General features: G+C 63.8%; 2 protein-coding genes across 12 annotated transcripts; both read left to right on the plus strand.

Annotated features, from left to right (window-relative positions):
* The first annotated feature begins 764 nt into the window (after positions 1–764).
* Positions 765–44,174, plus strand: PRKAR1B (protein kinase cAMP-dependent type I regulatory subunit beta). 4 transcript variants are annotated; one of them, XM_037057983.1, is made up of 11 exons: positions 765–797; positions 1,866–2,055; positions 11,581–11,748; positions 12,583–12,674; positions 21,273–21,334; positions 21,827–21,873; positions 28,542–28,700; positions 32,709–32,769; positions 35,100–35,221; positions 42,112–42,193; positions 42,510–44,174. In XM_037057983.1, exons 2-11 carry the CDS (start codon positions 1,879–1,881, stop codon positions 42,680–42,682), a joined length of 1,143 nt encoding a protein of 380 aa, XP_036913878.1. In that variant the 5' UTR covers positions 765–797; positions 1,866–1,878; the 3' UTR covers positions 42,683–44,174. The 4 variants fall into 4 exon arrangements, with proteins under 4 accessions (XP_036913878.1, XP_036913876.1, XP_036913877.1 ...); XM_037057981.1 differs by lacking the exon at positions 765–797 and adding an exon at positions 899–1,014; XM_037057982.1 differs by lacking the exon at positions 765–797 and adding an exon at positions 1,023–1,097.
* Positions 44,175–57,652: 13,478 nt separating this feature from the next.
* Positions 57,653–76,226, plus strand: PDGFA (platelet derived growth factor subunit A). Of its 8 annotated transcripts, none has more exons than XM_037057985.1 (8): positions 57,662–57,896; positions 58,771–58,905; positions 60,304–60,400; positions 64,770–64,874; positions 66,947–67,134; positions 72,857–72,983; positions 73,463–73,530; positions 75,152–76,226. In XM_037057985.1, exons 1-7 carry the CDS (start codon positions 57,807–57,809, stop codon positions 73,516–73,518), a joined length of 798 nt encoding a protein of 265 aa, XP_036913880.1. In that variant the 5' UTR covers positions 57,662–57,806; the 3' UTR covers positions 73,519–73,530; positions 75,152–76,226. The 8 variants fall into 8 exon arrangements, with proteins under 8 accessions (XP_036913883.1, XP_036913880.1, XP_036913881.1 ...); XM_037057986.1 differs by having other exon boundaries at positions 72,857–72,978; positions 73,458–73,530; XM_037057991.1 differs by having other exon boundaries at positions 57,809–57,896; positions 58,776–58,905.
* Positions 76,227–134,453: the final 58,227 nt, after the last annotated feature.

The raw sequence follows: 134,453 nt of genomic DNA on the forward strand, positions 1-134,453 counted from the left end.
GCTGTGTCCTCAAGCGGTGGAAGGGAAGAAGGAGCTTCCTGGGGTCTTTTGTAAGGAAGCTGATCCCATTCACGACGTCCGCGCCCCACGACCTGATCACCCCAGAGCCCCGCCTCCCCGCCCCGCCCCCTGGGGGCTGGTTGTCCGGTGGGAATGGGAGCCCAGCAGCTGCCTTCCCGTTTGGCACCCGCCCAGCCGTGGAGCGGGGCCTCTTCTCTTTGCTTCCCCCGTGAGTTATCCATCAGCTGCTGCCTAACAAACTCCCACAGGCCCGGTGACTTAAAGCCACACACCCAGGCTCTCCGTGCCTGTGGGTCTGGGGTCCACCCACCTGGGTCCTCTGAGGGCGCCCCCCACCCCCGCCAGGGCTGGGAGCACTTGCTTCTGAGCACACCTGAGCACCCCAGTTTCTTGGTGGCTGCCTTGGGGAGCAGGTCCCCCAAACCCTTGCCAGGGTGATGCTTCATCAAAGCAGACTCGGGCATTTTGTGGCAAACTCTGTATGAAATTTCACATCCCGGGCCTACAGTGAAAAACCCTGAGGCTGCACCGTAGACAACGCTGGTCTCCTACAGTCCTGGGGGCTTCTCACTGGGGGCTGCCCTGCCGTCACCTCCAGGCCCCAGGGCTGCAGCCAGCTAGGGCAGGGCGGGCACTGACAGGGTCTGCGGGCAGAGGAGGGCAGGGCGGTGGTCCTGGCTTGGCTGCCCACGGATCTGGAGGTCTGGCCAGGCTCTGTGCAATACGCCACCTGAACGCGGAGCGGGGAGGAAGAGGCTGGTCCTTGCGGAGAGAAGGTGGGAAGCTGGAGTGTGGGAGACGGACCTGGGCGCGGGCGGGCAGGGGTGGCGGGAGTCCGGTGCTGGGGGTGGGGGGAGCTGGCGCCGAGAAGGGCGGGCGGATGGAAGGCGGTGCTGCTGCAGTGCGGGGGCCGCTCACCCTCCCCGCGTCCGGCGTCCTCGCGTCCCCGCGTCCCCGCGCAGCCGCCTCCAACCTCGGGCGCAGCGCACCCAGGTACGCGGGTCGGGGTGGAGTGTGCGCCAGCACCCGGACTGCCTGTAGCTGGGAGCCTCGGCGGCTGGGAGGCTCCGGGAAACGTGGGTCTTTGGAGAGTCCCTGATCCCGTGCCTGGGACCGGGGTCTGAGGAGCCTGGGGAGGGGCTCAGAGCACCGGGAAGGAGCGTGGGGAGGAGGGGCAGAAAGGAGGTGCGGGCCTCGGGTGGGAGCGTGGAGGCTGGGGAGGTGGCCAGGAGGCCTGGGGACGGGGGCGGGCCTGAGTCCCCGTGGCGGATGCGGCCAGTTCCCGGCTGGTCGTTGCGCCCGGGTCTGAAACCGCGGGGCTGAGAACGGTGGCCTTTGTCCTCCGGGGTCCCTTCTGCCAGAAGCCCCTCAGCTTGGTCCCGATTGTTTTCCTTTTCCTCTTTCTTTTTCAAATAAGCGCCCCGCTCCACCAAGCCCTGTGACAGGCCCCCTCCATCTCCCGTCCCCTGAGCTCTCGCGGAGGGTCCCCCAGCGGTCTGGCCGGTGGACTCTATTTACCTATCACACAGCTGCCCCTACAGAGGGGGGAGGTGGACGCAGGTGGGCCCACCTAGCTGCGGCGGGACACGTAGGGGCATTCTCAGCCCTGCACGTGACCGAGGGTCCCCCTAGGCCCCCACGGGGATCTCCCTAGAAGTGAGGCCTGGCCTTCTGGTGGCAACTCAGCCAGACCTCTGACAGCGCAAAATAAAGTGTGTGGACCACGTCACGCTGGTCACTGTTTTTGGCCACGCCGACCAGCCTCAGGACACGTGTAAGCTGCGTGCGCGTCCAGGTCGGGGCTCCGCAGCCGACGCTGAGGCCCGGGGTGTTTTCCTCGGCAGGACGCAGGGCACCATGGCCTCGCCGCCGGCCCACCCGCTGGAGGAGGAGGAGAGCCTGCGGGGCTGCGAGCTGTACGTGCAGAGGCACAGTGTCCAGCAAGTGCTGAAGGACTGCATCGTGCACCTGTGCCTCGCCAAGCCCGAGCGCCCCATGCGCTTCCTGCGCGAGCACTTCGAGAAGCTGGAGAAGGTCAGTGGGCCGTGGCTTCGCGCCCTTTTCGCTGCTTTGCGTCCATCTGTCCGTCTCCGGGCAGTGTGGCCCCCCCCGCCCCGCCCCCCCCGCGTTGTTTCACTTTTGAGGGGCGGCTCACGGTGTGGGGAGCTCACAGGTCTTCTGACAGTTTCACCTCCAGGGACAGAGGGGGACCTGGTCGGGCATGGATGCCGGTGGCATTGAGGGGAAAGAAAATGGCTCCAGCCGAGTGTGATATAGGGGAGCCCTGTTCACCTGCATTCCTGGGAGATGCCCCTCAGACGTGAGGTGAGGAGGGAGACGCCCTGCTGGTCCATGGCGGGAGGACAGGCCGGGAGCAGGGCCTGGACCCACGCCCTGACCTCCCTCATGTGGCTCACTGCCCTGAGCTCTCCGGTGCCACCTAAGGGTGGTGGCCTGTCCGTCACCACTTAGCCGTCCCTGTCTCGTGGGGACAGGACGGAACCCAGCTCAGGCGCAGGTCTGCCGTAAGCCCCTCTGAGTCCCTGAGGCCGGCCCAGCACATTCTCCTTCACCCAGGGGCCTCCTGTGGGCACGGAGCCTGGTCCGGGAAACGAGGCAATTTCTTCCCTCTAGAGCAACCTGCTGAAAAACATCTCAGGGCGACGCGTGCCTTTTAAGGAACACTTTAGACGTGCAGGAATAGAAAGAAGAAACAAAACTTGGCCGCCGTCGTCCCTTCCCTGCTGCCGCCGCACGGCCACTGCCTTGCAGGCTTGCGCCTGTGTCCGTCGCCCGCCCGCCCCTCGCGGACCCCGCTGAGTGGTCACACAGGCACCGGCGCTCTGTTTGCCCCCTGCAGGTGTGGGCGGTTGGGCGCCACGCTGACCTGTGTGCACATCCCTTCCCCGCGCCCTCGGCCGGGCCTTTCAGACGCCGGGCCTCTCAGAAGCCGAGCTGCTGGTGCTTCTGGTGTGAGGGGCCGCGCCCCCCACAGCGCCCAGGCAGAGCTGCTGCGGCTGCTTAATTTAAAAAGCTGCTCTCCGATGGGTGGGTGGAAGTGGTCCTGTGGCCTCGGTCCACTGTGGTCACTGCTGAGGCTCCTTCAGGAGGAGCCTCGGCCCCCGAGCAGGGCCAGAGAGGGCAGGGCATGGGGGTCGCTGGTTCCCTCATGGTCAAGGAGGGAGAATCAGGCAGATGTGTCTTTAACTTTCTATCTCTTTTTTAAAAAAGATTTTATTTGTTACTTATCTTCGGAGAGAGGGGAAGAAAGGGAGAGCAGTATCGATGTGCAAGAGAAACATCAATCAGTTGCCTCTTGCACACCCCCTACTGGGGACCTGGCCCATAACCCAGGCATGTACCCTGACTGGGAATTGAACCCCAAACCTCTAGGTTTGTGGGGTGACACCCAACCCACTGAGCCACACTGGTCAGGGCTGCTCTTGAGCTTCTCAAGGCACAGCTTGGCTGTGACTGGAGCTACTTCACTGGGCTTGTCCCTGGGTGGCCCTGTCAGGGGGCTTGTCTCATAGGCTGTGACTTCCTGGCCATCCAGGGCAGGGCACCCCGCACGAGGCCGTGGCAGGTCCAGGCCAGACCTGGGCGGAGGTGCCCGGCCGGGGGTGCCCTGCACCAGGGCATTTTCAGCGGCCCTGGAAGCATGCTGCAGGTCTTGGGGACGGACTGGGTGTGGGGTGAGGACAGGCGCCCAGGGCACGACTCCCGCGGTTGGGTCTGGGCCCTCAAGGGAGTGGGGTGCCACTCGCCAAGAAGGGGACTGTGGGACCAGGCAGGGTCGGACGGAAAAATTGAGAGTTCAGCCTTGGACATGGAGGTGGGTACTATCCAGAAGGCTGTGGGTTTGGGGCTCAGGGGGGAGGCTGGGGCGGGGACCAAGGCTGGGCAGCTGGTGGCCCTGCTTGCCTTGGGAGGCAGTCTGTCCCCTGCCTGGGGCAGGTCAGGACCGTGGTGGGGCAGCCCGGGCACAGCAAGACTGTAGTCTTGCTTCAGACTGAGCTGTTCCTGCTGTTCCTCTAGGAGGGAAAGACCTGAGGCCTCGGGTTCTAGGCCTTGGTCTCCGTGGTGACTGGGCCAGTTTGCTGGGACTGCACAGACTCGGGGCTTCCACAGCGCGGCAATGTCCTCCATGCTGGAGGTTGGGGCCGAGGTCACGGAGGCGCCGCTGGCTCCTCCAGGTCTGTCCCTTGAGCTGGTGGTCTGTGGCCTCCTTGGGCGTCCTGGGCTCCTAGGGGCATCACCTGTCTGCCTGCATCGCGGGTCCCTTTCGTAGGGACACGATCACCCCAGATTAGGGCCCCTGACGCCCTTACACTAACTTGATTCCCATGTCGAGACCCTGGCTGCAAACAGTCGGGTGCTGCAGTGCTGAGGCCCAGGCTCCCGGGCTCCAGGCCTGCTCCCAGGGACACAGTTCCATCCTGGCCACCGCCTTCCCAGTGTGGGCAGGGGGTGTGGGAGGCCGACACTGAGCATGGCCACAGCCCATGGGGACACCGGGACTGGGCAGTGGTGATGCGGCCGTAACCTCTGAGCTGGAGAGAACATCGGACTTCGTCGGGTGTCAGGGTCGGACCACAGGCTATTCTCGTCTCTCCCCCTTAAGAGCCGATGAGCACAGGCTTTGGGGGGTGGGGGTGGGCTTTTGAAGCCTCTGAATTAGTCCGTGTGCTTTGTTGTTGGGCACATCCAATTTGCAGTGGACTCTCAAATGACCGGCAAACCTCAAACCTAACGGCGCAAGGGTCCTGCACCACAGGCATCTGTCCACTGTGAGGGCCCCGTCAGCCGGCTGTGTGGTGATAAGGGGCCAGGAAATGGGCTTTCCTCCCGGAGGCTGGAGGCAGGGCGGTGGAGAGCCCGGCCGGAAGCCGCGTCCAGGCAGGAAGGTTCGGGGAGGCCACACGGACCAGTGGGATGGCCCAGCTCCCTGGGCACTGCTCTGCCCTATTGACCGCGGCACCCGGCGCACAGGCCTCGGTGAGTGTGGGCGTCATCTCGGGCCAGTTTTTCTGAGGCGGAGCTCAAGGGGGTAAAGTATTGTGTGTTCACTTCTGGGAGCCACAGCCTGGGACACGACCTTAAGGACGATGCTGTCATCCTTTCTGACCGGGCCTTTTGATGCCGCCGAGGGGAAAGGTCCCTGGGTTACAGTGCACACCGCCACCCTCCCTGTAGCCAGCCCTCGGTCTTCTGAGGGCTTTCCTGCTTTGCACCCCCACCCAGGGCTGTGGATGATGGTAGCGTATGTGCATTTTGTTTGCCTTTTCTTCCCAGCCCCACTTTTATTGTGGTAACACACACATACCACGAAATTCACCACTTTGACCCGGCAAGTGTCCATTTCGGTGGCATTCACACCGCTCTCCATCCACCTAATGGCATTTGTACGGTATCCTGTGGCCGTGGCATACTCCCTCCCGTGGACCCGCCGTATTTCTCCCTTTCCCTCTGCCGTTGTTGGATGGCTCTCAGCCGGTTTTTCCTCCACAGACGCCTTCGGGAGAAGGAAACGGTTGGAAGGAAAACAGAGGCTGCGAGTAGGTGTCCCAGGTGGGCACTGGGTCCGGCGCCTGAGCTCGAGGTGTCGTGGGTGCCCGACTCCCACCGCTTCCCCAAGTCCTGGCCACAGTGGCTTCTGTGACAGCTGCGTCGGCCCCTCCCAGCGGGTCCCGCGCCTGCTCCCAAATGTGGGCCAGGCGGCGGGTTTGGCCCCGTCGTTCGGTCAGATGACCAGCGACCCAGGGCTGACTCCCTGGTCTCTAGTGAGACAGACAGGCCACGTTGCATTCGCCTTGGGGAGGGGCGGACACACATGACCTGGAGGACCCGGGCCAGCCTCTGGGAGCTTTGCTGGGAGCGGGTCCTGTGCCTCTCGCGTCACTGTTCCCGAAGGCCGAGGGCTGCGCTGGGCCCTGATGGGTCCACAACTCCATTTCGGGGCTCGGCCCATGCCTGTGGACGGCAGACGGAGGCATAAATCCGGTTTATTGAACTCCCAAGGGTCTGGCGGGCATATTGTAGTGGAGCATTCTGTCTGTCCATCCACTTGTCTGTCTGTCCCACCACTACTTAGGGCATGGAGCTCCTAGGTCCACAGTGGCCCCCGGGAGGCCCAGGTGGGGGTGATGAGGTCGTGGACGGGCAGGAGGCGGTGCTGTGCATGGTTGAAATGGAACAGGAAACAGACTGTCAGGATTGCTCGTCGTTTTTACTGGGAACCGTGGCCGTGCCGTGTGCGGCAAGGTCCAGCACTAACCACTCAAGAGCAGAGTGGGAAGGAAACCTCTCTCCCACCCCGCCCTCTCCCTCCCGACCTCCCCCTCAGTCCTTGTCCTTTGGGGTTTTTCGGAAAGTCTTACGCACACGAATGTGGACGTGGCTTCACTGGGACCAGATGCCACGCTGAGTTCTTTTCCCTCCGCTGACCTTGGAGGCAGCCGGGGCTCTGTGTGGGCCCAGGGACCCCACTGCCTGACCTTCACCGGTTAAAATTTAGGGCCCAGGTGTTCAGGGCTGCACCGCCCAGGTGTGTGTGAGTCCTGCCTCTGTGGTGCTGCACGGTGGCAACACCGCCCCGCGATGCTTTTCCCAGAGCAGCGCCCTGCCGGTGGGCGTCTCGCGACCTCAGTGGGCCTCAGCGGGCCTCAGCGGGTGTCGGTTTGCATTTTCTGGGGATACCGAGGTGGGGCCGGTATCTCTCCATGTCCTTATTTGACGTTGGCAGGTCTTTGGAGAAGCATCTGTCCACTTTTACGAGGTTGTTTTCTTGCTGCTGAGTTGGAGGGCTCTCTGCATCTCCAACCGGTGCCCTCGCACACGGGCACTCAGGTTCTCTCCGAGATACTGGACACGCCGATGTCTTCTCGTCCGTAGCTTGTCTCTTCCTTGTCTCAGTGACGCCTTTCTCAGAGCACGGTTGCTACAGTTGAGGTCCTCCGTGTCGGTGGGTGGGGACGGCCTGTGCTTCTGTGCTGAGGCTGTGTGGACGGCTCTCCCCCACGTCGGGGCGCGCCTTCACCAGCCATTAACCAGCCGCAGGACTGTGTCTGGGTCTGGCCTTGCCGTTCCGCCGGGGGCCTCGCCCTGTGGTGACATCCCCTGTCTGATGACCGCGTCCTTTAGTGAGTATCGGAGTCAGCCCTGTGCCTTCCATCTGTGCTCCTTTTCTGCCCATTGTCATTTCTCTGCCTCCTTGGGCCGGGCCCGAGAGGCCCCACTGGCAGCGACCGGGCAGTGCTCCTGGGGTTCCAGGCAGGATGCACCGAAGGCGTGAGTCCGTCTGGGGAGTCAGGTGGCTCGACCGCAGGCACTGTTCCGGCCCAGGAACTCGGGCCCCCTCTCCGTTTCATCAGGTCTTTGGTTTCTTTCACCAATGCAAGAAAACTGTTTATTGTTTTCCATGTACATGTCCTCCATGTATGCTGTGTGTGTACGCGTTTCATTTTCTTTAAATTTTAGTTTTCAATCACCATCTACATTCAGCATCGTGTTGTATTAGGTTCAGGTGTGCAGCATCATGGTTAGATACTCATGCACTTTACAAACTGTTCCCCCGAATTCCCAGTGTGCACCTGGCACCCTCCATCCTTGTCTCAGTATTATGGACTGCGTTCCCTATGCTGCGCGCTGTTTAATCTCTCATCCTACATGATATATTTATTTGTTTATACGAATCTTTCAACATACTTCATAAAAAGATTTTATTGATTTACTTTTCGAGAGAGAGGAAGGGAGAGAGAAAGAGAAGGAAAGAAACATCGCCCCCAACTCTGGACCTGGCCCGAAACCCAGGCATGTGCCCTGACTGGGAATCGAACCTGTGACCCTTTGGTTTGCAGGCTGGTGCGCAAACCACTGAGCCACACCCGCCAGGGCCTAAGTGATGCTTTTCTTTATTTACTTTTTAAAAAGATTTTTTAAAAAAGATTTTATTTATTTATCTTTAGAGAGGAAGGGAAGGAGAGAAGGAGAGAAACATCAATGTACGGTTGCCTCTCATGAGTCCCCTGCTGGGAACTGGCCTGCAACCCAGGCATGTGCCCTGACTGGGAATCGAACCGCGATCATGTGGTTCACAGGCCCGCACTCAATCCACTGAGCTACACCAGCCAGGGCCTAAGTGATGCTTTTAAAAGAACATTGACAGACTTTACTTTTTAGGGCAGCTTCAGGTTTACAGACAAGTTGAGTATAAAGTTGAATTTCCATGACGCTTTCCCCGGCTTCCTGCCTGGAAGAATTTTGCATTCATGTGGGGCAGGGGTTACAAACAATGACGAATTGCTACTAACTGGCAAGGTGACATCCAGCTTCACTCTTTGCAACCGTATGGTTCTGTGGGTTTTGGCAGATACACAATGTCACACACCTGTCATTAAAGTATCGAATGTTGGGTTGGCCAAAAAGTTGGTACGATGGCTCTAGCAGAGCTTACGTGTCTTCAACTTCATTCGAAACAATTTTGTTAGACTGTATTGTGACAGCTGTCATATCAGCGTGCATTTAAAATAAAACGTCAAAACTGGTGAGTTTTTGTGAAGCCATTTTAATATCGAAGATGGAAGAAGATAGGCAATATGTTGGGCATATTACGTTTTGTTATTTCAAGAACGGTGAAGATGCCACTGAAATGCGAAAAGAGATTTGTGCAGTGCGCAGAGAGACTGCTGTGACTGAGCAAACGCGTCAGAAGTGGCTTGTGACATTTTGGGCTGGAGATTTCTCGCTGGAGAAATCTGTACCTGAGCAGGGAAGCGGCTCTAGGGTCGGGTAGACCAGCTGAAGTCGACAGCGATCAAATGGAGACATGGGTTGAGAACAGTCGGCATTCTACCACACAGGAGACAGACGACAAACTTGAAATATCCAAGTCGATAAAGTCGTTGGTGGAAATGAAAAACGTGTCTTCTGCTTCACGGAAAACCCACGCGGACTTTCTGGCCGACCGGATAGATGAGTTCTCCAGCCCTGCAGCCCCCAGAGCTCCGTTAGCTCCTCCCCTCTCCCCGCCCCCCAGCCCCTGGCCACCCCTGATCTGTCTGCGATCCTCACCGTGTCACCTCTCCCAGAATGTCACACACCTGCAGTCATGCAGCCTCGTCACCCTGGCTTCCGTCACTGAGTCACATGCACTGGGGGTCCCTCCGATCTGGTCTCGGCTGAGAGCTCGGGCCACGGCGTGTTTGCCCACTACCTGCTGCCCGGGCATCCGGGCGTAGATACAGCTGAAGGACACATCTGTGTACAGGTTTCTGCGGGGACGTGAGTTCTCACACCCTGTGGGTGACACCAAGGGGTGGGACCCGTGGACCCCACGGTGAAAGACTGCTCAGTTTTGTGAGACACGGACGGCCGCCCTTGGAGGGGCCACCCACCTGCACCCCAGGTGCAGCGAGTGAGTGCCCTGGCCCCGCACCCGCAGGTGTCCATGCATGCCCTGTGCTCTGACCATCCCAATAGGTGTGTGGTGGCGTCCGCACTTCCCTGGTGACTCGGGAGGAGGAGTCTCCTCGTGGGCTCCTCTGCTGCGTGTGTCCCCCTGGGGGCGTGGTCTGGCCAGACCTTTTTCCAGCTGGGCTGCTCCTTTTCTCACTGTCGGGGCTGCAGGGTTTCCGGCGCCCTGCACATGCATCCTCCTCAGAGGCGCGTCTCCCGGACGCTCTCTCGGTGTGTGGCTTGTCTTTTCATTCTCTTGACGATTTGTACCTGCAGTTCTGGGCCCTGCTTTCTGGCTTTTCAAACCGAATACTAACAACAGTCACTGGTGGGATGACTAAACGTCATTAAAACCATGATTGGATGGTGCCGAGTGGCCTGTTACACAGGTGTCTCTGAACTGATTTGTGCAATTTCTTATTGTTGCTGGTGGGATGGAAAATCTCTTTAAACACTGCAGCGAATGTTCCGGTGCAGGTGTCTCCTGACGCGTCACCTCGTTGTCCCCTAGGCTGTTTTTTAAGGAGTAGAATTTGGGCTCAGAGCGTCTCTAGATGTATAGTGGCAGTTGTCCCCCCAAAAGGTTTTATTCATTAGTTCATCCATTCGACATGAACACCTGCCGGGTGCCTGCCAGCCGCCGTCCTTTGCCCTCCCTGGGCCTCAGTTTCCCCTGGGCCCACCTTCCTGTTCCACCTGAAGCCACCAGAGGAGGCGATTCCCAGGCGGGGCTGGCGACCGTCACCCCACCCGGACCCAGGTCTTCGGCTGTGCAGACACCTCCTCTCGGGGGCATCCCACGGACATGGCCTCACATCTGGGGTGCTCGGCCTGCGTGCTTAGCTGCCCCTAGAAATTCCCTGAGCAGGGACAGGGAAGTTGTGTCCTCACCCGGGACACGGCCGCATTTCCTTCCTTTGCCGGAAGTCTCCGTCCACCTGCCTTGTGTGGAAAAAACGCGGTCAGAAGACAGTGACCACCATTCACGGGCCAGGGCCCACGGGGACGTCCCTGGGGCCGTGCAGCCTGGGCCAGAGCAGACACCAGCCTCGTGCTGAGAACACGCAGTTCCCATGCGGTTCCCACAAGGTGGCTGTGGAGAGTCCTTGGTCAGGGAAAGCCCCCCACCTCTCCCCCCACGGCTCAGTCGGGTCATCTGCTTGGAAACGAGAGGTGGGGGGGGCCCGGCAAATAATCAGGTTTCCCTGGAACCCGGAGAGGGGGCGGGGACAGGACGCCACCCAGAAAACACGGTCACTGCTGCACCCAGGCCTGCAGTGTGGAGCCGCCAGCATCCTGCCCACGCTGACCCTTTGCTGCCAGAGATGGAAAACTGTCCCTGGGCCAGGATGGATGCCGCCGCTGGTCCCCGAGGAGGCCCGGAGGTGGCCTCTGGTGGCCTCAGGGGACTGCGGGCCACCCTGCCGCGCTATCTCTGGGTTTCCAAGCGGCCGCGTCTGTGAACCTTCAGAATCTGCCCAGCTGCTCAGGGAAGCCTGGGGCGTCCGTGCGCCCTGCTCCCTGCTCCTTTGGCCCCAGACCCACTCAGGGGCCTCTGGCCCTGTGGCCCCATCTGCAGGGATGTGGACGGCACAGCGGCCGTGGCCGAGTCCTGGAGCCTTCTTACTGCCCCGTGGCGCCCAGCTCTGAGTCCCAGCAGCTGCCTGAGCGGTGCATGGTTGGTGGCCGCGACCTCCAAGCCCTGTGCCTACCGGGGCTCCAGCTTCTGTCCTGACTCCGTTCCTTCGTTCAGTCCTTCATTCTCCTTCGTCAGTCCACTCGTCCACTCTTGCAGTTGGTCATCCTGTCCCCCAGGGCTGCAGCTCCGCCCCCGGGTGGGGGAGGGTCACAGGTGGGATGGAAAACGTTCAGCAGGTGGGGGGAGGGAGGGGATTGGAAGGCTTCTCACTAGAGGTGACCCTGAAATGGGCCTTGAAGCCCACATTGGCCTCGCCAGGGACTCACTTGGCAGGTGGGCAGTGGGGTGGGGGCCGTGCATCCCGATTCCTCACCCCCTGGCCTGGCGTGCCATCCGTCCCTGGGGCTTGGGCCAAGGCGGCCACGGTCTCACAGGCTCTGCTGTCCCCCCTCCCCATCCCCTAGGAAGAGAACAGACAGATTTTGGCTCAGAAGTCAGCCTCCCAGTCCGACTCGCATGATGAGGAGGCCTCCCCGACGCTGCCAAACCCTGTGGTGAAAGCCCGCTGCCGCCGCGGGGGCGTGAGCGCTGAGGTGTACACAGAGGAGGATGCCGTGTCCTACGTCCGGAAGGTGGGTCCGGGGCCTGGGGCCGGGGTGGGCAGCTGGTTGTTGTGGTTGCTGGTGGTGCCTACTGACACCTCTGAGCCCGGGGCTGCCTTGTGACCCCACCAGGCTCAGGGAAGGGACGGGCGTCAGGCCATGGGCTGCGGGCAGAGGGGTGTCCCAAGTCCCTAAAAGCAGCACACACATGCGCCTGGGGTCCCGTTGCCGCCTCCCAGCCCGGCGGAGGGTCCAGGTGGCTGAGCACGCAGCGGGGGCTCTGCAGTGGCCCCTCCGGCCTTCCGCTTGGGTCCCCTAGGGAGAAACCGTGGCATCTGAGGTGCAAGGTCTTTGCGTTGTTCCGGGAGTGACCCGCTGGACAAGAGCCCGGCCTCCCATGGGGACATCTTCCCTCACCCTGTTTGGTGGCTTGGCAGACGAGGGCCCAGCCCCACCGCCCTCCCTCCTCCTCCAGAGCAGGGAGGTCAGTGTGGCCCCAAGCACAGGTCCGCTGGTCCCTTGCTTTGTTTTTCAAATATTTAAACAAGCATCTGCTGCATTAAAAACTGAAACAATGAAATCAAGAACGACACCATAGCCCCAGGCACGGTGCTCCCCTGCCATCTGCTGGAGTTCTGAGGCCCCTGGAGCTGGTCCCCCAAGATCCCACTTCTGGGCCACCCCGGGGCTCTGTTCTGCTCGTTCTGGTTTGTTTTTTCAAACTGACATAGCTCTCCTCTTGACTGTCGCCGGCCAGGAGCCAGCTGACAGCCACACGGGCGATTCGGGGCCTGTCACAGTTTCATGGGGTTGGGCCACTGGCCCCCCAGGTGCCCACAAGCCTGACTGCCGCTGTCCCCGCAGGTCATCCCCAAAGACTATAAGACCATGACGGCACTGGCCAAGGCCATCTCCAGGAACGTGCTGTTCGCTCACCTGGACGACAACGAGAGGAGGTAGGAACTGGCGGGGGTGTCGAAGAGCTGACAGCCCCTCTCGGGCTGCGTGGGTCACGGCCCCGGGTCACGGTGCCACCTGCCTGGGGGGCAGGAGTGCCGCAGAACCGAGGCGGTTCCTGAGAGTGAAGGGCCGGGCACTCCAGGGCTGTCCCCACCCACGGGCCCCCACCTGCAGCCCCCCACGCGCAGGCCTGGCCCGGGAAGGCCCCCGCCACCGTCTTTGCCCAGATCCCCGTGGGCAGCTCGGCCTGTGTCTCCCAGTGCCGGCTGCACCTCGTCTGTGCTGAGCTCTCCGCGGGGGGGTGGGGGCTGGCCCAGCTCCTCCCACCCTCTGTCCTCAGACGTTTACCTGTCCTGACTGTTTCCGCTGGGAGAGGAACATCCCTTTCAAGTGTGGTTTGGGTGGGCACTGCCTCCACACGGCTCCAAACCCGAAAGGTGGCCGGGCCCAGAGTGGACCGGGAGCTGTCCGCAGACTGCCTGGGGCTGCTCCCCCTGGGCGCCTGGCTCCCCCGTTGCGCATGGACGCCCCCCACCCTCAGGCGGAGGTCCCTGCTCCTGCCGGTGGCCGGTGGCCACACAGCCCCTTGTCCACTCTTCACCCTGAGGCTGGCGCTCCGGGTGGGGGACACTGACCCACCCAGCTGAGCCAGGCCGTCGTCAGTCGGTGCCCGCTCATGGAGGGCGTGTGCCCTGGGTGTATGGTGACCCTTTTCTGTTTCCGTGGGGTCACCCGTTCTGGCGCTTTCCTAGGAGTGGGATCTTACAGTGTGTGACCTTCGTGACCGGCGTCTTTCCCTGAGCGGGACGGCTCCAGGGTCCACCTGTGCTGTGTGTCTGAGTCCCAGGGGGGTGACACCCCGCAGCATGGGGGGACCACATCGGGTTCATCCACGTTGTCCGTTGGTGGCGCTGGGGTTGTTCCTGCCTCTCGGTTCCTTGAATCTGCTGCTGTGGGCATGTGGTCCTGGGCACACACCTGGAGTGGAGGCGTGGGGTTGGACGGTCATTCCACGGGCAGCTGACGGCCAGGCCCCCTTCCCTGGGAGCCTGGCTGTCCCTCCTTCCAGGGGCAAACTCCTCGACCCCTCGCCAGCCCCGAGCACTAGCTGGTCCAGCAAAAGTCTCAGTTAGGGGCCCGCCTGGTCCACGTGGCCGCCGAGTGCGACGGTGTCTCCGGCACCCCAGCTGTGTGCGCTGGGTCCAGGGCCCTCGGCCTCACATTTGTGGAACGCCGGCTGTTCTTTCCAAGAGCCAGGTGGACCAGAAGTGGAGGAAGCAGATGGTGGGCGTGAAAACTCCTCTTGGCCGGGCCGGTGTGGAAGGAAAGCTCTCACACGCTCGCGTGGTGCTCCAGGTCTTTTGTTTGGCACACGGGAAAGCTCACTTTCCACCCGAAACCCCCATGGGCTCCTTCTTCTGGCCACAGCCCCAAAGACACAGGCTGACGGGCCAGGAAGCGGTTCCGGAGGCAGTGGGCAGGGCCCTGCCTCGCGAGCTCTCACATGATCCTCCCGTGCGGCCTCCAGACGAGCTGCTTTGCCCAGGTTTCCCGCCGCTGGGCCAAGCTGCTCTGTCTGGGCTCGGCTGCAGGCTGGCGTGGGCAGCACCGGCCTCTCCAAGTGGGCAGGGCGTCGGGCCCACTGGGACCGAGGCTGCTGCCGCCCTCTCCGCGTCCCCGCCAGGACATTCCTTTGCAAATAAACCCGTGCGGGGGGGTGGGGGCGCTAGAGGGGGCAAGTAAACCTTTCTGCTTAGTGACCTTTCAGAAAGTGACCTTTCTGCTCAGGGACCCCCCCTGCTGGATTCAGTTGAAGGCAGAGATTCTGCCACACAGTCCAGTCATGTTGCTCCTTCCTGTGTGTGCGGTGGCGTCTTCCCTCCAGGCTGTTCTCACTTCCCGGGGCGACGCTGGGCGTGCGTGGAGGAAGGCGGCACTGGGTTGGAGCCGCCTTGTGCAGAGTCGCTCACGCAGCCCAGCCACGGGTGGCCGTGCACCGTCCCTGCCGTGCCTCCGCTCACAGGACCGCCGTGCTCCTGGGCGGTGTTGACCCAAGGCTCTCTCTGGGCCCGTGGGGGGGGGGGTGCAGAGCCGCAGTTTCCCCCTGTGCAAGTGAGGAGGGCTGTCCCTGGCTCAAGGCCACACCGGTTGTCTCGGCAAAGCCAGGGTCCCACCGGGAGTCTCTGGGGTCCACATGAGGACAGATGTGGGCAGCATGGAGGGAAAGCAGGGTCGGAGTGGTGGCCCAGGCCTCGCCCTGGGCGAGTGGGGACCCTGGTGTCCGGGCCGTCTGAGACTGTGGGGCGCGTGCTCTGGCCAGCTGGGCCATGGGAGGGAGCGAGGACAGGCCAGCCCTGAATGCTCAGAGTGTGGGGCTGGAGCGGCCTTAAACACACACCCGCACATGCATTGAGCACACACACATGCATTGCACGCATGCACACGCACACTCGCCACCTGATTTCAGGCGTGTTACGGTGCCGTTGGGAAGGAGCCAGTAGTGTGATGTAATTCACAGGTTGGGCGATGACAGCATCTGAGCCTTGGTGTCCTCACGTGTCAGGTGAGGGTGACGGTCCCTGCTCAGGGGGCTTCTGTGGGGATGGAGTGCAGTCGTGTCCATGGGCACATCACCTCCGCCATCCTCACCACCGTCACCACCATCACCGCCGTCTCTCTGGAGACCCTGTGGCTGAGCGGAGAGGCGGGGTCAGGGGGCCTCTTCCCAGCTGCCGCTCTGCTCCCCCGGCGCTGGCCTAGTTGTCCACACGGACCCAACAGCTGGCCTCAGTGCTTAGTGTGCGGAAGGGCCTGCAGTGTCCCCGAGGCCACTCCCCTGTGTCGCCGCCTGCTCCACCCTGGGCCCGGGGGAGGCAAGCAGGCTGTTCTGGAGCCCAGGACCGAGCAGGCAGTGCGGTCTGCTCGCGCCCACCTCCCTTCACAGGAGAGGGTTTCTGGGGCCAACAGGGGGAGGACCCTTGCCCCTTGCTCCCGGCCACTCAGCACCTGTCCCAGCTGGGGCTGGATCGGGGTGTCCTCGTGCCTGGGTGGCCCCGCACAGCCCCTCTGCTGAGGTGAGTTCCTCCAGGCGAGCAGCTGGGGAGGTGGCAGGTGCAGCCTCCTCCCCGGGTCAGCTACTGAGCAAAGGAGGCCACAGGTCCTTCCTGGGACGCTGGTCAGGGGGAGGCGGCCCACGGGTGCCGGAGCCCTTAGATGTGCTGTGAATCTGGCCTGGCCCCGAGGGCACGGCCTTGGACTGGTGGGGGGACCTGGGGGCCCTTGTCACTCAGCTCCCTCCGGGCCAGGGCCCCTTCGACCAGTGAGCCCGGTGTGGTGATTAGGAGGAAGCGCGTGGGGTGGGCGGCAGCGAGCTGTGCGCCGGGCCCTCCACCGGGGCCTCATTACCGGGCCGCCAGACGGCGCACGGGGAGGGCGCCTCACCCTGTGGCCGTGCTGGCCGCCGCCGGGCTCTCTGCAGCTCTAATTAAAACAGGCCTCTGGCTGCAGCGCCGGCCCAGCGCAGCTGTCTCCTGTTGTCTGTCCTCTCTTCCTCACGCCCGCGTATCTTCGCGGCCTCCTGTTTTTCCACAGATTGGCTCGGGTCCCCAGGTGATGGGGAAAACACACTGTCTGCGTGTTCACATGCAGCCCCGGGGGCCGGCCCCCACCGCCTCGCCACCTCGCCCGCGGCCCCTCCCGCTGGGCTCCGGCTTTGGGGCTTGGTGCAGGATTTGAAAAGGCAGCTAGCGTGTTGGAAAACACAGGGCCGCGTGGAGGAGGTGCTTCATGGCTGGAACACGCAGAGAATTGGATTTTCGTTTTGGACCAAGCCAGGCTCCCTCCGGGCAGAGACCTCGGGGTTCGCAGACCGCGGCCACGTGAACCTGGGGCATTTGGACACGTGTCGGGTGGGAGTCTGGAGTTCGAGGCCCTGTCCCCCCTGGCGTGTGCAGAGCCAGCCTGCAGCCTCGTGCCGCCCTTGGGCAGAGAGGCACACAGTAGGGAAGCACACTGCCCAAGGCCCCCTGCTGGGCCTGGGAGAGGCGGGAATTCACACCCTGGCCAGGAGGGGGCGGCGCTGGACCAGCCTGAGCAACGCCTCCGGGCTTGTCAATGGAGTCTGTGTGTGGCAGGGTTCCTGGGACTCGCTCACCGAGGCCCCCGGGATGTGCAGGGCCATGGGGTTAGGAGATAAAGAACTCGGGGCTCCCCCACCCTGGGGCCTCCGTCGGGCAGCCTGCTGGGGATCTGGCCTGGGGTCGTAGCGTTTGAACACCCCTGGAGTGTGGCGGTGTGCGTCTCCAGGTGCCCTGTGCGGAGGGAAGAGCTGGGGAAGGAACGGAGGGGGCATCCCTGCCCACCTGCACTGGAAGCTGAGGTGTGGGTGGGGCAGCGAGCGGGTGCTGATGAGCGGAGTTCGGGCTGGGGACACACACTCCGTGGGGAGCCATGGTTTTGTGGGGGGTTTTGGTTTTATTTTTTAATGCTCAGGAAGCAACCAGAAGGGCCATGGTATCTTCCCGTGGTGACAGTTTCTGGCGCATTCTCTGGGGACACGTGCTTGTTCCTTCCCCAGCCGTCTGTGCACCCGGGCCGCAGGGGCTGCCTGCGCATCTGGAAAGACGCGTCGGAAGGTGGCCCCTCGGTGTGGGCTGCGCGTGGCTGCCCCCGCCCTCCGAGCTCACTCGTCTGTCTCACGGGGAGGTTGCACCCGGCCAAGGCGGCTGCAGGGCCCGACCTGCGTCCGGGCTCTGTGCTCAGAGGCCCCTGCTCTCTGGTGACACTCGTCCTCCCGAACTGCTAACCTCTGAACAGGGGCCACGTGGTCACTTTGTGCAGGGACCAGGTGGGGGCAGAGGCTGCAGGTTATGCAGCTGGTCAGCTGCCCGGGGGAGTGCAGTGGCTCCTTTGGGGTGGGCCAAGCGCTCCCGTCCGCACGCTGTGTGGTCAAGTGTGTTGGGCTGCGCATCACCGACTCATCCTTCACTCGTTGTGGTTCGCTGGCTTGTCCTCTTCTTCCCTCGAATTCTCACGGGTTATTTGCAAATGAGCGGAGTCAGGCCGTTGAGGATGGGACAAGGGGCACGAGCGTTTCCCCCGGGGTCACCCGTCTCTGGTGTGGACGATGTTCTCTTGTCGCACGGAAGTTTACATTTTCCCCGTAACTGTCCCCTTGTGATAAAGCAAAACCAATGCAAAAACCACCATTGAGCCGTGACTGGGTGTCCGGTTCGGGGGCGGCAGCAAAGTCACGCCGCTGTACCGCCGTCACCCGTCCGTCTGCAGAACACCTTCTTCCCGCACTCAGACCGTCCCGTGAAATCCCCCTGCCCCTCCCCCAGCCCACGCCCCACCCCTGCCGTCTCTGTGAACTTGGCAGCGTGGGGACCTTGCGCGGGTGGGGTCGGACATGGCGGGTGGCACGCCCCTCCCTTTTAGGGCTGAGTGACCCTGCACTCTGCTGTGCCCGGTCCACACGGTGACGGACCGGCTTCGGGTTGGGCGGCGGCAGGTCTTCCCGTCTCGGTCTCGCTTTCTCAGGATTGCCTTTCGGGTGGGTCTCCCCCGGGGTCCAGCCAGGACTGCCCTGAGCGTGGGGGGGGCCCTGCCTGGTTTGCGTCCAGTCCCCTTTCGTGGCCCTCGGCGCAGGCAGCGGGCGACGAGGCCGGGCGGCAGGGGCAGGGACCCTCCCAGCCCGGGGTCTGCGCTTCCTCCCCGCCCTGGGCCGTGCCTGAGGACCCACCCTTCCCGGGCGGGCAGACAGCTGGTCTGCGCTGGTCCTTCAGAGAAAGCAACAGTTGCCAAGTGGGAAACAAAGATGCGCTTTGACTCAGGAACAGCTGTCGGGGGGAGGCCCCGCCGCATGGTGCAGCTGCCGGGGCCCAGCGTGCAGGCCGCCTGGGTGGGGCGCTCAGCCCTGGGGGCCGGGCCGGGCACCCCTCCGCTCTCTGTTCCTCTGCCCCAGTAACTCAGCCCTTGTTTTCGCGCTGCTGCTTCTTGGCTGTGGACACAGAGTCCTCCATGTGATGGAGGCTGAACTGGGCTGCGGAGGGAGCTGCGCGGGGGTCCTTCCCCCCCTGCCTTTGGTTCGGGTGTGTGTGTCTGCCTGGGACCTGTTTTCCTGTCCCTCAGGGCAGATTCCTGACGGTGGAATTTCTGGGTCGTTGGCTACTTCATGTCTAACTTTTAAAGAAGCCACCTGCTGTCCAGAAGGACTGCCACTCTGACAGTCCTGTCCGCCAGGTGACGTGCGGGGGCCCCGGGTCTCCGCGTCCCTGCCAGCACCGGCATTGTCTTTTGAGTTTGGTCACCCCCATGCGCGTGTCCCTGCTGACCGGTGAGGTGTCAGCCGCGGGCGCACCCCCTCCCAGAGTGCCTGCTCAGAGCGCTTGCAGACTTTCTGAGCTCCTGGTCCTCTGGTGCTGCAGCCGCCAGAGGTCTGTGTGTATTCCGGGGCGCTCTCCGGTACACGTGGCTTGCAGACATCTTTCCCGGTTGGTATCTGATCCTTCTGTTTCCTTAATGGTGTCTTTTAAAGCACAACATTTCAGGGTTGGGCGAAGCCCAGTCGACCTTTACGTACTTCGCTGTTGTCGGGTCTGAGAATCTCTCCCGAGGGGGGCGTGGCCTGGCGGGGAGGCGGCCCTCTGCCCATTCGCCTGGCAGCTTCCGCCTGGGCTGGAGGTGCCAACCCGGAGGGGCGGGTTCCGGCAGCCCGTGAGGCAGACAGTGGTCCCAGCACTTGAACCTGTGGGCGCTCTGCCCCCACGGCAGCCTGAGGAGGCGGGGTCACAGCCTCAGTGCCCAGGCGGAGCAGACCAGGGCAGTGGGCAGCTCGGCGGCGGCCCCGGCCTGCGGGCGGCAGAGCTGGGGCTTGAGCCCAGGCGTCCTGGTTCCCGGTTGTCCTGGCCCGTCCTGCCACCTGACCCCCACTACCCAGGGGGCAGGACCTACTTTCATGTGGTCCCTGGGAGGAGCTCAGGGCTCGGAGGACACGGGCCCACCCGCCCCCTCGTGCTCTGCCCACCTCTCCTCGAGGTGGTTCCAGCTGCCGGCCGGAGCTGCTGCCGCAGGATGGAGCAGGCGCGGTGGTGGCCGCCTGTGTCAGGAGGGGAGGGACAGAGACACAGAGGGAGGGAGGTCCCCTCCCCCCAGAGCTCCTGTGTCTGGTAAACTCTGTGTCCCGCTGTCCCCCCTGTGGCAGTTGCTGGCTGGAGGTGCCGGCCACCTGGGGTCACTGTGCCCCAGCTGTTGGAGACAGAGGGAGCTGGCCGGGATACGGGGCCATTCTGGGTGGGGAGGGAGGGTGTCCAGGGCCAGCCGGGGCTGGCAGCTGATGCCCCGCCCGGTTGAAGGGGCAGGGTGGCAGGGTGGCAGGTCCCTGTGTGCAGGGGACATGGGGCGCGGCCACTGATGGAGCACAGGCCACCTGGCTCCCATGGTGCTGGGGCTGCTCAGGAGCTCGATCTGTGCGGAGCCTGGTCCACAGGGGGGAACGGGGGCTCAGCCACTGGCCTGCTGGGCAGCAGCAGGGCTGTGCCTGGGACCCCCTGCCTACCAGTGCAGCTCCGGGAAGCTGGGGGGACATCCGTCCTTGTCCCCCTCTCTCCTGCCACCGTCACAGCAGGGAGAAGGGTGCTGTTGGGAAGCTGTTCTTGGGAGGCATCCCGGGCTCCAGGCCTGTGTTCTGGTGCCCAGGGAGCGGCAGCTGGACCTGTACCTGGTGGGAGTGGCCGTGAGCCTGGCTCAGGTGTCCCCGCACCTCGATATCCATGTACCAGTCAGATCCTTCCCCGACTCCTCTGCCCAGCCCCTGGGCGGAGAGGCCCGAGGGTCCCTGCAGGCTGACCAGGGGAGGCCCAGCCTCGGCGGGTGGGGACTCAGCTCGGTGGCCTCTGCCCTGCGGTGTGGGCCCGGGTGGCCAGATCTCTGATATTTCCAGAGAAGTCGGAGGCCCACTTTTTTTAAAAAAAGATTTCACAGCAGTAAGTTGTACTCGGCCTGAGTCGTCACTGTTTAGGGAGAACTATTGGAACCTCAGGAAAGCCTAGGGAGACCCCACCCCACAGTGGGGGACCCCACATGCAAACTGGGGTGCTGGGTCTGGGGCCCCGCCGCACAGCCTCCGTCACCCACGCAGAAACACTTGTCTTGGCTCTGACCACCCCGGGCCTCTGGCATCTGAAATGTTTCTCCTTGAGACTTTGAAGGGTGCTGCTGGCCTGACGCTTGCCCTCCTTGTTACTGCAGGGGGCCTGGTAGCCAATGTCAGGGGCTTTGGCTTAAAACCACAAAAATTACAAGCCCCCCATGTGGACGGGAGAAGTGTCCACGGCCTCTTGTTGCTTTTGTTTTGAGTGGAATTCGTAGCGGCATGTACGTTGTGCCCTGGTGTCTGTAAACCCCGAACAGCAAAGCCGTCTGGGCGCGGAAGATGGGTTGTCTTTCCTTCCGTGACTTAGGTGACTATGCCTGCCACCCCCCCCCCCGCCTGCTGCCCCTGCTCCAACAAAACTGAGTGTGGGGGTGGGGAGGGATGTGGATCTGAGGTGGGGGCCCCTGCAGGGCTCACACCTGCTGTGTCTTCTTTTCAGCGACATATTCGATGCCATGTTCCCTGTCACCCACATCGCCGGGGAGACCGTCATCCAGCAAGGTGCGTCCCTGTCCTCCCTGGGGGGACCGAGCAGGGACCCTCGGGCTGTTTGCCGAAGGAATTCCCAACAGGAAACGATGCGAGTGAAACTCTCCTCATGTGTCCTGGGAAAAGTCGCTCATGCAACGTGGTGTCTGACGAGTTGACGCCATGTTGTTCGATTGTCTCGCCACCCAAACCGGGCGGCTGCACCGACCTCAGGGAGGGGCCGGGACGGCGGGCAGGCTCGGGGGCGGCTGCCCCCTGGGATGCCCCCTGCGGAGGCGCTGTGTTCGTGGGCCCCCCAACACAGTTTCTCTGTGAGCCCACAGGTGATGCCACCGTGCGGCTTGCCGTCGGCGTGCAGGATCTTTATCCGAAGAGTTTAAAGGAGCAGACGAGGCCCAGGCCTCTGGGCGTGGGTCAGGAAGCCTCGCCGGGCGGTTGTAGGACGCGGGCGCAGCCTCTGTGTCCTTTCGTTGTGCAGATTGTTGGTTTTTTCTGTGGTTTCAGGGGACGAAGGCGACAACTTCTACGTCATCGACCAAGGAGAGGTGGATGTAAGTACCTCCCAGCTGGTTCTGGAACGCGGGTCTGAAGACCTGTCCCACTCTGCGTGACGCCGGGGCGCTGACAGGCTCAGGCCTCGAAAGACGTCCTCTTCGAGAGGCAGGTTTCTGATGCCTTACTCCCGGAAGCAATCCTCTCCACCGGAGTCCGCCCCAGCATTTTGGGGGCCTGCGGCCCCGGGGCACAGTCGGGACACGTATCTGTGAGGCCCCAGGAGCCGCCACGCCCCAGGCTGGCCCCTGAGTCACCCCCAGACCTCAGACGCCAACGCTGGGACGTGGCACCCGGCGGCCCCTCCAGGTGCGCCCCCGGCTCCCCCTGCTGCCTTGGTGCCGCCCTGGCCCGGCTGCCCCAGCCAGGGTGTTCAGGGCTCCGCCTCCAGTTCAGCCGAGCTATTCTGGGGGACACAGGCTTATTTATCTCTCGAGCGGCCAGTCTGTGTCCACTGTCGCTGTGTTCTGGGAACCGAGCAGGCGGCCCTCGGCTTCCGGAGGCGGCGGTGGAGGAAATGACTCAGCCGGGCATCGCGCTGGGAGGTCACACAGCAGCCCAAGGGCCCAGCCCACCCCCCCGAGACAGGATCCCTGATCCCTGCTTGTCCTGACCTCCGCCCGGGACCAGGCAGCCTTCCTGCCTGGGGCAGGGTGGGCTTCTGTCTCTCACAGAGGGGGAAACTGAGGCAGGAGCCAAGGGCCACAGGGGAAGTGTGCGGGGCAGGCAGGGCCGGAACGTGGGTGAGGTCCCCACGCTGGGCTCAGACTGCCAGCCTGCAGAGTCAGCTCCTGCTGGCTTCCCTTTGGGTCAGGAACAAAACCAACAGGAGCACCAGCCCAGGAAGCAGAGGAGACAGACAGGGACGAGGCCTGTGGCCCAGCTGGGCATCGTCCTCACCAGGACACTGGCACCAGCCCCGCCTCCGGGACGCCAAGGGCCGGGGTCCAGGCCCCTCCACCTGGCCCTCTCTGCCCCCGCTCCCGCCCCCAGGCTCTGTCCTTCCTGAACCTGCTTCTTGCCCATGGGCTCCCCGAGCGCCCCTTGTGTGCCAGCCAGTGAGCAGGAGGTTCAGCACGCAGGTCTCGCCCTGGGTCCTCGCCTCTCGTGCCCCCTCCAGTCTCTGCTCTGCCCTGCGGAGCCCCCGTGGCCCAGGCAGAGCCCTGCCGGCACCCTTTCCAGCCACCCCGATGGTGGGGGACCAGGCTGTCCCTCCTCAATGGGAGCCCACGCAGGCCCGGATCCTGGCGCCCACTCCTTCACTCCCCTTTTCCCGATGTCACGGGGCCTTCTGTCCACTTCCAATGGCGCCGTGAAAATGGGAACTGCCCGTCTTGCCCAGGTCTCCTGAGTGAGCAGACAGGAGGCCTCCTCTTGCCCCGAGTTCTTTGCTGTTTCTCTCAAGGAGCCTGAGGGCCCATCGTCGGGTCTCAAGGGGTGGCCCTGGCCCGTGTGGGCAGGTAGCCCTCCTGTCCGGGGCCTGGCTCCTGGGCCCGGTGCTGTGCTCCCAGCCCCCATGTTGAATGAGCTCCCAGTGTTAGGTGGGGTTGCTGGGGCTCTGTGGCCCTCTGTCCCCTTCAGTTCCCAGGTGGTTCCCTCCTGTCCTCTGTCCCGTCCCACCGCCTGCTGGGCACACGCTCCCCATCTCCTCACCTCCTGCTCGGAGGAAAGCCAGAGTGGGCAGAGGCTGGTGACCACCGCCCACTCCAGCTCCTGGACCCCAGGGGCCCCCCGCCCGAGGGAGGGTTCTAGTCTCAGGGCTGAGGTGCACATTGCTCTGCGGTTTGGGTCTATTTCCCCTGGATTAGGCCGCCGGCTGCTCACACTCCTCCTGTGCCCAGCTCACATGCTCGGGCCCAGCGGGTAAGCGCTCCTTGTAGACCCTAAGTCCCTCCACCCCAACACCCCGCACCCTTTCCCGCCCCCCTCACCTGTCTGCAAACCCAGGGTGGGAGGGGCCGGTTTGCCCACTCATCACCCAGGTGCCTGCTGTCCTTTCTCTGGGCCAGGGGACACAGGGAGGCACTCTGTGAGGGAACCAAGGCCCGCTCACACCTGGGGATTCCCTAAATGGATGGTCTTGGCAGGTCCAGCTGTCCCCAGTCCTGGCCTCAGCAGGTCAGGATGTCTGAGCAGAACCTTGCGTCCTGGCTGCCGTCCTGGACATGGGACAGCTGGTGGCACATGGGGCTGTCCCACAGTTTCTGTTGGGGCCACACAGCCCTCCAGGGTCACCAGACTTTCCAGGGGGCAGCTGGGTGCAGGTGAGCACTCAGGTGGCTGTGTGGGTGGGGCCACACCAGTGGGGTCACGGCTGCGGGGTCAGGCATCCAGGGTGAGTGGCAGGCTGGCTCTGAGTGAGCTGCGGGGTCTATTGTCACCGGTGTTGCTGCCCCCGGCATGAAGGACAGTGGCTTCCCTGAGGCCAGGGCACTGTCCTTGGTGGGCTCATTTCTGCCAGGTGCTTCCCAGGGTGCACGGGGTGGCAGGGACGTGGGGATGGCGAGGGGCTGAGGGGGATGTGCAGCAACCGCCGGCCTGGTCTCCCTGGGGTGGGGGAGTGGAGGGCCCACCCTGAGTCTGTACTATTGCCCCTGCCCGATGTCCGGACCCCCCCAGGGCCCCACCCTGTCGCTGGGTGGGGCTTGGTCTGGGCATCCTGAGCACTGTCCGCTCTGGGGAGTGGACGCTACCCTCAGGCCGTGGCACCCTGGGTCTCTGCCAGGTGACCGAATGCCAAAAGCCCCAGGTGTGGTTTAAATGACAGTTTTCCAGAGGCGGCCAAAGTGCCTGCCGTGGTGTGTGTCGCCCGGAGTTATAATTCCTTTTCCGAAGCCCAGAAATATCGGCAATTTGTTTTATTCCTGGAACATGGCATTTCTGCTTGGAAGGACGCTCGGCTGCCAACCCTGCAGGCTCCGGAGGCCGTGCCGTCTGCCGCTTCCGCCCTGGTCCTGTGTGCTGGGCCAGGCCACCCCAGGCTCCCGCCCCGGATTCCTTGGGGCCTCGCCCAGGCGCCTGGGGCACCGCCTGCCGGCCTGCAAGGTGGGAGCCAGGCCCCTGCGCAGCGTCCTGCGCCGCAGTGACAGTTGCCACTCAGAGTTTGCCTGGAGTTCAGCTCTGTCCTCCCTGAAAGACACAGTTAACGGGAACTCACCATGCTGATGACTCTTATGTGGCCGGCACGGAGGCAGGAGGCACCGCCGTTCGGTCGGGTGGTCTCCACCTTCTCACACGGAGACCCGTCCCCACGAACACTGCCCCGCCCTCGCCTCCCCGCCCCCCCCCCAACTTCCCGTCTGGGAACCTGCCAACTCCAGGGATCTGGCAGAGCCGGGGTCAGACCGTATCTGTCCTCCTGTGTCTGGCTCTCGTCACTGAGCTCCGTGTCCTCCGGGCTGGTCCACGTTGCCGTGTGGGTCAGCGCTCCCTCTGTTTCAGGCTAAGCGATCCTCTGAATTTCCTTCACCCACTCATCTGCGGGTGCCTGCCTGGGGGGCTCCCACCTGTCACCTGTTGTGAATGGTGCTGCCTGGACGTGGGTGTGTGGGGATCTCTCCCTTGATGTCGGGGCGTGTGCTACTTTGTCACCCCATTAACTGAGTGGCCGTGGCCCAGAGCTGGCGTGAAGTTTCTCTCTGGCAGCTCAGCGCCTTCCAGGCTGCCCCCCACCCAAGACTGTGCCGGGGCCCCTGTGTGTGAGGGGCTGGCGGGGCAGGGCTGGTGAGGGGTTTGGACTTCCGCGGGAGGGAGGCTGCCTGGTCGCCTGCCACCCCGAGCAGTGGCAGCAACCCGAGTGGCTATCCCACGTGGCCCAGGTGCCACAGACAGGAGCTTCATGGGCGATGTCTTTGCACCTCAAGCTAAAACCAAGCCAACCAACCCCCTCCCCCACCAGGTGTGCTGGGCTCTCAGCCGCTGAGGGGAGGGGCTGGGTTCACCTGGTGGGAAGAGCAGAGCGAGAGGTGGGACTTCCTGGACTGGCAGGTGAGAACAGGTGGGCTGGGCTGCAGCCGCCCCAGGGGACGCCCTGCAGGTGGGCGTGGGATTCAGGTGTTCCTGCCCCCAGGCACGGGGCTCACCTGCACAGCTGCTCACTCCCCCTTGGTGGCGGGAGTCTGGGAAGGAAGGAGGAGGTGAGCTATTAGCTTCTTCTCACCCGAGAAAACACACACAGCCGCCTGGGGACACACATGAGCGACCGCTTCACCCAGGCTGCGGTGGCGGGAGCTGGGGAGTGAAGCCTGCGCGGTGGTGTCCACCTCGGTTCAGTGGGCAGCTCGGGGGCCTGGTTTCTGTGTCCGCCTGTGTGGGCAGCCCCATTTCAGCCCCACTGTCTATTCCGTGGCATCTGGGGTTGGGGGGCATAAGCAGCAGAGCGAGGCAGCAGGTCTGGCCCCCTCCCCGGGCACGCAGCCCCTGCTGGCAGCTCCCCCAGCCCCCAGAGGCCCCAGATGCCAGGGCAGGTGGGCAGTGCTCTCAGCTCCACCCTGCTTCTGAAGTCCCAAGCCCGAGGGCACTCAGCACACACTTGGCTGCTGCACGGACAGACGGACGGATAGACAAACCAAGGAACGGTTTCGGAACGTCAGGGTGGGAGTGTACGTGTAGCCCAGTGGAGCCTCCCACGGTTTATATTTTAAAAGAAGAAGAAAACACAAAAAATAAAACAAAGCAAGAAGGAGCCCCTGTGTGCGCCACGGGGTGGGGCCGGGCGCTGCGCTGGCCGTGGTGACAGAGGCCAGTGTCCTGAGAAAGACGGCCCTTTGTGCTTTGTGGGGCTCGTCCGTGGCCACACAATGGGTTTCTCTGACGCCTCCTTGGGCTTCTGGTGAGGAAGGGGGTCCTTGAGGCTCCGTGTCGAGGCTCCGGGCCCTTCGCCCTGCCCTGCAGCACCAGACCCCGCTTTGGGGGTATGCCCTGGAAAGTTGGGTCACAGCCCCCAGGGGTGGCTCTGCAGAGATAGCTCCTCTGTCTCTGGCTCCCTGAGCTCTTGGGTAGGTGCTGGTGGGACCCCACTGCCCCAGAAGCTGGTCACTAAGCTGGCATTTCCCGGAAGAGAGGGCAGCATGTGGCTCCCAGACAGTGTCCCTGCCTGGGGCCCCAGCCTGACAGCAGAATGGCCATCAGTCCCGGATGGACCCCTGCCACACGGGTATGGGTGGACCCGGGTGGACCAAGCCCGCGGCCCCCAGGCACATGTGGCCGAGGGACATGCGCCTCATCCCTGAGACACGCTGGACCCCAGCGGCCCCAGAGACTCTGCAGCTTGACCTCAGCAGCAGAAACTCGCTGAGCTGCCCACGCAGGATTTAAGCATGCAGACATTTCCACGGTGCTGTGGTTGGGGTTTCACCAGACCCAATGCTGTGGGTGGACCAGCTGAGAGAGGGGACCCAAGGTGCCGGCTGTCTAGCCCGTCGTGCTGACCACTGCCAGCCCTGCCCCATGGGCTCTGAGCCCCTTTGAGAGAACGAGGCGGAGGTTCTGAACCGTGTTCTCTCCGCCGCCTCATCACCCTGAACTCCAGGACAGGTGTCCTTCATCCAAGGCAAAGCTACACGGGCACCCTGCTGCCTCGAGGCGAGGCCCCGGCTCCCCTCCTGGGCGGACACGTGTCAGTCAGAGCACTGGGTGTGGCCCGGGCAGTGGCTCCTTCAGTGGTGGAGCCTCTCTGGAAGGACTCGCAGACCCCTCTGGGGGCTTTGCCTGGCCCAGCCGCTGTCCCCATTTCCCTCTAAACTGCGTGGTGGCCCGGGCCCCCGCCGGCGTGGCGTGGTCCCCGCTGGGCAAGTCTGCGCGGCCGTCACGACTGAGATAACGAGTCATTGACTTGGACCAGAGTGGCGTCCATGACTGGCCGCGACCCGTTCTCTCCGGATCTGCGCCCAGTGCACCGATGGGAGTCATTCTTTAGCTCATTGACACCGGGGGGAAGAAAGCCGCTCTGTGTCCAGTCACAGTGAGCGCTCCGCATAATTGACAATCCCCATCCTTCTCTCTGGGACGCGGGGCCTGTGCCGTGAATGCTCCGCAGGGACCCTGCACGGGTGTCGCCCACGCAGCTGAAAGCGAGTCTTGTCTGGGGCCCTCTCGGTGGGGCCTGGCTGTCCCATTGACTGCAGCCCCGAGCTCCGGTGCCCTGCCGGGAGTTCAGGCCCCGGGAGAGACACAGGCTGAGGGAGGGGCCGCTGCAGGGGGGAGGAGGTAGCTGATGAATGACGGGGCGGAGGAGCCTGCCATGTGCAGAGGGCCTGGGGGGGTGGGGGGGCACAGAGATGCCCGCTCAAGTTCTTGGAGGCCCCTACTCAGCATGCAGTCAGGGAAAACGAGGCCCAGAGAGACCCATTGTGGTAGAGAGTTGGGTGGAAGACCCACCCAGGAGGAGGTAGGGCTGGCTTTCCTGCAGACCAGGGCCCTGGTGGGCAGCCTCCACCTCCAGCCCTGGCCTGTCCTGTTGGCACCAGCCTCTGAGGGCCACTTGCCTTTTGGGATTTGATGCCAGGATCCAGAGCTGGAGTGAGCGGGGCTGGGTGGGGCCGGGGACCGAGGCCAGGCCTGGGCAGAACAGTGTACCACCCTCAGGCCAGGCCGCGTCCCCAACTCCGGGGCCCCTTGGGGTGCAGCCCCCACGTGTCCTGATGATGTTTCTCCTGCCGCCCCCTAGGTGTACGTGAACGGAGAGTGGGTGACCAACATCAGCGAGGGCGGCAGCTTTGGGGAGCTGGCACTCATCTACGGCACCCCCAGAGCGGCGACCGTGAAGGCCAAGACCGACCTCAAGCTCTGGGGCATCGACCGCGACAGCTACCGCCGCATCCTCATGGTGAGGGACGCAGGCGGGCACTTCTCCAGGGCTCCCGACCCTCGCGAGCCCCCCGTCAGGCAGGGCCCTCAGGCTGTAGGGTGTGTTGGGGGGATCTGGGAAGGCTCCTAAAAGGTGGCAGACATCTGGGGACACACCCCTTTCGGGGACAGGTGTCTGCCTGTGCCCCTCCCGGTCTGTCACGATGCAGCAGCTGTTCAGGCAGGTGAGGGGCTCCCCCTCGCCGAGCGCCCACCGTGGAGGGACCGGCCGTGTGCCCAGGATGGTGCTGGTGGAGACAGTTCTCTCTCCGCCCTGTCTGGAACCTGCTCAGCCATCCTCTCCCTGCCCGCCATGTCCGCCCCTGTGGTGTCCTCCCCCCGCCCACCAGGCAGGAGAGGGGCGCTCAGCCCCGCCTCTGGCGCGCACCTGGCCCCGGGGCGGGGGAGCCATTGTTTCCCTCCGCCATCCGGCTGGTGGGGAGCTGTCCTCTGCTGTGGGATTTTTGTGGCTGGAACCTTATATTCAGGGAAGTTCCCAACCCGCCGGGGCAGCTGGCGCTTCCTCCGAGTTAATTCGGGGTCCCTGTGGGCTAAGAATAGCCTCCATGACTCTGGGAGCCCGCACAGCCACTGAGCTGGCCGGGAAATGACAGGGTGCCCACCGCAGGGCGTGTCCCCAGGGCCGCCACCGGAGCTGCGTCAGGCCCTCCTACGGGCAGTTCGATGCCGGGAGTGAACGAGTGGGTCGCCCTGTGCCCACTTAGCCTGGAGCTGGGCCCGCGGCACAGGCACCGGGGATGGGCATCACGGTGTCCACAAGGACAGGGCTGCCCCTGACACGTCAGCACAGGCTCTGGGTCCCCGGGGTGTCTCCCTCTCCCTCCACTGCTCCCAAAGGATGGGCACTCCCCCACCATCTCCCCCTCTGCTAGGCTCTAGGCCCTTGTGTTCACCTGAGTCTGATGGGTGACCCGGGCGTTCGAGGTCAGAATCCTGTGGCGGAGGCTGTGCTGGGCTGTCCAGATGCCCGCCAGCCTGGGACCTTTGGCACCTGGGCCACAGCCCCGAGACCTGCCCGCCGGCCTGGGCCACCGGCTCGCTGTCTGCGAAGTGGGGCTGCCGGGTAGGGTTGACCCTTCTCGTCCCTTCTGCCCCCCTGGGTGATGCCCAGGGTCCACAGCAACGCCCCAGAGGGGACTCAGGGGCCCGCCGCCACGGGAGCTGCAGGGCTTTGGTGGCGAGTGGCGCAGAAGTGTCCCCTGGCCGGTCTAGGCTGTTGCCATGAGAGAGAGGCATCAGCGCCCAGAGGTGTTTGCCAACGATGCGGGTTTGCCGACTTGAGGCTTTCGGGGCTCGGCCCCAAGCGGACGTGCCTGCGTTTCCCCTGAGTGCGCGTCCCTGCTGCGGTCCATGTGAATTATAAATCATTTTTAAAAGAAATGCCTTTTCTCTGAGCAGCAGGGATCTGAGGCGGCTGGGCCGAGTCTCCCTGTCCCGGTCGAGTGAGGCCGGCAGGTTGGTCGCTCACGAGGGGCGGTGGGCAGGCCTTGCCCTGGGCCTTCTGCAGTGGGGGTGGTGAGGCGTGTCTGGTAGTGTGGAGCTCTGTGGTTGGGCCTTGATTCTGGGTCAGGGCTGTCCCGTTTCTGCCCTGAGCCCACCACTCAGCAGCCCAGTGTGTGTGAGCAGGCTGTGACCTCTCTCCGATGCCCCCCCAGAAAGATCTGGAAGTGTAGGGAGCAGCTGACCCAGGAGGCAGCTCTGTCTGGTAGCAACAGTGGTGGGGGTGCTTCCTCTGTCCTCGTCTCCCAGGGACAGGTCCGCCGAGCACGGACGTGCGGTGAGCACCTGTCTGCACAGTCCTCTGGCACCATCGGACGGCGGGCAGGCTGCGCTGGGGCTGGTGTCCCTGCCTCTCGGTGGGAATCAGACAAAGAACCTTCCAGGCAGAGCCCAGAGGGAGGGAGGAGCTCAGAGCAAACACACAGAGATTGTGGAGCCAGACACTCAACCTCCTGGTGGAGAAGAAACTGAAGCTCAGACGAGGCGAGACCGGTCTAGGAGCACGGGGTCATGGGCAGCCTGCGGCTGGAATTAGAGTGTGCTGAGTCTCTCGTAGTCCACCTTCATCACCACCATCGCCATTACCGTCACCCTCATCACCATCACCACCATCACCACCGCCAACAGCACAGGACCCGGTGGTTGAGGCCCCGTCCTCAGCAGCAGTGGGGGGTCTGGGGGTGCACTCTGAGGCTCAGGGACACAAGCGGCACCCCCACACCAGCTGCCCAGCTGGAGAAGCACGCTTCCCTCTCAGCCGGGCAGCCTGCATGTCCTCCATGCCGGGCCCTAGGGCGTGTGCCCGGGAGGCAGGGGCAGCAGCGTCCTCGGGGCCTGTGACTTCGAGGGCTCAGCCCTCCCTCCTGTGCGGATGTGGCTCCTGTGTGGAGGGGCGAGTGGGAGGCGCGTGGGGGCGGAGGCACTAGACATGCTCTGTGCCCAGCGGGTGACCCATGAGGAAGGTCGGCCTCAGTGCCCGCAGTACAGTGCTGTGTGCTCACCTCTCTGCCCAAACCCCATTGCCGGTGCACTTTTGTCACAGTTGTCTGGGGACCGGCGGCCCGTGCCACAGGCCGCCTGCCTGGCCCTTGTTCTTGAGCTCTTTCCCCATTTCTCTCCCTGTCTGCCCTCTCCTGCCCCGTGACGTGTGTGTCTCCCCGTCCAGTCAGTGGCCGGGGGCTGAGGGGCTGGCCAGGCGCTGCGTCTGCTCCCAGCCGGGGACTCTGCACCCACTGCCATTAGAGTTGGCTGCAGGTGTCAGCGGTGGGCGAGTCACGAAGCCCCGCAATGGAGTGGCCTGTGACAGTGGCAGAACTTCTGTTGAACACAGTTTTTAGGGCCACGAAGGAAGCAGTGCCGCAGGTGGCCCAGTGTGGGGACTCTCAGGGCTGTGGGGTCTGCGAGCCTGACGGGGTGGGGGGCTGCCCGTGCCGCGGCTCAGCCGCAGGTGCTGGTGCTCGGCCCGAGGTGCCGTAGCCGCTCCGCAGACCTGCCTGGGGTGGAGCCATGGGAGCCCAGCCGAGGCCAAAGCCACCACGTCCTCCNTAGAGTTGGCTGCAGGTGTCAGCGGTGGGCGAGTCACGAAGCCCCGCAATGGAGTGGCCTGTGACAGTGGCAGAACTTCTGTTGAACACAGTTTTTAGGGCCACGAAGGAAGCAGTGCCGCAGGTGGCCCAGTGTGGGGACTCTCGGGGCTGTGGGGTCTGCGAGCCTGACGGGGTGGGGGGCTGCCCGTGCCGCGGCTCAGCCACAGGTGCTGGTGCTCGGCCCGAGGTGCCGTAGCCGCTCCGCAGACCTGCCTGGGGTGGAGCCATGGGAGCCCAGCCGAGGCCAAAGCCACCACATCCTCCCCTGTACAGCTCCAGGCGTCTCAGACGGGCCCCCCTCACTATGCCCTTAGCGAGCTAGCCAGCCCTGGTCCCACTCCCAGGAAGGGGGTTGAGGGGCAGAGGCCGAGGCTGGCTGCCACACTGGGTGTGAGAAAACTCGAAACGTGGCCTAAACCACATCCCACCTGTCAGCTCCAGAACCCTGGAAGGCCTGTCCGGGGCCCATTGAGGGGGTTCTGTGAGGCTGGGGAACCAGCTTCGCTCACCTCGCACCTCCGTTCACAGAGGCCCAGGCCGGCTGCGGGGGATCCAGCCATCGTCTCCCAGTCCCAGCCAGCAGGAGAGAGTGGGAGGGGCCCCTACAGATCTGCTCAGATTGCCCACCATCGCTGTTGCTGTCTCCATGGCCAGGCAGAGCCAGCAGTCCTGCGGGGCTGGCGGGGGGCCACTCGGACGGCCCCATGGCGCTCTGTCTAGAGGACCAGGCGTGGGGGGTGGGAACCGGCAGCAGCGCACTGGACTCTGGGCCCCAGAGGGGCCAGCGGGACGTGGCCCGCTCAGGGGTGTCCTTTGATGAGCTCGGTGTCCCTGGGGGAAGGGGGACGCGCCTGCCTCACTGTCTCCCTCTCTCCCCGCAGGGCAGCACACTGCGGAAGCGCAAGATGTATGAGGAGTTCCTCAGCAAGGTCTCCATCCTGGGTCAGTCTGGGCGCGCGGGTGTGGCAGCTTCCCCGGCCTCGGCGTGGGGCCGGTGGGGGGGGGCAGCACGCACGCTCCAGCCACACACATGCCCACACACGTGTGTGAACACTCATGTGCTTGTGTGCATGGACACACACTGATGTTTCTGCCCCCCCCCCCCACGCCCTTGCTCTTGACAGCATTCGCTTGTCTGTCTGGCCCTGTGCCAGCGGCGCCCTTGTCTGAGCGGAAGCTGGGGCTCCCCAGGGACGGGGCCAGTGGCCGTGCGGGGCTCAGTCCCCCGGCAGGCGTGCTGTCCCCCAGGTCTGGCGGCTCCTGCTGCCGCCCCACCAGGACACTCTCCCGTCCTGGAGTCTGGTAAACGCGTTGGTGATGTTCCCGCTGATTTGGGGTCGTTGGGGCCTGTCCAGTGGGGTGTTGGCAGGGGTGGCCATGCGGCCTCTCTGGGCTGCACTTGGGGGCTGAGAGCTCATTCATCCAATGAACTGAAGTGAGTGAGCGTGGGCGGCAGTAGCTGCTGTTGTGGACAGGGCAGCTCTGGTCCACGGGAGGGACCGACGGGGCAGGGCAGTGATGGCCGAGTTGGCGGCTCCAGGAACCCTGGAGGGAACCACCCCAGCAGCACCCCTGCAGTGCCCCAGCCAGAGCAACCCCAGGCTGGCCTGTGCGTGAGGCATGTCCCCTAAGGACACAGTGTGAGCCCTGGCTGGCGTAGCTCAGTGGATTGAGCGCGGTCCTGCGAACCAGAGGATCCCGGTTCGATTCCCAGTCAGGGCACATGCCTGGGTTGCTGGCCGGTTCCCAGCAGGGGACTCACGAGAGGCAACCATACATTGGTATTTCTCTCCTCCCCTTCCCTTCCCCTCTAAAGATAAATAGATAATATCTTTTAAAAAAAGAGTACAGTGGGAAAAACAAGAAACAGCCAGGAACCACTGAAGGCAGGGGTGGGGGTCGGGCCCGCTGGGCAGATGTGCGGCTCAGGCACCTGTCCGGTCCAGGACCACAAGCAGCGAGCTGGTCTGGACACAGGGCTGGTCCTGAGGGCGGCAGCCCAGCAGCGGAGCCCCACCCCCCCCCCATGTCCAGGTGGGAGGAGAGCCCAGCTGGGAAGAGGGCACATCCAGGGAAACAGAAAACAGATCGCCACGGAGGGTTTATTGAGCAGCAAGTCAGCGAGCGGCACGGGAGCAGAAGCTGCAGAGAGAGCGACAGGGTGAAGGACACGGACCAAGGGCCACAAAACCGCGGCCCTGAGTTCGGAGCCACAGGGGCGGGGCCACAGGGGCGGGGCCACAGGGGCGGGGCCGACTTCCCGAAGCAGGTTCTCGACCTTCTGAGAGGGTGTCACGTGGGCTCGAGGGACCCACAGACACTCACTGCAGCAGGTTTCTAGTAACAGTGAAGTGCATGCCTCGGCCGCTGCCTGGCAAAGGTGCAGACCTACTGTGTGCTTGTGTCTGCGAGGTGCTCAGCCGGCCGGGGCTCCCACGCCCGGCCCGGAGTGGGTTGGCAGCGGGGCCTTTGCAGTGCGCAGCCCCGCCAGGAGGTCTGAGCAGAGAAACCCCTGCTCCCAGCCCAGATCGAAAATAAAGGCTGGGCCTCGTATTTTTAGCTGCTGACCTACATAAGTAGCATCTGGTGAGCACAGGCCAGGGGAGCTTCTCTCACCAAAAAATGGCTGATAGAGAAAGCGAATCAGGCCATCGGGTGTTCTTTGAGAAGGCGCACGTTGGTGTTTCCCGCCCCCCCCCACCCCCGCCCCGAGGGTGACGGACGGGTGTCGCCAAGAGAAGGGGTGGAACGTCGGCGGGTTTGCCAGCGTTGAAGCTGGACTTGGCTTTGGAGTCCAGGACCCTGACCCCCAGTGAGGGAAGCCCACTGGGCCCGCGAGTTGCTGCAGAGCCCGTGGAGTGAGGAGCCGCGGTGTTTCTTTCGAGGGGGCAGTGGCTTCGGCCACTCTGAGTGGTTCCAAACCTGCGCTGCCTGGGGCTCCCTGTGACTCAGTCGTCATGGCCATAAAGCACAGGCAGCGCGGGTCACCTGAGCGTGAGAGGAGTGCTTTCACACTCGGACTGGGCCCGGGGAGCGCAGCACCGCTCCCCCACCCCCCCCNCTCGGACTGGGCCCGGGGAGTGCAGCACCGCTCCCCCCCCCCCCACTGCGCTGCCACCACGGGTGTCCGCAGGCGCCCTGGGCCCTCCCAGCCCAGAAACCCACTTCCCCTTCTGTGCCTGTCCTTCTGTCTGATGGATCCCTTGCAGCTGCGGGCTGGGGGTGGGCCCCCTGATGACGCCAGGGTGACGTGCCCCTGTCCCCCACCCCAGAGTCCCTGGAGAAGTGGGAATGCCTGACGGTGGCCGACGCCCTGGAGCCGGCCCAGTTTGAGGACGGGGAGAAGATCGTGGTGCAGGGGGAGCCCGGGGACGACTTCTTCATCATCACGGAGGTGAGTCCGGCCGGGCGCCCGGGGCCTGAGTGTGACTTGGGTGGGCCGTCTGCCACCCCCCAGCCCACACCTCGTCCTCCTCAGACAGCTGGGGCACGCCGGGGCCCTGCACTGCCGCCCCGGTGGTCTTCCGGGACCAAGCCAAGGGGCCTCCTCCAAAGACAGGTGTCCCCACCCCCACGGGTGGCCAGGAGCCTGACGCAGGAGGGTGGGGCTCTGGCTACAGTGCTGTCCCTGGTCAGACTCTGGGTGTGAAGCGGCCCCGAGGGATCACACCGAGTCATTTCTCACAACTGCGTGTTGTCGGTAACTATCTCAGGTTAAAAGTTTAATTTTAGAAAATGGTGCCAGGTTTCTCCCCTGAAGATGCCTGACTCACTTTTCCCATCCTGAGCCTCCGCCCAGGGCCGGCGACAGGTGGCTCTGGGGCTGTCATCTGTGGCGGCCCCACGGTGCCTGTCACTGATCAGGGCGAGCAGCTGTCGTCCGTGGCCAGTGGGCTCTCTCCACCCCCAGGGCTGCATCCCAGCCGGGTCCCCAGGGAGCAGCCCGAGGAGCAGGAGGAGCAACGGAGGCGGACTGTGGGGCCGCCCTCTGGGCTACACAGCGCCCGCAGCTCGAGGCTCTGTCCTCCAGGGTGGGAAGAGAGCTGTGAGTACACATGGGGTGTGTAGTGTGCGCCTGCCTGCACACTCGTGTTCTCGATGTTCGAGCGAATAAGTTGCCAATATCTAAAAATCAGGACATTTCTCATACAAATCTGATCTCTTACTTCTGTTTTGAAATGGGGTACCTGGCCACTTGGACTGTGTCCCTGCCTGGCCACACCCTGTGGGGCCTGAGAGGTGGCAGCCCCTGGCTCACCCCAGCCCTGCGGCCCCGGCTCTAGCGGTCTGGAAGCCGAGGGGTGGGCCCCAGGCTCCACACCGGCAGTCGCCTGTTGTCTTCTGGGACGCATCCCCTGCGGTGTCCAAGGCCGTGGTGAAAACATCAGAAATGTGTGTGGAGGGTGTGGACGGATCGCCAGGCGGAAGGGCGGCCCCACCGTGGGCCTCCGGGTCCACCCTGATCACCGCTGGGAGTGGAGGCCCAGTGAGCTGTGTCCTCACCGGCACAGCTGCGGACACTCACCCCGTTCCCTCCGTTTCCCTGGAGAATCCTGGCTCCTCCAGGCCAGCTGCAGCCACACCGGCTGGGGAGGCCTCCCTGTGGGCAGGTGGCAGGGTGGGGGCCTCCGTGAGGAGCAGGGCTATGGGGTGCAGCTGGGGCACCCCCTGACTGGCAGGTTTGGTGCCACTGCCCTCTCTTCCTCGAGGTAGCGAGTGGAGGAATCACGCCAGCCCCGCAGACGCTCCGGCGTCTGTCACTTGTGAGGCTTGACCTGCAGTCGCCCATGGGCAGAGGCGGCCTGGGCCGTGTCAGCACCCCTTCTGGCGACCGGAGGCTGGTCAGGGCCTGGAGGCCCGAGGGCACGGAGCCCTGGTGGGGCCTGCAGAGGTGGCTGGCTGCCCCTGGTGGGATGCGTCGGCTGGCCTCCCCCAGGAGAGAGGCGGTTGGGTCCTGGCGGAAAGGGGACAGAAGGCGTCGGGAAGGTGCTGGCCCTGGGAGGCAGGCAGACCGCCCAGTTGCTCCAGACCCTGCCAGAGTGGCCGTTTGGCTGTGCTCTGCAGGGGACCTACGGAGGAGGGGCGTGGTGGCCGGGGGGTGGGCATCCGCCCACCGTGCAGGCTCCCCCGGCTGTGTCCTCCCTGTTTCTGGCCCTTGGGAACCTCTGCGCAGCCTGGGGGCAGCTGGACCCCACTGCCGGTTCCCATAAAATCCCGGGAGTGAAATTCCGCTGCTCTCACACCAGCTGTGCCTGGGAGGTGTTGCCATGGAAACGCCGGATCGGATGTGCCCTGACAGCCCGTGGACGCTGTGCGTGTCCACCGCGGCAGAGCTGCCCCTCGCGTCTGAAGGGGAAGAGCCGAGACTTCACCCTCATCACGGGGCATGTGGGCCGTTGACCCTGGCCCCCTTGGGCACCAGCTGCACCCCCACTGTGCAGCCAACTGCCGTCGGGCGGGGCCAGGGCAGCCAGTGGGTGGTTTGTCTGCAGAGCAGGGCAGTCGTCCAGCCTGCTGTCAGAAACTCGCCTGGGTTCCGCACAGGGAGAGGCCCGAGGAGGGGACGGGGACCGTCGACCCCCAGGGAGGGTGCGGGCAGGCAGCAGGGGGAGGCGGGGCGGCCAGATGTGGTGGGATTGTGGGCACTGTCCGTGGGAGCGCAGACAATAGGCGGGGGCCACCCCTGTGCCTTGCGCTTCCCGACGATCACTGGTCAGTGTCCACACGGGTGGGCCTGGTCTCGAAGCCCGCCCGCCCACCTGTTGGAGGCACATCTCTGTGTTGGGGAGCAGGATGTGGCTCTCTGGCTGAGGTCAGAGCCCACAGACCCCTTCTCGGTCCAGTCTCTCAGCAGAAAAATGAAACCTCTCCGTCCAGGCTGAGCTGGAGGAAGCCCTTTTCCAGACGGCCTGGCTGGGCAGGTGGCCCTCGGTGGCAGGCGTCAGCTGACGTGAGAGCCTGGGTCCCTCGCAATGGGAGAGCTCAGGGTCTCACTGGGCTCTTTTCTTTAAGACTATTTTAGGGCAGTTTTGGGTCACTGCAAAATCGAGGGGCAAAAACAGAGGTTTCCTTGTCACCATGGGCACGGACCCCCCGTCAGCGCCCCCAGGAGGTGTGTGTGTGACCCCGTCACCAGCGTCCCTCCGAGTCCACGGTGTGCACGAGAGTCCGCAGGTGCTGGGCCTGCTGGGGGTTTGGACAGAGGTGCAGCGCGATGCGTGTCCGCCCTGTGAGGTGTCTGCCCTGCGTGGTGTCCCCGTCCCCGCCCTCCCTCTCCCCGACCTGACCATCTCTGAGCAGGGCAGCGCACCCCACTTCTTACATTTTTATGAACGTAAACACATAAAGGCTCAGCCTGTTCCCCCCAAGTAGGAAAGCACTGTCTTCCTCACGCCCCTCCATCTCCCCAGCCGGCCGGAGGACCCGGGCCTGGGTCCATTGTTACTGCCTCCGGTCATCTCTCCCTGAAGTCATCACCGCCATCCGGCTGGTCCCTGAGCCCGGGGCTCCTCGGGAGGCCAGCTGTGCAGCAGCCAGAGGCTGTCACCACGTACCTGAGCGAGGTCTGGCTGGGAACCCTAACAGGTGCTCAGTTCTGGGCGAGTCTACTGGTGGGGACCCTCACGCCCCTGGCACCTCCCCTGAGTCAAGCCAGAGCCTGGGAAGTCAGCCCCAGTGGGGAAACCAAGGCCAGGAGAAGCCAGGGGCCTCATGCTCAGCCACCCAGCTGACTGGGACTGAGGTTGGCTCCAGGCCCCACTCGCCTGCCTTGTCCCGCTGAGTTGAAACGCCCTTGGGGACCAGCTTTAAACAGATGAGATAAGAATCAGTACGTTGCTGTCTGTGGGTGCTTTTCGCCTGTTGCTCAGCTGCCGCTGGTGGGGCGATGCTTTGACCTCCCACGCCCACGCACCCAGAGCAGAAGCAGAGGACCTCCAGGAAGCTGAATGCCCTGAGTGGCCTCGGGCCTCTGTCCCAGGGCCCCAGGGAGGGGGCAACTGAAGTGGCTGCTCCTGTGGCCACCCGACCCCCGCTGGGTCTGAGGGGACAGGTCAGCCGCTGCCCTGGACCGCTCTCCCCATGTCACCAGGGGGGAGCGCTGGCCCTGCTCCCTGGGTGTCCCTGTGGCATCCCCTGGGGGGCACTGCCTGCCTCCGAGCACCAGACGCCGCAGGTGTGCGGCGGGGACCCCCACCAGTGGGCGCCACCTGTTCCTGCCTCTGCGCTGGCGCGGGACCCGCACTGCCCGTGTTGTTTTCCCACGGAAGCCTCCTGCTTGTCCCCGCGCCAAGGCCCTGGCCTCATGGCTTACCCATTAAACGCTGGCAGGAAAGCGACCTCAGCCACTCACCAGGCCAGCGTGTTTTCACAGTTGTTTTGACGACGGTGTGCGGCCCGGAGTGTGTGACGGACGTGCACAGCAGAGGCGGCGGGGGCTCCCGCCGCCCCCAGAGCAGGCCCACGGGGCCCCAGGCGGGCGGGCAGGCGGGGGCGCAGCTCGGACTTGCAGGGACTCAGCCATCAGTGAGGCTGCGGAAGCCCCTCCCAGGGGAGGCGCGGCTTTGTCCCCCTGCTTGCTACCTGAGAAATGTGGGTGTGGGGCTCCTCAGGTCAGGGGTCCCAGGGCTGCCTGGCAGCACACAGACACGGACCGTGCGGTGTGAGTGCATGTGGCCTGCGCATGTGTGCACACATGCTCCTAGGATCTGTTCCTGCTTAAATGCAGAAAGACAGGGGCAAAGCACATGTCCCCACAGCACGTGGGACCCTGCCGCGATGTCCGCGTGTTCCGAGCTCCTGTTGGCCGGCGGAGAGCAGCGCGCTCGGGTTCGCCTTTGCTGTTGCCGTTCAGGTTACGGGAGTGATGGCCCTCCCCTCTGTGGTTCTGATGCTGTTCTCCTAACATGCGTTTGCCTGAACCAGCGTCCCTGTCCGGTGACCTCCTGTGACCTCCCGTGAGCAGGACGAGAGTGTGTCCCAGCCCCTCCGCCCCAGGCCCAGTCAGCATGCAGATAGCGGCCCCGACCCTCGCTCTGGTGCTCATTTCCGCCCGGGCTGTGATGGACGGTGCGGCTAATGGACGCTGGTTCCGGAACCCTGTCTGCCGTGAGTCCTGGGGGGCCCCCCCGAGGCCCCAAGCCCAAGCCTCCGCCGTGCAGGCCAGAGGGCCCGAGGGAGGGACCGGGCTGCCCTTGTGTCCTTACTCCCACAAGCTGTGTCCACCGTGGCCTGAATGCTTTTCGTTCTTGTCAGAGCCTTGCCCTCCCAGAACATCGATTTTGTCTCTGATTTTGCGGGAAAATGTTTAAAAATCAGAAACCGGGCAGGAAAACAGGTCCTGTACCCTCCGCCCCCCAGAGCAAGGCAGGAAGTCCTCCCTCCTTCGTCCTCCGGTCTGTGACCTCAGGTCTGTGACCTGGTTTATTTTTAGAGCTGAGTTAGAATCAATGGCTGAGAAATTTGGGGACGATGATCTGCAGTTTTGGCAAATGTATTTTTTCAGCCCCCAAAATTCCAGCTCATGTCCCCTGAGGACGTCTGGGAAATGTGGCAGGGACGGCCCACTTCCAGGACCTGCAGCTCCGAGGCCCTCGCCGGCCACGCCTGTCTCCCGGCCGTGGGAACGCTGGCAGTGCCGTGGGAGCCACACCCCCTGGTCCGTCTGCCCGCTCTCCTCTTCCTTCTTGCCGGCTGGCTTGGCGTCTCGGGCTGAGGTCCAGGGGTGGAGCGGTCACTAGATAGGATGCCCTACGGGGTTGGTTTGTCCGTTGGCAGGACACCCTTCACGGTGTCACAAAGAACTGCTTGGATGAGGCTCTGGACACGTGTGGGCCCATGGTGGTGGCCCTGCCCACGTGCCCCTCCATCGCAGGCTCTATGACCGGACACCCCATGGCAGGTGGGCGGGTGGCTGGCTTTCACCTTTGCCCACCTCAGGCCGGTGCCGCCGCCGTGCGGGGCGCTGATGACGCCCCGGCACAGAGGCCTGGGCACACCCGACTCTCAGAGGTGAATGTGGTCCAGGGCGGGACGGACGTCAGTCTGAGGGGGGTTGAGAGTCTGGTGTCCCTGTTTCAGGAATAGAAGGTGCAGGGCCTGAGGGCCACCACACGCTGCCTGTCACCACATTTCATCTACGGTCGGGCCCCCAGTCGTCGCCCCCAGTGGCCCCGAGCCCGGGCTGTGCCCAGTGCCTGCGAAGGTGCCAGACCCTGAGAGTAGCTCAGAGGCTGTCCTGGCGGGTGGGGCGGGGGCCCTGCTCCTCTCTGGGGCTCCTCGTCTCTGTGGTGCGTTCCACTCCGTGCAGCCGGCAGTTTACCCGTCCTGCTCTATCCGCCAGCCGGTGTCGTACACTCGCCAATGCCGGGAGCAGGACCGGCCGAGGGTGTCCAGGCACAGCGGCACCATGGGAGCCCCTGACCCGCCGTCTCCCAGACCGTGGTGCAGCCGGTGTAACATTAACCAGGCGTGGCCACCAGTGTGGGGAGGCTGAGCCGGGTGCACTGAGCCCCCCGGGGGTGAAGCCACGCTCGCCGCTGCCGCACGGGGGGCAGGCGTGCAGGCCGTGCCTCAGCTGCTCAGTGTCCTCCGGGGACGCAGCACCGGGAAGGCGGGATGAAGGGGGCTGGGACCTGCTGGGTGGCTCGAATTAAACCAGGGAGGAGTTTAAGACCAGCCAGTCGGGGGGCCACTCCGGGTGAGACACCTCTCGCACTGGGCCGTGCAAGAGGCTCGCCCTCCGTCTCCACCGAGGCCTGTTCCTGGTTACGGGGGACAGGCGGTCTCGGGCTCAGCCCCACTTACATGCTTACATGGCAGGCCAGGGACCCGGGCTCAGAACCACACCTGCCACACCAGTGTCCCCACCTGGGACTATTAGGCCCCAGGCTGCCACCCCCTGCCGCCCCAGAGGACAGAGGCGTTCAGGGTCACACTCTCTGGGCTCTGTCTCATCCCCAAAGCCTCATGTTAATCCTTGAACCTGGAGAGGTTGCAGGCACTGCCCTGCTGCGGACTGGGAGGGGCCACATTGTGCTTCGAGTTCGTGACCCCGAGACCGCGTGCCTGGCGTGACGTGTTCGCCAACTTCTGGGAGCTGCATGCAGACCTTCCGGCCCACATTCCCGGGAGGAAGGGTCTCCAGAAGGCGCCCGGGCAGACCTGGCTCAGACCCCACGCCCTCTGACCAGGAGGAGGAAAACGGAATTCAGCTGTGGGGGGCTGCTGACGGGGGGTGGGGTGCCCGCCCCATGTGACCCTCCCACGTCTCCCCGACGTCCACAGGGCACAGCCTCGGTCCTCCAGCGCAGGTCCCCCAACGAGGAGTACATGGAGGTGGGGCGCCTTGGGCCCTCTGACTACTTCGGTGAGTGGGGCCCTCCTGTGCGCAGCGGGGGCCCTGGGAAGACCCCCAGATGGGAGCGTGGGGGGGGCCGGGAGGGCAGCCGCACCTGGAGCACAGGACCCGCCCGGGCTGGCCAGGCTCCGTGCTGAACAGCAAATGGCTGGGGAATGGCGGTCAGCGCCCAAGGCCCCGAACTCTCCGCGGGGCACGGAACGTGTCTTGGTCGATTGGAATCAAAAGCAACCGACCGTCCTGCAGCTTTGGTTGCTTTTCCCCCAAATCTGACATCCCTGCCCCCTAGCCGGGTGCCTGACGTGACCCTCTCTCTCGTCCCCAGGGGAGATCGCGCTGCTTCTCAACAGGCCCCGGGCGGCCACCGTGGTGGCCCGGGGCCCCCTCAAGTGCGTGAAGCTGGACCGGCCGCGCTTTGAGCGTGTGCTGGGGCCCTGCTCCGAGATCCTGAAGCGGAACATCCAGCGTTACAACAGCTTCATCTCCCTCACCGTCTGAGCCGCCGCCGCTGCCTGCTGCCTGCTGCCCACCGCCCGCCACCCACCGGTGGCTTGTCTGGGTCCGGGGCTGAGGGCGCGGGTATCCCCGCAGCGTGGGGACTGCCCTCCCTCCGAACTCACACGTGGAATAAAATAGTCACCTGTGCATTTTACAAACGGGCAAACCAGGCGCCCCCCAGGCCGAGGCAGTGCCAGCTGCCCCTCCCCATGCCCCTCCCGTCTCCCCGTGCTTCGTGGTTTCATCTTAGGGTCCCCCACTCCCTCCCTCCTCTCCTGGGGGATGCAGAGGTGTGCTCACCCACTGTGGCCGAGGGCCCAGGCTGCAGTGGTCCAGGTGGCCCCACGTGGGCGGGCTCAGTCCTGCTGGAGCCAGGGGGCCCGGGCCATGGCCTCTCCGGTCACCCTCTGCTCTGGGGGCCGCCCAGGCAGCAGCCAGGGTCCCAAGTGACCGGTTCTGGACCCTGATGTGGGATGATGATGTCCACGGGGGTGTCCCACAGGCCCCCAGGGCTTCCAGCGGGGAGTTGAGGCTGAAGCAAGAGAGTGGGTCCTGTGGAAGCCACAGGTGGCCCCACGGGACAGTCTCGAGGGTGGAGGTGATGCCTGTCCTGGGCAGCCCGTGTCAGCTGGTCTGGGACACTGGCCACTTTACCAGACAGTCCGAGCCCACTGGGCTGCTTGCTGGGCAGGGAGGCCCAGGATGGCTTTTCTGACAAGCGAGTGCTGTTCTCAGTGTTAGGGGCCCTAAGGGACGTCTGCTTGTCCTGAGTTGCAAAGCAACTTCTGGGAGACCTTGCAAAGGAGCGGAGGGAGGGAGGGAGTCCCCCAAACTCTCTCTGGACAAAGTTGTCAGAACCAAAGTAAGAAAGGAGGCCTCTCCCTGTACCGGTTGCTCTCGGAACTCCAATCCCCAGGGCCCCCCACACCCGAGTCAACCCCCCCAAATGCATCTTCAATCCACAGAGGCCTGGCCATGCCAGTGCAGGCCGCCTGGTGGCTTCTGGTGGCCGAAACAGAGCTGCCATCCTGCCGTGAGCCCGCCTGGGACCTTGCCTGCACGCGTCTGTGTGTTGCACCCAGGCCTTGGCCGCGGTGGCCGTGCGGTGTGACATCGTATTTGCCGAAACGTCCTGTGCTGCATGGCTGTTAAGTGTGCGGCGAGCTCCCGACCCGAATGTGTTCTCTCACCACTCGGACAGCACACTTTCCCCTGTTTTTATTGTGGCGAATACCCCCGACAGGAAGTTCCCCACCTCAGCTGCTTTTAAGTGTCCAGGTCGTGGGCACACAGCGTGAGGACCCTGCTGTGGGGCCGTCACCACTGCCCTCGTCCGGAGCTCACCGTCCCCCCCGATGAGCCTCTGTCCCCACAAAGCCCGCCGCCCTCAGCCCCTGGCACCCCCGCCTCCTGCCTGTCTGTGCGGAAACTCATTTTAGTGTATTTTACTTAGCCCAGTCTATCCAAAACATGCTCATTCCAACCTCCCAGTGTAAACGTTGTTCACGATTCTGTGCGTGTCTTAGTGCTGAGCATTGAAGTCTTGTGCAGGTACCCCAGATCCCCGTGTCCCCAGCCGCCCCACACTGGCTCAGAACGGCCGCGCTGGCCGCCTTCTGGTTCTGGGAGTGGGGACTCGGGAACAGGCAGCTAGGGGTCCAGGCTCAGGTGCCTCTGGAGGCCCCACTGCCCTGTGACCCCCGTGGCTGTTGGTGGGAGGCCTCAGCCCCTCACCGCGTGGCCTCTCCTGGGACTTCCCCAGAAGGTGGCATTGGGCTTCCCCCAGAGAATGGGTGGGGCAGCTGTAGGGGCCTTGGGACCCAGTCCCAGGGTGCACTTCCCGTCACATCCTCCTCCTCAGAGAGCAGCGCCAAGGGCGGCCCACGTGCAGGAGGACGGAATGACCGTGCGCCCCTTGAAGGAGGGTGTCGGGGACAGCCCTTGAGGCCGGGGCTCTTGCCTCTGGATCTCTTGACCCCTGCCCAGTGGCTGGTGCTGGGAGGAAGAGCCCGGGTGTACCCCGAGGCCGCAACATAGGGGACACCCCACCGTCCCAGGTGGGACCTGGTCACGGAGGAGAAACTGTAGGTGGGTTGCCCAAGCCTCCCCCCATGTGGCAGGGGGGGCCCCGCCCCGCAAGCCTGGGCCTGGCCGGGGTCAGTGGCCAGTCCCTATGTGGATTTGGGATGAAGCTGGGCCACTGGAGACACACAGCCCTGTGGACCCATTCAGATCCCGCCCTCTAAGCTGTGCTGCTTTGAGCCGCTGAGGTTGTGGCCCTTGGTTACATCGGCCATAGAAAGCCCTCCCAAAGCCGGCAGGGGCACCCCTGGGTGCCCGGGGCTGGGGGGCGGGGCCCACCCTGGTCCCCAAGCCTGGCTGGTGGCTGCAGGAAGCCTCTGCGTGATGCTGTTGGTGGGGGCACGGGCCACGGCAGCACCCTCCCCAGCTGGGAGCTGGGCCTGGCCCCTTTGGCGCCAGGCGGGCACAGATCCATCTTGTGGGCCCGTGAAAGCGTGCTGTGTGCGCCAGAGCCAAGCCCACAATCCGGGCGATTGTTCCTGCTCCATCTTGGGCCCCAGGGCCGTGCCCGGGGCACAGGAAGGAATGGATGCCCAGCCCAGTCCACCCTCGGTGTCCTGGGGGCTGTGGACATTCGGATGGGCCCCAGGGAGCCCATGTCCTTCCTCAGTCCCTGGGTGTCCCCATGCCTCTCAGCTGCTCTGGGGGGCTTGGGGTGGACACCCCGCCCCGAGGCTGCTCCTGGGAAGGGGTGGGGTGTGGCAGGGGACAGCCTCGTGAGCACGTGCCACAGAGCTTCCCACCAGTGGTCCGGGGGCACTGAGTCCCCGCTGGGCGGCTGGGCCTGCAACGTCGGCCTCGCAGGGGACAGTCCCAGGCTCACTGCACCACCTGAGGTGGCTGACCCCAAGGGCGGGTGCCGACTCACTCTGAGGTTGGGCGTTTCCCTCTGGGGTCACCTGGAGAGGGCTGGCCCTGGCCCAGGAGGCCCACTCTGACTCAGGGGTCCCAGGTCCTGCTTTTCAAAGTGTCTCATGGCTGCCACTGGGGCTCTGGTCTCCACGACTCAGATCCACGGGCCCTGGCGTCTGCTTGGGGCTCCTCAGAAGCAGCTTGTCCCCACCCCCTCCCAGGAAGCCTTGGTGTCCGGATAGCGCTGACCTTTCCCCGCTCTGGGAACTCGCTTGCCTCCTTGGACATGAGCGGATTAGGAAGCTGGTGACTCAGTTCTCTGTCGCAGCCGCCTGTCTGGTGGGCAGGCTCCTCTCCAGGGGCCGCCTGGCCTGGTTCCTACTCCAGCTCCCTGGGCAGGGGACCTTTGCTTGGTTTCTCATCCTGGGCCCAGGGACCCTAGACCCCCGGCGCACCTGGGGGCCACGGGGCCCTCAGAACCTCTGCCTGGGGACCTGCTGACCAAGGCCCATCCCGCACCTGTCTGCAGGTTTCCACTCCCACATCCGCCTCCAGGCCGCCGTGCGGCTCCCTCCTCCCTGGCCACACTTTCCCTCCCCGCTGAGGCTGCATTTCGGCCTGGCCCCACACCCACCCTGGCCTCCTGCACTGTGACCGTGCTGGCCCCGCAGGACACAGAGCCACAGGCCTCACCACATCACGAGCCTTACAACCTGGTCCTGTTTCCCGGTTTCCCTTGAGCTCTGTGGCTTCAAGTTCCCTGTCTTCTCCGGCCCGTCCCGTCTACGAGGTGGGAACACCATCCTCACCTCCTGAGACCAGCTGAGCCGGGAATGTGGCTGTCGGCGTGGGGCCCGGGGCAGGTGTGCAGCTGCCCTTGGGACAGCTTAAACCGAGGCTCCCTCCACCTCCCCGGACACGTCCGTCACGGAGCCTGGGTGTCCCCGTCCTCTGGGCTGCAGGGCGGCCTGGCAGGCCCTTCCCCGCCCCCACCCCAGTGGTTGCAGTGCCCTCTGGAAGGACAGCTGGTGACACATCCCTTCCCCTGCCTTTGGCTCAGGGGGCCAACCTCTTGCCAGGCTGGCCTCTGAGGATGTGAGGTGAGAGGGCACCCTGTGTGTGGAAGTGACAGATATGTCCTCGATACTCGAAAGCTCGCCGGTGGTGTGGCTTGTAAGGTCTTGTATCATCGCCGCGGAGGGGGAGACCGAAGCGACCACTGTGGACCCTGGAGGCCAGGACCCGGCTCTGCCCAGCAGTGTCAGGGCCTCCGCTGGGGCTGGGACAGCAGGGCTCACAGAACACAGGGCCCCTGTCAGCCCGGGCACAGCTGTCCCTGCAGACCCACGCACACGGCAGAGACTCACACACTTGTTGAGTGGTTGACCCTGAACCTGCACAAAACCTCGCAGGTGTTTAGCTGGGCAGAACCTGAGAGCAGGGACCACGGTGCCTTGCCAGGTCACAGCGGGGACAGCAGAGCTGGGGCTGGAGCACCGGCCCCCGGCCACTCCTCCACGCCACGGAGTCAGAAGAAAGTTCTGTTTGCTTTTGCTGAGACCACCGAGGCCTCGACACAAATCCCACACATTCCAGATGCTTCCGAGGAGGGAGCCCAGGCCACACGCCCAAACTCCTGGGAACACCTGCATTTCCCTTTTTTCAAAATAGACCCTGATGGGAAGTTCACAAATTTAGATATCCCCATGGGAGTTCTGCATGTCAGTCTCTCCCTGGTGTCCCTGCACAGCTGTCCTTGTGCAGGTGGCTGCCCAGAGGGGTGAGGATGGCTGAGACCACATCGGTGGCCACGGACTGTGGGGAGTGGGGGAGGCCGTGGCCACACCCTGGACACTGGGGTTTGGACACTCTGGTCTGAGGAGAGGAGGCCGGAGGGCCGGTCGGGAGGCAGGGCCGGGGGCATCAGCCAGAGTCAGCCCCGCCTGAGCCGGACAGGGGCTTTGTCCAAGGTCACTCCCCGTCCCAGCTGTGGGCACCTCACCCGGGGCAGCTGTCTTGGCTCGCTCTGCCTGCCGCCTCCACATGTCCCGGTCCCGCCCCCGGCTTCCTTCTGGTCTTCTCCACAGCCGCCCCCCAAACGCACCCCCACCCCGTGGGCTGAGACTGAGCATGCTCCGGACCCACCCGCAGCCCCAGGGAACCGTCTTCCAGGTCAGACAGGAGAAGGGGAGTCAGAGAAGGGGAGTCAGAGAAGGGGAGTCAGACCCCAGCCAGGGCACGGGGCCTGACCCCACTCCCCCTGTAAGTCAGTGCGCCCCGTTTCTGCCTAGGCATGGCCTTCTCTGCCAGAGGCTGGCTGGGACCCTGGCTGGCCCTGCCCCCTGGCCTGTCCCTGGTCATCAAACACAGGAGGGCTGGCCAGACTCCTCCACAGGGGCACGACTGTGCAGAGCAGGCACCCGGAGGCCCAGGCGTGGGGAGGCGGCAGTGTGCTGGGCTGCGGTGCCCTGTGGTGGCTCTGTCAGCTTGGACCGTGGCTCACCCTGTCCGGCCCCACGCTGTCCACGCGCTGGCCCAGTGCTGGGTTAGGAGGCGGGGCACAGCTGGCCAGCCGCACCACTCGGACCTGTCCCCGAGGCCACTTCCCAGCTACTGCCCACTTCCTGGCTGAGATTTGGGGAGGGCACAGGGGGCCGGGTGCACGGTGGCCCTGGGTTCCCTGGAAAGGACTCATGACACTTCACCAGTCGTCACCGTGGGGTCGGAGGGGGGGTGCTCAGGAGACCACACTGATCAGCCCAGTGCCCCCGGGGCCACCTGGTGGGGCCCGGGGACAGCACTCAGGCGGTGAGGTCAGAGTCCCTGCTTCGGCAGGAGGGTGTGTGGGGCGCCCTAGTTAGGGTGGCAGAGATGGAAGGACACATGTGGGGGCCCAGGCCTCTCCTGAGAGTTGATAAACCCCTGGGAATGCTCCCTGGCACCCCCCGCCCGAAGCCTCTCCCCAAGTTCAGACCTTTGCCTATGTTGCCAACGGAGACTCAGGCCCATGGGGCCCTCTGCCCGCCCTCCTGCTGAGTCTGCAGCCCAGCCGGGAGGGCTGTGGGGCTGGCTTTGAGCTGTTGGGAGTCACAGGTAGCTCTCTGGGGCTCTGACCACCTCCAGGGCAGCTCTGGGGCCTAGACCGACCTTGGGAGCAACAGGGGGTGGGGCAGGGCTGCCCCAGGGGACCGAGGTGGCTTCGTCTGGACTCTGTCCTGCTCTCAACACCTGTGGGCCACGCCCGGTCCGGCCTCTTGTCCAGGCCACAGCCAAGCAAAGTGAGGTCACAGGAGCTGGGACCCGCTAGAGGCAGGAGGGGTACAGGTGGAAGGACTCCCGAAACCGCGGAATGCTCCCCAGACAGGAGTGGGCGGGTGCGGGGAGGACCGTGCCCCCTCCTCCGAGGAGGCGGTGGGGACAGCACCTGGCCTGGCTCAGCCACTTCCCGAAGCTGGAAAAACAGGCCCCGAGGTGCGCAGCGGGCGGGACTCTCCGGCTGCTCTGGGACCGCGGCCAGGAGGTGATGCTGGGATTGGCCTCCCCTGCCGGCTGGGGGTTGGGGGTTGGGGGGAGGTTCTGGAGGAAACCCCACCCCTGGCTGAGGGCACCTCCTCCTTCGGCTCCACCCACCCGGGTTCAGGGAGCCCTGGAAATCCCCAGGTGGGAGTGACGGGTTGGCACTGGTGTGGGGGTGCGGGGAGGGGGGAGAGGGCGAAGACGGAGGGAAAGAAAAGGGGAAGGAAGAGGGGAGAGAGGAGGGGGAGGAGGGCCGAGGGGGAGGGGAGGCAGAGGAATTGAAAGTGCATTCCAGACGGGTGACATAGCTTTGCCGCCGGAGGGTGGGGAGGGCCAGCCGGGCTGAGCTGCCCTTCTCGGGAAGGCCCCCCGGGACCGCTGCCCTCTGAGGCAGATAAGACGGGTGGGGCCGCTCCGAGGAAAATTCCTGGCCCGGGGAGCCCCATGCTGCCTGCCACCCTCAACGCTCTGCTCAGATGCCACCTCCTCCTTGAAGCCTTCTCGGATTCCTCCTTGGCCCCTGGACCCAGAGGTGCCCTTGGGGGGCTTGGCTTCCTTCCCATCAGACAAGGGCAGGGTCGAAGCTCAGGCACTGAGGCAGGCCGGAACTCAGGGACTCGCCGGTGGTCTGTCTGGGCTGGGCTGGCCTTCCGAGGCCCTCGTAGGCCCCGAAGGGGCTCCCTCTGGTTGGTTGGGGGTGGGGTTTCCAGAACCCACCCTGGGCGTCCTGGCCCCTGCGTGGGGCCGGCCGGGCTTTGCTGTGTGGAACCGACGCGCCCGGGTCCCCGTGTCCCCTGCGTGCCAGGTGCCGTTTCGGGAGCTGCCAGGACTCGCCCTTTCCTGAGCTGATGCAGCGGAGGCTTCGGGGGTGCAGGGCATGGTGGGGCCTGAGCCCCCACAGGCTGCCTTCTGCCCGTGAATTCTCACTCTGCCTCTTTTGGGAGGAGCCAGGCCAGGTGTGTAGGGAACTCCCTCCTAGAACCCAGAGCGGGAGTGTGTGTGTGTGTGGGGGGGGGGGTCCTGGGAACTGGGTGGGTGGGGGTTTGGGAAGGAACCTGCAGGAAGTGATAAGCCAGGCCCCCCTCCAGCACCCGCTCTGGGAAGGGACAAGTGCCCTTCACTGAACAAGGCCCAGCCTGGCCCAGGCCTCAGGGGCCGCATCTCCGGAGGCCCCAGGGGGGTTTTCAGGCCCTGGCACCGCTCCTGGGAGGCGAGGAAATGGCAGCGCCAGGCCTCCCCCTGCACACTGACCAGGCTCTCTGCCCCTCCGCGTGCGGGCTGAGCCCTGGCGAAGCCCTGAGTCAAGGGGGCAGCCGGCCTCCATGAGCCCCAGCAACCCCACTCCCGGCTGCGTTCCTCCTGGGCAGCAGGGCTGACCTGGGTGACCAGGAGGGTACTGTGGAGGTGATGGAGGGACTTCTGAGCACTGGCCAGTGCGGACACCGTCCTTGAGGAAGCCAGGGGCCTGTGGCAAGGACGCAGGCACCCGTGAGGCCTCCGGGCCTCGGCCGAGCTGGCAGCCACCTGGGCAGCAGGTCCTGAGGCTGCCAGGATAGTGAGGTGGCCTCGCTGGTGAAACCACCCAGCTGGGCCACCCCCGACACGCTGGCCCACGGTTGCTGGGCCACCCATCTCTACTGTGGTTTTCCTCCTTCAGTCTCCGGGTAGCTCGCTTTCACTGCTGACACCAAGGTCCCGAGTCCTTGCATGGCTCATCCATGGAACATGCTAGAAAGAGAGCCTGGAGTCGAGCCTGGTCCTCCAGGTGCCGAGTGGCCCTCATCATGGGGTCCGAGGCCTCAGCCACCTGGGCTCTCGTGACCCCTAGACTGTCCAGCTCGTACCGCCTCCGTGGCCAAGAGGGCTGTGAAAGCAGGCGGCCCTTTGTCCCAAGAGGCGTCCCTGGGCTAGGGGCTGCATCTGCTTTCTGGCCCCATGGGCCCTGTCCGAGGAGCCTGGTGGGGGCCACGCTCACCGACAGCCTGTTCTCCGCTGGGAAGATGCTTCCCCGTGTGGGGAGCCCATGGAGAGGGAGGGTGCTGGCAGGGCCTGCCCCCACTCAAGCTCTGGCTTCCCCACCCTGGGGGTGCCCATCCAGCATCTTTTGGTGCAGGGGACGCGCCAGGGTGGGGCCAGGGTGGGGTTTGGGGGCATGGGTGGGGGTTGGGAGAGTCAGCCAGGGTTCCTGGCTGCAGGGTCGGCCCTGGGTACTGGTTTGAGCCGTCAGAGGACGGGCCCGGGGCCAGGGTGCAGTGGGTCTGGGCGTGGGTCTGGGTCTGGGCCGACTTGGCCGAGTTACGGTGGACGAGTCAGATGCTGCTGCATGTGACAAATGCACAGACTCTTGGGTCAGCCGGCCTAGAAACCACCGCAGTGTGACCGCCGCTGGGCGCTTTGGTACCCGGTGGCTTCCTTCATGTTTCTGAAGGTGCAGGGCATGTGCTCACCTGGACTGCCCTCAAGGGCCCCGAGGGCCGAGCTCACACTGCGCAGGTGAATAGCTGCTGGAGGCACGGGGCCAGGCGGACCCCATGGGACTGTCCCCAACCTGAGGGCCACTCGGGGACTGCGAGGGTGGGGGGGCGCTCTGTGCTGCAGGTGGAGCCCTCAAGGTCAGAGCACCACAGAAGCCAGGCGCGGGTGCACACGAACATCTGGGCCACCACCCCGTCCCCCGTCCCCCGTCCCCCGTCCAGAGAGGACAGTGACAGTTGGCCTGCATTCCAGCCGCCCCAGGCTCTGCCTGACCATGTTCCCCGCACCCCAGTGTCCCCGTGGGCTGGGGCTCTGTGTCTGTCCGTCAGTCCCCCACCCTCTTTGAGGCTCAAGAGAGGTGAGGCACTTGCCAAAGTCTGCACCAGAGCAGGGGGTGGAGACGTCCTCACGCCTGGGCCGTCCTCTGGGCCTTGGGCCTGGGCTCCTTCCTGCCCGTGTGGACCCGCCCCTCTGACTCTGAGTAGGTACTCGGGACCCTGAAGGATCCGTGTGCCACTCTCGTCCTGTCCCCACAGAGGGGCTGCCTGGCTGCGGAGAGGCTGCAGGCCTCCCACACCCCCCAGACGTCCTGAGGGAGGGTCATAGCAGGACAAGGACAAGATTATCTGAGCACTTTGCTCCCTGCTGTCAAGAAAAACAGCCCCAGGTGGGAGTGCTGCTCCACAGTCACAGACAGGACTGGATGGGACAGAACAGGACGGGAAGGCGAGGGTTTGCAAGTTCACCACCTGCAGCCCAAGCCCCGTCAGGGCCAAAAGGGCAGGCAGCAGTCCCCGAGAAAGGCAGGACCCTGCCAGGGCCACTCAGGACAGAGTGAGCCCTGAAATCCCACACCCTCCCCGTGATGGCCAGGGGCCACCATGGTCTCCTCTGCCGGGAGGGCGAAGTGGAGGGAACCCAGTAAGTCCTGCCCTGGGTCTCCCCCAGCTGGGGCCTGTGACGTGCAGCTTCGATGCTCTAAACAATGTGGGGCCAGGAGGGTGTTGGGTGGGCGCTGCTGCCTCCCCTGGGGAGACTCAGGGATATGAAGGCTGAGGGCTGGTCCTGCAGACATGGTCTGAGTCTTTTTTTTAAATTGACTTTTACAGAAAGAGAAAGACATTAGTTTGTTGTTCTGCTTATTAATGCATCATTGGCTGAGTCTTGCATGTGTCCTGACAGGGGCTCAAATCTGCAACCTTGGCATATCAGGTGAGCTCTGATCAACTGAGCCACCAGGCTGGGCCTGGGCTGCATCTGGATCCAGCTGCACCTGAAGCTAATCACTCCAGAGCCTGAAGCTGCTCACTCTGGAGCCTGGCGGTGACAGAACTGCCACCTTCTGTTTCCTGGGGCCACTTTGTGTGGGGCCTTGGTCACAGTGAGCAGGAGCCCTTGTCTGTGGACTGGGAGGGCGAAGTGAGCATCTCTTCTTGACAGGCAGGGGCTGCAGCGGGGGTCCTACCCCAGGGCCCTCAACAAGGACGTGGGGAACACCTCCCTCCCAGCTCCCAGGCCAGGGCAGTGGGGGCAGCACCAGGAACTGTGGGGCCAGTCGTGGCCCCTGCTGCCGGTACGTACCTGTCTCAGGAGCAGCGACTGGGTTTCATCAATGAATTGCACAGACACAGCACCGACCTGGGCTGGTGAAGAGAAATGGCCCGCAGCCCTGCACCGGAACCCAGACCCGCTGAGCTCAAACCTAGAAGACGCTGGGCCCAGATGGGGCTGGTGCAGCAGGCATGGCATCCTTACCTGGAAAACTGCCTTCTGTGCCAGCTGGTAGCCCAGGGGACACTGAGGCTCCAAGCTGCCACACGGCTCTGGTCACCCAGCCCTGAGGCTGGGGGCTGCTGGGACTAACCCCTGGCCCTGCTGGTCTGCAGGACTTGGCTGCCTCTCTGGGGGGGCAGCTCTGCCCACCCCCACCCCCCACTTGCTCCCGGGGGTCCCACTGAGCAGCCCTGAACTCGGGGTGTCTCCAATGGCGCCCAAAACATCATGTGAGCCCCGGGGCAGGTTAAGTTTTCTAGTAGCCACATTAAACGAAGGAAAAACAAACAAGTTAAATTAATTGCAATCACACTGTTTATTTAAGAGAATACTTTAAAAAATGTTATCATTGCAGCCCTGGCTGGTGTGCCTCAGTGGATTGAGCGCCAGCCTGTGAATCAAAGGGTCACAGGTTCGATTCCCAGTCAGGGCACATGCCTGGGTTGTGGCCCAGGTCCCCCGTAGGGGGCGCACAAGAGGCAACCACACACCAATGTTTCCCTCTCTCTTTCCCTTCCCCTCTCTCTAAAAACAAATAAACAAAACCTTTAAAACAGTTATTTCAACATGTGATTACTATAAAAATTACCGATGAGAAATGTCATGCACTTTATGTGCATGCTGAGGCCTAATCCACAGAAGCTCCATCTTAAATTCTGCCGCTGGAGGCCCCAGCTGGGGGCTGTCCAGGTCTAGCCTTAGTTTCTTGAAGCTGCCAAGTAACCTGTGACGTAGGTCATCATTCACAAAATGTTTGGATCGATTGTGGGCTATTTTAAATTCGATTTCCATTTGTGTCTTTGGAAAACAAACGAAAAGTACTTGCTGGGGAGTTACAGACTCTGAGAAGGCCTCCCTGCCTGCTGGCGGGCTTCTCCTTTCTGGGCGGCCTGATCCCTAGTTGGGGGCCTGGGGCGCCCGGAGATGATGACTTAATTAACACCCACCCAACACGTTTGATCTCCAGGGAGCAGAGCCCACGCGCTGAGGCTGCTCCTGGGCTAACTGCCCTGAGCCCGGAAAGCCTGGCCCGGAGGTAGAGGAGGTTGTGTCAGTTCATCAGTACAAATTGTCCTGAAACTGCTGGGCGCCAGCACAGGCCTGGGTTTGGAGGCCCTGCTGGCCGGGACCTGTACGACCCAGGTGCCAGCAGCAGGGCCGCTGTGCCCTGCCCAGGGCCACAAAAGCGCTGCCCCTGTGCACGTGTGTAAAAGCCTGTGCACACGAGCGTGTGCATTGCTGAGGGGCAGGCAGCCATGCGTGCAGGGTTATTGGCCCCCCATTTTCCAGATGAGAAAACCAAGACTCAGGCGGTCTGTGGAAAAACACACCAACAAAATTGAGGGGCAGAGGGCAGCCAGGCCTGGGTGTGGCCCTTCCCAGGTCCTGGCACCCTGGGACTGGGGTCAGGTGGGCATGGCTCCAGGGCTCCAGGGCTCCTGCCTGTGGCCACACCACCCTTTGTGCTCCTACCTGTGAGCTGCAGGACAGATGCCACCCAAGTGGCCCTCAGTGCCTCAGAGCCTGTCTCGGGCACAGGAGCCTCCGCCCGCCTGGGATGGCATCTCACATCAGTTCTGGGACCTTCTCTGAAATGGGTTTCAGGGCAAACTCCAGCAGCTCACCACACTGCCTCCCTCCAGCTCTGTGTAGCTCCAAGGAGTGGACTGGGTCCCTCCTTGAGAACCAGGAGCGGATGCTCAGCCAGTCACCTCAGTTGCGTGGTGGCCCCTCTCTCCACTTATTTGGAGCAACTCACTCACCTTAATTATTGGCCCACGGGCACCTAGGGCAAGGCGGGGACACCCAGAAGCATCAGCTCCCTCAGGCGACTGGACCTCCCCAGAGGCCTGGCGCACCTTCACCTCCCACCAGCATCTCCCCCCCCTGGAGATGCCCCTGCGGCCCCTTCTGCAGCCAGGGGCCCTGCATCTGGCCTCCCCTGCCGCCTGCCTGCGGCCAGGGGTTTCCTGCTGGAGGAAACCCAGGAGCCCTCGGGCGCCTGGGTCCCCGCCCACAGGGCCCACAGCCACGCCAGAGCCTCCTGGGCCTGCAGTATATTTAGCCTCATTATCAAATGTTTGCAGCGATCCGTGTGAACCTAATAGCGCTGGAAGGGAAGCTGGATTCCGGGCAGGAGGCAGCACGTGACCACGCCTGAGCAGCCGGGAACGCCCGGCGGCCCGGGCAGGTGCGGTGCCCCCGAGGGCCAGGGCCAGGCCCCAGGCCGCAGGGAAGGGCCCCGCTGGGCTGAGAGTCCCGCTGCCGCCAAGTCCGCAGCCCCGCCTCCCGGGGCCGAAGTGAGGGCGTGGGAGCCTGAGTGGGCGGGGTGTTTCGGAGGCCCCAGGGTCGGGCGAGCGCCTCCCGAAGGAGTGGTTGGTTCTCACCCAAGTAGGGGACCTGTTGGTACAGTTAGTCTAATGGTCTCCATTGCCCGATCTCGTTAACAGCCTCTGCGGGTCTCTTCTGAGGACGCAGCAGGGCGGGGTGGGCTGCGCCAGGGGTCCCTGTCCCACCGCAGGGTGGCCTCGGTGCTACCACCGCCCTGGCGCCCGGAGTCCCCCCAGGGCGGCTGTCGCGCGGCTGCATGAGTTTTTGCCACCCTCGCGCAGCCGCTGTTGTCGTGGTCGCTATGACGACGCGGCGTGGTTTTATTTTTAATAGCGGCCCGCGATTAGAGGAAGGGAGGTCCGCGCTCACCCCGCAGCTCTCCAGTGCGGGCGGGGGTGGGGTGCACCAGCCTCGCCCCTCCTCCTGGCGCCCCCTACTGTGTCCCCAGACCTCCCCGCAGGCCCCACACTGGAACTGGGCGCCCCTGAAGTGCCAGGCTGCTTAAAGGCGGCGGGACCCCCAGGAGCTGGGCCATCTGTTGCAGAGGCCGGCGGGACCGTCGGAAACAGAGCGACAGCTCCTCCTGTTTCCACACAGGCGACCCAACCGAGTCCTTCAACCCCAAAGAAATGCCCCTGGGCCCTCCTTGCCCACGAGGAATCCGACGCTCAACCAGACGGTGCAGTCACTCTCCCAGGTGCAGGCCACAGCTCCCCCCCACCCCCCTCCAGCCGTAGTCCTGGCGGTGTGTGTCTGGCAGCCTTCCAGAAGCTTCCAGCGGTCCCCCTCCGAAGCAACAGAAGGTTCCACCTGGACATTCAAGGAGTGGCTCCCTCCTGACCCCCAAGGGCCTTCGGGTCGCCGCCACTTCGGGAGATGGCAGGTGGTGGAGGGCTGTGCAAGGGGCATGCAGACCGAGGTCCTCTGGGAATCGCAGGAACTCCCCACCCCCAGGTACCTGGGGACAGGCGAGCGCCCTGAAGCTCCTATGGGGGCTGCCTTCGAAATGCCAAGGGCGCTCAGCCCAGGATGAAAGGGCCGGCGGGGCGTGCGCCTCCACTGCCTTTGTCTGGCGGGTGCCCCTGGGTTGAAGGGCTGGGGGGCGGAACTTTCTGCCTCATCCTACCACGGCGGAGGGCGGTGGGGTTCGTTTTCTAGCCTCCGGGGCCTCGGCCTTCTAGCTTTGGGGTCGCTTCACCCATTACTACCGTAGCTCTGGTCCCAGGAACTCGTCCACTCACTGCAGGGACAAACACCGGAGGGCCACAGGGCCCGACGCTGGGGTCTTATCACACTTGGTGTAGGCGGGCGGAATCCACCCAGACGCGGGGTACCCGCCCTTTCGTGGCGGGGAGCCGTCCAGCCACGCACAGGCCTCCGGCTCGCCTCTGGTCCTGCCTCCGCATCCAGCCCTGAGTCGCGCCTTGGCGGGAGATGGCGCTCTGAGCGCCCCACGGGTCCCGGAGCTTGAGGCTCTCACTCCGGGGGTTCCCCACCAGCGGCTCCTTTCTTTTCGTTCCCTTCCACCCCATCGAGGAACTGGCTCAGGCCGAAACCCGTCTTTTCCCGACGGAGTGAGCACGCGGGGGACGCAGGGTCCTAGGGCGGGGAGGCGGCCCCCTGCAGCCCCCTGTGGCCCCCGGGCGCTCTCCTATCTCGGAATGTGGGGTGGAGGTTCCTCGTCCAGGCGCCCCAGGCATCGTACCGTGGGCGGGGGCGCGTGGCAGCCGCCAGGTGAGTGCCCCAGAAGCGCCGTTCAGCCCGCCCCACCACTCACCAGAGCCTCACTCCCCCTCCTTTTATGGAGCGGGGGGAGGCTGGGGCACTGGATCCCGACCGCGGAAAGAGGCCCGAGAGCCGCGGCGGGGGGCGGGGGCCGGCCTGCTTTTGCCCTTTTTGGCGTCGCCGCTCTGGGCGCTGCCCTCTGCTGCCGCTGGGGCCCGAGAGGCGAGTCGGCTTCTGCGGCGGCCCCTCCCCTGCCCGTCCGGTGCCGCAGGACTGCAGCTGGCTGGCACTGGAGGGTGGGCAAGCTCGAGGGAGGGGCGCGCGGAGCCCCGGCGGGGCGGCTGTGCTCGGAGCCGGGCGTGAGGCGTGGATGGATTTCACTGCCCGCGTGATCGCGTGTGTGTGCTCGCGGCAGCGGCCGGGCCCTGCCCGGCCCGTGCGGCCCCCGCGCGCTTCCGAGGTGCGGGTCCCGGGCCCGGAATCCGGGGGAGGCGATAGGGAGGGGGCGGGGGAGGGGCACAGCGGCGGCGCTATAACCCCCTCCCCGCCGCCGGCCGGCTCCACACGCGCGTGCTGAGGAGCCCGCACAACTCCGGCGAGCTGGGCCTGCCCGCGCCTGTTCCCCTGCCCGCGGCGCGGCGGCGCCGGCCCGGCCCTGCGCCCGCCCGCAGGCCCGCGTGGCGAGGCTACGGGCGGCGGCGGCTGCCAGTCGGCGCGGCCGCGGGTGCTGCCTGGCTCTGGCCGGCGGAGGGCGGAGCGAGGGCGCGCCGCGGAGGGCGCACGCAGGCCGCCGGGCCGCGCCGTGCTGGGCCGCGCCGTGCCCGGCCTGGCGGCGGCGGCGGCTGCGAGAAAAGGCCGGAGGCGAGCGCGGGGCCGGCGGTGGGCGCGCGGGGCCGCTCGCAGCCTGCAGGGAGAGCGCGAGCCCGAGGCCGGGGCCTGGCCGGGCGTCCAGACAGGTGATGGTTGGTGGTGGTGGTGGTGCGGCGGCGGCTCCAGCCTCGCTCCAGGCTCCCTCTCGGGGCTCACGCCCGCAAACGTGCTGAACTGCCGGCCAGGTCGCTCCTAAAGCCTGCGCCGGGGAGCGAGCGCGGCGGCGGCCAGCACCGGGAACCCACCAAGGAAGAGGCCCAGCCCCCGCCCTCCTCCCCTTCCGTCCCCACCCCCTACCCGGCGGCCCAGGAGGCTCCCGGCGCGACGGGTGCGGCGGGCGCGCACTCCCTGCTCCTCCTCTCTGCACTCGTTGCTCGCGCCGGGCGCGCTCCACCGGCTCGCCGCTCTCCGCGCCACCCTCCTCCGGGCCGCGCTCCCTGAGGGATGGTACTGAATTTCGCCAGCACAGGAGCCCGGCTGGAGTGCCCGCCCCGCGGCCTCGCCTCCTCGCCGAGCCGCCAGCGCCTCGGGACGCGATGAGGACCTGGGCTTGCCTACTGCTTCTCGGCTGCGGATATCTCGCCCATGCCCTCGCCGAGGTGGGTGCCATCCCCGCGCCCTGTCCCCTCTCCGGCTGCCCGGGCGCACGCCCCCTGCGGCCCCCGGCGGCCCCGCGAGGGCCGGGGCGCCCAGGGCTCAGGCTCTGCAGAGCCCGTTTTGATTTCTGTTAGGATGGTCGATTTTTAAATTTTCCCGACTGGGTTCTATTTTCTGCCATGCCTAAGTGTGTCTGGTGAGTTTCCAGCGTGTTGCGTCGGTCTGCCGAGCAGGGACGGAGTGGTGGCGGGGTGCACGAGTGGGGAGAAACTTCGGGGGGCGCCGGCTCTCTCCGGGGAGTGAACCCGGGCGGGGCCGGCAATGCAGTACCGGGGGCGGGGAGCGCGGAAGGGGGTGTGTGTGAGCCGGTGGAGCCCGGGGAGCGGAAGAGCGGTGGATAAACAGGTAGGGGCCCCTGGCAGCCGGGGTGGGCAGCGCGGAGCCGCAGCTTTGGATACCGGGTCCCCAAACCTGGCTGAGCTGCTGGGCCGGCGCAGTCCCGCCCGCCTGGGGCCTGCTTACAGGTGGCTGAGCGAGACCAGCAGGGGCCGGGCAGGCGCCCGGGCCCTTCCACCGCCCCGTCCCCCTCCCCCTCGCCCCCCATCTCAAATCCCGAATCCCCGGGAGCTCGCTGTGATGAATGGCTTTCTACACTCCCCGTCGCGGGAACTTAGAGTCGGAGACCCCTAAGCGACCTCCGACTACCTTTAAAAATCGAGAGGGACTGGGGGGGGGGTGGCGAGTGGAGGGGGTTGCCCGGGCAGGGACCCGGGAGCTGCGAGAGGTAGACATTTAACCCTCGCATTCCCTGCAGCCGCGGGCTGGATTCGGGGCGTCCCTTCGGCGCTAGGGCCGCGGCTGGGCCGGAGCGGGGTGGGGCGCCTGTGGGTGTGAGTGTGTGTGTGCGCGCGCGCGCCTGTTTGTGAGACGGAGAGACCCTCTCCCCGCAGGTTCGCCCGGGGTTCCGGGGTGTGAAACTCAAGCCCCTGGCTAGATTAAAGTGTTAGGGCTGCGGTGACTTTCGTTGCCGACCCGTGACGCATTTCAACTTGATCTTTCTGCATGTTGATTTTACTAGTAAATCAGAAACTCCCCGGCCCCTTCGCCGCCCCCGGTAGCGGACACCCCAGGCGGCGGGGCTTTTGTCGGAAGATTTAAAGGTGGGGCGGGCTTCTTTTTTCTCGTGGATGGGGACACAATTTGGGGTCTCACTCTGCCGCCCTGCCAGCCTCTGGCTCCGTAGCCCGGGTGGGGGTCGGGTTGGGGGAGCCTCGCGTGCTAGGTGCCTAAACCGCTGGGGGCCTCCTCTGGTGGGGTCCACGCACTTCGAGAGGCGGGGAGGGAGGCGCGAGCCGGCGGGGCCTGGGTCGCGGGCGCTGACCGTGTGGTTCTGCTTGCAGGAAGCCGAGATCCCCCGCGAGGTAATTGAAAGACTGGCGCACAGTCAGATCCATAGCATCCGGGACCTCCAGCGACTCCTGGAGATAGACTCCGTAGGTAAATCGCGCCCCTTCCCTCGCGCGCGGGGTGGGCAGGGGGCGGGCGGGGAGTGCGCTCCGCGCCCCTCCTGCGTTGGGGCCGGGCTCTCGCAGGAGCGCACCGAAAGGTCAGAATCCAATCCCGGGCCATAAAAGCCCAGGCGGATGAGTCAGGAGTTTCTCTTCCAATCACCACTTTCTCTCTCGGCGGCGGCCAGGGCTGCTTGCTAGCCCCGAGATTGTTTTTGCGTTTAAGGAATATGCCTCGCATGTCACAGAAAGTTCAGCCGCATAGAGGGCGCCGGTGCCCCGGCCAGGTGCGCCCGCCTGAGGCCTGCCCTCCAGCCGGGGGAGGGGCGGGAGCTGTGCCAGACCCTGGGCGCGGAGCCCTGGAGGTGGGCGGGTTCGCAGGAGGGGCGCGCGCGCCCCCCTCCCCGTCGGTGCCTTTGCGTCCGCGGGAACTTGCCCCTTTCTGGTTGCTGCAGGCGGCTCTTCTCTGTTTTCACGAGCTAGTTAAAAGGCGCACCTCGGACACATCTGCTGTGTGGGGACTATTTCGGGGCTCACCCTCAGCCCCTGGAGCGCAGCCACTTTAGACAAGTTTATTTGTGAAGCTGAGTGTGGAAGCCCTGGAGTGCCTGCCGCAGAGTTAGTCGGCACCTGGGTGGGCAGAGGTGGTGGGGACCCAGGGCGGCTGGTGAGGGGGCATGCTGGGTGTGGACGGGAGAGAGCCCCTTCCAGGAGGAGCACGTGAGCTCTGACCCAGGTGTTTGTAGGTGGGAACTCGGATGTCGGCGTTGCGCGGGGAAACACCCCATCAGAAACCTTACTATTGACCCGTGAAAAGAGGGGCCAAAATGAACTTGTCCGTGGAAGGTGGCAGGGGTGGACAGTCAGCCAAAAGATTTCTCACTGCAAACTACCCTGCCAAAGGCATGGGGGTGGGGGAACCAAGGGAAATCACAAGGCCTGGCCACTTGGGAATGTGTACCTAATTGTGGTGGTGGGGAGGCCAGCGCTGTTTTCATTCCATGCCAAGACCATCTTCCAAGGAGGCCGCGGCCACAGTGTCTGTGGTTTCTCGACCCAGGAAATCCTTTGGCTGATCCTTATCGGGCCGGGGTCGAGTTTCACTGGGAGCCGGCAGTGGGCGGGGTTTTCCTTTGCCCCTTCATGTGCAGCCCTGGGGGGGGGGAGGCGTTGGTTGGGGGAGCCAGGAAAGCGCTGGCCTGCGTTCTGCAGGCCCCTGTGGATTTGGGGGTGAGGGGAGATGACCTCCCGGGGATGGGTCCGCAGTAGTGAGGCCTCTGAAGTGTGGACCCCCCCAGCAGGAAGGCTCTGGGAGCCAGCGGGGAATTGGGCCATCAGCTCTCTGCTGGGACCATTCTTATTCTGGTCTCTGCAGCAGCCTCCCCCCCGCCCCCACCCCCACCATCAACAGTTTCCAGTTGCTCAGGAGCTGCAGGGATAGTGTTGGCCTGGGGGCTTCTGGGCCCAGGGTTTCCTTGGGAGGTGAGGGGACAACTCAGGTCGCACCAGCCACTTCTCAGCTGGTTTCGAATTGCCCCTGGTAAACAGCCCTGGGAGCTCACCTCCCTCCCTCCCGCCCCAGGGAGCCCCAGGGGGTGAGAGCACAGGTCACCCGCGGTGTCTCCCTGTCAGAGGTGTTGGGGTCGGGTGCCTGGGAGACTGTGGGGAAGGGCCCGGGAAGGCCTTCCTGGCTCACCAGCTTTCGCCCCCAGGGGATGCTTTGTGACACTTACACGAAGTATTTGCCCTGGCTCCCACCGCTGCTGCCCTCACAGATGTGGAAGCTGAAAATGGGAGGAGGCCGAGTCTCTGGCCTGAGCCAGGGAGTTGCACCTGTTGTTGCCTCTAGAGCTTTTCTGGGGGGAGGCTCTTCCCCCTAACCCCAGCCCCCGCCGGAGGCGGGGAGCTGAACCCAGCGGGTTGCTGTGGGGTGGCCGCTGTGGGGTGTCTAGCTGCCCTCCAGGCCCTGGACTGTCCCCCCACTTCCTGGAATGAAGGTTGGCCTGTCCTGGATCAGCGAGGAAAGGCTGGGTGCTGAGCAACCCACGGTTGCCTTTGGAAGTCCAGAGGGGTCCTTGCAGGTGGACCCCAGTGGGAGGCCGAAGCCCAGGAAGCAGAAGCAGAAAAGAGGCTTTTCAAACACTGTGGCGCCTCCCTCGTGTGGGTGGAGCTTTGTGATTGGCAGGCGGGGTCCTGGACTGCAGTCCCATTTCCTCGGTGAGAAGCAGCTCCCTGAGCTTGAAGATCCTGCCCTGTGGCTGGGTTCCCGCTGCCCGGGAGTGTGTGCCGCCCGAGTGAGAGGGGCGTGGTTTTCCACGGGCTGTGGAGTCCGGAGCCTGTTTGTCCAGTGTGCTGAGAACAAACCCTCCAGCGCGGCGGCCGCTGGCCACGGGAGCTTTGTTCTCCCAGATGTCTGGCTCGGGGCCTGCGGGTCATTGAGTAACCGATACATAAACGTCCCATAAACATCCCATCGTGGGCCGTGAACACTCACCAGGACTGATGGCAGGAGGCCTTTCTGCCTGGCCAGCGGTCAGGTGGACCTCTGCATAAAAGGCACGGGGAAGCCACTTGGATGGAGCAGTCGTGGGGTGACTGACTGGTCTCCTGTACCTGCCGCCACCAGTATGAGGGAAGCGACGTCCTGGCTGGGACGGTCTGGCTGGTGTGCTGACCACCCATGTTGAGCTGGGGCAGAGGGTGGGCTTGTTTGACCAGAAGCTGTTTCTACTCTGTCTCATCTCCAAAGCCGGTTCAGGTTTCAGCCGTGGACGCACTGGGAGTTCCATTGTCGTCTCCGTTTACGGGGTGGGAGGAGGCCTGGCGGGAGTGCAGGCCGCGCCTGGACCCGGGCCGCCCCAGCTCACGATTCCATCCCGTGGCTCGGGCCTTGGCCTCGGTCTCCTCAGACCTGGAGAGGTTGTGGCACCCACGGTGTGCACGGGGCAGGGGGGTGACACCCCGTCTTGAGGAAGGCAGCACAGCGGAAAGTGGGGGTCCATGCCTCTGGATTTTTCCTCAGAGCTGAGATTGGAGCAGCTACCCTTTGGTGTGGCGACAGCAAGATGGCCTGGACCAGGACGTGACTCATAAATGTCGCTTTCTCGTGAAAAGTGCTTCTTGTAACAGTTGGTGGATGGGACGTTCTTACTGCATGAGTAGTTCTGTTCTGATCTTATTTTGGGCCTCGAAAAAACTGGCAGTGGAACGTTGAGTCATTTTAAGGGAAAAGTTGGGTTCCGCTCCGACTTCCGAAACAGCTCGGCGTTGCCCCGAGTCTGTGGTTTTCCTTTAGAGCCAGTGGGCATTTCCTTGGGGCCTAGGGAGGGCCCGTCGCCCTGGTGTGGGGAGAGGCGGCAGATGGGGGTCTTGGTGCAGCTGCTGGAGTGCCTGTCTTCTCCGGACCCTTTGCCCTGATTCTCTCCTGGGGAGGCCTGGAGGAAGCGGGGGGAGTGGGAAAGGACCTCCCGGCGGGGTCTGGGGACAAGGGCGCTGAAGCCAGGTTACCCTCTTTATCCAGGAGTGTGTCAGTGGACTGGTTTGGCCAAATGGCAGGTGGCAGGCTGTGTGCTCCTCCCACCCACCTTTCCCCTCCTTCCTCTGGGGCCCTCTGGGGAGCAGAGGCTGGGGGCATGAGTGTGGGGAGGGTCTCTGGATGAGCTGGCTCTGGCCTGCTCGCTGCCCTGCAGCTGGGCCCCTCTCCCGGTAGCTTGTGCTGCGATCATGGCTCTGAGATGCTTGGTGGCCAAGGCCTTTCTGTCTGTCGGTCACCAAGACTTCTGTCTCAGTCCTGAGGCTCGTCCTTGCTCAGCCCAAGTGGGACCTCGCTTCCCTCTTGTGTTCTCAAAGTCTCACCCTCCCTTCGAACTGGCTTCAGGGATGGGGGGGGTGGGCTGGCATCCGGCAGGCTGGCTGCAAAGGTTCAGATGCGCCCTCAGGCTTGGTTTAGTGAGGGGCAGAGGGAGGCACAGCCACACACCGCCTGGGGCCTCAGTTCAGCCCCGTTGGCTCTGGGGGGGGCCGGCCTCGGACTTCCCTGCTTGACTTGGTTCAGCCGTGGCCTGGGCTTCCTTGGGGGAGACCCCGCAGCCCCTGCACAGCTCGCGGCTTTGTTGCGAGGTATGGTGAGGGTTAGGGCGAAACACTTCGGGGTCGTTCATGTCAGCCTTGTACAGATTGGGATGTTTTTGGCAGCTGGGAGGAAAGTCTTTTACCCCCTGCACATCTGGAAACTCCCCGTGTGGGAATGGAGGGTGTCCCAGGGGACCCCTCTGCCTTGGGGAGTGAGGGTGGGGCTGAGCTACAGGCAGTGGGCAGGCCCTGGGGGCCAGCTGGTCACGGTTTCTTTGTACCTTTAGGGGCCGAGGATGCTCTGGAAAGCAGCCTGAGAGCCCACGGGGGCCACGCCACCAAGCACGCACCCGAGAGGCGACCCGCACCCGTTCGGAGGAAGAGAAGCATCGGTGAGCTCAGGCAGCCTTCTCTCCCTCCTGCAGACAAAGGCCCAGCCTGCTCAGGGGCTCCTCCCTCCCGCAGGGGTGTCTCCCTGCCCCAGCCGGCCCGGCCCTGCGAGAGCCCCTGGAGAGGGAGCCGACATAAATTCCTTAAGTGCCGGTCTTGTTGGGGCCTGCTCTCCAGGAGGCCCCGCTGGGAGCTGTGGTGTTTTCATTTCCAGTTCGCCGTGTGGAGTGCTGGGTGCTTCGAGCCACAGACCGGGTGCAGCCCTGCAGAGGCCGGCAGGCTGCTCCCCGAGGCCCCTCCCTGTTGGACTCAGCTCCTAGGGCTCCACCTCAGAAGGGTTGGGGGGTGTCGGCTCTTGTCTCTCTGGCAGAGCAGCCCAGGTCTGCCAGCTGGTGGGGCGCTGAGGGGCGCTGAGGGGCTCTGCCCCTTCATGCTCTGGGGTCAGAGTTGGGAGTGTGGCCCATCCAGCTCTCGCTTCCCGTGGATGCGGCCTGGGAGCCCTGACTGTGACCCTGGGCGAGTGGCTTTGGTTTCCTCCGAGAAGCTGGGGAGGCGGGCAGGTGCGTGGGTCCTCCCCTGCCAACTTACCTTGTGTCGGTACTGGTCCCTTCCTTCAGCCGTGTGGGAAGGACAGGTGCTCCCCGCTGGGCGAACTCTCTACAAGTCCTATGGTGCTCCGCTGGGGGAGGGAGCAACCTCTACACAGTGTGGGGCTGGGCCCAAGGCCCCTCCCTGGCTCCACCCCCTGGCCCACCTGGTCAGGCCCTGTAGGCCCCTGTACCTGGCTGGTGCTGGGCAGGGGAGCCCCTTCCCTCAGTGGGACAGCCCAGCCACCAGCACCCAGCCTTCTCGGTTTGGTGGCCTGTCCCTGGGGGGTGGCAGGGTCTCCACTGGGTCTTCTGGGGCTCTTGGGAGGTGTCCTCCCACCTTGGACCAGAGGGGCTGTGCCAGCTGACTCCCTCCCTGGCACTGGGGCGAAGGCAGAGTGTTTGGTCCTTGAGCTGTGTCTCCGGCTCCTCTTGTGTTCGCGGGCTGATGACCCGCCCCAGGCCTCGTCTTAAGAGCAACTGGGGGGTAGTGTGTGGGCAGTGGTGGGCCCTCCACACCCAGGGGAGGGTCCTCCCAGCTCTGGCTCTGGGGTCCCAGGAGCCCTCAGCGTTGCTGGGACAGCAGCTGCGGTGGAGGTCCCAGAGCCTGCTGGCTAGGCCCCCCGGGTACATTCGGAGCAGTGGGGCATCCTGGTTGGTCAGTCCCCAGGCAGCCGGATACACGGTGCCCAGCTGGGCCTGGAGGCTGTGTCCCAGGGTCCGGGGTGGACTCCCCATCGTGGATCCTGCCCTGGTGTCCTTAAGGAATTGAAGGCTTCGGGTTGGATGTGCTGAGGGTCCCAGCAGAGAAGAGCTGGCTCCTCCTTGAAGGGGCCCTGGCAGCCTGTGGGGGACCTCAACATTGCACGAGGCCCCCTTTCAGGAGCAGGTCTCAGGCTTCGGGGGCTGGGGAGTCTGGGCCTGGCTTGTCCTCTGTGACCCCCCTCCCCCAGGCCCCCTGTGGCTGTTGGCACTGCTGCAGTGACCGTGGAGGGGTGGCCCAGGTCCCCTGGGCATAGGCCCTGGAGCCGGGGACCTGATCTGGTGTGGGTTTGCCCCTGCCCGGAGTGGGCCTGGCCCTGGGGACGCAGTCCTACGCAGGGCTGTGTCCTCTTTGTTTGCCCGGCTGTCTCGGGCTCGTGGCCTCAGTTTGCCCGCTCAGCCCCACCTCTGCCGGCCCCACCTGCCAGTCAGTTGTCTCCATTCTGTCCCCAGATACATGCTTCCTACCCCCATGGGTACATGGGCCTCCCTTCTGTTGGCCCCGGTGTTATGCGGTCCCCAGTGTCACGCGGTCCCCTTGCCTGGCTGCATCCTTTCCCCGGGGTCCCCCTCCTGGGTCATGAGGTTCTGCTCTTCCTGGGACAACTTGGTGGCATCCTGTGGGGGGCGGGAGGGACCTGAGGCTGCCTGACACACAGTCGCATTGGAGAAGGGAGCAGGGGGCAGGAATGGCCTCCACATTCACTAAGGCTGTTTCTCTGTAGAGGAAGCTGTCCCTGCTGTCTGCAAGACCAGGACAGTCATTTATGAGATACCTCGTAGCCAGGTGGATCCCACCTCTGCCAACTTTCTGATCTGGCCCCCGTGCGTGGAGGTGAAACGCTGTACCGGCTGCTGCAACACCAGCAGCGTCAAGTGTCAGCCATCCCGAGTACACCACCGGAGCGTCAAGGTGAGCCCGCTCCCAGAGCAGAGCTAGGGAGGGGTGGGGCCAGCGGGGAATGTGGGCGGGGCGTGAGGCGGTGGGCGGGGCGAGTGCTGGCGGGGCAGGGAGATTGGGGTTCCTCTCCGCTGCCCACAGCGTTGAAAGACACTGTTCTCACAGGCATCTTGGTGGTGGCTGTGGTGCTTGGCAGGTGGGGTCAGGGTCTTTTCAGCCTGCATTGCCCGAAAAGCCTCTCCCCAGAGCACCAGAGACAGGAAGGCGGTGCCCCTGAGGGCATTGCAGGCAACCCCCTTTCACTGGGACCTGTGTGCAGGTGGGGGGTTTTTCTGGGAGGGTCCTTCCCTGGGCCCCGCCCCTTATTTCAGGATGGATTGGTGGCTGGGGCCCCCTGCCCTCCCCATTCACCACCTGTGCCCACCTGGACCCTGCATCTTCCTCTTCCTCAGGCCATCGGTGACCTCTAGGGCAGGGTGGGGGTGACCCAGGAAGTAACCTAGGAGTTCCTTGCTCTTCTCACCAAAGTCTTTGGGGAACATTCTGCTTCTTTGGGTCGTTCCTGGCGGCCAGATGGGGCTGGCTTTTGGCCCAGTGACTGGAAGCTCCTGTCTCGGTCTGGGTCTCCACCACTCCCCCACCGCTCTGCCTCACTCGTCTCATCTGTGAAATGGGTCTGAAGCACAGTTGCAGGGTGTGTGGGCTGTGAGGCTCTGTGGGGAGCCTGGGGAAGGGCCTTCTCTTTTGGTGGGGGGCCTTCTGTTTCTGGACGTCGGTTCCCGACAGCCCTTTGCAGAGGGTCAAGGCTGGAGGGAGGCCCTGGGGTGTCTCCTGGCTTCTCGGAAGTGAGACTGAGGCCTTGGGGCCAGTGGCTCCCCTTCTAGGCTCTGGGTGGGCTAGGACCGTGGGGTGTGGGTCAGTACATGCTCCCCCCTGCCCCCCACAGAGCCTGACTGGCAGGGGAGCCATCTGCACGGGGGGGGTGGGGGGTGGGTTGCAGATGTCAGGGGCATTTGAACTTATTCCTCAACTACGAATTATCTCCACCCTCAGCGCCGCCACCAGCCCAGCCCCTCGATGTCCACCCCAGCCTCTGCGGGAGGTGCAGGGAGACTTTCTCAGTGAGGGACCACACGGCAGCCAGGGCATGGTCACGGGAGAAGGTCCTTTAGACCCGTGACTGGGACTTGATTTGACCTTGGGGTAAGGTCCCTGCTGTGTCTGGGAGCTGAGCGAGCACATTCCACGGTCTATCGCCCCGAGGTCTGGGCACCACCGACACGTGAGGTGCTGGCTGGGGCACTGGCTCCCCTCCCAAGCAGCTGGACTTGGGCCTGCAGACACCAGCGACGGCACCCCTGTCCGGCCCTGGGGCAGCCTCAACCCCACTCCGCCTCCACTCTTCCTTTGTTAAAAGAGGACACCGAGGGGCAAGCCCTGGGCTTCCCGAACTGGCCCCGCGTTCAGCGTCTCCACTTGACGGCCAGCTCCGTCCTCTTGGGGCCCTGTCCTTGCTTGGGATAGTTGGGGGGCTTATTAGCCCCAGGAATGTGGGCACTGGAGGTCTTTTTCTCGGGGCACTGGCAGGTGGGTGCTGTAGCTGACCTGGACCCACATATGGGCCTTAAGGCCTCTGGGATGGAGGTTTGGAGGTATGGGGGTGCTGGGATGAAATGGGCTCCAGCCTCCAGGGATACCCTCTGTTCCCACTCTTGCTTCTCGTGTTGGGAGGACCAGGGGGTGTCTGGTCCTGGGTGGGAAGTGATCTGCCTCTGCTGGTCTCGGAGTAGGTGGTGGTGTGGTCCCAGCTGCATGGTGGGGGGTGGGCCCCTTCCGGGAAGGATGCAGCTCCTCCCGAGGTCTGGTCAGGGGGCAGAGCTGGGCCAGGGCTTCCTCAGATGGGGAAGGCCTTCATCTGCCCAGATGGGGTCATGGTCAGTCCAAGGAGGGACAGAGGGGCTCCCTCCGGCATCTGGAGCCCAGGTGGCCTGGGTCCACGCCTGCCCCCTACCCTGCTTGGGTTTGGCCCCTTCCTCCTCTCGTCTGCCCACCCGCCAGAGTGTTGTCAGGAAAACATCCGGCCCCTACCCCGGGGTTCTGGCAGAGAGAGGACGAAGGGTCAGTGGGAACAGGAGGCCCATTGTGGGGGCCAGCCGGCCTGGCCAGGAGACCAGCCATGCCCGCTCCCTTTGGGGCTGAGGCAGAGCAGGCGCGAGCGCCTGGGTGGTGGGTGCTCGTGGAAGTCCTGCCCGTGGACGGCAGCTCTCGGTGTTCTGGGTTTTCTGGCTTTTCGACTCACAGGAGCCTCTTATAAAAGGAGGCAAATGCAGGCTGGGCGTGGTCTCCCTGTTGAGGCCCAAGAGGGCGAACGGTCCAGCATGCGCTTGGCTGCAGGCTGCCCAGCGGCCCCCCGGCCCGGGCGTCTGGGTGTGCTGGGGCCAGTGGTGACCCTGCCCCATCTCCACATTTCCACGAACTCGTAGGTGTGGGACAAGCCCATCTCCCCCCTCGGCAGCTTGGTGGGAGCATCTGGGGGCATAGCCAGGGTGTGGCTGCCCTCAGAGGCAGGCTGGGGTCCTGGGGGTCGGGGTCCCTGAGCCGGGCTTGCTGTCTGTTCACTTACTGGCCTCCCCAGGCTGACAGCCTCTAAGCCTGTCTCCCAGGCCCAAGGGTTGGGGTTAGGATGGTGGTGGCCATGATGGTGGTGGCCATGACTCAGTGGTATCCCCAGCAGCTTAGGCCCACCAGCCCTGTGCAGGTGGCCCACTGTGGGGTCAGGGTGAAGGAGCCACTATAAGCGCCGTCTCCTGTGTGAGGAGCCACGGGCTTCCATTTTGTGCACAGGCCACCTGTGGTCGCGGGTGAGGCCCGTCCGTGGGTGAACTTGGGCTGCCCCAGGTCTCCGAAAGCCAGGACCCGGCTCTGCTTTGCCGGACTTCTGGAAGGCAGGTCCACAGCTCCCTCCCAGGGGCCCAAGACAGGCCTCCGCAGCCTGCGGGTGGAGTTAAGGGACACTGGGGACCCCATGGCTATAAGGGGTCTGGTGTAGGGCCTGAGAGGGATGCTCTAGGCTGAGGGTCTCAAGCAAGGGCCTCCAGCCCCCTCCTCACCGTGGGAATGCTCTGTGCTTGTGTGGGGAGAGCCCAGCGGTCAGGGAGGGCAACACCTTGGGCTGTGGGATGTTGGACATGGCCTCCAGGGGCCCTGCCCGTCAGGCCTCAGGCCCAGGAGCCTGGGGTCACTGTTCTTGGGTCTTGTTGGCCTCTAGCCGGGTAGGGGCAGGAGGGCTCCCCCGAATTCCTCTGTTAAACCAGGGGAGGCCATCTGCAAGGCCCTGTGGTCAGCTTCAGTGGTAGGGGGCTGTGGGCCCCTGGGGTGGGGGACACACAGGGAATGCTGAGTCTGGAGCAGTGGGCCCTGGAGCCATCGGGTCACCCCCGAGGGGATGGACTTCCTCAGTTTATGACATCCGTGGCTCAGGGCCAGCTGAGGGCCTCTGCTGTTTCCAGGACCAGGCCTCTGCCCAGTGAAAGAAGCAGCCTTCTCGGTTGCCTCAGTGTCCTCATCTGGGAAGTGGACGTATTTGAGCCGGGAGCTCAGCTAGCCCTGCTGCTCATCGTCGAGGTCGGCGCTCTGCATGGACTCCGGGTTGGAGCGTCCTGCTGGGGCAGCCCCGCCGCTGCACTGGCGGGTGGCCGGGGCTCAGGCCTCCTGTGCTTGATGTCCCTATCTGGAGAGGGTGACTGGGTTCTCGGTGGACGTGCCCATGGTTGATGACACAGGCACCCTCGGCAGTGGGGAGTTGGAACGTCTGTTTTATGAGGTGCAGCCCAGACGCAAACGAAGTGGGGAGGGAGGGACATGGGGACCCCACTTGGGCTGCAGTGTGGGTCTGGGGGCCGAGGCTTTGGGAATGGGGTCCCGTTCTATGGACCTGGCTAGTGTGGAGGATGCTTCTGAGTGGTTCATATTCATAGCATGTTCTCTGGGATGGGGGGCAGGGCGCGGAAATGCAGCCATTTCCTGCCTAGACAGAGGTGTGGGACGTCCTGGAATCCTCACAGACCCAGAAGCAGGTGCATTGTAAATCTGTTTGTTTTTTTGATAAAAATGGGCCATTTGAAGGGGAAGGGGGTTCCCAGACTGAGTGGCTCGCTTGTGTCTTGCCAAGGGGACCGGGCAAGGAGGTGCATCTGGGGCGTCCATCCCTCGCGTCGTGGGGTTCCCTCTGCCTGGGAGTCCGGGGGTCTCTGTGAGCCAGTCCCAGCATCCACAGAGGGAACCGGCTGAGGCCCTGGGACCTGACGAGGTGTCCCAGCAGCCTTGGCATGGAGGGTTGACCGTTAGTTAACGTGGCTGAGTGGCCAGGGCTGGGCCTGACGGGCCTTGGGGCCAGCTGGCCCGTGGCTGGGCCTTCTCCTCTGGCTTCTGGATGCCAGGCCTCTGCAGGATTCTGGGGAGGGTCCGTCATCCTCTTCCTCTCTCCCCAACTCTCCCGGGTCGGGATCTTTTGTCCTGGGCCCCCTGCCAGCTCGGGCAGAGACCCCTGCCCCCTCACGATCGGTGGAACCTGTGGGCTCTGCTCCTTTTCCACCTGTTTCCTCAAGTGAGCAGGGAGGTGATGGAGTGGGTACCCTGAGGGCCGGTCCCCGGGCCCAGATGGGCACAGAGGGCGCGTCTGCTGTGCACCTGGCTCTGCCGTGCACAGAGGGCGTGTCTGCCGTGGGTGGGGGCCAGGGGCCGCAGAGAGGCGGTGGTGGCTCCTGCTGGGGACCAGAGTGTGGGGCGGCAGGGGGTGGCTGGGTGGCTCCTGTGTGGGGTGGCACGGGGTGGCTGGGATAGCTGGCCTCTGATGCCTCTCACAGGTTCCTCATCTATCAATAGGGCGGGGGGCAGAGTGCGGGAGGCCGGCTGCCCCAGAGTGCACACTGGCAGCACTTTCAGTCTGCGGAGCCGTGTGTGTGCCACGCGTGTGAGGCCGAGGCACTATGACTGGACATGTGCACATGTGTGCACACTCACCAGGAGGGGTTTCTTAGGACAAGTAGGCTGGCCCCTTGGGGTCTATGGGGATTAGGCTTCCAGCTGCCCCTGAGCTTGGGCCTTGGGGCCATTTCTTCCTGAAGCACCCTGTTGGGGGACTGGTCAGGGAGGGGGAGGCCTGCGGTGGCTTTGCCCTGATTGAAAAGGCACCACCTCACCAAGTCTTGGGACAGCCCCGGTCTCTGCCCGCATTTCCTCCACGTGCAAGGAGACCTGTGGCCTGGTGGCCACAAGAAGGCTTTACGCCTGGGACTGAGGCCATGGGGTAGCCTGGCCCAGCACCTGGCAGAGGAGGGGTCATCGTGGGCAGGAGCCTGTCTCCCCCAGACCCCGACAGCCTGTTTCCAGCCTGTGGGCAGGAGAGAGTTGACACCCAGGTCGCGGCCCTGCCCCTGGAATAAGTAAAGACGCCTGGACAGCGATGCCCAACACCCCAGAGGCCCCTAAACCCAGGACCAAACACATTCCCTCCTGCCTCCTCCCACCTCCAAGGGCTCCCACCTTGAAGCATATTCTTTAGGGCTCCCACAGGAAGGTGGGGGTGATTTCCAGGTGAAATGGGGCCAGAGCACAAATGCCGTTTTGTACCCCACACTCTGGCCTCCCGCTGGGAGGAGGAGGTCAGGGTTGGCTCCCTCCTGGCCTGCGGGGCGCGGCGCTCACAGCTGGCCGGGTCTGTCGTCTCGGGCAGGTGGCCAAGGTGGAGTACGTCAGGAAGAAGCCAAAGTTAAAAGAAGTGCAGGTGCGGCTGGAGGAGCACCTGGAATGCACGTGCATGCCGACCGGCCCGAACCTGGACTACCGAGAGGAGGAGGCAGGTCAGCAGCCCCCGGGGGTTCTCGGCCTGGTTCCGGGCGTGTGGGGATGTGGGCATGGCGGGCGGAGGGGTCTGGGGCTGTCCTCAGGTCCGTCGGCTGACTGGCCAGCGTGCCCCGAGGACCCTCTGGGGCCGGTTCTGCTGGGGCGGTGGACCGAGCTGGGCAGCTCTCGCAGGAGGTTCAGGCTGGAGTGACGAGAGGCGGCGGTTGCGTGTCCAGTCTCCGCCCCCTCCCCCAGGGTGGAAAGGCGGCTGCTGGCCCTCTGGCCACAGCGTTGCCAGTGGGGGTCTGGGCCTCCCCCTGCGACCCACTGCCCCGAAGCAGTGCGGTGCCAGGGCCGGCCCGAGGGGACCAGGAGGTGTCTGTGCTAATGGAGTTAGTTCTCTTGCAGCAAGACAAGCAGCTCAGGTGTGCTGCTCGGGGCCCACCTGCCAGCCCTCTCTTAGGCCCGTTCACCCTCCCTGCCCTTCTGTTAACAGGAAGGCGTAGGGAGTCAGGTAAAAAGCGGAAAAGAAAAAGGTTAAAACCCACCTAACCAGCCAACCAGGTAGGAGCGGCCTCTGGACCCTCGGGGGGTGCGCTATGACGGATCACAGGGCGAATGACCCGGCGAGGACACGGCCGTGATTGGCCTTGATTGCTCTGCGGGCTTCTGGTGTCTGGCTGGGCTGTGGGTCCTTTGCTCCTGTTCCTAACTCCTCCGCACCCTGCCTTGCAGAAGCCTGGTCCGCGGCCCTTCTGCCCCGGAGGCCCTGCTCTGGCTTTGGTCTTTTCGTTGATTGGGGGGGCAGGGGCATCCCGTGAGTGGAGTGATTGGGGTGTTCTGGGCAGCGGTGGGGTCGGCTCGGGCAGGCCGCCCACCCTCTTTGACAGATGAAAATACTGAGGCTTATAGAGATTTCGGTTCAGGGCTGTCAGAGGCTGAATAGAGGCTGTACGGAAATGCTTTGTATGCACCCAGGGCCAGTGACACCAGTAGAAGTTTCATGACTCACAGACAGACAGACAGACAGGTGTCAGGGACTTTCGTACTTAGGCTGGTGCTATCTGTCTGTAGAGGTGCCTCATGGCCTAGAGTGGCTGCTCACACTCCAGAAATTACACCCACACTCAGGCTGAAAGAAAGAATGGGGGGGGGGGAAGAAGGGTGAAACCACCCTCTCAGAGAAGCCCACCCCAGTGACTTCTGCTTTGATCTGCTCGGCCAGCCCTCAGCTGCACGGGGGCCTGGGAAGCACGATCTGTTAGCCACGCTGTTTCCCCGGAGAGAAAGGACTCTGGACAACCCCAGCAGCGTCGGGGGAGGCGGCCGCAGGCCTTCCTGGGTCCTTGGGCTTGGCCTGTCTGGCTCTGGAGGAGCTTATTCATGCCTCTGGGCACGCGGGAGCCTGCGGCATCCAAAACAAACAGTGGCGAGAACTCGGAGACAGGTGTTGGAGAGCCGGGCTGTGGCTGGCAGCATGAGGGCAGGGCGCTGCCGGGCCGGGAGCTCCGGAGGCCCGGGGTTGGGTGCACTTGTGGGGCATCTCTGGGGCCCACGTGGGTGGCCCGAGGGTGCGGTGCAGGGGTGCCATCCACGCGAGTGGGCTCTGACCTGCACCGGCTGCCTGATGACTGAGACTCTGAAGCAAGAGGCAGCGGTCTCTCCTCTGCTGGCATGCAAGCCCTGGGCGTGTGGGCGGTACCAGTGTCCGAATGGCCAGTGGGCGGGTGACGGGGTGGGTCTCTCAGCTCCAGCTCAGTGTCCATCTGCCTGGTTGCAGAGAGTCCTGGCCAATGGTGTCCATCCTTGGGCTTGTTTCATGGTCCAGCATGGCTGTCAGGGCATCCAGCCTGAGGCTGGGAGAAGGAGGGCGGTGAGGAGACAGACAGAAGGGCCTTTCTGGGCCACGGTTTCTGTCCGTGCGGCGGGAGGACGGGCTTGCTCTGCGGTCTCGTCCCGTCGTGAGGCCCTGCAGCCCTGGGCCCTGGTCAGGACAGCACAGGCGTGGCGACGAGCCCCACGGGGTCTGAGACATTGACCGAAACTTCGACTCCTAGTTGAAGTAGACACACGCACAGACACACGCCGTGTGGTGTGTGCGCTCCGTGGAGTGGGCTTGGCGCTCCCCTGGGCCAGGGGCCTCCGTTCCCGCCCTCAGGGTCCGTCTGTCTCCCTCTCCCTGCAGATGTGAGGTGAGGATAAGCCAGCAGCGCTTCCCCGGGATACGGATGTACATGGCGCGTCACATTCCTGACCTACTATGTACGGTGCTCATCGCCAGTGCGCAGTCTTTGTTCTCCTCCGTGAAAAACTGTCTCCACGCGCACTCTGGAGAACAAAGAGACAGTGTACGTTTGTTTAATGTGACATCAAAGCAAGTATTGTAGCACTCGGGAGGCCGTGAGAAGCTTCCTTGTCGGGAAGAGAGCGAGCGCGCTCAGAACCACAGAACACGGCAGACAGAACCGACTCACAAAAATACCTAAACAGCCGCGGGGATGGAGGCGCGCCCGTGGGGTGGGAGCGACAGACGCCGCAGCGGATGGATTTCTGTCCGGGGCGGTCACAGGTGCTTTTGCCAAGGACACGGACGGGCCTGCTCTTTCTGGAAGACTGACCGGCGCCCCGGCTCCGAGGGGGCGCACGGGGGGAGCCGGAGTGTCTCGGAAACGCCACGGGACTTCGGAAACCGCATCTCTTGCTGTAGTGTTTCAGTCTATACGGAACCTTCCTGAGAGCCTTAAGTGGGTTTTTTTTTACACCATAAAGTGATTATTAAGCTTTCCTTTTTACTCTTTGCCTAGCTTTTGGTTTTTTTTTTTTTTTAATTTTTAAATTATCTCTCGGATGACATCGACGCCGATGGCACCAGGCTGCTGTGACAGGCAGGCAGTGAGACGGGATTTCAATTGAATGAGATGTATTAAAATAAACATGATATACCCACCTATGCATCATTTCCTAAATGTTTCTGGCTTTCCGTGTTTCCCCTTGGCCCCGTCTTGGTTTGCTTTTTAATCGAAGCCACTTCGAGAGAACTCTGCGTGACCCAATCGAATGCCAGCCTGTCTTCTGTCCCCGGAGCTGCAGCGTGGCTGTGCGGTGGCCCCTGCTGCTGCGTGGTGTGCAGACCCAGCCCAAATTCTTTATTTTTGGTAAGATGTTAACGCGTTACGTGTACTCGACAAATGTGTGTGTGTTGTTTTTTGTTTTGTAAAGGTGAAGTTTGTATTTTTATCTAATATTACCAGTTTTATATACCTGAGAGCCTGCTATGTTTTTTCTTCTTTTTTTGGAACCAAAAGGACAAAGGAACCACCAACACGACCCACCCACGTGAAACTCGGTTTGTGGTCACGTTTTTCCAGCTGCGTCACTGAGTCTCGGTGCTGCCTGGGTCGAGGCCCTCGGCGCGGCTGCTGGGGCTGCTGGGTGGTCTAGGAGGTGGCAGCCTCCTGGGCCGGTGGTGCTTCCGTGGGACTTGAACTTGACGGGAACTGCCGGAGGCACTGCCTTGCCGTGGCGTGTAGCCGTGCGAAGATAGGCTGTGCACCTGGCTGGGTGGCTGTGGGGACGAGGGGGTTTTAATCCAGAATTAGGTCAACCTCTCTGTCTTGCTCTCCACACGGCCCTGCCCTTGGCCGCACGGGCGCCCGTGAAGACATTGTTGCCTGTGGGGTTATCCCTGGCCTCCGAGTTGGCAGACTTTTGGACAAATCCCTGCAGCACACATCTGGTATAGTTCTCGGTCCAGCGCCTCAGGGATTTGGGGGAGGGAGTGGTGGGCAGGGTGGCCTGGTACCCTGGTCCTTGCCCGGCCCCTGGACAGCAGCCCCCCTGCCCCGGGCCCATGCTGTGAGCCTCAGACTGCTGTTCACCAGGCTGTGCCCAGAGGGTCCGCATCCATCATCAGGGGGGTTGTTTCTGTGACGAGCCAGGAATGCGGCTCAGGTTTTCATTTCTGTGAGTGACGCCGCTGGGCGAGCAGTCTGCCCTTCAGAGTCAGGAAGCAGGAAAGCCCTTGGGGAAGAGAAAGTGCGGCCAGGGAAGCCCGGGTGCCACGGCACTGCTGGAGGCAGTCGGTGGCCATGGGGACCTGGGTCGCCAGCTGGCCTCCTGCAGGATGTCCCCCTTGGCCTGCATGCTTTGCCTGCATCCCCAGGCCTCCTGCCCAGGGCCACCACCCTGGGCTGCACCTGGGTGAGGCTGGGCCACATCTCAGGGCAGAGCGAAGGTCAGCCATGCTGAGCGCAGAAGAGGTGGGGGCCCTGGGGCCCTGCTGGGGTCTCAGGGTTGTCTGCCTCGTGCAGAAGTGTCCCTCCTGCCCCAGCACGTCCTCGTTTCTGCAGTTCCGAGTTTAGCCTCGGGAAGCTGTGGGTGGCAACCTGTCCACTGCACAGCTGCTTGGAGACCTGTGGCCACCTGGGGCACCCCCCTCCTTGCCTCAGGTGACGGGGGTGTCCTATAGTGTGGGCGTCTTCCCGTCTGTCTGGGCCTCGGTGTCCGGTCTGTGAGGCGGCTGTCCTGCCTGGCCACCTTGGGCTACATGTCCCATCCTGCAGCTGCCGGCCCAGGCCAGGCTCCGACTGCCTCTGGGTGAGCCTGGCCTCCGTCCCTCCGACCTCATTCTGGAGACAGGCAGCTGTGCCCTTGGCAGATCTGTCACCCTCCTAGAGGAGCCCTGAGCAGAGGGACAGGGATGGGGGACACTGAATCCCTGAGGGGGGGACACAGCCATGTGGTCCTTCAGTCCCACACGGCCTTGCTTTCCCCAAGGAGGAGCTGGCCAGCTGGGCAGTACCCCCAGCTGGGCGGGTCTGCACCCACTGAGCAACAACGCATTACAAATCCCAGCAGTCTGGTGCTCCCGTAGCTCATTTTGGCAGCGACAAAGACCTTAGCATAAAAGGAACAGTGAAGGGGAAAGGGGTCAGGCAGGGCCCCTGCCGGGGGGGAAACCCGGGGGGCAGGATGCCATGGGCCCTGCCCCCACCTCCTTGGACGTGCCCAGGCCCTGCACGGTGGCTGCCCCACCTGCATGCTGCTGCCTGCAGCCCGCTGCCCTCGACTGCTGCCCTGAGAGTGGAGCCGGGAACCAGGGTCAGCCCAGCTGGCTGGAAGCCCGACCTCCTGCCAGCCTCTCGATCCCAGGTGGGGTCCTGCCCACGGGGGTGTGGGTGGAGCCCTGGAGGCTGTGGTCCTGTAGGGCCCCCCGCTGGGGCAGCCCAGGTGGCTGCAGATATGGCTCTGCTGGGCTCTGCCGGGCTCTGCCCTGCCCTGGCCCACCCAGCGCTCTAGCCTTGGGCATCTCTCCATGTGACCTTGGGTATCTCGTATGACCTTGGATGACCTTGCCATGTGACCTTGGCAGGTGAGCCCTTTCTCTGCTCTCAGAACCACTGCCATTGCAGCAGCTGCCCCTCAGACAGGAGCGAGAGCCGTGGGCTGAAGCCGGAACCCGGGGCTGCGGGCATCACGCCCAGCCGTTCACCCACTTCAAGCAGCTTCTCTGGCTGGGAGGGCAGTGAGTGACCCCTCCTCCATTACCTCCTGCTGCCTGGCCGAGATGAGGGGTGGGCCAGGCTGCCTCCCCACCCCCTCGGATGCCTGGACTCCCTCACCCTGCTCACGCCTGCTTCAGCCACGCTGTTGCGGGCCCTGGGTTCTCCACAACAGCCTGGACCCTTGGAGGCAGGGCTGGGGCTGAGGCTCCTCGGGTCCCCAGGAGGGGCCTCTAAGGGAGCAGCAGGCAGTTTTGCTAAGAGCCTGGGTCCTGGGGGCCTGGATCCCACGTCATCTTGGCTGTGCTGACAGAGGTGCTGGGTTGGGGGCCGGGACCCAGCCTGGCCCCGGAGGTGGTGGCATATGCAGGACCTGGCTTGTCACCCCGCATTCCCCACTGCCACTGGCAGCCTGGGCTGGAATCTGCCCCCACTCCCTGAGGGGCCTGGGATGCAAAAGCCTGCGGTTTCTGCAGAATAAAACTGTGGCTGTTTCCAACCAGGCCTTAGAGCTGCCAAAAAATGTGGAGTATTCACCGTCCGGCCCCCGGCCTGCGGATCAGCGGGCAGCATTCCTGGGAGGACACCCCCACCCCCCAGCCAGGCAGCAGACACCCTCATGGCAGCGCCCGAAGACAGAGCCGCCCACCCCACCCCTTCTGGCCTCCAAGGTCCTTTCTACCACCTGGCCTGCACTGCCCAGAAGATCTTTGGGGCCCTGGTGTGTGGGGGCGGGCAGACAGACAGACAGACAGAAACACCTCTGCCCCGTATGTTCCTCCTGGGCAGTCCCCAGGCCAGCGCGGGACACATGGCCCGCTCCAGGTTTGGAGGCTCCTCTGAGGGGCTGCAACCCTGCCTGCTCAGGACCCCTCCATGGAGTTCAGGCTCTGAGCACCGCCCTTTACCTGGGGGGCTGTGGGCCCTCCAGAATACCTGGTCAGACCTTTGGTCCACTTGACGGGGGCACACAACTGGGGGGAAGGGGGTCGCAGGGGGCCAGGGCAGCCCTGCCCTTTGCAGTGTGGGGCCACGGGGGGGGGGCTTGGTGGGGAGGCTGGGCTCTGCCATACTGCCCCATGCGCTGCTGGTCTCCCAAGCTGTTCATCGACCCGACTGGGTGTCCTCTTGGGGCTGCTGGGCGTGGATCCGAGGGACCACCAGCTCCTTCTCGAGTGTGTGAGGGTGGACCTCTGGGGGGGCTGCTGGGGACAGGTGCGGGGACCCTGGCTTTGGTCAGCTGCTCCAGGGTCTTTCCTGGCCCCTGGGTCAGGACCCTCACAGGGAGCGGGCAGGTGTCACCCGGAGAACAAAGACCCACGCCCGAAGCCTTCATTGCTCCCTCCGAGGTCTCCCTGAGATCCCAGGGAGGGGCTCCAGGCCTCACTGCAGCTGCGTTTCCGGACAGAAAGAGGCAGCTGCGGACTTGCCCAGACCTGTGCCCCAGGAGCCGCTGCACCTGGGCTGCCGTCTGCACCTCCTCAGCATGGGTCTGCCTGTCGCAGGCGCCCGTGACCTCGGCCTGACCTCAGAGGCCCTTCCCCAAGGTTTTCTGGTCCAGCGTTCTCCACTCTGCCTCCCCTCACAACCCAGCGGCACCAATACCCCTCTGTTCTTCTGGGAACCACAGCCACATTCACGCGAGCAGTACTCCCAGGCTGCCTCCAGGCCCAGCCAGGGTGGCTACAGGGGTGCGCATGGCCTCAGGTCTCTAGGGCCTCATGGGTTCATTGGTTGGGCCCCTCATTCACTCTGGTCTTGGGAGGGGGGCAGACCCTGTGTGCCCACGGGGCCAGGGCCTCCCTTCTCTCCTCTATGAGGGGACTGACCTGCTGAGTCAGATTGCAGGAGACCAGAGAGGCCCAAAATCTTGGGCAGGAGAGGATTGCAGGTGGCGTGGGGCTGAAGGTCGCCGACCAGATTCTTTTCTGAGGCTTTCGTAGTTCTAGCTTGACACTGGGGCCTTTGATCCACTTGGAGTTAATTTTGGCGTGCGGTGTGATGTCATTCTCTTGCCCGCAGATGTCCGGCTGCCCCTGTTTTGAAAGACGGCCTCTCCCACCGAAGGTGTGGGCACCAGCTGACCGGAACAGAAGGGCTTGCTCCTGGACGCGGTCCCACCGCCCCGTCCGTCAGCCCTTGGACCAGGGTCGCTCCGGCCCCGTTACTGTCATGCAGGGCGATTTCGGGCCGGGGTGGCCGTCCCTTCCAGCTCTAGTCACCCTGGTCAGCACTGTTTCGGTTGTTCTGGGCTCCTGCCCTTCTCTTCCCACTCCAGGGTCTGCTCCTCAGTTTCTGTGCCCGGGATTGCGAGGGGGACTGTGTGGAGTCTGTGGGTCCTTTTGTGGGGCAGGCCCCTGGCTGTTACGCTTCGGACCCATGAGCACAGGGCTGCTTCCGTTTACTTAAGGTCTTCGATTCCTTTCAGTGACGTTTTTGTCATTTCCAACGGGCGAATCTTACAATTCCTTTGTTAAATTCGTTTCTAAGTCGTTCCTTCTTCCTGGTGCCATTGTAAATGGGGCTCCTCTCAGTTTCGGGTTGCTCTGTGCTCGTGTGTGGTCTCCCGAGTGCAGCGGCTTCGCGTCTTGGCTTGCGCTTTGTCCCCTCACCGCCAGACTCGGGTGTCTGCTGTGCGGACCCCCGTGAGTTTTCCGTGAGCCAACGGGACCGCCGTCCTTCTCCCTCTCCCTCCGATGCGTTCTCTTTCTCTCGTCCCACGGCCCTGGCCAGAGCGTCAGGACAGCGCTGGCTGGATGGGGGGCAGTCTCGCTCCTGAGCTTGGGCTCTACGTCCCTGCCCTTTGTCCACGGGAGGGACTGCCCTTCCGGTCCTGCTTTGCTGAGTGGCGTTTTGTGTTGTTTTACCATGAAATGGGGTTGGCTTTTTGTCAAATGCCTCTCCTGCATTAGCTGAGATGATCATACTTTTTTTCTTTATTAATACAGTGTATATTATTATATTGATTGATTTTTGTCTGTTGAACTGGCCTTGCATTCCTGGGATAAACTCCACCTAGTCGTGGGCATAGTTGTTATTTTTTACGTGTTGCTGGGTTTGCTTTGTTAATATTTTTTTGGAGATTTTTTTCTATACCTGAAGGATTATAGTCTGTGGGGTTTTTTTTTCCTTGTGCTGTTTTGGTATTAGCGTATAAAAATGATTCTACAAGAATGAGTTCCTTCCTCTTTTTGTCATTTAGGAGTGCTTGGGAAGGAAGCATTGGTATTAATCGTGTTTTTAGAACGTTCAGGAGAATTCACCGGTGAAAGCTCCTGACCCAGGCCCTTCCTTCGTAGAAAGTTTTTCTTTTATTGAATTCCGCCTCTTTGCCTGTTGCAGGTTTTTCGCGGGCTCGTTTCTTTTATGAGTCAGTGTCAGGAGTTTTGTGTTTCTGGAAATTGGTCCATTTCCTTTAGGTTATCCGATTCCTGGGGGACACTTGTTAACAGTTTCCCTTGTCTGTATATTTCTGAACAGTCAGTAGTGATGTTCCCTCTTCTCACTTGAGTCTTTTTTCTTGGTTTGTGTCGCTGAAGGTGCATCCATTTTGTGGGTCCTTTCAAAGAAACACCTTTGGCTTTATTATTATCCTTTTTTTTCCCCTGCTATTTTATTTACTTTTCTCTCATCTGTACTCTTCCCTTTCTCTTGTTTTTGGCTGAGTTTGCTCTTTTTGATCCAGCTTCTTAAGATGGAAGATTGAGTCGTTGACTTGAGGTCTCTCTTTTGTTTATGACACAGGTGCTTGCAGCTATGAATTTTCCTCTAAGCGCTGCTTTAGCTGCACCCTGTGAATTCCAGGCAGTTTTCCTCTGCCCCAGTTTTTCCAGGTTCCCTCAGGTGCTCCTTGTTTGCGCTTGCTCCTGTGCTTTTTCCCTGCTTGGGAGAAGAGCACCTTCCCAGGCTGTTACATGTTCTTCAAAGCCACGATTTCTACTGGCTTCCCAGGGTCCTCTGGCATGAGCCGTATGTGGTTCTGTGACCATGGAGACGTCCCCAGTCCCCACTCCCTGCAGGATCTGGCTGGGCTCCTGGGCACATAGTCTCTCTGGAAGTGGAAGTGTCCACTAAAGTCCTTGCCACATCCTGCTGGGCCCCCAGCAGTGGGCACCCGGCGGGGCCTGGCTGTGAGCCGCACCGGCATGTGGAGGGCTGGAAGCCACACTGGTGCTATGCCCTGTGGACGTGGCACCAAGGGGTCATTGCCACCCTGGTGGCCTCGTGGGGGAGCCGCCAATGCTGACAGGCGGTTGCGGTGTGGGTCCTGGGGGCTCCGTGTGTGGCTCGGGAGTCACAGCCCCTTCCTGTGTGGGTTTTGTCCGGATGGAGGGTCCGAATAAATCAAGCACCCTCATTCTTCCGGAGTGGAGCCAGCCGGGCTGTGAGCAGGCTGGGAGGCGGGCCAGGCCGGGGCGGGGCGGGGCCGGGATTGGTGGGCCCCGGTTTGCACGGTGTCTGCAGGCTAAGGGGGGCTCTCTCAGAGCCTCCAGGTGGACACGTTAAGGCCCCCTTAGCCGGGCACTTTCACCACACGGGGATCCTTTCAGACGGGGAAATGGAAATGGGGCCGTAGCTGAGGGTCCACACCCCAAGGGCCTCCCCACAAGGGCAGACCCCACCCTCCCTTTCCTCCTCCCTCCCTGCCTACCCCTTCCCTCCCTCGCTCTTCCTAATTTTGAAGGCAGCTTCCTGGGGACTGGTGTGACCCTGGGAGGACTGGGGAGCCAGAGCTGCCCCTTCCAGCTGGGGCCGCTTTATGCCCAGGTGGCGCTGGCGCAGGCGCAGGTGGAGGACTGTTTCCCTACACGTGTGTCTCTCTGTCCGGGGTGGGGGCGGGGGCGGGAGTTGTTGGCAAACAGCCCCTGGCACGGGCCTGAACTGCCTGGGTGCCGTCCAGAGGCCCCTTGGCTCTGCATACCTGCCTCCTGCCCCCTCCCACTCCCTAAACCCTGGCTCGAGGTGACCCCAAACAAAGGACATCCTTAAGCGACTTCTGTGGGGCTGGGGGCGGGGGGGCCTCTGTGTCTGGGGGAACAGGGTTGGGTGCCTGGGAAGCCATACCCTGTCCCAAGCCCCACAGGAAACTCCAGAGTTCCCCAGGCACCCTGGCCAGAGGAAGGTGCCAAGGATCCTGGGCCAAGCCCCCTGGGTCCAGGACCAGAGAGGGTGATGGACACATCTGAAGACACACAGCCTCGCCCTCTGCTCTTCCTGCGTGTGGCCTGGGGGACCCCTGGGAACCAACTCATGCTTGGTTCCCACCAGACTTCACCCCAAGAATGTAACCTGATTCACACACCCGGTCACAGGGTGCTGGTCCCTGACCACGGGGAGCAGCGGGGACCGAGGGGGGACAGCCCCCTGTCAGAGGCAGGCTGGGCTCCTCGGCCAGATTCCCAGCAGACTGAAAAACCGCCTCCGGGAAAAAGCAGCTCGGATCCTTCTCGTGTGTCTCAGAAATTCTGGCATTTTCCTCCTCAAAATCTGTCCTAGTTATGCTTGAGATCTCCTGACCCCAGAATACTTTTATTTATCACAGAAAATTCATCTCCATGGCAACGCCTTAGGAAGCTGCAGCCTGGAGATTATAACTTCCCAAGCAGCGAAGACAATAAGTGGATTTCTCACAAAACGGTGCGGAGCGACTCCAGCTTGAACCGGCCTGCGTGGCAGGCCTGGGAGGGGGCATCCAGGTGAGGGGCGGAGGGAGGGGCTGCTGGGGGCACAGCCCAGTGAGGCTGCCGGCGGTGGGGGGCGGAAGCCGCTCCCCGTCTCGGTTCTGGCTTTTGAAGAACAGCAGTGCTTTCCGCCCTCCCGAGCAAGTGAGGCCCATGGGTGCTGCGGGGGCCCTGAGCAAGGGTGGTGTCAGGCAGGCCCTGACAGGGCAGCGCCTCCCCGTCCCCGGTGTCCACGTCTTGCCGCCGCCCAGGGAAGCATCGTTCGTGCCTCCTCTTCCTCTCCTGAGAAATGGGCACGGAGGTGGAAGTGCTCTGGTCGTCCTGGAAACAGGACATCTCCCCGGCAGCCCCGAGGAGCCCCAGACTGGACACCCTGCTATGCACGGCTATGTTGCCAGGTCCACCCGCGCTCCCCGGTCGGGGCATGCCCTGCCAATGCCCCAGGGGAGGCAGTCCTGGTGTTAGGCAGGGGCTGGGTCCCACCCCCCCCACCAGGGACCCAGCAGGACATCATCGTGCCACTGCCACTCTGGTCCCATGAGTCTCTCACCCATCCACCCATCCGTCCATCCATCCATCCTCCCACCCATCTGTCCATCCACCACCCACCCACCCAACAGACACTTCCGAGTGCCACCAGAGCTTTGCCTTTGTGGCGCTGACCCCTGTGGGAGAAAGCCCGGTGTTAGTCACACAAACGACACATGATTGCAGGCTGAGTGGGGGCTGGGGGGGGATGGGGAGGGGACTGACGCTGTGCTCGATGTTCTTATCCTCACGCCCCCCCCCCCCAGCTCTGCCCAGAAGACAGGGCACGAACAGCCTCAGTATCACAGAAGGAGAGGGAGGGGCAGGTACAGTCAGTCACTGGCCCCACATTTAGAGCCAGAATTTGAACTTGGGCCGGACTGGGGTTTAACCACTAGGGTCTGCTGCCTTTCTGGGGCTTGGAGGGGCCTGCTGAGGGCACCCCGCTGGCATTGAGGAAGCCAGGGAAGAGCTCCAGCTGGGAAGAACCCCAGGTTCAGTGGGGGGGGGGCATGGGGGCAGGCAGCATGGCCCAGGAGGAAGGCTCGCTGTGGGCAGCCCCCCTCGACCCCGGGGAGCCCCTCCAAGAGCGGAAGCAGTGCTGACTCCACTGGGCCTGAGGAGTCGGGTGGGGTGCCGCACCCCTCCTTAGCTCTGACCGGGACCCCCTGTCACCTACTCTGCCACCTGCGAGGGGGGGAGGTGGAGAGGTAGGCGAGGTCAGCCCGGCCCACTCTGCACCTGCCCAGCAGCTGCGAGCAGGCCTCCCCCACTGTCCCTGATCCTTGGCAGCCCCCTCAGTGGAGCCTCTGGGGGTGCTCCCCAACAGCAACCAAAGGCCTGGAGGAGCCAGGGGCACAGGCTTCTGGGGGAACACCCCCCTCGGTGAGCCCACACAGGGCCCTGGCTGGTCCCTGCACTGGATTCCTGATTCCCACTCACCCCCAAGCTGCCCCAGTGCTTGCCTGACCCCCACATGGCCCAGCCCTTCCCCCAGAGTCCGCTTGGCCCCAAGGCTGTCTTTCAGAAGAATACGCCAAACTTGACATCCTTGGGAATGGCGCCTCGTGTCGGGCTGCGGCCTCCTCTCTGGGGGACCCACCTCCGGGATGCATCCTTGTCCTGGTAAAGGAGGGGAAGCAGGCTTGTGCTGAGGATTCGCAAGCGTCCGTCAAGACCCATCGTGTCTCTGGCCCCTAGATTAAGCGATGGGCCCGGGGCAGGGCCACCACTGACCTCAGTGAACCCATGAGCGTCCGGCCCGGGCCCCTCTGGACCTGCGCCAGGTCTCAGGACTGTGTGGGAGCCGCCCCGACAGGAAGCCGCCCACCCAGCCCTGTGCCAGAGCTCGCTCTGTGGCTCAGCTCCCCGAACAGTGTCACCCCGAGGTGCGCTCGCCTCTTCCCGCCCAGCAGACCCCTCGGGGATGCGGAGTGTCTCCTCTGTCTTGGTGGGGCGGCCTCGGAGCCAGGTGCCGACAAATGGGAGCTGCCCAAACGCCACGTCATGCCACTGAGGAAGATGTGTGGGTGGAGGAGGAGCAGGGAGGGCGCCGGACTCCGTGAGCCACCAGGGGGATGCGAACAGAGCCTGCGGCGAGATGCCGACACGGCGGTGGGAGCAGCTGAAATGGGAATGCGGCTGGGGCCGAGTGGCATGCCCCTCCCACTTTTCCCTTAATAGCTCCTGGACACCCTGGCCCTTCCCACACCCGAAGGGGTGCTGTCTGGGTGGGGGGCTGGCAGCGCCTGCCTGCCTTGGCGGGGAGATCCAGACCCTGACCCCCGGTGCATTTTGGGACACTCACCAGGAATCAGGGTTGAGTCGCAGGATCTTTGCCCGTAGGAGCCTTCAGGCTGTTATCTGGTCCAGCAAACTCATTTTATAGACCGGAAAAGTGGGGCGCTGGTGAGGGGAGGGTGAGGAGCCCACCGAGCAGGACACACCTGGGGGTCTGGGAACCTGGTCCTCCCTCCCAACCACATCCACTTGTCCCCACTCCTCTGCCCAGGACAGGACTCCTGTGGCACAGTTCTCTGTGGCTTCGGCCCTTGGTAACACGCTGTCCCCACGGCAGCTTCCCCCGGACACCTAGACCTTTCGGGTTGGGTAGGGGGGCAGGAGCGGTGGCCTGTGGTGTCTGCCAGCAAAGCCTCAATCTCCAACTCACAGCCCATTTTAGGAGGAAAACCCAATTTATTTTTGCACATGTTTGGGAGAATGGATTTCAAAGATATGAATAATTCATCTCTCCGACATTTCCAGGTCAGGAGAAATGGCTGAATTAATTTGGGTTTTAATGTGATGAAAACAACCGCCACTGAGCCAAGTCCTTCCCCGACTGTGGAAACGCATCGTGGAAACACTGGCACCAGAGGGGGGTCTGTTTGGCCACATGGAGGGTCAGGCCCTGGCAAGACCAGGCTCCGGGGGCAGAAACCTGCCCCCGCCTGCCGGAGCCGACCAGATTGCACAGACAGGCTCCTCTCAGGTCCTTCCTCTTACAACCTGCCTGGGGCTGGTGCTAATCCCCTGCAAGGACCACCTGAGGCTTCAAATGCGCCCTGCTGCCCGCCAANCACTGGCACCAGAGGGGGGTCTGTTTGGCCACATGGAGGGTCAGGCCCTGGCAAGACCAGGCTCCGGGGGCAGAAACCTGCCCCCGCCTGCCGGAGCCGACCAGATTGCACAGACAGGCTCCTCTCAGGTCCTTCCTCTTACAACCCACCTGGGGCTGGTGCTAATCCCCTGCAAGGACCACCTGAGGCTTCAAATGCGCCCTGCTGCCCGCCAAGGCCCTGAGGCACCGAGAACCAAGCCCTGAGAACTCTGGCTTCCCCGACGTCAGGGTTCCTGGAAAACAGCACACTCTACATGGTGGTTTGTCCCTGAGCACGGGGGAGTCTGGCTGTTCCGAGACCCTGAGCTCTGGCTACGGGCCGAGCGGGTCGCCCAGTGTGTGAGGTGGATGACCAGCACCCTGGGAGGAAAGAGCGCCGTGGGCAGGCCCCCAGACCCGGCCTTACGCCATGCCCGCCCACGTGGCCCTCCACCTTCTCCCATGGGCAGCGGGTTGGAGCCCAGGAGGGCAGAGCTGTGGCCACTCGGAACTGGGGCCCCTCAGCGACCACACCCTGCTGTCCCGGCCCAGGAGCACCAGCACGGGCTTTGAGTGGGTCGGAGGCAGGCCCCGTCCCACCACGGAGAGGCTGGGTTTGTCGGCATGGCCAGGCTCACTTCCCTGGCACGAGACCTTGGGCTGGCAAAGGGCAGGAGCACTTCACCGAGGACGAGTCCGAGGAGGTGACGACACTGCTTTGTAGAAGAGATCACACAGCTGGCGAATGGGAAGGACTGCCGGGCCCTGCCTGTCCGGGCGGGTGCTCCAGGGAGGAGGCCGGTGGAGCCTGCCCCCGTCAAGTGCTCGGCCCCGGCTTTGGGCGCTGTCCCAGGCTTTCCCTGCAGCCCCCAGGATTGCCCGGAGGGCTGAGCCCACGGCTGCCAAGTCCAGGGCCTGGGCTCCTCGGACAGGAGGGCTCCTGGGAGCATGTCCCTGGCTGTGTCAGACAGGACACCAGGCCGAGGGGCCTCCAGAGGTTGGTGGATAAGGGTGGGCTGCCCGGACCTGTGGCGGCTGTCTGGCCACCACGAGGGGCAGTTCTGAGGACAGAGGCCGAGCTGAGATGAAGAGGGGCCCGAGTCCTGTGGTCCCACAGTCACCAGCGCTCCCGGGACGTCCTGTCCCGAGGCTCGTCCCACTGAAAGCCACGTTGGGGTGGCTGTGTACTGCAGCCACAGCACTCGGAGTGTCGTCTGTCTGAGCATGTGGGCGGGCGCGACCGGGTGTCAGCGTCCCTCACACTCACCAGGCGCCCGGGGGCGGGGCTGGGAAAAGACACATTTCAGAGAGAATGTGAGAGAATGGGTGCCAGGCGAGCTGTGACCGTTCTGGACCCCCAGGGGGCACATGCCATGGCAGGGTGCCCCCGAGTGGTGCGCCCCACTTGTCACCCAGGGACAGTGCACGGTGGGCCTGGAGGCCGTGCACCAGCCGCAGGGCGCCCACCGGCCAGATTTCCTCCCACGCTTTCCCCCGGGTCAGTGTGAGGCCCGTGGGGCTGGCCCTCCAGCCATCGGACTCTTTCCCACAGAACTCAGAGTGGGACCACGCAAGCGGAGCTATTTTTATCGTCCTCAGCCTTGGAAGCTGCTATCTTAACGTGTAAGACACAGTTCACGCTCCTTGGAAACTCCGGCCCGCCCAGGGCCTGGGAGCTGCTGGGGCTTCGTCACCAGCCCTCTGGCCCCCTCCTCTCCGAGGGAGGAACATGCATCCTGGCCCGGGCAGCCCCGGGAGAAAAGGCCAGCACCTGCCCCAGTGTGGCTGCCTTCTGGAAGCTTCCGGAGAAGCCAGCTGCCACCTCTATCGGCCCGGTCTTGTCCCAGCCTACGTGACCTCTGGGGGCCGGCAGGGGCATCTCAGTCCCAGGGGCGTCTCGGTCCCAGACTTGGTTACGTGTGCTGTCCTTTAGGCCACCACGAAATCAAGTGGCTCGGTGGAACTTGCAGCAGTGTGCTCAGCAGGTGTTCGGGGTCCAGGTCTGGGGGTGCCATGGTGGCCCGGCCCCAAGTCCGCCCCACAAGCACAAGGCCTGGGGGTGGAAGCTGACAGTGGACACACGAACATTCCGTCACTGGACGCACGGGGGTGGAGGTACTGGGGCACTGCTGGCTGGGATGCTGGGATCGGGGTGCCCCTCCGATTGAAGATCCACTCGGAACCTGTGTGTGTGGCCCGGAGGGAGCAGGGCCTCTGCAGGGGTGCTTCGTCCAGGCAGGTCGGGCGGCAGTGGGATGGCGTCTGACGAGAAGAGGGGAGCCTGGACACGGGTGGGCAGGATGCCAGGTGACCACAGAGGTGCAGATGGAGGTGACGGGTCTCCCAGCCCAGGGTGCGGGGGTGCCGGAGCCCCCAGGGGCTGGAGAAGCGCCTGGGGCAGGTCCTCCCGGTGCCCCCGGGGTGGAGAGAACAGCCGTCTGTTGCTCTAATCCACCCAGTTCCCAAGCCTGGGCTCCGGCTGCCGCTGGGAGAGCCTAACCCCAGCCTGGCCACCACAGCAGCCCCTCCCGGCTTCTCGTGTTCAGACCAGCGCTTTCCCACAGAACCTTCTGGTTGACAGACCCGTCTAATCATGCGGACAGAGCGGCTGTCCAGTTTGGCAGCCACCAGCCCTGTGTGTCTCCTGGGCACTTGACCTGTGGCCTGTGCGACAGAATGTTTAAAATCTCATTTATTTTTACTTGGGCTAAACGTAAGCAACGGGACGTGACTTGGGCTGCCGTGCTGGGCGGCAGCGCCGGACACCGTGTGGCCGCCCAGTCCCCGGGACGGGGTCCTGCGGTGTGAGACCCACCGTGGAGGGCAGGCCCATGGGCGGGGCCCTGCAAGCGCCCCTGGGGACAGGGGCACAGTGGCCCTGTGGCGCCTGTGGCGTGTGGGGCTCATCCCGCCGTCTTCTCCCCCGCAGGCAGGAACTCCCAGGGGCCAGCCTTGCGACCTCATGGGTGTCTGGGGCTGGGCAGCGTCCAGAACACGGGGGTCCTCGGGGAGCGTTGCTGAAGGTCTCTGGGGTCTCCTTCTCTGGTTCGAGGTGCCCAGGGCTTCACAGAACCTGCATCTGCATTATGGGAGCTGCCCAGAGCCCGGAGACTGCTGGCTTCCAGGTTAGCGAGGTGTTTCAAGCGCTGACTCCGCCGTCGGCACATAAAAGGTTTTACTGGTGCACGTCAGCCTTCTGCGGGGCTGCTCTGCATCGGATGTTGACAAGGTTACTCGGGCCGGAGTCCGGGGCTCTGGACGGGGTGGTGGGGGGCTGCTCTGTGGCTCCTGGGGGACCCAGGGAGCTTTGCACGGGTCACGTGACTCCCGTGAAGCTCACCCTCTGGGGTTTGTTAGAGAGCATGAGGAGTGTCTAGATACGTGTGGTTTGTGCAGGGCTCTGAACACAGGGTCTCGGGATGACGTTTCCCTGGGCCCTCGGTGGGCATGCCACAGCACCTGGGCCCGGGGAGCTGAGAGCCGAGAGCCAGCTCTGAAGGTGTGCCTCAGAGTCCCGCACCTGGGGGCCCCAGGTACGAGAGTACCTCTCACATCTGAAGGGAAGTGGGCTGCGGGTGGGTGCTGGTGATGGCGGTGGAGGTGGAAGTGGGGGAGATGGACATTTGGGTGTGTCCCCATTCAGGGCGGTCTAAGTGGAACCGGGAGGAATGTCCTGGCGTATGTCCTGTGGACATAGGGCACCTCCATTGTGTCTATGGTCACGACCGTGCCCCGGTCTCTGACGTGACTTCGCGCCCCATCCTGGCCTCTGGCACTGGGGATGCTCTGTGGTTCAGACCTCTGTGTGCACGACCACGTGCGTGCACCCTGAGGCCTTCACCGCGCTCCTGTGCTCGGCCCAGAGCTTTCTACCAACAGAAAATGGCCAAGCAGCCGGAATTCCTCCGGCACCGAGCAGGCCAGCTGAGAGATGGGCGTCGAAACCTGTGTCCGCAGCCAGCAGCACACAGCTGTTTCCTCTTGTGGCTTCCCAGCCTCGGACGGCTTGTTTTATTAGTGGCGAGTCGTGTTTGCTGCCTCCCGACAGCCTGGCCGCCCCCGGGAGGCAGACGCCCCGAGCTGCTGCTGGCTGCGGCGACTGTGCGCCTGCCCAGACAGGGCCCAGGACACCAAGAGGCCGCTCCTTGGGTGCAGGGCTCCAGAAGGAGCTGGTGGCCAGTGGCCCCTCCTGGCCCTCCACACAGTCTGGCTGCCAGTTTCTGCACAGCTGGGCTGTAGGATAAACCTACTGATACCTGCTCCCTCCTGGCCCAAGGCCGATGACCACGTCAGCTGTGCAGGAGCGGCCAGAGTGGGCAGGGCCCCGGGGCTTGGGTGGGAGGCAAGGCACAAGGTCTGGAGGGGCCTTGGCTCCAGGCCCTGTGCTTCACTTTCTGGCTGGGGTGGGGGGACCTTGTCATCTGTTCCAGGGAACTGTCTCTCTCTTTCAGGGTGTGTGATGGCTGGGTCACCAGCCTGCCACCTTGTGAGTATTCCGTACAAGTTTCCTATCTCCAGTTAAACCAACTGAAGGTCGCAGCAGCCTTGGTGTGGGTGAGGGCTACCAGGAAGGTGTGGATGGACAGACATTCTGTTGCCATAGCAAGAGCCCGGGCGGTAGGAGGGCAGGAGACCCACCCGGAGGCCCCATGCTCTGCTGGGCCGAAGCTGGGGGTTGGGTCTGGCTGCCCACGTGCCCGGTTGTTCCCACCAGCTCCCCCAGACCCAGCGCCGCAGGCCCTTGGGTCTGGCCCTGGGCGAGTAGGGTGAAGGTAGGCTCTTTCCGCAGAGAGGAGGGCTGTCAGATTTGCGTGCTTTGCTCTGATGCTGGGGTTGAAATGTGGTCCTAGAATCTTGGACTTCAATTTTAGCCCAGAAGTGGGTTTTTTAAAGTCCGCCCGAGGCCTTTCTGCGTTCAGGCCTCTCTCTGCGTGTGGACGGGGCTCCGTGTGCTGGGTGCCCACGCGCTCTGGTTTGGATTTGGCAGCTGTGCTGGGGGTGGGTGCCCTCCCCTGGCCTGGCCTCCTGGCCCCCGGGAGCCAACAACCAGGCCCTGCTGGCCACACCTGCGCAGCCTCCCCCACGTGCCCCCGGTGCCGCTGTCTGCATGACCGAGGTGGCTGCGGACACCTGGCCTCGTGGGAAGCCGTGAGCAGACACGTTCCCAGGACTCTGTTTGTGGGGGGCGGGTCTGGGGAGGAGCTTCCTGTGACACACTGAACCCCCAACAGAAAGGTTTATCACATAAACGCTGCCCCCTGGAACGTCACTGCCCCCAAATGTGCTGGCGGCTGTGCTGCCGGCCCCATGTAGCCCGGGTCCCGGTCACTGCTCTGGCCGGAAAAACAGTGCAGGGGCTGGCCGTGGGCTCGCCCTCCCTCTCCTGCCTCTTAGCGAGTTTTCCTCATGCTGTCAGGACGGCGTTCTCTTTTGGACAAGGTCAAACCACTGGACAAGGCCGAGTCTCACAGACCCCCCACGAAGGGCTGCAGCCTCCCGCTCACAGACATGGCCACACGGCTCTGGGCGAGGGGACCTTAGGAAGCACTGGGACACCTGTGCTTGCCTAGACGGGGACACCACGGCTCTTCCTCAAGCTCCCAGGGCGCACACTTGGGAAACCGCAGCTGAGAGTTGGAGTCCTGGCCCGGCGCGCCCCCCTCTGCAGTCTCCGGCCTGCCCTGCGCTCTGAGGGTGTGGGAAGCAGGGGGTCTGTCACCTCTGCCCCCAGGGCCTCAGCCAGGTGCCTGCCTTTGTGCATCTGGGCTGGGCTGGGAGCCGATCAGAGGGTCCTCCGGCTGGGTGGGCACCATGTGCTGCTGCCACTTCCCTTGCCCCATGAGTGGCCTCAGGTCTCAGGGCTGTGGGACCACTAGAGGGCCCGAGCTTCTGGTCCGGTGTCAGCCTGGGTCTCAGCAACAAGCAGGAGCTGTTTGTTGGGGATTTGTTAGTGAACACTACTTAGGGTGGCCCCCAGACTCTGTGGGAGGGGCTGGAACAAACCATAAATGTCCTTGGGGTGCTGGGGGTGCCGGAGAATGCAGGCCCACAGCCAGAGGCCTGGGGGTTGGGGGCTGTCTGGGCCACCACCTTCACCGAGCCAGCCTTCCTGCACCCACCTCCGGGGGAGCCTGGCACAGGGCTCAGGTCTGGTCTCCCCAGTCTTGGCATCTTTCCCAGCTACATCCTGGGGGCCCGTCTGTCTTGAGCCCGGCTCCCCAATGGGTGAGACTGTGTGTTCAAAGTCAGAGGTCGAAGCCCACCCTTGGCACATAGTAGGTACCCATCTCCAGCCGGCAGCTCTCTCTCTCGGATAGTCCCCAGCACCAGCCGGAGTCAGGCACGCAGTAGGACTGGGGTGGATGCAGCTGGGGGTGCGCAGAGGGCCAGGCCCGTCTCCCCTCCACCTGGCTCGGCACCCCTGCTGGCATGCAGGGGCCTCTTGGCAGGAGGCTCTGCTGAGGGCGCAGCTGGTTCCAAACCCCGAGCTGGCAGGACAAGGCCTGGCCTGTCCCGGCCAAGGTCATGGCAGGGCAGGCCGCGGGCAGGGGCCGGAGGTGGCCCACGAAGGAAATGGCAGACATTTGCAGCCAGGGCAGGAAGCGGGCAGGCTGTCGAGGAGGAGCTGGAATGCCCGTGGAACGCTGCCCCCTCTGCGCCGCCCCCGTGCCCCCCAGAGATCTGAGCCCAACTCAGGAAGCGCCTGCCACCCCGGCCAGCACTGCCGATATGGCGACGGCGGGCGGGGGGCCTCCCGGGCCACCTCTGTTCCCAGCCAGGGTCTTTCTCGGGGGTGTTTGGAAATAGAAGGAGGGGCTTAGGCTGGGGTGATGGAGGGGCCGGGGCGGAACCAGGACCGTGTGGTTCCCCGTGTGGGGCTCCCCTTAGCTTCCCCCTCCTGCTGCACAAGGCCCTGGGCGTGCAGCATGCCCTCCCGGGTGCCACACTTTTGCACATGCTCACTCTCCACATGGGACACTTCTCCCGATGGAAAACTCCTATGCAGCCTTCAGAACCCAGCTTGGCAGCCGCCCCTGGACCCCACGCTGCCTGAGGCCCTGCCCTCAGCCCAACCCCTGCACTGCTTCCTACCCTCCTCTGACCTGCCCACCAGCCTGTGGACTCTGGTGCCCAGCACACAGAGGAACACACAGCCGGTGCCCTGTGTTTGCTGGGCTTGTGTTTCAGCGGCCGGAGAGGCGGCCCGGGGATCAGAGATACCCCCTCACCCGGGACACAGGGCCTGCGTGGGCTGGGTCTTCTCCTCCTCGATGTCTGCGAGCCTGTGTGAAACCACGCGCCACCACCTGGCTGATATCTGCTTCGGCCCCTGAGCCTCCAAGCCTCCACTTTCTTCCCCGACACAGGCACAGAGGGGGGGGCACCCAGGGAGCGCCCCAAGCCTGGCACCAGTAGGTGCTTAGTAATGTGAGCCGTTATTATCCACCCCTCACAGGTGCTCGGGGCCTGAGGAGCACACAGAGTGTGGGTTGCCAGGCCTGCGTGCCCCCGACTGGATGCCTTTGCCCGGTGGGGGAGGCGATCAGCATTCCAGGGCCACCCAGTAAATGCAGACGTGCCCCGCCCCCCACTGCCTTTGGTGGCTCAGGCCTCTGCCTCCTCCTGCTGGACAGCCCCACGCCTCAAGGCCCATCCAGGAGGAGACTCTGGGGGCCAGGCTGCCCTCCAGGGCTGGGGGGGATTTGGTTTATCCTCACGGCCTCGGCAGGGCTGTGGGGGGCAGGGGCAGGATGGAGGCGGGGTGCAGGGGGGCCCCGTCTCTCTCACGTCTGTCAGGGCTGGGATCCCAGGCTGCAGCTGGATAAGCCGCGGAGGGGCCGTTGGCCCGAATGCTCCTCGCACCTTCTCTCCTCAGGCTCCGGCCTCCAGCTGGCGGCCCTGTGGGGGCTGGGACCCGCCCCTTTCTCCAGGCCCAGACCCAGGCCCTCTCCATGGTCTCCAAAGAAGAATCTCCCACCAGGAGGGTGGGGGGTTGGCTGAGGCTGCAGACACACCTCGTTGGAAGGTGTCTCTAAATAGGGTCTGGGGCCAGGGTCTTTGGTGGCTTTGTGGGAGCCCAGGCCAGGGCTGAGCCTTTGAGGTCCCCAAGGAAGGTGCTTGGTGGCTAAGGGCCCAGGACTGGTCCCTGTGCCTTCCCTCTCAGCCCTGGGAAGAGAGGACGGAACCCGGCTGGACAGCTGAGTGCCCGACACTGTGTTCCCAAACCAGTAGGGAGCTTCCCTCCCATCCCAAGCCCCTTCCTGGGGCCCGGAGGCCAGGGTGTCTTTGGGGTTTGCACTGTGGAGTTTAATGCCAGGGCCCCCTACAAACAAGGCCTCGTGTGTCCAGCAGGTGTCTTGAGGGGTCTCCAGGGTGGACGGAGCCGGGGTGGGGGGGAACCCCCAGGAGGAAGGAGGAATCGAGGGCTGGAGGGCGGAAGGCCGGTGAGGGCCGGCCTGGTGCAGAGACCAAGGAAGGTCGGGCCGCTGGCGGGGGACAGCTCAGTCTGTCCACTGTCCCCAAGTGCCCATCAGTGACGCCCATCTCAGAGTCTGGACCTGTGCTCACGGCTTCCCAACATTCACTGCTGGAGATCAGATGTGAGCTGGGGAGAGATTTATTTTAAATGTAAACTGATCTTGGTGGAATCCTGGGCGGCTCTGCGGCTGCAGCCTGTGGACATGGAGGCCGATGGAACAGATGCAGCCCAGTTGTTGCTGTGCTTGCCCCTCGGGCCCCGCTGCTGGCGGGGTGGGGGGGGGGCCTGGGCGGGGCTGGCCCAGGCGGCGCTGGGCCCTGGGCCTGCACAGTGGCCCCCAGCCACACCCCTGTCATCTGTCCTGCGAGTGAAGCCCCCTGCCAGCCCGTCCACCAGGTTGGAGGCTCTGGACACCCCCTGCCCCGACCCCCCAGCATCTGCGTGTCCCCAGGGGCTGGTGCTGTCCTGCCCTGTCTGCACCCCAGGCCTTGGCCTCAGAGGGGATGCCCTGCCTCCTCGTGCATCTGTGTGGGGCCCCTTTGGTCCTGGAAGTGGGGCTTCCATGTGCCCCCCCACAACGTGGGCAGCTTCTTTTCCCCTTCAGGACTCAGAGCTGCTGTGAATATTCCTCTCCCCCCGCCCCGAGATGACTCTGCCCGTCCCTGTGGACCCCGCGTCACAGGAAACTAAAGCCAAGAATGTGGAGGGGCCCCTGGGATGTGTGACTGCGTCTGGCCCAGCGCCAGGAGTCACCCACAGGCATGTCGGAGGGCTGGCCGGTGGCCAGGACGTGTCCTGCCAGCTGCCCCGTGGGTGTGGGGGCAGGAAGTCTGTGGAACAGGCCCCTTCCTGGGAGCCTGGAGGAAGCTTAACCGTTAGTGCCCAGCCCACCCCGCACCAGCAAGCCAGGCCTGTCCACCCATCTGCCTGTTCATCCGTCCACTGTGCTGGCCAGGATGGGAGGCTGGGCCAGGAGGAGTCCCAGCACAAACCCCCTTCAAGAGGGGAAGCTGAGGCTCAGAGAGGTGGCTGGCATCACAGCTGTCCCCGTCAGGGGTCATGGGGAGGAGCTGCATCCTGACCTTGGAGACATAGGGGGCCACCGCCTCATGGGACCCTGCTCTGATGCAGCCTCTGTGGGAGACCCAGCAGGTCCTCACCCTCCCTAGGACGTCGTTGGCGACAGGAGAAGCCCAGGGCGAGGGAATGGAGGGAGCTCGGCCCTTGATGCCTGGCCTGCCCTCTCCCTCTGCCCAGCTCCCCACCCCAGGCATCTCCTGGTGGTCTCCCAGGGGCCCTATTTCGCAGCAGCGTCTGTTCTGTGCTTCGCTGCTGGGCCACAGGCTTCACTCGACGGATTTGGTGGGATCCTTCCTTCCTTCCTTCCTCCCTTCCTCCCTTCCTCCCTTCCTTCCTTTTCATCCATGCTCCGATCAGGCATTTCTCCCGTGGCTCCCGTGGACCAAGCCCTGACCCCACTGCTCTTCTGGAAGCTTCCTCCAGGCTCTGAGACCATCAAAGGCCTGGGAGCCGGGCGACCTCTGTCCTGGGCAGGCGTGGCTTCCGGGCATGCCTGGGGTGGCGGGCAGCTCTCGGGGACTATTTTGAGATGACCACAAACTTCACCCCTGCGAACGGGGAGTTTTCATCAAACCCGGCCGAGATGGGATGATGTCACTCCCAAATTACAGGGGCGCTGAGGGGCAGGGAGGGGTGGGGGCAACGCGGCGCGGGCCGCATGCCCACGTGGGTTGCAGCCCTGCGGTCTGCTGCTGGCCCCCCAGGCCCTCACCTGTGCATGGGCTGGTGCCCCTCCAAAGTCCCCGTGGCTGCAGAGCAGGGAGTGTGCCTCTGGGGCAGATCCTTTGTTTACTTGGGATGGAGCAGTGGGATGTGCAGGTCCCAGGGAAATGACTTAAGTCCCCTTTGTCATTTCCAGGGAGTCCTGGTCCAGTTAAGACCAGCGGGAAGGGGCTGAGAGGGGTCAGGGCTCGTCCCAGACCCCAGCCTGAGGAACCTAAGCTCTCAGTCAGCCTGGGACGGAAGGGGGTGACCCCGCCCATGGAGGGGTGCCCTGACAGCCCCTCTGGCAGCATCTTGGAGATGCTGGCCCTGCCCTTGGGGACAGAACACAGCACCAGCTCCCAGGGGCCCCCGCTGGGCCCAAGGCCTTGGAACTCTCATCACGCTCTCGAAGGAGCCTCCAGGGCCCAGCTGGGGACTGAACAGAGAGGAGCCCGCTAGCTGCCTCGGGGGAAGGGAGGGAGAAGGACAGAGAGACAAAGGTGGGGGGACAGACAGGCAGAGGGCCACCCAGGTAACCGGGGGTCCCTCCCTCTGGAGACAGGGCCTGTGCCCCAGTCTCCTCCTGGCCCCGGAGGAGGGGTCTCCATTTCGGGGAGGCCCCAGACTCAGGGGGCTGAGAGGGGCTTTGGGTTGGCCTCCTGAGTCGGGGCCCACGAGGCCAACAGCACTCATTCACTACTTCGCTCCCTTCCTCACTCATTCGACAAACCTCCAGAGCAGCCTTTTTGGGACGGGCACCGAGCGCAGCCTCTCCCCAGGTGGCTTAGGCTCCAGGTTGTGGCCCAGACAGCCCCTGCTGACAAGCAGTGCCCCACGCAGCCCTGGCTCTGGTGTGTTCACGGTGCACCGGGGGTGAGGGCAGGAGGGAGTCCCAATGACTGTTGACACTTGGCAGGAGTCACTGTGGTCTGGATCCTGCGGGAGAGCCCAAGGCAGGTACAGCCAGTGGCAGAGAGGGAGGTGCTGAGGACCCTGGGGTTAGAGGGCCCACCCTGGAGCTCGGGGGTGGGAGCACTGCAGGGCCAGGGCGGGGCCTCAGGGACCCACTGCTCTGCCGCAGCCGCCGTCCCCACGTTCGCACCAGGGCCTCTCCCGTCGGCCTTGGGGCGGTGTGAAGATGTTTTCCCAGTTCGTCATTTACAGACTTTCTCATTTTTGTTTGCTTTTTAAAAATTTTATTTATTTAATTTTTAGGAAGAGGGGAAGGGAGGGAGAATGGAAGAGAAACATCAACATGTGGTTGCCTCTTGTGCGCCCCCTACTGGGAACTTGGCCCGCAACCCAGGCATGTGCCCTGACTGGGAATCGAACCGGCGACCCTTGGGTTTTCAGGCTGGTGCTCAATCCACTGAGCCACCCCAGCCGGGTCTCATTTTGCTTTATTTCACAGGACGGCGTTGGTCCTTGATAGCTTACTTCTGGTGCGAAGTGTAAGGAGTGAGCCCTATTTAATTGGTTTCCTATGACTGTCCCATTACCCCACCTCTGACGCGGTGTCAGTGTCTAGAGCGAGCACGCCAACTCTGACTCCGAGCGGAGCGCACGCTGTGAGACCGTCGCTGAAACCCAGGTGATGAGCGTGCCCCCCGCCACAAGCTCCACCACGCCGTCGCTGCAGGCCGCTGGCATTGCTGACTGTGTTCTGTGCGTGAAGTAACGGTGTATCACCTTTCTAGTCTGGGTCCTTGTCATCCCTTTTTGTCACCAAGTCGTGTTCTGTGGAGTGGCTAGAGCAGCAGCCGCCTGGCTGCCCCTTCATCGGGTGCTCACGTGTCGTTTGCGGGGGGCACCAGGGCCACGAGGGCCCACGCCCAGGTGCCTCAGCTCCGGGGCTCTGTGCGTCTGCAAACCGGGCTGTGGCCATCCTGTGCCACCAGTCTCAGAGGCCCCAGCAGGATCTCGGAGCAGCGGGCCGTGTTACCCAGCGGACCATGAGTCCTGTGCCTCAGGCGGGCAGTGGCCGGGAGCCGCAGCTACTGAGTGGCTGCCGCGTGCTCCTGGCGCCGCGGTATGCTCCCCCGACTCCCGAGAGGGCGGCTCTGTTTCGCAGACGGAGCAGAGGCTGGAGGGTCCAAGTGCAGGGGGTCTGTCTTCCCCATGTGTCTCTCCACCTGGGCCTGTCCCTCTGGGCTGGGTGGTGGCCCAGTGCCCAGCGGGGACACCCGAGAGTCTCCACATCTGATTTCATTCAGAAGCTGGCTCGGGACAGAGGAGGCTGGGACAAGAACAGTTGAGTCAGGCCTCCAGTGTCATCTCAGGACCAGCCCAGGAGGGTGGCCGAGGGCCTCAGACTGCCCAGCGGGAGCTGGGAGCCCATCCTAACTCTGTGTTTGGCCACTGGGTGGGGGGCTGGGGAGACAGCACAGGACCAGAGGCAAAAAGTCCTGGGCGCTCAGCAGACACAGCCCTCAGTGGGCAGAACTTGGGCAAACCTGTGGCCTTTACTGAAGGACAGGCTGGTGGGGCCTCTGGGAGGCGATGGAGTGGACACAGGGGGCCGGCATGTGGGCCTGCTTGCCAACCCCCGCCCCCGCTACACCCACCGTGGGCTCCAGGCACTGAGGATGAAACCGGCTGCACCCTGGGGATGGCACGGCTGCAGTGGGCAGTGTCTGCTTCTGGGTGCCCTGGTGGCTCCTGGCTCACTCCCCTGTTGCCGCAGGCTGGACCCCCGGCTCTCCGCCATGGACAGGACTCTGTCCCTCACATTCACCCGGAGAAGCCTTGGCCCCAACAAGGTGGCAATTGGGACTTTCAGGGGCGGTTAGGTGAAGCCTGACCCGGCAGATCGGGGTCCTGCAGGAGGAGGCGGAGACACCAGAGCCTGGCCCATGCAGGTGCCGGCAGACAGGCTGGCAGGGCCATCGGGGCCAGCAGGCGGGCAGGCGTCTGCAGGACAGAGGGGCCTCACCAGAAACCCACCTGGCAGCGCCTGAGTCTTGGACATTCAGCCTCCGGAACTGCTTCAGCCGCGCCCTCTGTGGCGTTTTGTTAGGACAGCCCAGCTGACCAGTGCACCCACTAAATCCCACAGTGATGTGGCCCCACCTCACTTCACTGCCGGGACTGGGCTTTGGAGGCCGACCTGGGCCCCTGGCTGGCTTCCTGGGCCTCAGTCTCCCCGCTGTGAGATGGGGACAGTGCACCCTGTGGTGCCTACGCATCCCCCACGCGGGAGACTCGCTGGCGTCTTGTGGGTGCGGCCGCTGAGTGGGCTGCAGGACTTAGTCCCGGTGAGGGGACCTGAGCTGGGACCTGCGGGGAGAGCCCTACTGGCTCAGACGAAGGCTGTCCTGGGTGACCACTGTCCCTTAGGCGGCTGCCCCGGTGGGGGCAGAAAAGACAACACCCCCAGCCTCCCGCCAGCCCAGCCGGGGACTTAACACACCTGCCGTGCTTGGCGACATGGGCCTCTGTCCTCTGGGTCGTGGGGACGTGGGACTTGGCCTTCAGGCCGTGCAAATGTTCGCTCCAGCTTCAAGCTCAGTTGGGAATGGGGGGCACAGCCTGGTGCTCAGCCCTCTGAGGGCCCTGGCCCCTCCGTCTGCACAGCTTGGTCCCTCGTGGCTCCAGCTCCTGGGCTCTGAGGAGCTGCCTCTGACCCCACAGCTCCAGCCTGGGGGCCGGGCAAGGCTGCGGGCACTTGAGGGCACAGGCAGGGCGGCTGCTCTGAGTGCGGAGCAGAGCTGTTTGGGACCCTCACGAGGAGGCCGGTGTCAGCCAGGGCCCCACAGCGGACACCGCACCCTCTCCTACACTGAGGCTCCTGAGGCTGCCCCCCTTTAGCCGATGGCTCAGGGTGTGACCCCACACTGAGACGGCCCCGAGGAGGGCAGAACAGAGACAGGCCCCAGGGCTGCCTCTGTCACTCCTCTCCCGGCCCTCGGCGGACACAAGCGGAGCCGTGGTGAGAGCTTGCGCACCCGGGTCTCTGTGGGGTCACAGCAGGGAGGGAGCTGCTGGGCCAAGGTTGAGGGGTGTTCCTCCTGGAGGTCAGACAGATGCCTACAGATGAACAGACAGACGCAGGCCCCTGCAGCAGGACTGGTGTGGGTGTGTGTGCCTGGCCCCCCGGGGAGAGTGTCGGACACACCGGCGTGGAGGCAGCCGCCGCCACATTGGGGCTACCCCAGACAGCCCAGCGCTGGGCAGGGCCACGCACACCACGGCTCCCAGGGCTCCAGCCCCCGGCGGGGGCTCAGGAGACGCTGCCAGCTGGAAACGCTCAGTAAAGAGGCCGGGCCCGCTCCTGACGCCTGCCACTGCGAGGCTTCCGTCCAGCTGAGGCTGCAGAGAGGAGAGGCCGGGCAGGGCCGCACGACCCCAGAAGGAGGCGAGCGTGTGTTTGGCAGGGCACCGAGGCCTGGCTGCGGCCCCCGTGCCAGCCCCCACCCCCAGGACACCTCTGTTCCTTCTTGTGTGCGGCGGAAGCGGCTGCAGCCAGGCTCCTCCTGGAGCTTGACAGTGATGGATGGGCTGAGGCTCTGGGTTCCTGCCCGGTGGGAGGGGGCCCACTTCCCTCCGGCCGCAAGACAAGCTGGACGCGGCCCCCAGGCCTGGAGAGGGAGTTCCGGGCAGCATCCGGGCAGGTGGCTTCTCTGCTGAATCTGGCGCTTTGGTGGCTATTTCTGCAAGTGACCCTGTGGCTCCGGTCTCACCCCGGGCACTGCCCTGTCTGCTCTCCCTGGTCTCTAGCTGGAGAGGGGGCAGCTATCCTGGGAGCAGGCCCGGCTGGCTTCCTGAGGTCTCTGCCCCTCCTGCAGTTTAAATTAAAAAGCCCCTGGGCACTGGTGGCCTGCCCCTAGGGCGCCTGGTTCCTCCCAGGGGCTCATTTGTCTACTTGGCACCTGTGGCCCCGGAGGCCGTCTTCTGAGGCCCCAAGTCCTTGCCGTGAGACAGGGCGGGGTTTCCAGGTCAGAGTTGCCCAAGAGGGACAGGCGGGAGGAGGGCCACACGCGTCGTTCTAGACTTGCCGGTGTCTGCATTAAAAGGCACACAAAGAGACAGGAGAACTTTAACTTGGAGCACGTATTTCAACCCGAAGATCCAAAGCACAGCCATCCCCACACGGAACCCACTCAGAAGCTGCAACGGGGAACCTTACTCAGTCTGAGTCCTGGACGTCCTCGTGTGTTTTGCCCTCACGCTCCCCTGTGCTGGGACCCGAGGATGCAGGGGCCGCCCTGAGAGTCCTGGGGACCTGCGGTGGTGCCAGCGAGGGCCGACCAGAGCCGGCAGAGACCGGATGGGCAGCAGCCGGGAGGCAGGGTGTGAGCGGCCGGAGCGATCGGTGCCCCCGAGGCTGGTGGTCTGCTCTCTGCCCTGTCCGGGCCTCAGGCGGCGTGCCGGCTGGCTGCCCCCAGGAGCGGGACCCAAGGCGCCGCGCTGAGGCTGGAGCAGAGAGCCTTCCGGCTGGTGGGCGTTCGTCACCAGGTCGCTCTTGGGGCAGAACGCAGGACGTGAACCTGGGCTGGGCCTCGACCTGGCACCACGGCAGGGTCCTGCCGCCTCCCTGTTTCTCTCCCGCCGACCTTCCTCGGCAGTGGCAGCGTCCTTGGGCCCACTCTCCCGGGGCTGGGCCGGGACCCGCAGCCCTGCCGGCGTGGGTGCTGGTGCGAGGTGTTGGCCTCGCTGTGGGCCTGGCCCGGCGCCCACGTACGTGTGGGTGTGGGTGCAGTGCCGAGAGCCCGGGGCGTGCACGTGTGTGTGTGGGGGGGTGTGCATGCGTGTGCCTGTGTGTGCATGAGTGCGCCCACCGCATGCAGCCCCCACGGGCAGCCGGCATCTCCTGGTGCTCTTTCATCTGGGCTGGGACGTGTTTCGCCAACACTGACTCATTAGCCTCCCACGGCCTCAGGAGGTGACTCGGTCGCTTTGTAGGAGGGGAGACTGAGCCGCCTCACCGTTCCCAGCACTCGGCTGGGCCACCCAGCGAGCCGCCCTCCCAACTTCCCCCAGATCCCAGACACAGGAGTGTGTGCAGGGAGGCGGCGCAGAGGGGCCGGGTGGGCCTGGGGGTCCTGTGGGCTGCTCGGCGCTCCAGGGGCCACGGCGCCATTCCACGCAGCGCTGGTCTGCGCCGGGTGGGCCAGCACGGCTGTCCCTTTGGCTGATGTGACTGAGTTCTTTCCCGATTCGCAGGAGCCCTGCAGGCAGGGTCACCCGCCCACGGGTGAGGCAGCGGAGCTTCCGAGAAAGTCGGCTCCGCCGTCTGAGATGACGAAGCCTCGGGCGTGTCTGACCCTGAGGTGGTGTCGGCTGCCCCCGCCCCCCCCACAAACACGTGGGCACCATGAAGGGGCAGGTCATTGACGAATCGCCACCGCCGAGCTCAGGGTATGGCCAGGACCCAGGGCAAGGACAGTGACAGGGCCTCCTGGGGAAGCCCCTCCAGCTGCTGGAAACACAGCTCCCAGCCCTGGTTTCCACCCCCGAACTCCCGGGACCTAGAAAGTGTTCGCGGAGGGGTGCCCAGGAACCTGACCCCTGAGAGATAAGCGAGGAATGGGGCCCTCCGGGGGACGTGCCGGGTCTTGCCTGCCCACCCGGCTACTTTGACGGCCTGGATGCCCCAACTTGGCCATCCCCGTCGGTCAGTCACCCCTTTGTGAGAGCACTTCCACACTGTGGCTGGAGGTGAAAATCCGTTTTCTGTTGGACAGGGCAGGGGGCGAAAATGGCTGTGTGAACAGGGTCCTCGACTCTGGCAGCAGGGTGGGGGCTGGGGCTGGGGGGCACATACAGTGCCCCCCACCGCCCTCCTGCGGCCTGCCCGGGCTGCAGCTCTGCTGGCTTCTGCCTGGGCCTGCTTCTGACTCGGTGGGGCTGCAGTCACCCCTTTGTCCCGTCCTGCGCCCCAGGTCTGCGCCTCAGGTCTGTGCCCCAGGGGGAGCTGCGGCCAGGCAGAGGCAGTGAGCTGCGGGCGCCTGGGGGCCCCGGAGGGGCGGCGGAGACCGGGGAGGGCAGCAGGCCCCCGTCAGAGCCAGAGGAGCAGCAACAGTGACGTGTCTTGAGGGAGGCCCTGGATATTTTACAAGATTGGTCACCTTTAATTCTTTCAACCCCAATAAATAGGTGTTACTGTCACGAAGAAGGCACCTCGGGCCAGTGGCTGGGGACAGCGGCTCTGTGGCGGAGTGACTTGCCAGAGGTCCCTGAGCAGGAAACCACCGAGTGGGGCTCCCAGCTCAGGCCCCGCTGCACCGGGCAGCTTGTCTGGGGGTGTCTGGGCCCCGAAGGCCCCTGTGCACAGCTGCTCCAGCCGCCTCCCAGCCCGGGCCCGCCCCAGCCCCGCCCAGGTTCCTGGCCCCACAGCCCACGGTTCCTCAGAAGCCCTCGTCCTGTGACCCCCTTGCTGGCACCCCAGCACTCAGTCGGGTCGGCCCCCAAGGCTCTGTCTCCCAGCCCCACCCCCACCCACCAGCAGGCTCCAGCTCTCCTGCCCGCCCCCACCCCGCCTGTGCCCCCATTCAGCTCTGCAGCCCTTTGCTGCCCTCGCCCTGAGCCTTTCTTCCCGAGGGCCACGGGACCGGCAGGGCCGCCCGGTCTGAGGGTGCCGGCGCCGGCCTCTCTGGGAGGCCCACACAGAGCTCCAGCGAGGGGCCAGAGCCGCGTCTGTGAGCATCGGGGATGGGGCCAGGGCCGTCGGCCCAGCTGGTGCCTTTGTCTGCCCAGCCCTGGCCCCAGCGGTGTGGGGCCGGCCCTTTGGCAGGAGTACGACCTGCTGGAGCTGGAGGAGCTTCCCTGTGGTCCCTGGCGCCCCCCACAACTGGCCCACGGGGCATTTGCTGACCCCAGCAAGCAGGGCCCTTGGGGAGCCAGAGCATGAGGTCGGAAGTTTTAAGTCAAACGCTGGGAAGGAAACTCTGTTTCCTCCCGTGAGTGGAGGGAGCTTGGGGAGCTGGCGTTGCTGTGTTTTCTCCTGTGTCCTTCCGCAAGGTCTCACTTCAGCTGTCACCAGGACAGCGTGGCACCCACTCTTCCTGGCCACTTGCCGGTGGCTCTGGGGCCCCGGAGCCCGAGCCAGAGCTGGCTTTTGAACCGGAGCACTGGGGCCCGGGAACAACCGGCGCCACAGCCAGCCCAGGCCTGGCTCCACGTCTCCTCGCTGTGACAGACCGCCACTGGCTCAGTGCCACCCTGCTCCCTCCAGAGAGTGCGGGCATGCCTCAGTTTATCTTTTAGCAACAGCACCCCAGGCGGGAGAGGCAGCCTTCCTGTGGGCAGGCGGGAGTCGCTCGCGGTGGCCCAGCACCGACAGGGAGGGGCCCTGGCAACGCCTGCCCGTGGGAAAGTTCCCACGACGTGTGCTCAGCAGTGACTGTGTAGCCATCGCCCATCACAGCCTGGGCGGCCCGCTGTAGGCCCTCAGGGCACTCCCTGACCACCCCGGAGGGTGTGGGCCAGTGTGCTGTCGCTGTGGGCGCCCAGCGTGGGCCGTGAAACGCGCCATCGTGGCTGGCAGAGAGCGTGTGGAGGGAGCTCCAGGCACCTCAGAATTCCGACCGGGAAGCTGACGCCCCGGCCATTGGAGGTGCGTTGGGTGGGAAGACAGCAGTTTCCTGGTTTCACCCCAGTTCAGTAGCCCTTGCTCTCTGGGCCGTGCACCCCTCGGGGCACACAGAGAGGGCGGGCTCACAGAAGTTACCTGGGTCACCAGTGAGCAGGGGGACAAAGAGACCCTGTCTGGACCTGGTGCCCACCCTCCACGGTCGAGGAGAGCAGGGCCTGGTCCCGTTTGGGGGTCCTGAGCGCCACTGCGCTGCCTCCACGGTGGGAGGGGCGGGCGGGTGCTCAGGGGACCCACCACAGCCTTTCAAGAGGGGGAGAGGAAATTGAGCTTTAAAGCCCCGATGTGGTCTGGAAGGAGCTTCTCGGGTTGCTCTGTCCCCTAAGGCAGCCACTGGCCACACATGGCTCCCGGGCTTTTGAAACACGGCCAGTGTGACCAGGGACTCGTACATTTCAGGTGACTTTAATCAACTGAAATGTAAACACGTGTGGCTACGGCGTCCAGTGGCGTCCAGTGGCGGCCACGTTGGCCAGCACCAGGCCAGGGTGATGACAATGCACCCGGGGAGAGGGTGGGAGGCGTGGACTCCGTGTGAGCCATGGTTTGGGGCTGATGTCTCACGGCATCGGCAGCTCAGACGCAGGACGACGGATGAGGCGCAGGTGAAGCGAACACAGCAAGGGGCGTCAACGGGAGCCACTGCAGGGGGTAAAGGGCGCATGACAAGATGTTGAAAAGCCCGGTGTGGTGGACAGAGGGTCTCGGGTTACTCTCTGGGATGGGACAGCTCCAGAGGCGATGTCAGCCGTGTGGGGACTTGATGGGCAGACAGGCCAGACCCGGCAGGACGCCACGGTGAAGGCGGATGCGGTCAGTGCTGTGGGGTCGGCCCCGGGCAGCGCTGGGAGACTCTGCCGTGTCTCAGTGGCGTGTGCGGCCCACACACTTCCCTTCCAGGCCCCGCACAGGCTGTCCCTTCCCTGCCTGACGCCGTGGGGTCAGCTTTGAGTGGCCTTTAGTGTGCGTGAGGCTGGCTGCCTCTTCACGCACACGGGTACCCGCGTGGCCCCTTCGGGGAATGGCCTCTCCTTGCCCTTTGCGAGTGCGTGACTCACACTTCAGGAAACGCTGCCGGAGCCCCCCGCCCTTCCCCCCGGCGCGGGCGGGCCAGGCTGAATGGGCCCTTGTTGCTGAGAGTGGGCACACGTTGAAAGGGGTTTGTGGACCAAGGCTGGGCCACTGCCCACGGAAGGCGGTGCTGGGGGCACTGAGTCATGGGCAGCGCGGGGAGGAGGCTCGGGCCGCTCGCTCCGTATCCCCGGGTGGGCTGCCTCTTTGGGAGATCCCGTCCACCCCACGCGGACCCAGGCTCCGAGTGGGACCCCTGCAGGACATCACGGCCGTCGTGAGGCTCTCTGGGCCCACGCTCAGCCCCGCTCTCCTGCCGACCAGCCACCCACCACGGGGACAACTCCCTGTTCCTGTGGGGGGCGGGGTGGACTCTGCCCCTAGAGGGTCCGGCACAGAGAAGGACCTCGCTCAGCTTTGTGCTCCTTCCAGCAGGCCCAGCGTCTGCGTCCAGATGGCGTGGCCCCAGGTGGGAATAGGTGGGCCCTGGGATTGCATCCTGATGACAAAATGTGCTGACAGACCCCTCAGGTCCCCCTAGGGGGTGGGCTCCAGCGGTCCTGTGCAGCCCGGCTCCTGCCCACAGGCCTCCCGCTGTCCTGGAACTCCCATCCTGCACTCTGCTGGCAGGAGGCCAGGGCACTGCGACCCGTCCAGGCCCCCAGGTAGGGCAGAGCACTGGGGGCCACACAGTGCCCAGGTGCCCCCTGGGCACCACCCCTGGAGACAGGCAGGGACTGGTTTCTGGTTGGCCAGGCAGAGTCCACATCTGGCTTGCCAGCAGGTAATTTTATTGAACAGTAACTGTGTGGTTGGTTCTCCTCCCACACCTAACACTCTGTGGTTGGTGGCAGGGTCTCTGAGCCTCAGTTTCCCCAAGGAAGTTCCGTCTTCTCCACATTCCAGGGTCTTCGATGTCGACGCTTTGTGACGGGAGGTTTAGGTCCAGGCACCCCATGTGTCCAGGCAGAGAAGAGAAAGGCCACTGTCCCCCCCGGTATGCTCCCCCCCCAGGGTTAGGAACCTGAGTCAGACCCGCTGCACCGACAGCCGGTGATGAAACCTGAGCAGCCACCAGCTCCAAGGGGAGCCTGGCTCCGAGTCACATCTCACCTGCACAACCTCGGGGAGTGGCCGCCTCCCGAGGCATGGCAGGCACGGGCCACAAGTGGTACAAAGCTGATTTCTGGAATCAGTGACTCGCACACTGCTCTTCCTGGGCAGGCATTCTCTTTTCTAAAGATTTTGTTTATTTTATTTTATTTTTAGAGGGGGAAGGAGGGAGAAAGAGAGAGAGAAACAGCAACGTGTGTTGCCTCTCATGTGCCCCCTACTGGGACCAGGCCTGCAGTCCAAGCCTGTGCCCCGACTGGGAATCGAACCTGTGACCCTTTAGTTCGCAGGCCATCGATACTCAATCCACTGAGCCAAACCAGCTGGGGCCATTTTCTTGTTTAGAAAATAGTGATTGTTTGAGAACTATGTCCTCTATGTTAGCATGTAGTGAGTGGGTTTCTTATTGTTATTTACACATTAGTGAGCATGAAAACAGTTCTCAGTTTTAATTTCTACCATAGAAAGTAACGAAACAGAACCGACAAGAGCTGTTTGGGGTCCTCGCTAGTTTTCAAGGGTCCAAGGGGTCCCGAGGCCAAACGGTCTGAGAATTATTGATAGAAGGAGGCTGATCCCGTTGGCCGAGGCCCTGCAGCCAGAGGATTTGGGGTCTCTTCCTGGGGACCCCACGCCCCTCTTCTAGCAGAGCATTGACTGTCTCCACAGCAGCACAGCCTGGTCCCAGGGGTGCCGGTGGACGGCCAGGTCCCGAGGACAGTCGGGGGGTCTCCCTGCTGGGCTTGGAGGGGAGAGAGGCAGTTCCTGTGAACCAACACCTGGTGGGCTGGGCCTGGCCGCGGGGGGGAAAGACACAGGGACCCGATGTGCCCGGGACTACGTGTGGGCCCCTCCCGCCGCCCCGCTCAGGGGCCCCGTCAGAGGGAGGTGCACTCCCCAGAGAAGTGGAGCCCTGGCCGCAGAGGTAGCTCCCCCGCCCCGGCCACGAGCCTGGTGGAGAGCCCGCCCGCTAACTCCTGGCTGCCCCTCGGGCCTGGACTCCGTTCTGCGGAGGGGCAGGGTTCCAGGCGGCCGGAGCCAAGGTTCCCTGGACCAACCGGCATTGCCGCGGGCCAGTTGGGATGGGATTCCAGCAAAACACCCTGCTCTCCAAGCTGCGGGGGCGGGTGACCCCTCGCCCTCCTGGGCTGTGGGCGGCAGCGAAGCCTCCTCGCCAAGGGTGAGGGCGGCCGAGGGGCAGCGAGGCCCACGGCCCAGGGTCACGGGAGGCTGCCCCAGAGTTGGGGGCAGAGCTGGGGTGCGCTCACCCCAGAGATGGGCGTGAAATGCGAGTGTCCAGGGCTCAGCAGGGTGATCATAAGCAACAAAACAGCCGCCGTGAGCAGCCCTTCGGAGCAGGGGGGGCAAGATTCTGGCGTCTCCGGGCCACATTGGAAGGAGACAGTTGTCCTGGGCCTCACATTAAATACATAAACACTAACAAAAACAGATGAGCAAAAAAAAAAAAAAAGGGTTTCTTACCCAAATGTACGATTCTGTGTTGGGCCACATTCATAGCCATCCTGGGCCGCCTGAGGCCAGAGAGCCGCGGGCTGGAGACCCCTGCTTTAAAGGACAGTAACTGGCTGGGGTGGCTCAGTGGACTGAGCGTCAGCTGACGAACTGAAAGGGTCACCCGTTCCATTCCTGGTCGGGGCACAGGCCTGAGTTACAGGCCAGGTCCCCAGTTGGGGGCGTGTGAGAGGCAACCGTTTAAAGTTCCTCTCCCTGTCTTTCTGCCTCCCTGCCCCTCTCTCTGAAAATAAAGTAAAATCTCTAAAAAAGAAGCACTATATTCTCAAAGATATCGTGAGAATAGCGTTGTTTCACATTTTCGCAAGTGTCCTTCGTGTTTGGGCTCTAAGAGAATGCAGCTGGGCTCTCGCGCCTAACTTTGCATTGAAATCTACACGTGGCCCCGAGAAAACCACTCTCGGTGCTCCAAGCGCACGGACTCAGAGGCGAGTGGCACTGAGGGCCACTCCCCAGGAGGCGCTGGGGCCCGGGACCTGCCTTGAGAGCTGCCACCACGAAATGTGTGACGTGCGGCCAGGAAGCAGGAGAGGAAGCACCCAGCTGAGCAGGGAGCCAGGGCAACGCATGGAAGACGAGAAGCAGAATGGTACACGGGCGGCAACCCGGCTGCAGTCGCAGCGGACGCACAGGGACCGGACTCCCCTGCCTGCGGGTCTCTGGGCCCCAGGAGGCGCTGTCTCCCGCCAGAGCCCTCGCTTCCGACGTTTGCCAGGCCGGTGCTGGCCTGGGGGGAGCCCGAGACAGTTCCAACACGGCGTCCACTCTCCCCAGCTCACGGTCTGTGGACGGTGACATGCTGGACTCAGACACCCTCTTCCAGCAAAGGTCCGCCTGTTTCTCGGGTGGCGTCTGCACAAAGGGGCCTGAGCAGGCGATTCCAGCTGCGCCACCTCCGGTCCCGGAGTGCTCAGGTGCTGAGGTGCTCAGGTGCGGCTCAGCCGGGGATTCAACCGGCATCAATGAGTCCCTCACTCGGGAGGGGTGGGTGGTGGGGTCCACGAGGACCTCGATCGCACCTGCTCCACCGGACTTGGGGGAGAACTGCGGCCCAGGCGTGGGGGTGAGAAGGCCCCAGCGGGGAGGCCGAGCAGAGGCACCGAGCCCAGACCTCTGCTGGCAAGGCCGTGGCCCGCCTCACCTGTTTGCGGAGGTGCCGCCCCGGTTGGAGCTCTGAGCTGTTGGAAACCACGCCATAGGGGAGGGTGTCGGACTCCGAGCCTGAAGCCCTGGCCGGGAGCCCTGCTGGCCCCAACTCAGGCTGTGCTGAGTCGGCCTGTGAGTGCTGCCCCTCATCTGCTGAGCGGGCCCCCGAGGAGGCCTATCGGTGAAGCCGGGGTACTGTCAGGGGGCTGGGTGAGCCAGGGGCTGGGAGCCGTGTCCACTGGGCTGACCCGAGTCGGCGCCTGCTCCACTCTGTGCTCCTGGCAGAGGCCCTGAAGGTCTGCTGGATGCCCGGTGGGTCCCTGCCGACACCCATGGGCCCAATGGGGCTGTCGCTGAAGCTCTGCAGGGACGAAACCCCCTCGGGTTTTGTCCTCACCTTCCCAGGTGAGTGCCCAGGTGTGCACCTGCTGTGTCCAGACAGTAGCCTCGGAGCTTCCCTGGGCTGAGACCTGACCAGCTTGCAGACACTCACGTCCTGCAGTTCTGAGTCCAGACCCGAAGATGCCCGGAGGCAGCGCCGACCTCTCAGCTGGTGGCTCCTTCCTTCTCGGTGGTATCTACACTCCCAGCTTCACATGGTGTCTCCGCAGGGGGTGCGTGTCTGTGGCCTGGACCAGGGTCCACCCAGTGACCTTGTCTCACTCTGAGGACCTCTGAAAAGACACTGTGTCCAAACAAGGTCACGTGCCGAGGAGCAGGGGCAAGGATGCCAACAGATCCCCTTGGGGAACACAGTTCCACTCTGAGGAGCTGGCTGGTGACTTTCTGTGACTGCGATGCTGTCCTGGGTCTTGGCCGCCCTGATGGCTCAGCTGTGCCTGCCACCGAGTCCTGGTCCATCCACTGGTAGCTCTGGCCGCCCTGATAGTCCTGTGGACACAGCAGGCTACTGTCACTGCGCGCTGGCCGTGTGACCATGGTGAGTGGGTGACCTTTCTGTGCCTTGGTTTTCTCACCTGGGGAAAGGAGCAGGTGACAGGGAAAGAGAGCTGTGCTTGGAGCCGGCACCCAGGAAAATACAACACCTCAGCACAGGGTCCCTCATTCCAGGGGGCACGTGTTCCCCCAGGATTTCTGTTCATCTCCCCCCACCTCTGGACTCACAGCCAAGGCGCCTGTGTGGCCCGGACCCCACTTTGGCCCCTGTGGTTATAAACTGTGGACAAGGCTTTGCACTGCTGTTGTCATGGAAACAGCTGGGTCAGCTTCTTTCCCACCAGGATCCCTTCTCTTTTCTCCCAGCACGTCTGGGGGGCGCAGGGTCCCTCCATCCCCCAGCCTGAGGACTGAGGGTGGGACGGGAGCGAGAGGCCCAGGGCCGGGAGGGAATCTGCTGGCATTGCCGCGGCTCCTGTCTTCCCACCAGCTCTCTCCCTGAGCCAGCGAGGCCGCCGTGACCAGCTCCCCCACTGCACAGATGGGAAAAGCGAGAGTTTGAGCGACTGCCCACAGTCACGGGTGGGGGCGACCCAGGCTGGGACTCGCACCCTGCGCTCCGCCCAGACCCTCTGGCTCTCCCCCTGCCACCCCTCGAAGTCAGGGCGCGGGTTGCGGGGCCCCGCCTGGAGGTGAGGAGTGTGGCCCTCAGCGCTCCGGCGCCTGGCACAGCTGCTGGCGCCTGGCCGGCCCTCACTGGGTGCTGGTGTCATGGACAGCCTGGGGTGTGTCTTCCCCGGGCGAGAGCAGACGGCAGGCTCCCCGAGGCTCCGCCCTCCCGACCCTCTTGCCTCCGTATGTAATGCCTGGGGTCAGGCTTTGGCATGTGGTCTTGGGAAACACAGCCAGTCAGGCCTGGTGGGAGTCTCGCCGAGGTTTAAGCACCCCCCTGCTGGTTCCCGGCTGGTCCAGAAAAAGGGGGTCAATAACTGGCCCAGCCCGTGTTGAACGCCAGGGGCCTGGGCGGAGACCAGACCCTGCAGAAGCTCAGATCCCCAGGCAAAGTGCTTTAAAATCCCCAAGTCTTCATTCCCCTGGCGTCACCTGGACCCACCACCGCCCAGACGGGGCCCCCAGGCCCCGCAGAGCTGACATTGCAGGGCTCTGAAGTGGGCAGCCCCAGCGGTCCCGCCAGGCAGCTGGTGACGAGAGGCTGTGGTCACCGTGCCCTGGCCGACACCTGGGAGCTCAGGCTGTTTTCCCACTTCCTGAGGCTGGTCTGTGGGCACAGCCGGCCTGGGGCTGACAGGCAGGCGGACAGAGGACAAAGGTCGCCCCTGCTGCCCGGCACACGCACACACAGGGCACATGGGGACACACAGCAGGCTCAGGGTTGTAACGTGACTCCCACCCCTGTCCTGACACCCGGAAGCAGGGCTGATGGCTCTGGGTGTCCAGGGCTGTCCTGAGGGAGCTCTGAGGGCCTCGGGAGGAGGTGAGTCCCCTGCTTCTGTCTTTCTGTCTGCGGCCAGCCCCTGCCCTGCCCCTGCCCCAGGCCGAGCAGGGTAGGCATACGCACTCAAGGGGACCGAGCGCTTGGAGGAACATGAACCAAGCCAAGCCTGGCTCTTGGGCCCGTGGGTGCATTTTGCCTCACCTGCACCAAAGCATCCTGCCAAAAATGCCGACCCTGGAGGCCTCCACAGGCTCCTATAAATGTGAGGAGGCATCTGGGCTCCTGGGGGGCGGTAGGTGGAGGCTGCGGTGGAGGCACCCACAGCTTTTCAACCCGACCCTCCTGGGGCAGGCTGGCTCTCCCTGCAGACAAGGGTCCCAGACCAGACACAGCCAAACCTCAGAGCAGGCCCCGGGAGCAGGGAACAGCGCCCTCCCCTGCGTCTTATCTGATGCCAGGGACTGTGTGCAGCTCACACGCCAGCTCCGGAGGGGACTGGCTTGCTGGGGGTGGGGGTGGAGGACTCAGGGACAGGGCCCCTGGAGGGCCTGGCGGGTGGCCCTCCCTGGGTGGGCGAGGCCGAGCACAGGGTTAGGGCCTGCGAGGAGCCAGCTGGGCAGCCGGGGCTAATCCTCAGTAATCGCCAAGGGGGGGTGGTGCCTTCTCCCCTTTCTTTGCACTTAGCTGTGGGGACAATCCTGAAAGCACCTTGGTCAGACCTTCAAAGGTCTGGAGGGCAGGCTGGGCCCTGGGAAAGCGACCTGAGTGCTCGGAAACCCAATCGGGCCCCTAATTGCCTGCAGGGGATTAGCAGGGTCTCCGGCTGCTTCTCCAGGTGAGCCCTCCTGGCCTCCCTGGACCGCCTCCCGGGGCTGGTCCTCCTTTGAGCCTGGATCAGTGCAAGCACATGCATTAGTCTCTGGGGGCTTGGTGCCCCTGCCCCAGTGCCCAGGTGGACCGGATCCAGACAGGGAGGAGGGAGGCTGGAGGCCCAGCCCAGCCTCAAGGCACTCCTGAGGTCACAGGGTACTGGAGCATCAGACCAGGGGCTGCTCCCCTCCCTCAAACCCACACAGCCCCCTTTCCAGGGCCCGGGTGCTTCCCCTGGTTCCGGCTCTCCTGGGCGTCGCCCCTCACCCTCCCTGGCCTGGCCTCCCACTTAAAATGACAGGGTCAAGCCCCAAGCCCCCGCCTGATTTACCCAGCCCGGCTCCATTTGACTCTCGACGTGGAGCACCGTTCCGCAGGCTTGTGGGCCGTGGCCGCGCCATCCCTGGGGGCGGCGGGTGTGAGTCGGCAGCCCGTGTTCCGACAGGGCTGTGTGGTTTCTGTTGCCGGGCTGTGGGAGGCCCCTGCGTGTGCCTTCGTCAGCTGTGCGATTTGCAAATGCTTTCTCCTGCTCTGTGGCTCGCTTTCTCTGTTAGTCGCTCCCGTGCGAGGCGGAATCGCTCAGTCGGATGTATTCCAGTTTGTCTGTCTTTGGATCCGTTGCCTGGGCTTTGGGTGTGAGAGGCCGACTGTCTGACTTCCGAGGAGGGTGGTTGAGGGGCCTGGCTGCCCCCCCTTCTTGAGCCAGGGGGCTCGTTAGCAATCAGATACTTAATTAGTTGGCACATTAGATGTTTCCAAAATACCTTTCTTTTCATATTTTCTTTTTTGATCTTTAGAAAATCTTGATATTCCAAGCAGTCCTTTGCTGCCTGCTCTCTCTGAGGGCCTGCTGGGGAAAACGTTTTGGCCCTAAGGGGTGGCGGGGTGCTGAGGGCGCTTCTTCAGGGGAGGGGTCAGGCCCAGGGCCAGTCCTCTGAAGGCCCCTCACCCCGCCCTGGCAGCTGTCGGGAAGGCGGGTTTGGTGGGTGCCAGGGTGGTCTGGACCTGGGAGGGTGAGTACAGGAGAGAGGCTTGGAGCCGGAGGGGTTTCAGGGCGAGTGGGGGGGACTTGGCTGCGGGCCTGAGTCCTTCCAAAACACCAGCTGGCCATCCACCCCTTTCCCCCTCCTGCTGGGTTCCAGAAACTCAGACAGCTGGTTCTTGCCCCATCTTGGGTCCAGACCCCAGCAAGGGGGGCGCTGGGGCTTCAAAGAATTTTGGGCTCTGCTTCGTGGAGGGACAGGCACAGATGGGAGCACAGGTGCTCCAGGGGGGGCAGGCGCAGCCCCAAAGAGGTGCAGCCCCCTCAGAGTGCAGGGGCTCAGGCCAAAGTGCAAGGAGGGGCAGGGACACAGGTCCCGAAGCCCTTGTGGCATCTCAGGCCTCAGGGCCCGAGTTCCCCAGACCCACCACCTTCTCTGAGGACCACTGCCCACCCACACATCCCCCAGGAGCCCCGGTAGGTGCCGCTGGGTCATAGGCTCGGGGCGGCGACCGGAGGTGAGCCCGTGATGGGGTAGAGGTGGATGGCCGCTGTAGGAGGGTCCTGGGCAGAAGTGCTTCCCAGCCCGTCTGAGGAGACACCTGCTTCGTAAGATCTGTAACTTTTCTGTCCAAGTCCTGTCTGCACACGCAGAGAGGCGCACTGTCCCCCGGTGGGTGGCCACTGTGCCCAGAAGCCGGCCCCACCGATTTCCCCCGAAAGGTGTGCGTCAGTCCACGAAGTGGCTGGAACCCACCAGTCAGATTGTGGCACCAAATTCAAGACTGAAGCTGTGCCCAGCTCTCCTCTGATTTCACCTGTGAAGAGTCTCATAGTTTATAAGGACTGTCGCTAGAGATGAGTTATTTAGAGTCTTGGTGCAATGGCTTCGACATCCATCTCAACGCGTGCGGGGCACATGGTTACGGGAGGTCTTTTTAGGAGACGTTCACGTGGCAGCGTGCAGGTGCCTGTCGGAGGGGAGGACCACCATCTTCGGAGGACCACCTGAGACGATCGAAGTCTGGGTCACGACCCTCTTTTTCCCTTTCCAATCATCCACCCCCCATCCGTCCACCCGCCCTCCCTCCTGTTATCTCTGTTCGCTCTTTCGCACAGAAAGGGTCTGCCGAGCGCCGTGGGCAATGGTCCAGGCACAGGGAGCGGCAGAGAGGGGACAGAAGTCCTCCCTGTCCTTGACGTCTCCACTGGTGGGAGGCGGACGCGAACACCAACGCACTCAAACGCCGAGTCCCACGCGCAGTCCCGTGGGTGGGTCTGACAAACATCGAGAAAAACAAACAGAACAGAGGAAACGGAGAGAACAGAGGAACACAAAGGAACTTCCCTCGATTTTACTGACGGGAATTTCAAAGGCAGGAGCATCTCCTCCCAGAGCAACCCTGGGGGAGGTGCTGGGGGTGGGCAGGGGGTCTCCGTGAGGCACAGGGGGCCTCCTGGCGCTGGGAGAGCCCCACGTCCTGAGCTGGGTGGTGGTCACGTGACTGCACATGCGTGTGGAAGTTGTCCACAGTGAGATTGGTGCACTTCCCTTTGTTACACTCCAAACCAAACCAAGCAGGACGTTTGCACACACGCTGTTCACAGGGGCTGCAGCACCCGGAGTCGCCAGGATTCAGACCACGCTGACGCGCCCATGGCAGGGTGCCCGGGTCCGGGAGCCGGCTGCTGGTGCTTCGGGCCTCAGTGTGTGCGTTCCTCCCTTCTGCTTTCCGCCGGCCCCTCAGGCTGAGGCCTGCCCCTCCTCACAGACCTGGAGTCTCTGCAGAGCCCCCAGCTCAATGCGGACAGGGTTTGGGCTCTGTCTTCAGGTTCCCTGCCCCTGGCTCATGACACACGGGGACCTCGGTGACTGTGAGGGTGGATTCCACACTCACCTGAGAGTGAGACCCCACTTCTATCAGAGGCCGAACTGCCTCTTCTGCAGGCGGCGCCTTCCCCGTGGGCAGGGCCCGGACCCCTCGGGAATCCATGCGGTCCCTCCCTCCGGGTGCTCACTGCGCACTGATACCCAGAAGGAAGGCGGGAGCTGACTCAGAGACAACCTCTGATCTCAGGCATCCCTCAGTGAGACAATCCATAAATTGGAGCACCTACTGTGTGCCAGGTATCATTCTAGGTGGGAAGACGGGAAAAAAATGAAGTGGATGAAGACCGTTCCCCTGGGTTTGCTTACTTCCAGAGAAACAGAGCGACCACACTTTTCCCACGCAATCGAGTACATCAGCCAGGACTTCTGGCCTTGGGGCATCAAAGAAGCAAGCAGACTCACCTTCCCACGGACAAATTGCATAAAAAACGCTCTTCCAGAATCCGGCACAGCGTAGCGAAGGAGGTGACCCCTGAGAGAAGGGACGTAGATGGACTGAGCCCTGCCAAACCCACAGCTGCCTGCCTGGGGTGACTTCCCCCTCCCCTGCACCAGGAGAGGAGACTGAATCGGGAAGCAGAGCAGAGAGTTTGGGGGAACCGAGGCGACTGGAGATCCTGCCCCGCAGAGTTCACGGGGGGGGGGGGAAAGNGAGTACATCAGCCAGGACTTCTGGCCTTGGGGCATCAAAGAAGCAAGCAGACTCACCTTCCCACGGACAAATTGCATAAAAAACGCTCTTCCAGAATCCGGCACAGCGTAGCGAAGGAGGTGACCCCTGAGAGAAGGGACGTAGATGGACTGAGCCCTGCCAAACCCACAGCTGCCTGCCTGGGGTGACTTCCCCCTCCCCTGCACCGGGAGAGGAGACTGAATCGGGAAGCAGAGCAGAGAGTTTGGGGGAACCGAGGCGACTGGAGATCCTGCCCCGCAGAATTCACGGGGGGGGGGGGAAATGCCAGAAGTTTGCAAGGACCCTCCCTCCCTGAGTACTCAGAGCATTGGTACGTGTGAGAGAACAGCCCAGGGCCAGGAAAAGAGCCACCTGAGTCAGAGCCGAGGTCACTTCAGGGTCACAGAGCTGGGGAGAGGAGGCCCAGCCTCCAGAGCGGAAAGTATTACTAAGAACATGGATTTCACCACGTCTGACACCCGATGTGCAAGGAGGGTTACATGACTCACACCAGGGAAAATCAGCCCATTGAGATGACTGGCACGGGTGTTACTTGCCAGTAGATAAGATGCTACAATAGTTGTTAACACTGGAGTCCACAGACACAAAAGCGAGAGACCTAGAGAAAGCAGAAAAAGACTTCAACTGGAATTTTAGAAGTAAAAATGCACAACGTTTGAGATGAAAAAGTCAGTGGAGAAAAGGAACAGCAAATTAGATCTCACAGAAGAAAAGATTAGTGAACTTGAATGCATAATGCTAGAGACTGTCCAACATGAAACAGAGGGGAAAAATGACCTGAACAGAGCCCCGGTGAGGTTTGGAACGACGTACATGTGGCCCAGCACCCGTGTCGTTGGATCGCCCGGAGGAAGGGGGGAAGTGACCACTGAGAGGCATCCAGACCCGATGGAGACTGTTCACCGCAGGCCCAGGAAGCGGGAGAAACAGTGAGTTTCTGACACACACAAGCCAGAGGATGACCCGGCAGCATCTTTAAATGACTGGGCAAACACACCCTGCAAATCCAGAATTCTATACCCAGTGAAAATGACTTTCCAAAGGAAAGGTAAAATAAAGGTGATTCGGACATACGGCAGCTGAAAGAACTTATTGCCAACAGACCTGTGAGAAATATTGGAGACAGCTTTTCAGGCAGAAGGAAAATGTTATCAGATAAAAATATGAATCTACACCAAAGAGATAAAAAGAGTCAGAGATGGTAAACACAGAGGTAACCCTAAACGTTTTATTATTATTTAAATCTTCCTAGAAGGTAACTGGGCTTTGGGATCAGCAGTACGAGTTTGGCAAAAACTTTCCTCCAAACATTTATTAGACTGGTCGAAATTAGCAAAGACAATCATTTAAAATGTGTGGATATTAATCAAAGGGCTGACAGAAAACTGAGGGGCCTTTGTTCGGCAGGATCTCCGAACCCTGGCCAGACCAGGGAGAGGCCGTGGCCCTCCAGGCACGGGCCCCCCCGCTTGCCCCCCCATGGCTCTGGGCTGCAGGAGGCTGTCCCGGAGGGCTTGGCTGCTGAGTGGAAGCTCTGCCTCCTGCAGCACCCAGGGTGGACGGGCCATTCTGTGTGGACAGGATGGCCGGTGCGGATGACTGGGTCCCATCTCCCCGGGACAGTGGCACCACTGTCCCCATGGGCAGGTCCCACCCTGCTCGTCTCAGTGCCATCCGAGATCAGCGCCAGGTGAGGGGGAGCTGGGGTGGTGCGGGTGGCTGCATCTGCATCCCTCACAGCTGCCACCCCACCGTGAGGATCTAGGAGGGGCGGCTGGTGAAGACTGGGATTCTCCACCTCCCTCCCTACACCCCCACCCGCGCTCCTGCTCCACAGCACAGGGCGTTGGCCCCCGGGGAGCGTTGGCAGGGAGCTCAAAGACTGCTGGCCGTTCCCTTGGCAATGTGTCTGGCGCCGGAATCAGACTGTGGAGCACTTCACACCCTGGGGTGTTGTCACAAATGATAGAGCGATCTGTCAGCAGCGGATAGACCGGTGCAACAGCAGTGCGGTGGGGACAGAGGGAGACCAGCCAGGGATTGACGTCCTGGGAAAAACAGCCAGGGCCACACGCAGTGGCAAGTTGTACTGCCCACAGCCGGAGCTGCACCCTCCGAGGGCTGGAGGCATGGCTCTTCAAAGGGGCCAGATACTGCGCTCAGCAGACAACACCTTAAAGAAACGATGGCAAATATGTCCGAAGAATACGGGAAACCACATGGAAAGACTTACATAATAAACATAAAATAGAGGCACTTGATAATAGACATAAAACAGAGGCTATCGGCAAGAGGTAGAAATAATGAGAAGAACTAAGTGGAAATTCTGGAGGTGGAGGTACGATAACGAGGAGGCTCTCCCCTAATCGGAGTCAGCAGAAGAAAGTGTCGGTAAACTTAAGTACCGAGAGAGAGGATGTAAGCTGAAGAAAAGAAAGAAAAGGGAAGGAGAAAAAAGTAAACTGACCCAGAGAGAAATGCAGGGCACCATTAACCACAGAAGTATGTGTACAATGGGCGTAGTAGAGAAGAAAAATATCGGAAGATAATGCTGCAAACTTTCCGAACTGGGTGAGCGACGATAACCCGCGTCCGAGAAGCACCGTGAACTCCCAGCAGGAGGAATGCGGAAATCCTCGGGCGGACTCTCATCCTCAGAACGCTGACATCGCGGGAGCAGCGAGCGAGGATGGACTCGCCGTGCACAAGAGGACCCCCAGAATGCAGAGCCAGCCCCTCCCCCCACCGGTCAGGAGGAAGGGGAGAAATACAGCTAAAGAGCTGCAAGAAACGGAAAAAGCATAAGCCGAGAATCCTACACCAAGCAAAACCACGTTTCACAGCCAGAGCTGAAATGAAGGTGTTTGGAGGTGAGCACACGGACAGAGCCAAGCAGCTTGATTGCCAGCCCCCCTGCCTCCCCAGAAATGCTCAGGTTTGGTTTGAAAGGAAGGGGTGTGATTCCGCTCCGCACCGGAGCACGGGGGCCCGTGCAAGTGTTTGTGAAGGACGATATACTTACACGTGTATCCTTTGTAAGGGAGTCCAAAATTGGACGCAAGCCACACGCCTCTGAGGAGGTGAGTGGACACCCAGGGGGCCACATGTTCCTCTACTGGACGGCGCCCGGCAGCACACAGGGAGCGGCGCGCGGCCCCACGGGGGCGGGCCTCCCAGCAGTGAGCCCGTGAGGGAGCAGCCAGACAGAGGCGGCCCCACAGTGCGGGACCCCCTGCACCCCGAGCTCAGGGAGCGCAAACTAGTGTGACGTCGGGCAGTGGGTGTGCCCGCGTGTCATCGCGGCGGTGGGTTCGCAGGTGTGCTGACGTGCAACTGCTGCACATGTGGCCGGCGTTACACTTTACATACGTGCATTTATTGTAGGGTAGTTACAGTGCAACGAAACCGGGTTTAAAAAAGCTAACGAATGCTTGGAACTCACCACCTCCTCGTCACTTGACGACGTTCGGCCATTACATATGCTGGATAGGAAACACCTCAGGCGTTGGGCCGTGGCATGGCTCTCCTCCCAGATCTGTGGCCATGGCGTGGACCCGGCCACAGACAGTACGAAACCCACAGGATCAGCCGCGGCAGGAAAACTCTGTCAGGACAGGTGTGGGTCTGGGTTCGAGCCTGGGCTGCAGTTTGTACCCAGTCTGTGCCCTGGAGGTCCTCTCCTTGGGGCAGGTGTGGGGCAGGTGCTTGCTGCTGCGAGGGCCTGCATGGCTCTGCTCTCCGGCCACGGTGGCCACGGCGACCGCCAGCAGCTTGAGGTCGGCTGTGTTGGGAGAGGGGTGTTCACACCGGAGACACTGGCGAATGTCCTGGGCTGGGTGGGGCCCAGCTGATGGGGTGGCCAGCAGAGCCGACCTGGGGTGGGGGATGCAGAGCCGTGCGGAGGCCTTCACCCCGAGGAACGGCCCTGGGCGAGCCTTTCTCTTTCCCAGCTTCCTTCAGGCGTCTGCCGCCTGGAACCACCCTGCGGTGTCCTGCATCCCTGCCCTTGGCCCTGCCCTTGGCCCGGTGCACACAAGTCGCCTTCAAGGCCATGGGATTGGGGGCGGTGTCTGGTCTGAGTCCCTCCCCCACGTGCCACCATGTGGGGTGAGCAGGCTGAGCGTCTCTGACCCTCAGTCTCCTCGACACATGTGGATGGCGAGAAAAAACCCCAGTGGACCAGGGGCTCCGTCAGCCCGCCGGCCCCCCGTGGGTGCGCACACCAGCCCAGGCAGCTGCACCTGGGCTCTGGCCTCACAGGCTCATGGGGAAGGGGGGCCATCTGCCCCCAGTGCTGGCTCTGGTGGAGGCCAACCTCCCACATGGGCTTGCCCACCCAGCTCTGCCCACCCAGCATGAAGGTGAGTTCTGGGGGCTCACAGATGCCAAGTCCCAGGGTCCTGGGGTGCGGAGGTATTGCTGGCAGGGAGGCAGCCCCTGAGGCAAACAGGGGTCAAGGCCAGGCCAGCCTCTCCCTGTTGTTCCCTCTTCCGGGGAGCTCTGGGCCCCTCCAGGGGTGTCCGCCTCCCCATCTGGCTCTGGGAGAATGGTGCTCAGCTTTGCAGGCAGCAGTGGCCTAAGGGGGAACCAGGGCCCTCAGCAGGACAGCCGGCTCAGGCAGGGGATGCCTGGCCCCGCCAGGTGCTCCCTGGAGGGGCAGCCTGAGGCCTGGGGGTCTTGCCCTTCACTGGGCCCCTGGTGGGATGTGCTTCTCACTCCGGGGCCTCCTGCTCAGAGACCCTGTCCCCACTGTGACAGTGACCAGAAGCTTGTCCCAGGTCTGCAGGCTCAGCTCCGAGCTGCCTCGGCCCAGGGTGCTGGTGGCTCCCCACCCTGGGCTGAGCCTGACCCCACCCCAGAGGCGACCGCCCCAATTCCGGTCAGCTGTTCCCATGAGCCACCTGCCCCGGCAGCCACCTTGCCCAACATCCCTGTCACACTGAGAAAAGGCACCCCCTGGCTGGCGTTCAGGGCCCTACCTGCTCAGGCCCAAGACGACCGCCTGCAGGACTTCCTGAGCAATAGGCCCCACACAGAGGGCAGTTTCTTGCCCATCAGTGTACTCTGCAACCTCCACTTGGTCCCCGCCTCCAGGAAGCCCTCTGGAGGCCCTCTGTAGAAGGCGACCTCGTGCTTACCCAGGCCTTTCAAAGCCCCCAGCACTCTCTCCCTAGAAGAACACATGTCTCACCGCTGAGTCCTGACTCAGCACTGGCCCCAGCACCCTGGGGTGCTGGCCGTGTGACCCGGGGCCACCACACGCCCCCAGAGCAGCGGTGGCTAGCCATCCACACCCCTCACCTCGGCTAGCCTGGACAGGGACTCAGACCTTGGCCTTACCACAGGGCTCTATCTTTAACTCCTGGACAGCCAATTCCTCGCTATTTTGAGAGAGAAAAAATTCCTCTCTGAAGTCTGGTTCAGAAAGTCCTCGCCCACTTAGGCAAATTCCCCAGAGAGACCTCTGGCCTCTATTCTGGTTGGTGGGGGGTGGGCAGGGGCGGGGGTGGGCAGGGGCGCCGTGCAGAGAAGACCTGGACCTGAAGGCAGAGCCGAGGCGCCTTCTCAGGGGCTGGCTGGCTTCCTGGACCCACCGGGGTGGGGGAGGGCTGGCTGCTGCAGGTCCCCTGCCCCTCCCCCCCACTCCTCAGCCACGCCCAGCTCCGCCCAAGGTACTTGGTTTGGGTCCCTCTGCACGAGGTACAGATAGGCCTGTGAGGTGTGTCCTCCTGGTTGGGACTTTGGGTAGCTGTGGGCGCAGCACCCAAAACATCGTCGTTCTTTCGGAGACCACAGCGCAGGCTCCTGTGGGAATCTGCCGGGCCCTGCATCTCCTCAGACCCCCTTGGGCCCTAATGGGTGCAGGCGTCCTCCGGCAGGACGGGGGCTCCAGCGGCTCCCCACCCGGGCGGCATTTGCTGCTGTCTGTTTTCATGTCAGACATTCTTCTGGGTGTGCGGAACCGTCTCGTCGGTTTCCAGACTTTTGAAGATCACTAGGCTGATTTTTCGTGGCAATGTCAGGGTCACAGGAAAACTGAGCAGAGCGCACAGGTTCCCCTGGACCCCCACCACGTGCCTGCCGTGTCCCTGTGGTCCGAGTTGGGTCTGTGGTTACGTGGAGGCCCCGTGCTGCTGCGTGTCATCACGCCCTGGAGGTCAGGATCTGCCTGTGGCCACAGTGTGAGTGTTTCCACACACACATCGCGTCCTGTGCTCACAGTTGTGGCACCGGGGTCCTTGTGACCCCGCCTCAGGCTGAGTCCACTCAGAGCCGTCTGTCCCTGTGGTCAGCAGCCACCTAAAGAGCGCGCCCCGATGTCCTGGCACGTGGGTGACGCCGCCCTTTCTGCATTTCTGCTCCGCCCTCTCCACCCCCGGCAGCAGGGCGCCGCCTCCCTCCACTTCCTCCCAAGTCAGCGTTCTGGGGATTGTCAGCCCCTCCTGGGTCCTCCTTTCGTCCCCCTCCGGGCGTCTTTGTCTTTCTCTGTGCAGGAGGGTGGACTCGGGAGGCGGGAGTCTCGTATCTCTGCCCAGAACTGTCCCATCCCCGTGGGCGTCCGAGCTGAGGCCCAGCTGTGCCGGGCTCCTCCCCAGACGCCCATGGGAAAGGGAACCAGTGCCTGAGTCATCCAGTTCGGGCCAGTGCGGCCAGGGACAGGGTGAGGAGGGCCACGGTCGGCCTGGGAGGGAGGGTGGCTTTGTCCGTGGCCAGGCCGCTGAGCGGCAGGCTGGCGCGGCTCTCTCCTGTGAGAGCGACTGGAAGGGGCCAGCCGTCCCGCAGGCTTGGAATAAACCTGCCTCCACACACAGCTCTGTCACACGCCGCTGGGCTCGGCTGGCTTGTCTTGTGTTTTGGGGACGCTTTTTTCTTCTCACTCCTGAGAGAACGCTGTCTGTATTGCCTTCCTCCGGTTTTGGTATTGGACAATGGCGGCTTCACAGATGAAGTGCTTTGGGCAGGCCGCCCCTCTCTCCACGTTCCGGGAGACACAGAGTAAAATTCACGTTGCTGCGTCTTCACCTGTTCGCTAGAGTTTTTTCAGTAATACCATCGGATCCAGGGGGTTCCTGGGGGGTACGTGTAAATGACGAATTCAAGTCCTCTGGTGGCTGCAGGACTGTTCGAATGACTCGTTTCGTCTTCGCTGAGTATGGACGGCTTGTGTTTCGTAGGGGATTGGCAACGCTCTCCTCGGTGGTGACGACGTTACTCACTGTCTCCCACCGTCCTTGTCCCCACTGTGACAGCCTGTTTGCCCCCTGGCGTGGTGGCTGCGCCCTCTCTCCTGTCGTTCTCGTTGGTCTCGTGGAGGTTACCAAAGTCTCGTTGGTTTTGCCCCCCTTCTCCGCCGCCCCCCACCCCCACTGCTGTGTGCAGACACCTCCCTTCCCTTCCCGGGGCCTGGTTTCTGGAAGTGGGACCAGCGGCGGCGGACGTGAGGACTTTTCTCCAATGTGGGTGCCAGGTGTTTCTCTCTGCACACGGCTCTGGCTTCGCCACAAATCGCGGCCGTGCTCTGCTTTCATTTCCACCTGTTCGGCCTTCACTTGTTCAGACACTGTCGGTTCCACTGGCCTGTGGGAATCTGACGGTCCTGGGTCACCGTTCCTCAGCTTCAGCCCATCTCCTGCCCGAGGTTCACACGGGGTCAGCCCAACCAATCCCTCGGGTTCGCCGGTTTCGCCCGCAGCCACTGAGTCGCCGCCAGGCCTGTCTGGGGACATTGGTGTTTGCTGTGCGCGTCTCAGCCCCACAACTTCTTCCGTCACTCAGCCAGGGCGTTGCCACCCGCAGCGCAAGGGTCGCCCCGCCTTTCTCAGGATGGTGAGGGGTCTCGAGAGCCTGGGTGTGACATGGTGCTGTGACCCCCCCCCCCACCTCAACCCTGGGCTGTCACTGCGGGTGGTGCTGAGCTGTTGGGGGGGTGCGAGTAGGGAAGGGTCCCGGTCTATGCTGCCCGGTACAGGAGCCACTGGGCAGCCGTGACCACGTGCCCTGGAACCCCCGAAACTCACCTAACGTGAACTGCCTCAGGCAGCAGGGCTCGGGCAGCGCCATTCTGGACAGAGGCAACTGGAGGGGCTGAGCACCAAGAGCAGAGGGACGTGGCCAGGGCCGGGACAGGGCCTCTCCTCGGCTCCTGTGGCGCATTTCGGGCTTCTCTAGCTCAAGGAGCCGTGGCTCAGTCGCGGTTTGAAACCCTGAGTGAGGGCGGGAGCTACCCCTGCCGACCCAGGGCCCCAGGCACCCGCCTTCCTCTCTGTGAGAGGGGGTTGGGGGCGCCGCGAGATGGGCAGTGCCTGGGACTCTGAAGGCAGGGGCATCGTCAGGGCTCTGCAGAGGAACAGAGCCTGCGGGGTCTCGCCGACACTGTCCTGCTGGGGACCTGGAGGACTTGGGGATGCCCACCCACACGGGGTGGGCATCTGCCTGACCTGGCCCCCACTCAGAGGCTCCTCTCACCCAGAAACAGACACACGCAGGACAAGCCATCAAGCGATGTCCGGGTACCCGGGGGCCAGCCAAGGTGCCACATACACTAACCTTCACAGCTGGCATCTCGGTCTGCCTGAGCACGGGCTGGTGCCAGGGCAGGCCAGCTGGGCGCCCCGGGCCCTGGGCTCTGGTCTGGAGCCCTCTGCCCACTGCGGCAGAGCTGGGAGGGACAGTGACCTCAACACAGCCCGCTCAGAGGCCCCCAAGCACCCATGGCTGATGTGACCCGGCTCCCAGTCACGAGCAGGACAATGAAATGCTCTCTCCACCGAGAGATTTGGGCTCAGAGACGTTGGAGAGCTGCCAGTTCGTGGAGGTGATGGGAGGTCAGGGGCTTGTTCAGGGCAGAGGCCTGGCGCAGGGGGCAGGGGGTGGGGCTGATGCGCAGACAGAAGCCTGGAGGTTGCTGGAGGAGGGTGGCACTGCCACCGAGTCTGATGTCCTGTCCCCCCTCCCCCAGCTCTGACCCGACATGGACAGCCACTTCCCAAGAACCGACCAGGCCCTGGCAGCCATGAGGGCCTGGAGACCATCCCAGCCCAACAGGGAGGGCTCATGCAGGGCCACCTGCTGTGAGAGGGGCCAAACCCCCAGGCTGGAGGGCTGCGGCCCACCCTCCCCACCATGGTCCCTGTCTGCAGCCTGGCCAGGAGCACAGCTGACCATGCCCGTCTGCCCCAGGAAAGGGGGTAAGGACTGTCTTTGCTGTAGCTATTTCAGTGTCAGCTGAGCATGCGCGTGGGCGCCTTGAGGGGCAGAAAATGCTGGGCCACAGCCGGCCCCCCCTTGGCCAAGCCTGGTCCCTGCTTCTCAGGCAGACCCTCCCCGGGTGCCGGGCACCACACAGGACACTGCTGGGCTGGACGGAAGTCTCCAGCTCTGTCTGTCTGCACAGTCTCCCAAGCTTTGCAGCACCTCCTGGTCATTCATCCACCTGCCGACCAATGGCCCGTCCATCTGTGCATCCACTATCGGTCCGTCCCTCTGCCCCACCTTCTTCTGCCGTCTGCTTGCTCCCCAGGAGCCCAGCCTATGTCCCCAGTCCTCAGTCCCCACAGCCCAGGCAGTGGGCTGGTCACAGGTGGCCATGAGAGGGTCACTTAAGTCACGGGCTGCAGACCCCTGCCCCACCTGCAGGGCCGGGAGCCAGGGACAGCAGATTGAAGCCAGGAATTTCGGGGACAGCTCCACAGGGGGGAGGCTGCAGTGGGGGGCGGCGGAGGAAGCTGGCGTGACCGGCCTGTCCCAACTCGCCCGGCTGGGCAGCCGTCCCCCAGCCCCAGCAAGCCGCCGCCTGCCTGTAGCCTTCCTTCCTGCATCCCGGATTCCGCGCCAGCCACCCAGAGGGGCCTCAGCCCGCCTGCCTGCCCCAGGCTCCTTTCACTTCCAGCTGGAAAACAAGGAAAAGCCTCTTCCCACGGAGCTACCAGCCAGCCACCCGCCAGGCCTCCCCCGCCCTGGGGCTCGCCTGCTGAGCTCCCCGTCATGGGGGTTTTCCAGACCCCAAAGTTCCCTTTCCAGGGCTGCCCACCCCCCGGGCCTCCTCTGGGTCCCCATCCCTCTCTTCCAGGTCCCCCTCTGCTCCTGCTCTTCCCTTCCCGGGGTCTGGGCCCCAAGGTTCCCACGGCCCAGCCCTCCTTTCCATCCTCCATGGCCTTGAGTGAAGGCCACTTCCCCTGGGGAGACATTTGGACTCAAGTCAGCAGGCGGGGGAGGAGGGTACTGCAGGCTCCTGAGGGGTGAGATGTCAGGGGTGAGTGAGGTGGGGTCAGGGCCGGGGTGACAGGAGCCAGAAGCCCACCCTCGCTCTCCTGGCCCTTCCAGTGGAGGTGGGCTGTGGCCCCACGCCTCTTTGAGGGCCCCCACGTTGCCCTGCCCGGCCTCAGGGAGTGCGGGCCTCCTGTGCTGGGCTCCCCAGGCCCGGCCCCCAAGTTCCCCCTGGGGACAGAAGCCGCAGCTCACCCCGGCCTTGTGGCTTTCCCACGGCCTGAGGAAGCGACTTCCAGTGAACTTCAAGTGAACTTGGGCCTCTCCACTCCAGACATCCCGTTGCCTTCACGGGGCCGCCTGTGCCACTAGGAACACTTTCCAGGAGACGCAGGCTCTGGCGCTTCTCTGACACTCCCAGCGCATTCCCTGCGTCCACCCCCACAGCTGCAGTCTCTCCGTGTATAAAATGGGCCCGTTCCGCACACCCCTGCCCGTCACAGGGTGGACAGGTCCCACAGGGGCTCGGAAGGTCACCTCACGTTGCCGACGCCTGCCCAAGCCCTGTCTCGCCTTCCAGTGGAAATGGACCTTGGGGTTTGGATGCCGAGGGCCCACCCAGGACCGCCCAGCGGGACAGTGGAGGCCAGCCTCCGGGCAGAGGGCCTGTCATGAAAATGGGGCCGAATGGAGCTTTTGGGAGGCCAGCAGCCTGGCAGGGGTGGATGCAGACACCAGCAGCGACCCTCTGCAAGACATCTGTCCCCAGGGCCACACCGCCGGGTGGCTCAGCAGGTGAGCTCCAGCCTCCTGCAGCCAGCCTGCCTCAGACTGGGCCGCTGTGGGCCATGGGCTGGCGGGCGGCCCCCGGAGGCAACGTCCACATTCCTGTCCCCCCCCCCCCCCGGACTCACTGACCTGGTGCACACGCTCGCTGGGATAAGGCACACACTGTCCCGTCTCCCTGCGATCTGCCCTTCCGCTCGCACAAAGGATCTGGGGACCCAGGCAGGTTCGTGCGGTCCCAGCAGGCATGCCCACCTCTACCCATCCTGCCCCGCCCCCCATCACCTTGCCTCCAGGTCCTTGCTGGGCACCTGCTGGAAGACCTGCCTTCCGCTCTGCTCTGCCCGGTGGCACTTGCCCCGTGGAGGTGCTTGAGGACCATCTGCCCCTCTGGCCACCCTCAGTGTCTGGGGACTGGGCTGACGTGACAGCCTGAACCCTGAGTTGGGATGCTTTGCTTCTGTGCCTTTCTCCCTGACCAGACCGGGAGTCCCCACGGCAGGGGACTGTGTCGCCGTTTCCACTGGGTCCCCCAGCCCTGACACCCGCATCCCACAGGAAGGGGGGAGTGAGGCCATGAATGGGAACAAGGGTCCTGCAGGGGAGTGTAAAAACTAAGAGCTCGTCAGAAATGGAAATGAGGGGGCCAGCTGCCAGAAGCGGGACTTAGGACAGGGCCCTCACTTTTCTGACAGAAGGAGGTTTGTGACGGCAGAGCCTTGGGCTCGTTCCACAGGTGAGGGGGTCCGGAGCCAGGTCTTAGAGGGCACAAGGCGCTCCGGGGCCTCTACGCCCAAACAGGGTGCTCTGGGGTTGTTCCGTACACCCCTGCCCACTCACTCGCTCGCTCATGCCATAGTTCCTGCACCAGCAGATGAGAGACCAGACCCTCAAAGCTTCAGGGAATTTCAGTTGGGGTCGCTGGTGTGAATTTTGTTTTGGTGAAGCACACTCACAATTTCTAGACGTGTCGCCACGACCAGACCTGTGTGCTCGTTAGGAACCGGAGATAGACGCCCCCCAGCCACTGTGATGCGGAGGGTGGGCACGTGGAGCCGGCCCTCCAGACGGAGGGCCAGCCTGCCGAGCTTCCCCGGGCCTGGCATCGGCAGTTTGCTCCTGTCCTGAGTTTGGCGGGTGGACGTCTGCGTCCTTGGCCCCTGTACGGAGCGGCTGATGACTGCATGTACTGCATGTACTGCATGTACTGCATGTACATGTACTGCGGGGGCCGAGGCCCCGGGGTCTGATGCCAGCACAAGGGGCCCGTCGGTCACGGTGCCAAAGGCAGGTCAGAGCTCCGGCCCCATGGCAGCCCCTGTGTCTGGTGAGGTGCAGAGGCCCTGGGCCCCACGGTGCCCACTGGCTCTGGGCAAGGCCAGCCCCCGGGGGAGGGACAGAGCATCCTCAGGCCGCTGTCCTGCCACAGAGCCGTGGGTCACACATGAGACAGCACATCAGGAATTTCCTAGTCTATTTTTACTGCAAAATTTTCACTGGCCAAGGGCATGTGGTCTGGAAAACTGTCCTCTCGGACGGCTTGGCTGCACAGGAAAGGCGCTGGGCCCAGAGCAGAGCTCTCACAGCCGCCAGGGGCCCTCGGGATTCTGGGCGGGGCCCGGAGCCCGAACGCTGGCCTGTTTATCACCTGGTCAACCATTAAGAGGCTGGAGGAGGTGGGCCAGTGATGTGCCGGGTTCGGAGGCGCTTTCAGGGGACTCTTGTCTGAGCCGAGTGCCGAGGTTACGTGCCAGGCAGGTGGGAGCCAGGTGGTCAGTGGGGCCTGACCTGGGGCTGGCAGTTTGGCTGGAGAGACAGCCCACCCTGCACTGTCTGGGGTGGGGCCCGGCCGCAGGCAGAGCTGAACACGGATCCAAGACGGGTCGAAGCTTCCTGAGCCACCCCGGACCCGGCCGGTCCCACAGCCCTTGAGGCCGCTCTGACCTGCAGAGCCCGGGTGAGCGGAAGGGCCGGCCCAGTGGTGGCTGGGGGTGTCTGTCAGGCTCGGTGGGGGCCGGGGGAGCCTGTACCCCCAGATCTCCAGGCTTTCTTCGTGCCTTGGTGGGAAGTGCAGGCACTCCTGCGTGAGCCCCTGTGAGAGACCGGTCTGTCCAGCCTGGCCCATGAGCCACGGGCTGTGGGCAGTCTGGGCAGGATGAGGCAGGTGGAAGTCCAGGCCGGCTTTGGAAAGGGGGGGTCCCCATGTGCCTGCAGGGACCCCATCGAGTCCCACACCAGGGGCAGTGCCTCCTTGGGTAGAACGCGTGAGGGTAGGGCCAGCTCTGCAGGGATGACCGCAAGGGCGACGGGTCAGCAGCTCCACTTCTGTCCCCCCAGCCTCCCCCACCCCCCACCGCATCTCCTGCTGCTTTCAAAAGCAGAGCGCGGCGGGGCGGTTCACACCTCTGGACAAATAGAAAAGGCAGTGTCTGCCTTCTCCCGCACCGCCGTTCGGCTCCAAGGTGAGGGAGGGAGTGCCCGTCACTGGCTCTGCCTTCCGGCTGGTGTCCCTCCTGGGACAGTGTCACCCGGCTCAGGTGCAGGCCGGAGCTGCTCAGAGGGGCCGGACGAGCCGAACGAGTGTGTCCACCACATGTGCACGTGTGCATGCACACCTACACATGGACACACACTTAACCATGTGAAGAAACACATGCACACATGCACGTGCCCAGAACATGCAACAGTTACACACAACGCATCACACGCTTTGCGCCTGCAGCTGTTTTGGAAGCTCCCGACTCGCGGGAGCCGACAGGACCACCAGCCGCTCCTCGGGGAACGCTTTTCATGCAGACGAGGATGCGTCCCGGGGAGGAGAGTGGCCGGCTGGGGGTCACGGTGAGGCAGTGAGAGAGCTGAAATGAGCCGAGTGTAGCCTCCGCCCAGCCCTCCCCCATTTTGGGGGTGGACACAGACCCCGGAGGAATCCCCCCTCCCTGCCAGGGGCACGGTGGGGAACGCCGAAGACCCAAGGGGCATGAGGGACAGGAGGCTGCTTGAGAGTCCGAACTTGGTCACGTGGCCACCTGCTTATTTCTCAAGATACTGACCACGCCCCGAGCACTCAGCTAACACGCCTGATGAGGACGGCCACCCACCTCACAGGACCCAGAGCTCAGGCCAGGGTGGTGATGTTGAGGGCTGGGGTCACTGCCTGGAATCAACGCCAGGCTCCCCAGGTGACCTGGGCAGCCGGCGTCCCTGTCCCCCCTGGGTGGTGACGTCACATCGGATGAAGCTGGAGTGGAGCCCAGAGCATCGAAGGCCCCTGAGCACTTTCCTTTGTCTTTCCTGTCACCTGCGTCTGCGTGCACATGGGCGCCGTCACCCTGGCCAGGATGATCCAGGTGGGCAGTTCCCACATGGTCCTCAGGCCCCAGAGCCTCACCAGAGTCTTCCAGAAAGGATGAGAGTGGAGGAGCTCTCCCCAAACCTGCGCTCCTCCTGGTCACAGGGCTCGGCAGCGTGGACCCACTCAGGAAGCTCCCCACTCTCTGTGGCCTCTCGGAGTGACGTGGCTCCAGGGATTCGTGACGGCCTCCCTCTCCCCCTCCCTGGAACAACTGCAAAGGCAGGGCCGGGGGGCAGATGGGTACGCCACAGAGCCTGATCTGTCAGGCCCTCATGGGGCCCCCTAAGGTGGGCACCGCGCAGGGAGGAAACCGAGGAGCCTCAGACTGAGCCACGCATCGAAGACCTGGCTCGTGGTGTCTGGCCCGGTCCTGGTCACCACGGGTGCTTTTGTCCCCCAGGAGGCCTGGGCGGGAAGGGACCCTTCCTCTGTGCCCCCCGACCTTGGGCCAGGGCGTCACCCTCACAGACTCAGGAGGAACCTTCAGGGGTGAGGGGGGAATGTCCATGCCCTGCAGGAAGCGGTGAGCAGGAGGAAAGAGTCCCTGGCATGACCAGCGGCCTGCTCGTCCACGGGGAGCCATGGCTCACCCCCACTGCATGGTACGGCTCCAACCACAGGCAGCTGCCAGGTGCCCCGTCTTCCGACCTGGTGGGGGCACTCTGACCGGCTGGGGCGGGCTGCTATGGACAAAGCCCGGGAAGGAGGAGAGGTCTGTGGGTAAAGGTCCAACCCAGGGCATCTCTGGGCCACCAGGACTGCGTTCTGGACCCAGGCTGGGCACCTAGAAGACCCCCCCATCTGCACATCCGCGGCCCCTCGGGGTATCCGAGTGGGAGTCCGTGGAGCCGGGCGGCCCCCCCGAGTCCCCCAGGGAGGAGCTGGAGGCTCTCGATCGATTGAGGGACCAGCAGGGCCCGGCTTACCCAGGGGCTGGCCATCAGGGGTCAGCCCAGTGAGCGGCAAGGCACCCTGTGCCCCTGGCTGGAGCCCTGGGTGACCCAGCTGGGCGTTCCTGGGTTAGAGGGCTGGGGTACAAAGCCGGTGTCCAGGCCTCTGAGGGCCACACCCTCCGAGTCCCCTTTTGTCCCGTGGGTTCCCTGATCTCCACTGGGTGTGGCACCCAGAGACCCAGGACCTCAGAGCGACTCTCCTGAATGTAGCCGGGGTCAGCGTGTGCCTCTCACAGACTGAGCCCACCTTCGCTCGGAGCCTCAAGTCACAGCCGCCCCCACACCCTGGCCATCCAGGGCCTGGGCCTAGGCAGACTGGGCTGGGGCACCGCTGGGGCACCCGCTTCCCCACAGCCAGCAGCTCCCCCAGCCCCTGCGACACCCAGGCTGTGAGGGAGGGCAGAGGCTCACACTGCATCCCTCCGAGGCCACACACCACCACCCCCCCCCCCCCGCTCTTTCCCTGGAACCTCGTTGCTTTGAGAAGTTTTCTGCGAAACAAAGAGTGCATTTGTTACATCCTATTGGAAGGGGTGGGCTTGCGGCAGGTGGACGGGTGGAACCAGCCACTGCCTTTCTGACCCCTACAGCCTCGCCCACCCCTGGCTCTCAGAACCAGTTCCTTATCTGTTTTAGGGGAGCAGTCCCACCTGGCAGGGAGCTGCAGGCACCGTGGAGATAATGGGCCATAAAGAGCCTGCGCAGGCTTGGCACGCAGCTGTGCCGCAGCCCTGAGAGCTGCCTTTGTGCTCCTCCGTGAGGTGTCTTACTTATCTTCCCGGGCCTGGAGCGGGGCCAGCAGGGCTCATCTCTGAGCCTAGCCTGCAGCACCCGGGCTCACCCACCGGGCCCAGGTCTGAGGACCCCCACCAGCTTCCATGGTGGCCAGCCACGGGGCGCAGGGCTGGGGCTGCAGGAATGCCATCCATCTCCCCAGCCTGGGGCTGCCCCGCCTCTGATGGGCCACCTGCAGCCGCACAGGCCGCCCTGCGGGCCGGCTGTCAGCACAAGAGAGGCTGCCCGTCCCCACAAGACCAGGCATGTGCCTCACAAGAGCCACATCCGGAATTCACGGGAGCAGCTCTAGTGCAGCTGCGGCCCCTGTCTCCTCTTGTCCAGGAATGCCCCCCGCCTCCCCTCCTGACGTCGGCCGCCCCCCTCGAGTCGGGCACGCGGCGGGTCTGGGGTGGGGAGGCTGTCCTCCGCTCCACCGGCTGGGCAGTGTCTGCGGCAGAACCTTCGGCCACCGAAGGGGTGTGGGAGCAGGACCTCAGGGTCCGTGGCTCGTCCCCCTTCCGAGTCCAGCCCCTCGTCTTGCACACAGAGGGGAGTCCTGCGCACCTGAAACAGCATCCCAGCCGAATGCAGCAG

The sequence above is a fragment of the Sturnira hondurensis genome, unplaced genomic scaffold (genome assembly GCF_014824575.4).
Source record: "Sturnira hondurensis isolate 20B ecotype Veracruz unplaced genomic scaffold, ASM1482457v3 Scaffold0009733, whole genome shotgun sequence".
Classification (NCBI taxonomy): Eukaryota; Metazoa; Chordata; class Mammalia; order Chiroptera; family Phyllostomidae; genus Sturnira; species Sturnira hondurensis.

What these genes read in the sequence shown, in the direction of transcription:
- PRKAR1B (XM_037057981.1), top strand. Translation starts at nt 902, where the DNA reads ATGGAAGGCGGTGCTGCTGCAGTGCGGGGGCCGCTCACCCTCCCCGCG. An exon ending in ACTTCGAGAAGCTGGAGAAG is followed by an intron (nt 2,056 to 11,580) that starts GTCAGTGGGCCG and finishes CCCATCCCCTAG; the next exon opens with GAAGAGAACAGACAGATTTT. An exon ending in CAGCAAGGTCTCCATCCTGG is followed by an intron (nt 32,770 to 35,099) that starts GTCAGTCTGGGC and finishes CCCCCACCCCAG; the next exon opens with AGTCCCTGGAGAAGTGGGAA.
- PDGFA (XM_037057985.1), top strand. Translation starts at nt 57,807, where the DNA reads ATGGATTTCACTGCCCGCGTGATCGCGTGTGTGTGCTCGCGGCAGCGG. An exon ending in TCGCCCATGCCCTCGCCGAG is followed by an intron (nt 58,906 to 60,303) that starts GTGGGTGCCATC and finishes TTCTGCTTGCAG; the next exon opens with GAAGCCGAGATCCCCCGCGA. An exon ending in TACACCACCGGAGCGTCAAG is followed by an intron (nt 67,135 to 72,856) that starts GTGAGCCCGCTC and finishes CGTCTCGGGCAG; the next exon opens with GTGGCCAAGGTGGAGTACGT.